The sequence below is a fragment of the Arachis hypogaea genome, chromosome 9 (assembly GCF_003086295.3).
Source record: "Arachis hypogaea cultivar Tifrunner chromosome 9, arahy.Tifrunner.gnm2.J5K5, whole genome shotgun sequence".
Lineage (NCBI taxonomy): Eukaryota > Viridiplantae > Streptophyta > Magnoliopsida > Fabales > Fabaceae > Arachis > Arachis hypogaea.
The window spans coordinates 115,530,739-115,673,241 of record NC_092044.1 but is presented as its reverse complement, the minus strand read 5'-3'; the positions used below and the strand labels follow the sequence as shown (position 1 = coordinate 115,673,241).

Below are 142,503 nucleotides of genomic sequence, written 5' to 3'. Positions count from 1 at the left end.
TGGACAACCACAACAGCCAAAGATGTAAAAAGTGCAATAGCATTGAAGATGAAGAAGATTTTGAAAGTAGCATAACTTGCTACCACTGCTCGACCACTATCATCATCCCCACCAGGCACAGTGAATATAGCAGCGAAAGCAACTGTAGCGAATAATACAGCCACCACAGTCACCGAGTTTGTGGCATTGTTGATTCCTTCCCTATGGAGCTTCCTTAGCTCTTTGGAAATATTATGAACATTCTTGTTGGTTTTTCTGGTTTGTTCAAGTTGCGTGTGAACATCTTTCTTAATTTGAGTAACAGTTTTCCTCAGTTCATCCCTAGGTTGGTTGAGCTCATTAGCTCTAAGCGCACCATATTGACATAAACAGTCCTTCATGTCTGTTGACTCTTCAGAGAGGGGAAGATTTTCAGCAATGTCTAAGGCTGTTTTGTGGTCCCTGGTTAATGCGTTAACATTGGTGTCTGGCAGAAGCAATAACTCATTCACTATCTGTGGAGTAAAATGAGCAACAACTTTATCAGATTTTTCATTTGAGAAAATATCATGGATGGATGGATGGAATGTATGTAAATTCAAGAAAGAAAATTTAAATACATAAGACCCTATATTTCCAGACAAATTCATGCCAAACTATACTAAATCAGCAGCTTTATTTGCATTTTTAAGAGTTTATAATATTTGTACCCAATGTTCCAAGGTGGACAAGTAAGTAAACAGCTATAAGGCATATTCAAGTATCCTACTAGGGGGATAATAACACATTCTTAGTCATGTGTGTGAATCCCATAATACTAAAATCATTTGTGTTTCTCATGACCTCATCTATACGTAAGGTGCTTGTAAAGTTGTGCCAGTTTTGACATACCTCAACTCGCTTTTTCCTGGTAGCTACATGTAATGCGGTGTTGCCAAACTTGTCAGGAAGCATAACGATGGCAGCATCTGCATCAAGAAGCAATTTTACCACATCACAGCTTTGCCCTTTTACAGCCATATGCAATGCTGTCTGTCCTTTCTTGTCGGTCCTCCGTGCCAATTGTGGATCTTTACTGAGCAATGCTTTTACGATCTCTACATGGCCCTGGCGGGCAGCTAAGTGCAAGGCATTTTTTCCATTGGACCTAGCAATTTCCAACAAGCTACAGTCCTTTGACAGCAATTCTTTCACCACTTCTGTGTGGCCTCTTGTAGCTGCTGTTATAAGTGGAGTAGCATTCGATGGACCAACTGTTTTGCTTAACCCGGGATCATAATCTAGTAAAACCTGGACAATGGCTGCAAAAGAAAAACTATATGTATTAAAAAGGATGAGTAAGAAAGGAGTACGCACATATAGAATTTATGTTTAGACAAAATACAACAATTAAACTCTTATAGGAGAAGGCTCCCGACTCATGTCACCACAGAACATCGACATCATATACATTTCGCCTCCCACTCCCTCTCCTATTATTTTGTTTCTCAATTACCACAAGTGCCATAAGACTTACTTCCAATCAACCATGGGAGTCCAAGGGATATGCAGTCTCTCAACAAGAATACTTTTCCTAGAATCAGAACTTCCATTGTTGCCTCAGAGGTCTAAATTACTAATTACTTCAACCAATTCCTTGTGCGAATCAAGAATATAACTATTGCTTTTCTTTAGTTAATACAACATAAATAGCCAGTACAACTCACTTCATAAATAAAAGATCTACCCTCGGATGCAAAACAACAACAAAACTGCTTCGATATCCTACACCTACTCACAACTCACCTAATTGGACTAACCAGTTGTAGCAGAACAACTACAATTAAAATAGCATCTAACAATGCAATGAAATCACAATTCAGAATTCAGAAATTACCATGGTGGCCTTGACTAGCAGCAATATGCAAGGGATCAAAGCCAGATCGATTCTTCTTGGAAACAGTTTCTTTACTCGAATGCATCAACAACTCTTTGACAACATCAAGGTGACCCTTTTCAGCAGCAGTGAAGAGAGGAGTCTCTCCGAGCTCGTTCTCTTCGTTAACAACAGAGGCCCTCACCTCAGCGATCTCAGCGTTGAGTTCATCGCCGCTAAGAGTCCCAATAATCTGAGAATCGATGTCCAAAAGGATCTGCTTCACCGCACCAAGATCACCCTTTTGAGCCGCCAAGTGAAGCTCCGTGTCGTTGTGCCGCCCAGTCACCTGCTTCACATACTTCTTCTTCCCCGCCTGGTCGATTCGCTTCCCGGAGTTTGATAACACCAGCGCCGGCGCCGTCGCCGACGAAGGAGACGGAGACGGTGATATCTCAGAGATAGTGCTGTTGATGCTGTTCTCCCTTTGAACTTGAGCTCCTGAAAACAAAAACGAACACGAGGAGTAAACAAAAGAGGCAAAAGGGTCTCAGAAAAACGAAAGCTTTGTTGATTGAGAGCTGCAGATAGCGAAAAGCAAAGAACTTTGAAGTGAAGTAACAGAAGAAAGAGAAAAACCTGGTTGGTTGAGGTTGGAAGCCATGGAAATTGTGGAAGAAGAAGAAGAAGAAGGAGAGAACGTTTAGCAACTCATACAGATGAAGGAAGAAGTGATTCGATTCTGTGATTAGAGAGAGATGGTAAAGAAAAATGATTTGGGGAAGCAGACACACAGAGGAAAGTGAGGGGAAAGAGAGGGAGACAAGAAGGAGAAACACATTTTGGATATTCCTTTTTCTTTTTCTCTTTTTTTTTTTTTTGCTAATTCCATTTTTTTTTTCTGCAAATTATTCAACTCCGAAAATTAATCTGAGAAAGAATGTAACGTGAATTAGAGTTTTCAATTCTTTACATTTTGGGATATTAGTATTATTAGGGTTTAGCTAACATATATTATAAGGACGTATAATAAATTTATTATTAATAAAAAATTTTAAATTTTTTATTTGATAAATACAAAATAAATATATTAATAATTTTTTTTTTTGGTCAAGTGGATTGGACAACCCCCAATCCTAGGCATTACACCCATGTATTACACACTCACACACACTACATGGGTATTACTAACATGGGTTCTATATTCTTCACTGAGGATTCGAACCCGGGTGCAGCTCCCAGCGAGGCAGATGATGCTGCCACTGATCCAAGGCCTCGGCTGCAAATATATTAATAATTTAAATTTTTGTATTTTTAATAAAAAATAATTTATAATTTTAATATATATGCATAAGATACAAAATAAATAAACTCTTATTATTATTATTATTATTATTATTATTATTATTTAAGACAACTAAATATGATACTTTATTGAATAATAAAGAATATAAAAACTCTATTGGATAGTCATCAACATTTTCTTTCTAGCGATGAAGATTTTCAGTTTTATTGGTAACGCAAGCTAATATTTGTTGCTCAAAGAGACAAAGACTCTACTCTGAGAGTGACATAATAATATAGAAATTTGGATGATTCTAGCGATGGCAAGTGAAGAAAAAATTATTGATAAATGGATGTAAATTTTCAACATAGATATTTATTTAATGTAAACTAGACAATATTAAAAATATAGAATCTGACCCCCAAAAGAAAAAGAAATGTACTAATATACATCAGCGTTAATTTATTTAATGTTAAAGAACACAACATTAATTAATTTGATCATAGATAACCAAATATATCTAGATTACTGTAATTTATTTTGTGAAGAAGGAAAGGAAAGGTGTTAATACTTAATAGTCAATAATCGGAGTTTGATGAGATGAGACCATCAATTGAACTTAGCTGACCCATTTATAATGCTTTATGAGCGTGCGCCGTCACAATGGAAGAGTCTTAAGTCTTTTAATCTTTTAATTTACTTTATCTACTCCAAAACATCACAAATCACACATGCATCTCCTAATTGAAAAATGAATATTAGTTGAACTCATGAGTCATGACTCCATACTCCTCACTTCTCAGCTAATTAAACATGACTTGATTTGTTTGTAGCTTGAACCAGATAATTACAAATATAATAAAATTATCCAACCGGTTTGGGGACAAAAGACAAGGAATAATTGAAACAAAACCTGTGGGCTGGAGCGTTAGTCAATTAGTCATACACTATTCATATTGTGCTCTAATTCTGCACATTCGACAATTGAAATTTAGTATTATATTTTACATTTTATTCTTTGATATAGCCTAAATAATAAAAAAAATCAATTTTCAAGTGCTAGTGTTATACAGTTTTGGAAAGCCCAAAAGCGACACTGATCACAAAAATTTTCTTGGAAGATTACGATTTTAATTTGCAATCTATTATATGTCTCCGTAAAATATGGCGAATAAAGAATATCTGGACACACCAAAATCAATTGATATATATATTATTCTTAATGTATATTTTAGATTTCGATATATATTTCATATAAACAATTAATTATTAATTAGTAATTGATACATCTAATATGATTGATTTTGAATTCAGGTAACATATGAACATTAAAGTTAATAATATAAAGACTTAAAAAAATATATTCAGTTATATATTCAAAATTTACATGCAAATTTTAGTAGAATGCCTTATTTAACTTTAGGAAAGCTTCGAACCATGATTTACACAAAATGTTATATCTCTAGAAACTTCTTGTCTGAGCAGAGCCATAATATTGTAGTTCCAAATACAATCCAAACATTTCTATACGCGAAATACTAAAAAAGAAGTAATGAAGTTCAATCATTTGCAAGAAGAAACAATGCGTGTGTATTTATATTTCGTGAGATTTACATGCAACACAAACCCAGGTTTGACTTCAATAGCACCACGCTTTCATTTTAGGGTGTTGGAGTTGGAGGGTTTAACAACATAACAAACAAACAAATAGAATATCATGTGTATCAATGAAGGGAACAAGTCTTCCAACATAAAACTGGATTCTGGAGATGGAGCTTTCATCCTTCAAGGGTAAAATCAAATGCATCTATAACTATTTCCTTATCTGAATAAAATATATAAAACTGCACCGTCAAGAAGAGAAAGAATTAAGAGAAGTAATACACTCCAACATAAGAAAACTACAAAATGAGTGGATTTCAGTTCATAGAAATGGCAGACACCTGAAAAGCATGGAGTCAGATCAGGAGAGATCAAATCGAACGACGACACAAGTGATGTTGTCTGAGCTTCCTCGCGCATAAGCTTCTTTAATGAGTTCTCTGGACGCCACTTCTGCATCTGTGATATTTTGTACTAAAGACACTGCCTCCTGAAATAGTAGGGACGACATGTAGGCAAAAAACGAAAGCATTCACAAGGCTAAATAATCGAAACTAAAACTGAAAATCCAACTTTGAATCTACAGTGTTTCAAAATCACATGTGCCATGGGAAATTTCATGCATTGACTATGAAAAATTGTAAACACATATCCAAATTCCATCTCCCCTCTAAAATCAAGAAGGAAAGGCCTTGACAACTGCTACGAGTGCACATGTAGAGTAGAGAAATTTAAACATGAGACTGCTATAAACCTTAATACGAACAACTTCATTCACTTGGAACACAGCACAATTTTGGCTGATTGGCATATAAAATTATATCATGAAGGCCAAAAACTTCCTAAATTGCATATATACTTGCACTACCAAGGTTGTATGCAGCAAAAAAGAGGACACACAATGAAGACGGCAAGCATGGAGACTACCAAGTAAACAAGGTGCACATGCACATGTAAACATAGTTCAGCTTTGGTACAAAGTAGTGGCACTCAGCAGTGATTACCAAAAACATATGAAAGTTCACAAGATCAAGTGTGTCATTTATGGTTGAATATAGTATAGCTTGTAAGATGAACTCACCTTGTTTGATATGACATTCCAAAGACCATCACTGGCGATTATGATAAAATCCACACCATCTATTTCTTCTTCCTAAGCCAGAACAGTTGCAACAAGGGGGGAAATCAGCTGACATAATATCTATACATCACTGGAATACAAATGGGTGATAATCAGATGTATGGGGTTAACAACCTTAATCTCTGGGTCAGCAACAACGTATGGTTTAAGAAGTTTATCTCCAAATGCACGGGAAACAGCAAGAACACCACCAACTCTCCATGTCCCTGAATCAATAACCAGCTAGTAAACTATTTATTGCTATCATTAGTTTATTGCAAACCAAAATAAAAAGAATGGATGTTAACACCAGTGCATAATGAAACCCACCTGCCCAAATTATGAATCCCCCTGCCTCCTCAATCCTTTGACGCTCATCAGATCTATCAGGTTTGTGATCGATAGACAAAGGAACAGCTACAGTAAAACAATACATTCATATGTCATAACAGTGAAAAGCAGAAGAATAAAATAACGGGGATGAGGGATGAGGGATGAGGGAAGAGGGAATTATTTTGCTTGAGCTATTTTAGAGTGGAAATTTACTATGTATTTGACAAGCATATCACCAAAATTGGGCTAAAAGAAATACGCTGAATAATCCCCCTTCACTCAGCACCAAATTCAGATAAATCCCGCACATAAGTGACACAGTACCAACCTGTACCAGCTCTGGATGCAACTACTCTGGAATCGCCAACATTTGCAACAAGAATTCGGTCGCCCAACAACATAGCTGTTGATGCAGTGGACCCAGCATCCCTCTGATGGCCCTTTTCCTCATTGAGATAATCAACATCTGTTTGTTTAAATGCTTCAACTGCAATAACAAATCAGCAGGCAATAAACATACTATGTTTAGAGACCATCCATGTGGCAAATCAAACCACTATAGTGGCATATAATATTTTGCACTACAAGGTATATTTTATATGATAGTATTTCATACCAATAGCAGTCTTTGTGTCTTTGATAAAGTCAGGATGGCTACTTAAATTTTTAAACAGATTATCCTTCAGGTATTCTGCAGTTCGGGAACCTCCATGACCTAAAAAGAAGAAAAGAAATAAATTTAATAGATGCATGAAAAGGACATGTCAATGAGGAATAAACTGGACATTCTTCAATTTTAGTACAAAATTTGATCTACACAGGCTTAAAAACTTTCCAGTATTACAATTACTTGCTCCGTGCTACAATAAGCATTGGTGAATTTCTGTTGATACATGCTACTGTTTAGTCTTTAATATGGGTAAATTCCTAATCCCAATCTTATAAGAGTCTTACTAGCTGTCTTTTGCTGGTATAAATAATATGCTTTTCTCCATTTGGGCTAACCTATACCATGTATAAGTCCTAATTATGCTGCTCACTAACAGTTCAAAATGGAGAATTTCAGAAGATCATCCAACTGGCTCATTTCAAGTACTCTACTCTGTCTCATCACTTAATAACTGAACCCTAAAGGCCTTTTCCAAAAGATTCGAGACAACAGTCAAACAACATCAAAGCTGTAAAGACACACCATGAGTCCATAATTATGACAACAACATCTCACCAACGGATAAAGCCAGTGGCCTGGACAAGATCGCAACAGTAAGCATACAAGTTATAAAGGTAAAACAGAATCACCAATTTCTTAATGTTATGTCTGACAAGTAAACATGCTACAATAACACTGTAAAATGGCTATATTGCAACCGAAATCAATAACGCCATTGAAAAAAATGGAATGACATCAAGGCTAGGCTTCAGAGATATAGAACAGAAACATTACACATACCATCAAAAACACCAAAAAAGGCAACAGTCTGACCATCAACCTCTGATATCTTGGTCTCAAAAAAATCCTCCATTGAAGACCTTTTACCCTTGAAACTGGAATATCCATAGCTAAATCTTCCATTTCGACTTCCAGAGAGAAAGCTAAAATAAAAACCAAGCACTTCACACTCGTTTCAGTTTTTTATTTCCAATATTAGAGAGATCAAAGGCCATTAAACAACTTTACTAAAAAAAAAAAAATAAAAGATAAACAGATGGTGGCAAACAGAAATTAACTGAATTTCAAGAATCCCTAGTTTTTTCCTCCAGACCAAGATTACTTATAGCTGTTGACAATAACTTTGAATAATTGGACTAACTACCACTCCTTTCCATGACCCCTGCTCTACTCAGACATGCTTGCCTGGTATAAGATCAAATAACGTTTATGATTTAACCAGGAAACATTTTCCAAATTAGACAACGATCTTTTCACACGAGCACATACTAAATCGTCTGTTTTCCCAATTTTTTCCATCCTACATCCCTGTTTTGGATCATGGATACCATACTATATATCCCATTTTAAAAGCAAAGAAACTTATGGCTTATCTTAACAGCAATAGAGTCTGAAGTCATTCTATACATGTAACTTACAAATATTGACCAGATATTTATACCCAAATATTGTGTGATAGATAGTGATAGAAAAATTGGTTTCCAATGCATCGGTTATTTTCTTGAGGGATTTGGCAAAAAACTGGTGCAGAGTTTCTTAATTGCAATGACAAAATTGTAACAATAAAACAGTTAATAACAAGAAGCCTAGTTGCAACAACCGTAGAAAATGCTATAACCTAACATAGAGTCACATATAAATGAAATAAAACGTCAATTCCTTCCATGAAATTTTCAGAATGGCGGATAGGCACCTACCTTATTACATTTGGATGCGGTGAATTATGATTACAAATTATTATTATTATTATTATTATTGTTATTATTGTCGACATGTTAATTCACGTCGAAGCCTTTTGTTTTTTGGTTTTATTTCAAAGTCGAAGACATAACCGGAAATTGAATGAAAGACGGGAAGAGAATGAATGAATAAGGAACCTGATGCCACCACCGCTGAAGAGAGAATCGTGATCCTTCGACGACATCACAATGTTGGGTGCTGCCGGCGGTGCGGGCCGATCATCACTTGAAGAAGAAGAAGAAGAAGCTGCAGCTCGGGCCGCGGTGGCGGAACGGTCTTCGTTATTAGAAATCATTATTGTTACTATTCGCTATTTTCATCCTTTTTATTTTTTTATTTTTTTTATTTTTTTGGTTCTGGTTGTTCTTTTTAGCACCACCCTCTTCCTACCTCATTCATTCTACTACCCCCTCCTCTTTTTTTATTCAACATTTTCCGGTTTTCCCCTCTTCTTTTCTTTCCTTTATTTATTTATTATTTTTAACTTTTTTTTTTCTCTTTGTCGCTATGTTCTTTTTTTTTTGGGTCAGAGTGTCGCTCTGTCTAAAGCTAAGGCTATTACTGCTACGTGGGCCTCGGTCCGGCCCAATATTTGAATATGAGAAATTTTAGAAAGTTAACAATAACATAATGTCTGCTTCTTCTGTGTGCCAGTTTCGATCCAAGGACCTTATGGTTAAGAGCAATGCTAATAACCCTTAAGTTACTTGGGAAATTGGCACTCAAAAATGTCTCTTTGTCACTCAAAAGTCTCGGTCTCACATGTTGTAATCGATTGAAAAAATTTCCTAGCTACTACTATAAGTGTGGATAAGTGTGTCAGTATGTCGTGATATATAGGATTAAGAGTTGTATAATTTATCTGACAAAAAAATAATTATAGCATAAACTGACTTAGTAAGCTTTTTTTATTTTTAATTTTAAAATTTAAAAAAATAGAGATAGTGAAGAGTTAAAATTAGTTAACTCATTCTGTTTTTCCGGTAATTAAACTTGACAGTTGACTTTAACTAAAAAAACTTGACAGTTGACTACTAAAAAGAAAAAATGTAAATATTAAAAAATAATAAATAATTATTTTATTTTATTTAAAAAATTCAGAGTAATTCCTACTTCCGAAAAATAAAAACGAACACAATGTGATCGTTTATATATAGAATTTAATTTTGATGATATATTAATATAAAATTGTTTTATATGTATATTTAATTACATAATACTACATAAAAAAATAATTATCTTTTAATTATATTAATTATGTAAATGTAAATGATTATCCAAAAAAATAATGATGATTGTATAATTGAATAAAATATTTTAGATTTTAATTTTTTAAAGTTTGAATTTTATTATAGAAAGTAAAGTATAATCTTCTACCGTTAAATAGTTTTTTTTGTATTTATTCTTAATTTCACCTATAAAATAAATTATAAAAGATCACACTTTCCAGATCTAAATTCAAATATTTTACACTGCTAATACGTCAAAATTAAACTCTCTATATATATTCTTAGAAATTGTACCTTCAACGATCATCCTTATTCCTTGATGGTTGCTAGACTGCCTAGACATACATATTATTGGTCCATGCAAATTATATTTTAAGTCCTCAATTGCACATTGCACAACGTGCATGCCCCACTTTGTTGTGTTTTCAAACTTGTGATCATGAACCTAACCTGTGAGTCTCTCTTTGGGAAGTTTTTTTTTTCTTTCTTTATGTTGGGTACATTTCTGTATATAGTCCTTGATATTTCGTCTAAAACAAATTTAAAACCAAAACTATATATAGTATACATTGGCATTTTATAAATGTATATATTTAGGCAAATGCCTATACAGGACATTAATCAAACGGTGTACGTACATGGACAGAGTACAATAGATTAATTTATTTCGCCTCTAAAATATGTCGTTAGTTGGGGTTTTAATTCACTCCAACTATAATAATGAAATATATTAGCCATTTATCCTTTTAATAGAAATATATATGTTTTAAGGGCATTAAATTAAAATGGGTGATAGTGGTAGCAAGTAGCGATCGTACGTGGGCCCACAGATTCTACATGAGATAATTATAGTGCCATTCATAGCCATGCATAACCCAGTGAATCACCAATAATAATCTATCTTCATTCATATTAATTGATTGGGCTAACAAATACATAGAAGTAGAAGCTATTAGATGCTATTTTATATCTTTCCCGGGCCACCCTCTTTTTTTAATTAAGTGGTGACACATGTTTGTGATAATGCACAGTTGAAGTAGTTCTAAACCAATTAATTCGACTATATATATATATATGATGCGTAATTATATTGGTCACATTCTGATGCCGAATCTATTCCATAAGATCTTCGAATAGCCATAGGCACATAACACTACCAGAAATACGGTGATTAGCCACGGAAAAAACCGTGGCTAAAATCAAGAAAAACCGTGGCAATCAAGCATTAGCAACGAATGGGTATCCGTGGCTAACAAGGGCGACGCATTTTCAGTTAGCCACGGTTTTTGGCCTGTTAGCCACGGTTTTGTGACCCGTGGAGATATTTAAATAGCCACGGTTTTCACTATTTTAGCCACGCTCTAAACCGTGGCTAAATGACAATAATATAATCAACAAGTATAATTTTGCCACAATTTTGTCCGTGGCTAATATTGGTGGGCTGGGTTTTTTTGCCACAATTTTGCCCGTGGCTAATGTTAGTGGGTTATTTAGCCATGGTTTTTTCCGTGGCTAATCATAAAAGATAAATTAAAAAAAAATATATATATATATATATATATATATATATATATATAATAAAGATGCTACTTAGTACAAAATTATATCGTATAAAATTAAAAAAAAATTAGCCATATCCATATAAGTAGAATTCTTATTAATAAAAATATGAAATTTAAGTAATAATGTTGAAAAGCAAATATCCTGAACTAAATGAGTTTAAACTATTACAAAATCAAGTATCAGAATGCATCATTATTAGATCTCTAACGTTTTCATTGGAGTACCTACAAAAACATTCAAATAAGATTGTGTTATCTCTTAATTCATGAAAAAAAAATGTTCCAAGACATTATTTAAAATAATAGTTTAATGTAAAAAAAAGTAAAAATGCATACCCAATAAAACTGAGTTTTTATTTTCACAACATAAAACATATCATTAAACTCCTCATCAATCAATATATTATATATTGCTAGACTTATATCCTACTAAACAATTTTCAATTCAATTGTTTCATGTAAGTAAGTAAGATATCAGATTACAATCAAAATCATTTAGAGACAGAATTTAAAAATAAAAATAGAAATGTATTAGCAATTAACAAGATCAATATTTTAGAGTAGAAAGTTGAACTTACCAGGTAAATATTGAGCATATCGAGCATGCGGATCTTCCAGGTAAGTGTCCCTTGTTCCATGGCAACATGCATCCATTACTCTAAGTTACCATTATTCACATATTCATCCATTAGTAGCTTAAATACTGAAACAAAAACAAATAAAAATGCTATTGATAATACAAAGAAATAGATACTATGTACTCAGGAGTTGTGAGAGCATAGATAATAATTTAAAATGATTTACTTTGCTAAAAATAAATACCTGTTAACTCCCTCCAAGCAGGCACATAAGATGTTTATGTCTAACATGACCTATAGCCTCCACTTCAATTATGAATTCACTTTTCTTATTCTTTATTAAATAATTTCAAATTTCAATCACACAACAACTTCGCTTTAATAATTGAAAGAAAACAGTCTCAACTACTGTCTAGTGTTATAATGAAAGAAAGGTTGAAAGAAGCAAATCAAATAAAGTATCCTTACAATTTTTTAAGAAGTTTTTTTACTGCCACCTCATTTCTATTGATCAACGTATAGAATGCTTCTTACCATTCTTGGAAATTCCTTCTTCTTCATACATCAAACTAAAATCTCTCTCGTTTGAGATAGTTTGATCTACATTGATTAACATTATTATGATCACAAAATAACACTCATATAAAAAGAAATATTCACAAAGATTAGGCTCTTAAGTATATAAAAAATTACATATTTAAAGAATGGATGCTACCATAGTGATCTAAATGGTGGAACTTCTTCTTGTGAAGTGGTTTAGAATATACAAAACTAAATGTATAAAGTTAGACTCAAAAATAAGAAACACAAGAAATGATAAGAAATGTAAATAATAACTCTTATTTGCTACCTTGCTATGGCTATGAGCATTACCAAAATAATGTTGATTTTAGGAATTTTAGCATATAAAGGAGAACTAAAGTTAATTAGGAATATAATTAATCACATTAGTACGTACTACTAAGTAGATAATTATATTTATGCATTTAAATTATACTTTATACCAAAAATTCATTCTCTATACCATCAAAAGGATAAATGAATAAAACATGCAAATCCAAGACAATGCATTCATCTCCACCAACAACAAGAAGAGAAAATTTAAATCGACCAGTATTTTAGAGAGGCAAGATTCAGAGCACTACCTCCAGAGAGAGTGACAGTGAAGGAGGTGCAATGAAGCAACCTAGGGTTCCTTCAAGTCTTCTTCGCGATTTGCCGTAGAATCGGATTCTACCGATTTTGCTTGCTTCTTCGGCGACTCGAACTGACGGTACTCGAACTGCTGCAAATCATGGTCCTTTCTCTTCCACAAAATGTCTAATGCGATCGTACTCAGAATTTAAACAGGAACGGATTGAGCATAACGGATTTACTCTGAAAGTTAGTTGCAGGAGCTAAGAAATTACGGATTTGGAGAAACTGAAGAGAATGTTATTAGCGAGAGGGATAGGTTGCATGTTATCAAACTTGAATCAATTACAGGAACTAACAAATAGGGAATTTGGAGAAAAAATAGTGTGAGGAAGTTATCGTAAAAACTGGGTGAGTGGGCTACTAGTTACGTTTAACATTACCGCTAGAAATTTCATTTATCTTATTATAAATGTTAATTTGAATTTTGTTTAGTGAAATAACTATCATTTTTAATTTAGAATAAAATTTAATTTTAATAAAAATATTAAATTGTAAATTTTATAACTTTAAATTATATTTTAAAAATTTTACATACAAATTAGAATTTAGAATTTTGACCCGTTGAATTTAAAAAAAATGGCATCAATAAAAATTAAAATAAATAAACTTAAAACTTAAAAATTTGATACCTTTGAATTAAAAAAGAATAAAAATGTTGTACATAGTTAAAAAATGAACTTCCATAAAGTTTATTTTATTTTTTTTATTAAATTAATAAAATGTTAATAAATAGATAGAATAATAAAATGTAGTTATAAAACTAATATTCTGAATTTTAAGAATTAGAACTTTGTTCATTAATATTGCACTAAATTAATAGTGAATAATTAAATTAGTTATTATTCTAATCAATTATAGTTAATATTTTTTATTTTTTAGAATTAGCTAGAGTTATTTTATTAAAGATAAATATGTACTTTTTTTTGTACTCTTTTGATACTCTTTTTATAATTTTAACATTCATTTTTAATTGAATCATTTTATTTTATTACTAAAGTCTCTAAATTAATGCATAATGTGAAATTGAACACTGAAATTGTATTTGGCCAGAAAGAATACGAATAAAAAAAAGTGAGAACTAAAAAATATAAATAGTAAAATTGTATGTATATGAATTAGTCTTTTTTATTATATTACAATATGATTTTTATAAAGTAATGAACAACACAACCACACAAAAAAATTATTTTTAAATTAAGAAAGAAAAATTAAAAAAAGATTCGGAAATATGGCAGAATATAATTTTTCGACGGTAGCACTAGAAAGGAAGAAGGGAGAAAAAATTAACAATTGGAGAATTGGAAAAGCCTGCATAAAAATTGAGAAAAAGTATAAATTGCATAAAAATATTTTGAAAGAGATGGAGAAAAATGCCAAATTAAAGACAAAATTTTGAAGTAAAAATCGTTTGAATTCATCACGGTGATCATTAGGTCTGTGGTAAATGAGGAAAGTCATCTCAAGTTAGCCACGAACAAATAAAACCGTCGAAAAAATCCACAAAATTTAGCCACGGAGGTACAAGACGTTGCAAGTGATTATCACGATCATATAATTTGCCATTATTTTTTATGGTGGCTACTCCAATGAAGATTTAATGATTATCATCATGTGAAGATACATCATTTTGACCATTGGATGATAGATTGTAGGGCTTGATTTGATTTGAAGTAAAAGTGTTACTTTTATTTAAAATGTTGCTAAATAAATAAGTTACACTTTTTGAACAAGGATCATCATGAGAAGATGTTTTTGCCATCTTCATGGGAGTAGTTGCCATTTTTTATTCGTGGGTATCTTCCCGTTGGTAATACCCGTATTTCTGGTAGTGTAATAATAGTAATAATAAAAACGAATAACAAAAAAGAAAGCTCCAATAAATGTGCCAATAGGGACATGCAGCCTTAATTACCTTTCTTGACTTGGCTTCTTTTTGTATTGTATATTTCTTCGTCAATTCATAGGGCCACCACGAAAATAATGTAAATGTGAATGAAAATTTATTGAGAGTTTCTATTGATCTTTTTTCCTGTGGGTAGTAGCAAAGTACGTACGTAACCCATTAATGCTTTTACCATTCTTTGGTAAAGCCGTAAAGGCAGTAATATATATACTGCGTGCGCCTCATCATGCTTGTATCGTCTTTTATTTCTTACCAATGATTTTTAATGTAAGAAATTAAAATATATAAAATAAGAGATGTACACAAAAATAATATATATCATTCTACTTGCTTTCCCTTTAATTTGATGACCAACAATTACATATATATATATATAATAATAATAAAACTGTATGTTTAGTAAAAAAAAAAAAACTACTCACATCAAAATATTTTTTCACGTAAAAATAATAGTAAAGAATCATTAGATGGATTAACATGTGCCATCTTTAAATTCTTAATGATCGTCTTTACACGAATTTATATTTTTACATGAACAGAAACTTATTTGAATAATCAATAATAATTAAGCGACATTAATGGTGTTTATCCCAAAGAAAACTTGGTATAATCGAACCTAACAAAGCTAAGATCCTCATCGTTGATCCAATTGTACTTGTCCTTGAAAGGGTTGGCGAGAGAAGCAGGAGGATAAGAATCAATGGAGTCCTTCCACACATTCTGATCCGACAAATCTTTCATAACTTCCCAAACGCAGTTATTACACTTGAAACCAGCACCAAGGCTTATCATCAATATTCTATCTCCCTTCTTCAACCTCTTCTTCGCTTCCATGTACCCAAGAACGTACCACAATCCACCGGCCGACGTGTTCCCCCACCGGTGCAGCGCCATCCTCGCCGGCTCAAGGTCATACTCATTCAGCCTCATTCCTTTCCCGACGCCGTCGATAACCGCTCTCCCTCCGGGGTGCACGCAAAAATGCTCTATCCCCGCCTTGAAATTCAAACCTCCACCGCCAAGAACGTTGTTCATCAAGCTTCCCTTCTTCGTCTTATTCTTGTTTCCAAGAAGAATCTCGAAGACTCTCAAGGTTTCGCCTTTCTTGATGCTTTTACGAACACAAACCAGGAAGAATCTGACTCGTTCCCAGAGAGGGAGAATCTTTGGCGCCATTTCTTGGAGGTTAACGGTCAACGCTTGAGCTGCTGACTTGACCAGACTCTTGGTTAACCGGAAACCGGAGTGGCCTTGCTCGTCTTCTACCTGTATGCAGCAACTGTAAGCTTCGTCGTCTGCACCGTACTGTGTTCTCTGCATGTGCTTGAGTTTGAGGATTGCGCGGTTCTTCATGCTTGGTTTGTTAGTGAAGAGCATTGAACAGCCGCCGGATCGGAAGAGGCAGTTAGAGAGCATCATCATCTTGTCCCTCCCGCAGTACCAATGAGCACCGAGATCCTCCGTGCTAACCACGACGGCGATGGAGTTGGTGTAAGACTTAAAGATCTGTTGCACTAAATCAATCGCAACCACGCTCGCACTGCACCCCATTCCAGAGAGATTGAAGCTCTTAACATTCTCTCGCATCTTGTAGCGGTTGACGATTCTGGAGGTGAGGGAAGGCGAGGGGGAGAACAAGGAGACGTTGACGACGAGAACGTCGACGTCGGAGGGAGAGATTCCGGTGTTTTTGAAGAGGTTATCGAGGGTTTGGAACATGATCTCGTCGATCTCGTCGTGAATGTCTTTGAGAGTGGGGCATTCTTCTCTGCCGTCGAGAACGATTCGTGGGCAGTAAGTGTTCTCGCCGATGCCGGAGTTGACGATGGTTTTGAGGAGGAATCGGTACTCCTCTAAGCCAAGGTTTCTGTTGCGCATCACGATTCTTGTGCAGGAATCTGTGTCGAGTTTTGTGTCCTCTGGTGGCATGAAGCATTCATAGGCCAGCATGTAACATGATTTCCCTCTTCGATTGATAATGAGTAACTTGGAGAGGACATAGATTGAATACAACATTGGAAGGGAGAGGCATAAGATGAGAAGAACATCCATGGCTGCTCAAAAAGGAACAATGAACAGTGGTGTTCTTTTCTTTTTATGTATCTGTGTGTTTTCAAGGTGCAAGACTGCTACCTCTATATATAATAATAACAACATGCATAGAATTTTTAGATCATCTCCTTGCAAATTATATTTTTTTTTAAATAAGTTAAATTAAAAATTTTAAAATAATTTAATATGTTAGACTAAATTATCATCTAATAATTTTCATTTATTGACTTCACATGAATACAACTACATATAATTATTTATATTTATGTTTTACTTATTTATTAATAAAAAAGTATAAGGAGTCAATGGAATACTTGTACAATGTATACAATAATAGAGATTTATGGAGCATTAGAGATATAATCATTAATGTTACTTTTTTTCATTGGCTTAAATTTTTGGGACGAGTGATATCATGACATGGTATTAAAGATCTAGATCCAAAAGGTTAAGAGTTCGATCCTTGGTAAACAAATTATGATATTTACTTGTGGGAGTGTGCAATGCAAGTTGTACTATAGAGCCAATCACATTTCCTACATTCGCATTCACATGTACAAGTTGCATGAGTTTTCAACCAAAACAAATTAAACTCTCTTTTTGGACCAGACGATATTGACTTCTGCCTATTATACCTCCATTTGGGAAAATATATAATTAAATTAAAATGTTGCTTATTATTATTTGAATATAGTGCTAGTTATTATTCGTGCTGTACAAACAGGGTTCTCGTTGGAGTAGGTCAAAAAGTTATAAATATTCTAGCAGGTGGACCATCCAACAAGGAGCTATAGCAGCACAATTGTATGTGCACTCAAATTTTTTTGTGTGTAGATATAATAATGAAAAAACTCTGTCATCTTTATAGTTCTTTACGGACACTTGATTCGCATTTCAACTAACATCATCTATTGGGGTTCAGAAAATTTAATGACTCCCTAGGTTAAAACAAGAATCAAATCAAAATAAATTAACCAGCTTCAATTCGATCTTATATTAGTCTCTAGCTACGTACTTCAATTGTTTCATTCAGTTAGACATGGCATGTGCCATCTTACTTAGCTTTTAATATTGTTTGCTCTCTATTAAATTACATATATAGAAGCAGAACACCTTCACCATTAGGGTTAATTAGTTCATTAAATTAAATTACAGCTGATCAATGTCGCAAACAAAATCAGTTTATCCATTGGATCGAGAAATTAAATACATGAAGTTGATAGAGGAGAGGTTAAATGATTTGACTGATTTAACTAAATTTTTATTTAATGACTTTCAATTATCAATTTCACATAAAATTGACTTCAACTAAGTTTCCAGCTAAATGCACATGCGAGCAAGTTTGCATTCATTTCATTTCTTGCAATAGATCTTACTTTTGTGTATAAATTAACGTTAGTATACGCTAGCCAGTGCATACTACTCACGTAGAGTTATATATATATAAAAGACAAAGAAATGAAAACAAAAATGAGCAAGAATAATGGAAGAAATGGCATATGGCAGACAACTTGGCCTCAGTCACCGGATAAACACATTAACTACGAGTTATATGATCGACCAGCCCCGTCGGGACTAAATAAAATTAAATAATTATATATATAATCTATTTTTAAATTAATTATTTATATAAAAGTATATATCTATGAAATACAGACACTTCGTTGAGTTGCCGTATTCGCGTGTCGGACACATTTCGAACACGACATTCGTCCGACACGCGTGTCTGCCGTATCCAATTGTGTCTTAATAAAAAATAAAAAATTCTTCTCCTGACACACTTAAACACACCTAAATACCATCACGTGTCCGTGTGTCCAACCTTATTCTTAACATATATTGTTGAAATAAGTTTAGAAATAATATATATTATTATTTATTAAAACAAAAAATATTTTAGATACTTTTATATAGTTAAAAAAAGCATTAAAAACAGTTAAAAAATTATTTTATATTTTAACATCAATAAAATATCAAAAATTCATGGTAATTTATCTAAAAAATACTTTATATTCTATATATATATCGTGTCCCCGTATCTTATAAGATTTTAAAATTCGTGTATCTACGTGTCCCGTGTCGTATTATATCCTGTGTTCGTGTCAGTGTTCATGCATCATAGGTATATATTGTCTAATTTAATGATTTTTTTGTATATTATAATATTTTTAAAAATAAATACTCTTATAAAAACATATTTACGTGAAAATAATATTATGAATGGTTAAATAAATTTGTTAAATACATATACTAAATTATTCAACTGTTTCATAATATCATCTTTATCTAAAAAATATCATATACGAATATTCAACATTTTTAAATAAAATATATAACCATATTTATGTTTACTTTCCACCAGACACGCATCTAAAAAACTAAAACGGTTTATTTTCGATATGGTCGAAATATATATAAAAATGTGAAAGACAAAGGTATCATGAACACTTGTCCAGTACGCCTAACTCTGCTTAAAAAGACAATAACTAAGACGATATTTTCTGATATATATACATATATCCAGTAACAATAATTGAACTTACTCATTCCTTTAAGTTAGTTTACATGCATTGAGATATTGATGACTTCGGTGTAAGTGTTAATATAGGTAGTTAGGTACCGCCAGCTACTCCATTATTAACAATGCAAGCTTATTCAAAATTTTCTTTTTCATTTTATTAATTAATAATATGGACCAGCATAATAAAAGTTACTAACATGTTCGATCATATAGTGAAGGACAATTAACATTAACAGCGTCTCCTTTAAAGGATGCATCAGATCATTAGAATAGGGCCCCTATCTCATATATAGCTCATGATGAGAATTATTGATTCTTTTCAAGTTTTAATTATTAAATTGGCGAAATCAAATACCTAGCCAGGTTGCATTAAATGATTATTTAATTAAATATATTAATAATTTCATTTTATTTTTTTTATTTTTTATGATATTTTTAATTTAATAAATTAAAAATTAAGTCATTGTGAATCTTTCATTTAATTTTACGTTTTTTTTTTATTCGAATTTTCAATAATTATTTAATCAGATAATTAGACTAACTATTTAATTAATCCAAATTATTGATATTAATTCTATCTTAAAAATGCGTAGTTGGAACTGAAGATAATAATAATGTCCTACAATTCATCAATGTACATATGATGCACGTACATCGCCAACTAAAGAAAGAAAGAAAATTAATTAAACATTGTACTCATTTCTTATATATATTCATTAATTAATCACTAGCTAGTAGGTAAAGAGCTTATATAATCAAAGAAAGGTTTGACAATTAAACGATTATGTCTGATCACTTAATTAACGGTCGTTATTATGGACTATAATGTACAGGTTGATTATTAACTTCTTAATTAAGATCTTGTTGTAGACTACTTAGAATTTTTCTCATAAAGTTATGATGCATAATACAATAAACATAGTCATTATCAATTGAAAATTAATCTTTTATATTAATTAATCAACTTCGGTCCATATATATGCACGGGTAGTGACAAACACATCAAACACAACAAATTACTATACAAAGTCATATATAGCTGTAACCATACATTATTATTATTGTGCATGCATGCAGCATGAGTAGTTGTGATGAGGTTTAGATTGGAATCATGTAGGTGCAGTGGGTCTAAGAAAGTGTCTCTGTCCAGATGCATCAAACTCACTGAGAAAAGAGCTCACCCAATAAAATCAACGTTACTATATATTAAAATCAACCATCAATATATAATATATTATAATATAAAATAAATTTTAAATAAATTAAATAATATATATTTATATATAATTATACAATAATTTATTGTGTAAATAACATTTTTAAATAATAATACATGTACTTAATAAAAAAATAGATTTAATTACTCTATTAGTTCCTATAGTTTCGCAAAATTTTCAATTAGATCCCTATATTTTTTCTTTTTAATTGAGTCCCTACACCAAATTTTTTTTTTTTCAATTAGATTCCTACCGTAACAAAACCATTTGATTTAACGAAATATTTCATTCCTACATTGAATATTCTCTAAATTTTTTCTAAATTCATAAATTATGTCTCCCTTTTTATTTTGAGAAAGACAAAATTAACCTTTTACTCTTCTTCCAACTTTCCGTCTCCCTCCTCTACTCCGGTCCCTCTCTCTCACCTTCATTCTCACCATTTTCGTTCTATCAAAAAAAAAAAAAAACAGAACAGCCAGCTCCTTCTCTCTACCCTTCCCCTTCTTTTTCTTTGTCTTCTGTGTCTTTCTCATTATATATATATATATATATATATATATATATATATATATATATATATCTTTCTAGCTAGTAGTGCTTTCTCTCGATTGAATTTTACGGCCATAGTCAGAGACAGAAGCTTTGAAATGTCGTCATTATTTAGATTTTAGACATAGATTCGCATTTCTGCAGAGTTTAAGAACTGAAATCGGGAAGCTTTCTCCGTCTCATGCGACAGCGAAACTAGATTTAGGTGAGAAACTAAACAAAGTTAATCATAGCTGGAACTGTGTACATTTGATTCTCCTCATCGCAACTTTGCAGCGGTGAATCTAATTTTGATGTTCATTTCTATCTGCTGGCTATATCCTCTTTGATTCATTTCTTTTTCTTTCATTCCTTACGTTTTCTTCTTCTGCAGGAAATCGAAAACTCGCTTGTTTATTTTCTTCGGTTACGGTAGTTCTAGAAAGAATTGATTGTTCATCAAGTGTAAGTTTACGGTGAGAGACATTGATTTTCATTCTCCTTTTTTGTATTTACAACTTCTTCTTCTACCTCCTTGTTCGATTTTTTCACATTGTCTTGGTTTTAGAATTGGGAAAAAACAATTTGAATTTGGAGGCTCCGATTTTCAATGTAAAATTGGATTACCAAAAATATTTCAATAATATCTATGCCTCCCTCATTTGTTTGTCATCGTCCATCTTTCGATGTTGACTCAGTGAAATTGTAAAAGATGCTCACGTCTCACGCTTCACACAATTCTCATCGAACCTCTTTTATCCTTTTTCTATTTATTGAAAATTGTAGACACTTGGATGCACATCTCATAGACTATTAAGTTCAAAATTAAAGCCAATCTCAATTGCTTACATGAAAAAAGATGTAGCAAAATTGATTGTGTTAAAAAATTCTGATTATGAGTTCTGATTATATATGTGTTTTATTTGTAATTAAATGATTATGTCATGATAAAAATTTTATTTTTGATCATGTTAAAAATTAATTATGGCAAAAATTTTAGTTTTGAATTTGTGTTGTATGATCATTTCTGCTATGAAAGAAGGGAATTTGTTGGTAGAAGAAGGATAGAGACAAAAAAAAGAGCGAAAAGTTGATGAAAGTGAGGGTGAAAGAAAGAAGAGAAGAGGTGAGGGTAAACTAATAAATTTATATTTTATAAACTTTTTTTAACTTTTACCGTTAATAAGGACTTAATTAAAAAATTTAATAAGATATAAGAACCTAATTAAAAAAATGTATAAAAATCTAATTGAAAATTTTGCAAAACTATAAGAACTAACAGTAATTAAACCAAAAAAATAATAGAAGAGAAAAGCGGCATATGAACTAATTTGTTGAAATTGTGGCATGGGCATTTAAACTCATCTTATAATTTTTAGAAAAAATAACACTCTTTTCTGAGAAATATTTAAATAATATTTTTTTTTATTTGTTGAATGTGCAATCCTCTTTTCTTTAAGATTAACATATATTTTATTTCACAAAAATGTCCATCAATAATCATTATAATTATATACATAAAATAATAATAATTATTTGATTAACTCAAATATTGATAAGAATTAATAATATTGTAATATAGATTTATTATTATTTCAATATATTTCTTTTATTTTTTATATTTTATCACATATAATATAAAATATGTTTATTTATTACAAAAATATTTAATTTAAAAATTTTAAATATTTTATAACTATTAACGTAATAAATTTTATTTATTTTAAATTAATCATGAGATATATAAAAAATTTAAATTATTTTATAAATTTTATTAGAATACTTTAGATTATGTAATAAATATAAATTTTACTTAAATACTTTATATCATGTAATAAAATATTAAAATAAACAGAACTTATAATAACAATAATAAATATAAATTTTGTTTCATCGTTATTATTATTATTATTATTATTATTATTATTATTATTATTATTATTATTATTATTATTATTATTATTATTATTATTATCAACTGGCAAATAATTATATATATATAGGTGAATGCTATTCAACCCCCTCTAAAATAACATGTAAGTTATCCTTCATTATGTGTCACATTGTAATTGGTCCTTATCTTAACCATAGTTTGGTTATTTTATAATTTATTATTCTTAAAATATCAAAGCTCCACTCCCGAAAGCACATTCCACTCCTCCATTTTTTGTTCATCACTTCATCACCTAGATTCGGTCCTTCCAAGTACCGTTGCGTTCGTGACAAGAAGCACCAACGTCATCGCCATCTACTGCCTTCCCACACAACCTCTATTTCTTGAGTGCATCATCTCTTAATCACGTTGTTGAATTCCGTCGCCCATAACTTGTCCTTCCCAGTATAGCCAGCGCTTCTTTTTGCCATGTATTATCCATATAATTAATGGTTAATTTTAGTTATTAAATTTTTTTATTAAAAAAATATATCTTTATTTAATTACGTGATGGAACATATATTTATATATAAAATACAATATAATAAAATAAATCTATTCAAAATATTTAAAAGTATAATTAAAATTATGAACATACAAATATAATAATAAAATTTGTACTCCAAACAACTAAACATATTTTTTTATCATACATATATTATTTAAAAAATAAATATATTATTAAAATTAATAATAGAAATTTAAAATAATAAAATTTAACTTTCTTACCGTATTTTTTATAGTATTTTTATTTTTTTAATTTTTAATTTATTAGTACTTTATTATTTAATTAAAAATTAAACAGATTATTTTTATGAAAAATTATTTTTTGTATTATATTAGAGAAGAGACCAATATAGTAGTTTAAAAAATAAATTGTATAAATATTTAAGAGATAAATATAAAATACATATCTAAAATAAATAAAACAGACAAAATGGGAGTACTATTGAAAAATGGAGAATTATTTTTGTCTGTTTTATTTATTTTAGGCATGTATTTTATATTTATCTCTTAAATATCTATCTATATAATTTACTTTTATATTTAAAAATTTTAATATTATCTATTTTTTATTTAAAAATCATCTTTACATTATTTTTTAGACTGTTATATTAGTCTCTTCTTTGAGATAATACAAAAAATAATTTATCATGAAGATAATTTATTTAATCATTAATTAAATAATAAAGTACGAATAAATTAAAAATTAAAAGAATAAAAATACTATAAAAAATACTTGTAAGAAAGTTATATTTTATCATTTTAAACTTGTGTTATTAATTTTAACAATTTATTATTTTTTAAAATAATTTATGTACAATAAAAAATATATTTTTTCTGATTTTAATTATACTTTTAAGTAATCTAAATAGAGTTATTATATTATATTTTACATATGAATATATGTTCTATCGTGTAATTAAATAAAAATTTATTTTAATAAAAAAATTTAATAACTAAGCTACACATTACTTAAGTATGTATTTCATATTTATCTCTTAAATATTTATACAATTTATTTTTTAAACTGTTATATTGGTCTCTTCTCTGATATAATATAAAAAATATTTTTTCATAAAAATAATTTGTTTAATTATTAATTAAATAATAAAGTACTAATAAATTAAAAATTAAAAAATAAAAATACTATAAAAAATACGGTAAAAAGTTGAATTTTATCATTTTAAATTTTTGTTATTAATTTTAATAATATATTTATTTTTAAATAATATATGTATGATAAAAAAAATATGTTTATTTTTTTAGAGTACAAATTTTATTATTATATTTGTATGTTCATGATTTTAATTATACTTTTAAATACTTTGAATAGATTTATTTTATTATATTATATTTTACATATAAATATATGTTCCATCACGTAATTAAATAAAGATATGTTTTTTTAATAAAAAAAATTTAATAACCAAATTAACCATTAATTATGTGGGTAAGCAGTGATTCACGCCAAAAAGAGGTACCGGCTATACTATATTGGGAAGAGAGGTTGTGTGGGAGGGCATGGCGATGACGTTAGCGCTTCTTATCACGAACGCGACGGTGCTTGGAAGGACTAAATCTAGGTGATGAAGTGATAAACAAAGAATAGAGGAGTGGAATGTGCTTCAATTAACGGGAGTGGAGCTTTGATATTTTAAAAATAATAAATTATAAAATAATCTAACTATGGTTAAGATAAAGACCAATTATAATGTGACACATAATGAAGAGTAACTTACATGTTATTTTAGAGGAAGTTGGATAGTATTCACCGTACGTGTATATATATATATATATAAGATAGAGAGAGAGATTTTGGTAAGTTGGAGTAATAAAGTAAATGTATTTTAATTTTTCAACAAAAAATATATATTTTATAAATAAAAAAATATTATTTAAACATAAAAAAAAATCTCATTTTGTCTATAATTTAGTTTCGTATTAGAGGCGCATTACATACATATACATATATATCATTTCAGGTTATAAGTTTCACTTTTCTTCATCAATCATCACAAAGAAAAATTATCAGATGCTTTGGATATAAATTATAACTCTTACATTGATATATTAAATAAACAATAAGTTATTAATGAATGCTTATAATAAAATCAATTATACTTAACTAGCATAAATTGATTATGAAGAATATTTCTTTTCTATTTTATGTTCACATCACCTAATAGTGACTTTATTGCAAATCTATTATCTATTACTAATTTTATAATTAAAATGTATCATATATTATTTTTTAATTGTAATTAAAATTAAATATTTTTTTTCTAAAATTTAAAAATTCTCCCCTCTTCTATCTCTCCCTCTTTCTCTATCTATCTTATTCTTTGTCCACTATATTTCTCTTATATACTATTATCAAAGACCAATTACAAATTTAACAATTAAAATATTTAATATGACATTTTCTAATTATATCCAAATGTATTATCTATTACTAATTTTACAACTAAAATATATCACATGCCACTTTTTCATTGCAACTAAAATCAAATATTTTCTTCCAAAATTTAAAAGTTCTCCCCTCTTCCTTCTCTTTTTTTCTATCTATCTCTCTCATATATTATTATCAAAGATCAATTACAAATTTGACAATTAAAATATACAACACATTTTCTAATTGCATTTAAATTAAATTAAAATTATAATCAAAATATTAAAATTAAAATATAACTATATTATATATTATATATTACTAACTAATTTAATAACCAAAATATGTCACATATTTTATTATTAAAATTGAAAGAAAATATTTCTCTTCAAAATTAATAAACTTTCTTCCTACATTCTCTTATCTACCTCTCTTTTTTTTTATTTCTCTCTACTCTTTTCATTCTATATATAACTTATAATTTATATTTTATATTAATAATTTGATAAATCAAAGTATGTCATTAGATATTTTTTTCATTACAATTAAAATAATTTTTTCTTTTAAAATTAACACACTTTCTCTCTCATTCTTTTTCTTTATATTTCTCTCTTTTATTTCATTTTCTATTTTTTCTACCTTTTTGTTCTACAACAAATAAAATTAATAAAATAATATAATTCAAATAAAAATTATTATTATTATATGCATATCTTTTTATTTTTTATTTAGTTCTAAATTTTTACTGTTTATCTTTCTAATTTATATTTTTATTTTTCTTATTTTAAATATTTATTATATATAATTTGGAGATAATACTAATATTGTGATTAAAATTTAGAACTGAGATTAAGTTATTTAAAAAAATAATTTTGAGTTAATCTTATAACTATCAATATAAATTTTTTTATACTAATATCTAATTATATGTTTATATACATAGAGAGAAAATATTATTTTTAAATAGTAAGTATAAAAATTAATTATTTTTATTTGTACAACAGAGGTAACACCTAATCAAATGTAAAAGTATACACGACAAATTTTTTTAAATTTTAGATAAAAAATATTAAAATTAATTATTAGTAAAAAAATTAAACTCTTTCACATGAAAATAATAATTAAAAATCTTATTATTTGACTTTTTTTATCTTCAAAGATTTTGGTCTTTTTAGTCAACAGATACTTTTGTTTTCTACGATATTTTTGTAAAAGTAATTTAATTCTATAATTTTTTGTGCCATAATCTATAATATCAAAACAAAATCGACGTAATTTAAAAAAAATTTTATATTCCCGTAATGTTATTACGAGTAAAAATACCAGTTGTTACTTATTTATTATAAGAGTTGATTTCACAATGCAAAGTAACTTAATTAGCTTGCTTTGTTCCATGAAGATCACACATACAAAGTGTCTAAATCTTATCCCCGTCACTCTTAATATATCCATCCACCATTATTGACTAACTAGTAATAATTGGAATTTGGAATTTAGTAGCAGTAGTTTGACGATCATACTGAAAATGATTCATACTAATACAGATGTAGACTTGAGAAGTAGCGAAGTATTTTATGGTGGAAGCAGCCTGAGGGCTGTGGCAACTTGATAACATTCCTCCACTCATTTATTTAATTAAATTTTGATCCCTTACCCTAAAATATCATCCTCTACCCTAAAAGAAAATATATAGTTAGGCAATTATATCAACTTAATTATGGATATATATATATATATATATATATATATATATATATATATATATATATATATATATATTTATTACTTGTTGACTTAGATCGCCTGTTAGTTGTAAGGTTTATCACATTAAATTAATTAAAGAGATGTCATTTGCATATTCGCTTGTTTTTGTCTCATGATATCTAAACAATGCTTTTGAGAAGACTAATTGTTCCTTTAAAAAAGGGTAATGCTAAAAAGATCACTAAAAATATAATATTTATTAATTGTAACAATAATTAATAAATAAGTTTGGATTGTTTTGACTTTTGATTGATAATTTTTTATTGTTTTTTAAATATTTATTGTTTAAAAAATCACTAAAAAAATATTAGGAGCTAATATCTTTTATATATTAATATTAATTAACATTATTTTAAATTAATATTTTACTTTTATATTACTAAGATTTAAGATTTTTAATTTAGTATAAAAATATATTAGTTAACCAATATTGACAAAAAAAAATCTTGGCAAAAAAATACTGAATTTTATAGATCATGTAGCATTATTTAAACAAAAATTTACCACTTTTAATTTAAAGTAGTTCTTAGCTATTTTCCTTTTTAAAAAAATATTGACCAATAATTTACTCAATTTAAAATTTAATCATAATTAAGAATCTTTTTTCCTCCAACAAATAATATATTTTGTAGAAATAAAATAAATTTAAAAACTCTTTTCACCACTGTGGTAACCAAATCATTAATGTTATTAGTCGTTGATGGTCGTCATAAAAATCATCATTTTTATAATATTATTTTATTGAAATAAGATAAACTAATTACAAACATAAATTTTTTTTATATATAAACAAAAACTAAAAATCATTAAATAAATATTATATATTTAATCAAATTATTTTATATAATATATATCAAAACACTATATTTTATTAATTAATATTTTCATATAAAGATACAGTTTCATATGAATTAATAACGGTGTATGAAGAGCTTATGAATTATGATAGCTACTAAGCTGAAGGCATGCATAGAAAAGGAGACAGATAGGGTCGTCACACACATGCATGAGTTTTCTCAATTTCCCATAATACTTATTTTCTTTGTTATTGCAACTAATCAATCTTTCAATCAACCACCACAACTTAGGCAATTATTGTTGTTGCAACCATTTCATTTATTTATATGTTACGTTTACGCATCAATTCTTCAATTTTAATTAGTCAACTCAACGTCAAAGCTGCCTCTTATCTAAGGAAATCTTATCCTGTAGAGCAGTCTACTGATCAATTCGGATTGGCCAGAAAATTAAAATAAAATTTTTATATAAAATTATTAGTTAAAAATTATTAGATAATTTAATATGTTATAAAGTCTTTTAACTATAGCATCGCACTGCAATAATATAGATTATTTTTTAGGGTTATATGTGTAAAAAAAAGAATTAAAATTTGTCAAAAAAAATTTTGACATTATTTTAATTATGAAAATATGTTAATAAAAATTTTGTCAAAAATAATATTTTTAACATATAAGTAATTGTGAAAAAAGTTTGAATCTTATTTTGATAAATATTAGTTGTCAAAAATAATTTATTAGAAAAATTTAAGAATATATTTTGTAATACTTATTAACTGTCAAAAATACTATTTATGTTGACACTTATTGACTAAAATATTCTCAACAAAAATTTTTAACAAAGAATGAGATGAGATCTTAAAACTAAAGAATAAATTGAGATTTTGAAGATAAAAAATGAGCAATATGATCCCAAACTAAAAGCAGTGTGATGTTAAAATTAAGCTCAGAATAAAAAAGAAATAGTAGAGTAAATTGAAAATAAATAAAGTGTCAAAATTAAGAAGTAGTTTTCTATTGTCAAATTATTTATCAAAAAAACATAAAAAATTTAATATTTGTGATATTTGTCAAAAATATATATTAATTTTGACATTTAATTATGACATTAAAAAATAAAATATTAAAATATTATGAAAAATAAGTGCACGTGAATATTTACTTTAAAATAAACGATTTAAAAATACTCCGAAGGCTCATTAAACTTAAACTTACATCTGAGATATTTTGTGATAGAATGAAGCACAGATGTTTTTTAATTAAGCCACCAAATTAGGTTGAAGTTGGTGTGATCTTCCAATAAACACATATATATATCTCAGGTAATATGTTAATTATGTATTTATTTGTTTGCGTCCAAGGATATTCCAGCCGAGTTTTTTATTTTATTTTTATTTTTCCCTTGAATTATTGGTAATGTTCCTTAGTCTTTGAAACTATATATCTAACTAATTTTGTGGGCATTAATGATAAGGTTAAATGCATCTACTTAATTTAATGACGGAAATGATTTGTCTAGTAGACTAGTAGTACTTGAGAGAGTTGATAACATTAGAGATATTAAGAAAATATACACGATAAATGATATTTGCGTGTGTGTGTATATATATATATATAAGAAATTTTTTATCTTGAGATAGAAGTGTTATATGCGTTATCTTTATGTATATTTCTATTTTCTATATTAAAAATAAGATAAATTTTAGCTAACTTTCTCTCAAATAAAGGATATGTTATTTTTTATAATATATTTCATGGTTATTAGAAGAATTTGATTGTTATCATAATTAATATTAATTTAATTAACTAGAATTTGGATAACCATATAGTCATCTATAATAAAATTATTGACTTAATCTTTTTGTTTTGAATTCACCATTATATTAATTTATTTAAACAACGCTAATAATCTATTAGACATAAAATATGTGTGTGAATTACACAAAATTTTAATTTAAACAAATTAATGTGGATTTAAATTAGATTAGCCGTGAAATGAGGCTCCCATAAAATTTTAACTGCAGATATTAGTTGGATAGGTATCACTGAGAAACAAATTATTTTGGATGGTAAAACTTTTTTGGGTCAAAAGTTCCTTCAATAATCACGGTAAAACTTATGGTTTCAATTATATCTTGCAGTCAATATAATTAAAAGGATTATTAATTATACACAATTGTAATTAAATAATATTTAATTTAATGGTTAATCTTTTTGTTTCTTTTTTTATTTTGGCTGGGAAAGATTAAGACTTAAGACTTAAGAGATCGGGTAGTTTGAAAAAAAAAATGGTGAAACTGCAAAATGGAATTCTATTAAAAAATTCTTGCAATTTGAACAAATTATTTTACTCTTATTAGATGATTTGGTTATCTAATAAACTTAAGTTAGAGAAATAGTTAATATTAACTAATAATTATGATGACTCAATCAAATTTTTTAATAATAATGAAATATGTTACAGAAGGTCATTAATCCTTTATTTAAGAAGAGGTTAACTAGAATTTTTCATAATATTGTAAAATATTTTATATATTTGTTTAATTTTATTTGTTTAAGTATTAACGCAGTTAATGTAAAATATAGTTATTTTTATTAATATTATATTACATAATTAAATATATTTATAAAATTATTTTATATTAACAATGCATCTAAATTAAATTTTATTAAAAATAATTGATAAAAAATAATAAAAAAATATTTCATACCATAAAAAAAAGGAATATAAAGGAAGAGTTAAAAAAAAAACAATTCAAACATATTTTTATTTTATCTGTCACTTCTTATCAATAATTTTTAGTACTATTAAAAAATGTATAAGAGGTACATACATAAATAGTGTACATAATATTCCTTGATTTATCCAGTGTGTATATGTATGTTGCAATTTCTTCCCTAAAACAGAAAAGGAAAGAATAGAGAAGAATAGTTGTGTATTAAGAAATCAGATACAACTTAGAGTTGAACTATATATCTTTGTTACCTTTATAAAGCATGCATGAGAGCAAGGGTATTCATAAATGAGTTTTGGAAACTTAATTCTCAAGAAGGTACCTAACAATATAATAAAATTGTGTAACAGATTTGTTTCTCTATTAATACTTTAAACTATCGCTACAAGAAATAAGGAGTTTAGTCACGAAAAAAATTGTGGCTAAACTCTAAGATAATCGTAGCAATTATACATTGGCCACGAAAGAATATTTGTGGCTAATCGGGGGGTTGCATTTTCAATTTGCCACGATTTTAGCGTTATTAGCCATAATTTTAAACATCGTGGAGACCTTCAAAGAGCCACGATTTGTATATCATTGTCCACGCATAATGCCGTGGCTAAATAAGAATAATTAAATAAAAAAGTATAATTCTACTACGCTTCATCCGTAGTTAATTTGTGCAGGCCGGGTTTTTCAGCCACATTTTTTTTGTGGCTAATGTTAAATTATTTAATCACACTATTTTTGTGGCTAACTCACTATATTTTTCACATACAATTTAGGGCTAATTTGTGCTAATTTACTCTAATTAAACAATTTTATTAAATTAAAATTATATTTATATATATTACATTAATAACAAAAATTAAACTTTTTAAATATATAATATCTAATATTTTTCCATAAAAAAATACTAATAAGAATTCAGTATAATAATAATAATAATAATAATAATAATAATAATAATAATAATAATAATAATAATAATACAAGTCTAAACTTATATATAATAAGAAATAAAAAAAATAACATAAATAAAATAAATTCTAATCCCTTCTAGATTAAATATATTTAAATTTTCAACTATTACTTATTAAATATATCAATTAAATGTCTAACATATCACTGGATAAACTAGACACTTTATCACTGTATTTTGATAACAAAAATTTGTACAGAGCTGCTATATCCATAGCTTTTTTCTCTAAAGTTTCATTCAGTTTCTCTAAATTTATCACACATCATATATTTTCAACACCAAAGACCTTTCCAATTTACAGCGTTGCTCTACGAGCCATTACACCCAGAAATCGTATCAATAAATTTACGTCATTATCTCGACTTTGTCCATGCCCATCAAGTTCCATAATGTCTTTTTCATCCATTTTCAAATGCCAAACTTGAAGTGTCTGCAATGAATATAAAATTGAATAAAAAAAACTAAATATTAGAATTCAAAAAATCACGTAAAAAAAATTGAAATTTCATATACCTTTGACATTCACAACTAAAGGGTCATTATAATCTTTTCTGATAGGTACTGGTTGAGACTTATTTCACCCAAACCTTCTGCAAATTCTTCATTGTTGTTGATATTCTGTGTTATCGTAATTCTGCTAAAAGGGTCTCTTCTGAATTATTATGTTTTTGTTTCACGAAAAAATCTACTAAAAAAACTAACAAATAACAAAGAAAAAATCGATATTTTGAGTTTGGAGGATACCCTATCATATGATAGGGTTCATATAGTGTGGTTAAAGAGAGTGCTTTTAAGGTGCTGCAGAAAAGTAGGAGTTAAAAGACAACGTGAATGATGGGAAGTTATATTAAAATTTGTCCGTGATTATTTTAACTTTCCGGCAAAAACTATTTCAGAAGTTAAGCGCACATTAAAATTTTAAATTTTAAAAATTCAGCTTGACCAATGTTGTTTAAATTGTCTTTTAACTTTCTTTAATCTTAAGAATATTTCTTTCATTCTACTGTTTATTATCTACTAAATATACCTTAAATTATTTTATTTTTAATACAATAGTTATTTATTTATTTTTTAATGGTCAAATATAATAAAAAATTTAAATTTAAATTTTGATTTCGTAATATTTTTATCTTTAATTTTTATTACAATAACAATAAATAACCAAAAAACTATTTTAATAAATATATGACCCTCACAATCTCTCATTTCATGCAGTTGATAGTTGATGATTTAAACAATATACTATTATTTAATTATTTACCTATTATACATGAAACAATATAACAAGAATTATACATTAAGTAAATTTTGTAAATATTTTTATCTGAAAATTTTAATGTTTAATAAATTTTAATTACTAAATTAGTTACTAAAATTTTATTACATTAGACAAATTAATTATCAGATAAAATTGTTATAAGAAATTTTATAAATTAATTTCTTTGTTACTTAATAAAATTTCAAACTTTTATACAAGTGACTCATAAATTAATTAGTATTAATTTTTTTATAACTGAAAATAATTGTAAAATAATTAATTAATGGAATATACCAATTAAATAATAGTAAAAATAAAAAATTTAATTCATAATTTCACAAAATAATTTTTAAAAAGATAATTATACATATAATAAGAGTACAGTACTCACAAAAATATATAGTATGTACTAAACCAGATAAATAAAGACTAATTTTTTTAACTTATTCTCATTTTTTTAAATTCAAAAAATGATAAATAATTTATTTTTAATAAAAACTAAAAAAAATTTTATACTTACAAATTATTAAACTTTTTATTATCTATTCAAATTATATTATTTTAGTTAAATAAATTTTATTTTTATAATTAACTCAAATATTAGAATATTATCTTTATTTTTATAATTTTTTTATCTAAATTTATTTTTTTATATTTTTAGATTTAATTTCATAAATATGTGTTAATGTTAGAATATTAAAAAAATGATACTATACATTAATAAATTTATTTAAAAGATTAATTTATTCAAGACAGAATAACCATGGCATGTTAACGTAAGAAAGAAATACAGCTACGAAAAATATTGTTCGTAGTAAAAGATTAAATTTTAGCTACTGTCGTAGTGTTTCGTGATAAATAGAAGACACGCTCATTTATTTTTATCACGATTTAGTGTTCGTAGTTAAAATTTGGTGGCTAAACACCGTTTTTGTGGTATTGTATAGGGAGAATTTGTGATTTGAAATGCACAAGATATAAACATATGTAAGGAACATGTGCACAACTAAGCTTAAATAATAAGCCAAACTAGACCTAGATATAGTAGGAGCAAGAATCAAGATATCAAGAAACACAAGTTGTAAAGAGAATTTATATTCAATTTGGGATAGAAAAAAAAAAAAAGAAAACCAAGTGAATATATGTTTGCGTGTATGATCACATATAAAATTAAAAGTCTGAATTTGTATGGAATTTATAGGTATATTACAATGTTTTAAGACAATCTTAATTATAGAAGAAGAGAGATGTTCTAATCTCCTATGCCATAAAATAAGATTTATTTTACATGCTGTAAGAAAAGATTATACAGCATATTTATCATTTAAAGAAGTTAGAACACATAAATTATCAAAATTATTTCAGCCATTTCTAAAAAATCCTTAAAGAAGAGTTTGTTTGTTGACATGAAATTTGACAAAACAAAAAATAGGTGAAATTCAAAGAACTTATTATTGTCCAAGTATTTATTAAATTTTAGCAATTTTAAATATGTACAAGATGTTTTTGAACAAAAATTTTTATTATCATGAATATTACTTAGAACAGAAGCCATTATGAGTAATAAGAATATTAAATTTTAATTTATGAATAATAATTTTGTTATTATACTTTTAGGGAGCCAATGGAATATTTGTACAATATGTACAATGAAGGTTTAGGGATGTTTGATTCAGTATTAGAGATATAACTATTAGTGTTATATTTTTCCATCAGCTTAAGTTTTTGGGATGAGTAGTATCATAACATAGAGCTCTAAATCCGAAACCCCAAAATCAACTTAAACTTTTGGGATGAGTGGTTTTATGACATGAGATGTTTATTATCCTTAGTACTCAGATGATTATTTTGGATAGTATGAGTGATGTTTATTTTATAACTCATATAATCCATTGTACACATTGTACAAATCATTCAACAATTATCAAAATCTTAACATAGTTTTATCTATCATGTATTTTTAGAGCACATGTTAATTTTAAAAATAAAAAAATTCATTAAAAATATATAAATTTAAATTTTAAATATATTTATTTTGTATTTATTAAATGAAAATATTTAAAAATTTTCACTAAGAATAAAATCTTTAAAATATTTAAAAAAATATTTTGAACATTTATAAACTTTAAAGCTAGTTAGATACATATTTTATATTTAGTATTTACTAATTTAATTGTTTGAAATTTATTCCCAAAACCAGGTTAAAAAAATAAAAGAATAAAATGAAGTAATGAACAGAATAGTTTAAAAAGTTAACCCAAAAAAAAAACAGCAACAACAAAAAAACAAAAAACAAAACAAAAAAAAGAAACAAAAAACAAAGAAAACAAAAAAAAAAAAAAAGAGAAGAAAGGTTGTATTGTGAAAGAGGGATTGGGTGTAGCAGAAGCATTGAAGACGAAGATGGTGTCGGTGCTGCCGTATGCAGATGTTGATTCCAGTTTGAGGGCCCTTGCTGGTTCCGCCGAGGGCTTCGGCCGCCACGCCATTGGTGGCCTCCACGGTTCTCTCTATGTCGTCACCACCCTTTCAGGTTCTTCTTTCATTCCCCTCTTCCCGCCCCATTATTCTCCTTTCTCTCTTTTCTCAATGGATTTGATAAAGTTGCACTCTTTTCCAATAGGGTATTCTTATTTTTCCCATTTGCTTCCATGTTTGTAGCTCAATTTTCAATTTTTGATCAATTTGACATGTGTGATCAGGGTCAGGGATTAACATGGTTTTATTTTTTATCTGGAAAAATAAAAATTAGGACTTTATTGGATGCCCTTGTTAGGTTAGATATTTTCAGAATCATTGTGTTGTGTTGTGTTGTGTTCCGAAGGTGCAACTGGTTGCTTTGATAATGAAAAATGAGGTTCTGTTGACAGCAATGTGTAGAGATAGGCAATGGTTTGATGGGAGGGAAGTGTTGAACCCTTGTTCTGTTTTTGGTTAACATGATTGGGTAGATCATATGCTGATGCCTGATTTATTTGTTCAATTCAGTGGAAGCTATATACATGTAAATTTAACATTTTTATGTGTTCTTGTGTTGTTTATATGGATTTTTTTTTTTTCTGATAATCGATTTGTTTTGCTTTCAGACGATGGTCCAGGGTCCCTTCGCCAGGGGTGTCGTGAAAAGGAGCCCCTGTGGATTGTTTTTGGAGTCTCCGGTACAATTCACCTTTCGTCGTACCTGAGTGTGTCATCTTACAAAACAATAGATGGCCGAGGGCAGAGAATAAAACTAACTGGAAAGGGTTTAAGGCTGAAAGAATGTGAGCACATAATTGTTTGCAACCTTGAGTTTGAAGGTGGTAGGGGTCATGATGTCGATGGCATTCAGATAAAACCAAATTCCAGGCACATATGGATAGATCGATGCAGCCTTCGTGATTACGACGATGGGCTTATAGACATTACAAGACAAAGCACAGATATTACTGTATCTAGGTCAGTTCATTGTCTCCACTTTAAAATGAACTAGAATGATTAATTGATTGTTCTGTATTTATAACCAGTTACTTCACTTTTGGCACCAGATGTTACTTTGCGCAGCATGACAAGACCATGCTGATCGGAGCTGATCCATCACATGTTGGTGATAGGTGCATCCGGGTAACAATTCATCATTGTTTCTTCGATGGAACACGGCAAAGACAACCTCGTGTGAGATTTGGAAAAGTTCATCTGTACAACAATTACACCAGAAATTGGGCTATATATGCTATTTGTGCTAGCGTCGAATCTCAGGTCAGTTTCATTCTTCCATTCTCAGCATTTAAAATTGCACGCATGTCAAAAATTTGGTTGTTTAAATTTTAAAATCATTTACAGATATACTCCCAGTGCAACATATACGAAGCAGGAGCTAAGAAGAAGACTTTTGAATTTTATACCGAGAAGGTAAATTGATCTGCTCCTTATTCCATAATCCATATTCATGGCCTATTGTATTCTAGAATTTACTCCTTTTGAATCCATTTTCCATCTCTAAATTCAGATCACGATACGAATGGTTGTGATTGAAAACGGTTTTGTAGGCGGCAGATAAGGAAGTGGCGAGGTCTGGCACTATTGTATCTGAAGGAGACATGCTTCTGAATGGTGCTCAACCATGCTTACTAACACGAAACAATGAAGAAGCAATGTTCCATCCAAGTGAATACTATCCAACATGGACAATGGAATCAGCTGACCACTCTCTCAGAGAGATCCTCCAGTTGTGTTCAGGTTGGCAATCCATTGCTAGGCCAAAAGATAATCTGGTTCCCAATTAAGGTTAATTGCATTTACAGGATTACACCTTCTGGTTTGTGCCACGGTTTCGTTAATGGTTCTTTATAGAGTCTAATACTGCTAACATCACTCTTGTATACATAAACATGCGTTGTGCTTGACACTACTTTTCGTTATCTGTATCAATCACTATTCAATTTTCATTAGTGAAATGTTATCCAAGCACGGACATAATATATAAGATGAATTTTGACGTCAGAAGTGCGTTTTTAGTTTCCCCCTTGCCATTTCTTTTGGCCACATCTCAAATTTCTTGACGTGTATGGAATATATAAACAAAGTATATGAAGCATGAAAATGAGGATGATTTTTCTCGGTTCATAATTTGAAAAGCTTGTAAAGTAAATGTTGTAAATCTTCCTCATCTTCATAAAGGTGGTTAGTGTCTACGCTGTCACTGACAGTAGTACATGAATTTTATCATCAAATTCACATGCAAAGACTTTTCTTTCTAAATGATTTAAGTTTTCTGAAAAATTTTGAAAGTAAAGCATATAATTTTCGATCAACTATCTTCAAACTCATGCATCTCAAATAGCACAACTAAAACCAGTAGGAACAACAATGTTCTATATTGCATCTTATGTATACAATTTTGGATCATTGTAATTTCAAGCTCATCTTTCGGATTGCTGCTTCCATTTCTGAAAACCTTAAAATGGGATTTTATGAACTCAATTAATTTGGATACGTGAACCGCTTGTGTTAAGGGCATCTTTGCAGTTTGCATTCAACCAAAGTAAATATACAACTCTTGCATGTTATTGAAGCCCATTTTGATGAAGGTGCTTCTTGTACTTGACGACCATGTAACAATATTTCAGATTGGAATTGAATTAAAAATGGCAGGCATTAGAGTTAAAATTCTAATTAAGCAGGTAACAAACGGTGCCTTGACACAAGCAAACTTTTTCATATATATTTTAAAATGAAGATTAATATAAAGTGAAAACTCATGCAATTGTAAGTTGCTAGTTAAAAATTAGATAATTTAACATGTTATTATCTATCAGCTTTTAACTTTCATCTTCCAACTTCACATTAAGACAATTGCATGTGAGTGTTCACCTAAATATAAAGGTTAGAAGATATTCACAAGGTACTCAATTACAATACTAAATCACTATATACAACGGATATGCCATATTGGATTAATGGATTTTACTCATTTGAATATTCAATAATCAACGATAATCATTCCATGTTTTAAGTGTGAAGGTTACAGCAAGATAGTAGTTAAGCAATACTATGCATATGAAAAGGCAATGCCATTTGGCTCCCTTCTCAATGGTGAGTAGGAGTAAGTTTAATCTTTCATGCAGCGATCTCAACAAAACAGCAAAAAAGAAAAGAACAGAAAAAACAAAAATGCGGATAAAAGTCATGACAAAACTCAATGTAATCCTCAATTTTGATCATAAATCCATTTCAAAGAGAAACAAAAGGTCCAAATAGGTAAAATTTGAAGACAACAAATAACTCCAACATGAAACTACCTCAAAATTTGCCAACTATAACTGGTAAATGCGCAATATAAAATTAAATATGCATAGACTCCTACACCTTGATGGCATATTTCCTCATTGGGAAATATGTTTCCTTCTTCTTCTCCCTCTCGGTCTTCAAAGATGCCTGTGTAAACAATGTCAAAACTAATGAGCAACCATGGATGGAGAACGGAATAAACAAAAAGGTGAAGAAAACCAACATATCAATTATTATAACTCCTTATCAGAATAGTGAAACAAAGAACACAGTTGTATGTAGAGGTATGTTTCATCTATCACAGAAAGGATGTTACTAGAAATTTCCAGGGATATTTTCCTCAGAAAGCAGCAAGTCCCTAACGTACATAGGCATAAACATATATTATGCCTTATACATAGCATATATTGGCTGCCATTTTATCAAACCATTTTATCAAACAACTTCGACATCATGATTTCAGAAGCCAGACACAATTATTCAGTAAGAATCATACAGATATATTTCTTTTGGTTGCACCTTACTAGAAATTAAGACAAGCCATCGTGTGAAACATAATTCTCTTCAAAGGGGACAATATCTCGTTAGATTACAATATCAATAAAAGAATATATACAAGAACAAATATCAAAGCCAATTGAAGATTTTAAACAGGCACAAAATGATATAAGGGGGATGCATTACATAAAACTTTATAAAATCAAATCTAGAATACCTAAGAATAAACGAAAACTGAGAACAAGGCAAGGCAAATACCTGGTGCTTGGTGAGCCTTCTGCGAATGGCTCTGGTCTTCTTAGGACGGAGATCAAGAGGTGTGTACTTCTTCTTCTTATAAACTTCCCTCAAAATAGCCTTCTGCTTCTGAGAAATCACAGTCAAGACTTGTGCAATGGACAACCTCACAACCTTGCTGCAAAAAACACCCCCAAAATGAAAATGGCATTAACACAAACACCTCATATGCACGAGCAATCAAACTGCTAAAGAAAGAAAGCAACCCATCAAAGAATGGTTTTTTTACATCTTGGAGAGCTTGTTGGGGGCACCACCAGTGACCTTGGCGACACGGAGCAAAGCAAGCTCGGCTTTCAGATCCTTGAGCTGGTTCAACAGCTCAGTCTTGTTCTTCTGCCTCAGCTCGTAAACCTTGATCCTCGCTGCATACATGCGTTTTCATTAGTCACATGAAATTACAAACACGAAAATGTAGTGAATTGAAGGAGTTGTTAGGGTTTTGGAGATTATTACCCATTTCTGAATTCTCGAGCTTCTCTCTTCACCTGATGTGGCTGCTGCGCCTCTTCCTTTACAAACCCTAGTTTCAAATGGGAGGGACAAAGGCTCTGTTTTGTGTTGTTTTAGGGTTTTATATATAGAGGGTTGTTTGGGCTTCTCACTTTGGGCTTTTAAATGGGCCTTATTTTATTTTAGATTAGTAAAGGCCCATGTTTTTATTACTTAGATATGCTTAAGCCCTATTCAGCCTGCTTCAGTCTATTTACCAAAACCCATAAAAGCCCAATTCAGTCCCCAATAAATTTTTTTATAACCAAAGAAAAAAGAAATACTCTTTATACTCTCTGTTCTTGTACATTGTATCGATATCTATATTACTACACTAAAATTTTTAATTCATGCTATACTCAATATTCCTTCAATAAAATTATTTTTTTAAATTTCTTGCCATGTAATAATGTATATCTTTTTAATATAGACCAATAACATGAATATGAAGTATATGTCTTGTAAATATAACAAATTAAATATATAATATCATAATATTTAGAAAAATTGTTGATTAATACAGATAGAGTAATCGGCTATGGACGACATTCTGATTTTATATTAGAATATGGAATCGGATATGTATACAGCTACTTTATATGATCTTGTTTGCTCTGTTGCATGGCTCAAGATCCATTTCTTTATTATATAGTTTAATTAGTTTGATATCAATAATTAATATTGTGTTCATGCATTGGAAGCAGGCTTTAGTCCACCAAATCTGATCTATTTCTTGACTTTTAAGACCTTTATTATTTGATTTCCCAAGATATCATTGGCCACGATACAAGAACATATAGTTGTATACAGATCATAGGGGAATAGTACATACTAATATTGTGTATATTGACAACTATATAATATAATATATAGATAGAAGATGATAACAAATGTTGAGAGTCCATGAACCATGATTACTCCTTCGGAATTATTGAAACAATCTGAATGCATAAGTACAGAGGCAATAATACTAAAAATCTCTTTAAGAATCTTTGTATTAAGGTATTAAAAATAATAAATAATTGATGAATCAAATAATTCTATTGATATAGTAATGATATATAAACCAATCTTGTCATTTCCATCTTGCAATTTTAGTCGTTATTGCAACATTTGACTTTTTGTATAAGCCATAGGACTTAAGTGAGAACTAATGCGAATAAGTTTAATTTTGATATATTAATTATTTAAAAATTTTACACAATTATTTAACTAAATTTATATGTTTATATAATAGTTTAAGAAAATAAGAAGTAAATAGTTATTTCTGACCATAAAAAATTCGAACATTGTCATGAAATAACAAAATTTAAGTTTTATCCAAGAAAGATCGACTTCTTACAATAAAATTATCCAAAAAACTTTAAAATTACCCTTTCTTCACCCATGATCATCATCATCATCATTACTCTCACTCTCTCCCTCCTCTCTCAGAACAGGCTTGCCGCTCTAGTTTCCGTCATCCCCTTCCATTAGTCACCACTATCTTCGGGTCTCTCTCTACATGTGCCCATTTTCACCAGTGCTATCTTCAAAATCGATGAGTGGATTCCATTTTTTTTCGATTCGAGCTCTTCCTACAACCTTCAGTGACGACCTAGGTTTGCTTTGCGACCTTGTGAAGCTCGAAGAACTCACCGTTGAAGCTAAATATAAAAACTTTGGAGAAAGAGAATATAGTTTTTTTTTCGGTTGGAATTCGGGTTAAGTCAGTTGGTATTAGGATTTTGCAAGTGGGGTTGAGAATGCGTCAGTGAGGGAGGCAAAGGCAGTGACTTTTTCAGCGCTGGAGACGGTGGGGGATCTGAATGCGAGTGGGTTGAACAGTATCACCCCAAATGGTCCTCTGTAACCAGCGTCAATCACACCCGCACCAACGTCAATTTAATACTTCAATGCAAGCTCCGATCGAGGAGCTGCAGAGAAAAAAACCCAAAAACTGCACCAAAAACAAATTTGAAACCTTAACTCCAACAAAAACGAAGACAAGAACGAGTTTACTTTACCACACTAATCCTAAAATTTAAGAATCAGTCCCCATCCTTCGACGAGGACGAGTTCACTCTCTATCGCGCTGCTTGTTGACGTCGGTCCGGTGGGGGTTGACGACGACGGCCACCGAAAAAAAACCTCAATCAGAGCTCTAATCAGTTGTCGCTCTGGTTGAAGCTTTGTGGCGAGAAGGATGCATCTGCTGCCCGATTATGTTGGGAATGAAGCTCCTCTGATGGTGTTTTCTGTTGCTGCGATTGTGGGATGATGAGAGATTTGAACGCTTGATGGGACCAGAGATTAGATATGCTACTGTGGCCAGTGCTAGTAACTATGATTTCTCTTTACTGCAAAATGTGCGATGTATGCGGCTAGGGTGCAGCCGCAGCTCTGGAAGCGATGATTATGATGATGGGAGAGGAAAAGATAATTTGGAGTTTTTGGATAGTTTTTTAGGGTTTGGATAGTTTTATTGTACAGAGTTGATTTTTTATGGATACAACTTTAATTTTATTATTTTATGGTTAATTTTACCGGCGTTTAAATCTTTTATGGTCAGAAATGATTGTTTACTCTAGTTTAAGAAATGAGTTTGAAAAACTAGTTAATTTTGCTAGTGTAATAATATGTAAAACTCTTTTAAGAAAAATAAATGTTATATTTTAATTAGAAAAATGAAAGAATGTTAATTGAAGTATATATATATATATATATATATATATATATATATATATATATATATATAAAAGTCTTTTTGGCATACAAGTTATACAAGTCATTTACATAACGCATGCATAAAATTAGGTTGTTTCTCTTTGTATCCCGCGTTTCTCCTCCTCTTTTTTCTTCTTCTCCGTCTTCTTTGCTTTTTCCTCCTTTTTTTTGGCGTGTTTCATCTTCATTATTGTTTTTTTATTATTGTTGTTGCTGCATTTTTTTCCTCCTCCTCTTTCTATTGATTTTGCAACATTATGTATTTTTTTCTTCTTTATTTAATTTTTTCCTCCCAAGAAGAATCATGAGAATATGAAATAAGAAGATGAAGAAGAATAAACAACAGAAGATGAGGAGAATGAAGAGGAAGTTTTGAATTATGCAGAACTTATCAGCATACATACACCAAAAATTCTTAAACAATAAACTCAAATATCTTCTTATTACACCCAAATTTGCTGCAAATACAGAAAAATGTTTCCTCTAATGTTGTATTTTTTTCTTCTTCTTCTTTTTCTTATTTTTTTCTTTTAGTTGAATGAATGTAACTTCATATTCTTCCAAGTAATTTTATAACATTATGTGTTTCTTCTTCAACTTTGTTTAATTTTTTTTATTTTTATTCTTATTAAAAGAGTAAAACAAGAAGATAGTTGAGAAAGTAAAATAAAAAAGAAAAAGATGAATAAGAAAAAAAGAAGAAGATGATGATGATGAAAAAAAAAGAAGAAGTAGCAGAAGATGAGAATGAGAAAGAGGAAGAGTTTTGAGTTATGCAGAAGTTATCAGCACATACACCGAAAATTCTTAAATAATACACTCGAATATCTTCGTGTTACATCCAAAGTTGTTGCAAATATAGAAAAATATTTTCGCTAATGCTGCAATTTTTGTCTTCTTTTTTCTCTTTATTTCTTTCTTTCTTTTTATTTGAATGAATGTAAGTTTATCCTTTTCCATGTAATTTTGCAGTATTATGTGTTTCTTCTTCTTCTTTATTTGATTTTTTTATTTTTATTATTGTTAAAAAAGTAAAACAAGAAGGAACTTGAGAAGGTAAAATAAGAAAAAAAAAAGATGAATAAGAAAAAAAAAGATGATGATAATGTTGAAAAAGAAGAAGAAGAAGCAGCAGAAAATGAGGAGGAAGAAGAAGAGTTTTGAATTTTGTATAACTTATCAACATATATACACAGAAAATTTTTAAATAATACACTCAAATATCTTCGTATTACACCCAAATTTGTTGCAAATACAGAAAAATATTTTCTTTAATACAGAACCTTTACATTATATTCAATTCAAACCATCAATGATGAAACATTATTCACCTACATATTCATAAACTACTAACAAAAAAATTAACTAAAATTGAATCAGACCTCAACCACTTGATTGAGTTCAAAACAATAATCAATTTTGTTCTGGTTCAACTGACAATTTGAATTTGAATTATTCATTATCTTCAACAAAGAAATAACTGATGATGAAGGATAAGGAGAAAATGAAGGAGGAGAAGAAATTTTAATGAAAAAAAGAAGAAAGAAGAAGAGGAGGAGGAGGTGGTGGTGTTGGTGATGACGATAAGGAAAGAGAAAAATAACGAAGAAGAAGAGAAGTAACGACACCAAAAAAATGTGTATGCGTAAATATAGATGACTTATATAGATTTGTATTAAAAAATGATTTGTACCTGGAGAATATATATATGTTTGATGTGGCTTTTGTAACGTGTCAATTAGGCAACGTGTTTATGGATGTAGGGAATGGCAGAACAATCCGATTATGGGAGGATGCCTGGTTATCTAGTGATATGTTGAAAGAGAAGTTTTCAAGACTTTTTTCGGTCTCAAATCTTAAAGGATCTGTTATAGGAGACTGCGGATTTTAGGATGTGTTAGATTGGATATGGAGTTTTCAGTGGAGGAGAGAGTTATTCCAATGAAAGTTGAACCTCTTACACCAACTCCATGAAATCTTGCAGTCTGTAAGGCTAACAACTGAGAGAGAGGACAGGGTGGTCTGGAAATTTGATAAAACTGGTATTTTTTCTACTAACTCTTTTGTACAGGTGTTGCAGAAAAGCAGGTCTCCCGGAGGAAATAACAAGCTATAGTTTCACTAGTGTTATTTGGAGGGGTTTCGTCCCTCCAAGGGTCAAGTTATTTTCTTGGTTTGTATTGGTTGAGAGGGTGAATACTAAGGAACGACTAAGCAGATTATGTGTCATTGATCAGCATGATAATATGTGTGTTTTATGCTGTAAATTTGTTGAGTCTGCTTTTCATTTATTTATTGGCTGTGAGCTCACGTGGCAGGTGTGGTGTGCTTGAATTTTCGCTCTTGGAAGGACATGGACTATGCCAGATACACTAAAGCAGCACTTTGAGAGCTGGACGAATGCTTCAAAGAGAAAGAATGAGAAGAAGAGATGGTTCGTGGGATTTTTTGTTGTCCTTTGGGCAATTTGACTAGAAAAGAATGGTAGAGTCTTCAATAATCAAGCCTCAGGTGTGGTAGAAATTATAAATAGGTCGTTTATACTATCGGACGAGTGGCTTGACGGTGAACCTTTTGGTTGTTGATGGCAATGTCGATGATGACTAAAAGATCCTTTACTTTTGAGTTGTTCGATATTAGTGTGTACTTTGAGTTGTTTTTTGTTATTAGACTTCTGCTCCACCTTAATGTGTTGAGCATTTTTTATTTAAAAAAAAAATAGGCAACGTGTTGAAAGAGTAATCCAAACAAGTTGGCAGTGAAGAAACTATATGGGATGTGAACCGTCCACATTACATCATTTTAATAATTACATTAAACTTCTTTTTCAAAACCATTATTATTAATTAATGTTAGTCTTTCACATCAAAATTCTTCAAATCTGCCGTCCTCTTGTCAAGAAATTTTGAAAAGTGTAACAGTAATGGAGTTCACACAATTTCAGAATTTCTAGCTTACTTCTTTTTGTGATACCTTTACTATTGTTAATAAACTTAACACCTGTGAATGCTATCTCCTTATTCATCCAAATTCCTAACTACAACCAAGTACAGTAGTTTCATTGTGTTAGGTTTCACCATTTTCTCTCACAATAACTAAAAAAATTAATATTACGAATAAACAGTAGAGGGAAGAGTGATACTATATTGTATAGAGTTGGAACTCTGAAAAATAAATTAAAGCAGACATATGTGTTGTAAAAAGTAATAATACAAAAGGAGAGAGATTCTATATATTATGTAAATTTGTACTCTACATTATTTACCAATCGTTTCTTTATTCATTTTTTTATTAAAAATTATATGTTTTATAATAATTTTATGATAGTAAGTTAATATGAACTCTACAAGATTTTTTTTAAAAAATATTATATACATATAAGAAATTAATTACTGAATCAATTATTATATATATTTGTGTAAATATATATTGTTTAATTTATTAATATATTTTATGCTTTATTATATATTATATATATACGAACAATAACTTATTTTTCGTGTATAATAATAATAATAATAATAATAATAATAATAATAATAATAATATGAATGATGTTTTCTAAAAGTGTACAGTATAAGAATAGTAGAAGTAGTAGATTTAAATCGTATATACGTCAGAAAACTTTTTGCTGATCGGTGAATGATGTCTTCATTCTTGTGTGAAAGCTTTTATTAGTAAATGGAGAAAACGAGTTAAATTTTTAAAATGATTTTTGAAATTATATTTAAAATTAAAATAATCTTTAAAATTAATAATTATTTAATTATATCTTTAAAATTATATTCTCAGATTTATAGTAGTCTCTCACATAAATCTTGTCTGAAATTGACAATAGAAAAATTGAAGTGTACTAATTTTAGAGAACAAAAAAAAATAATAAATATAATTTGAGAATTAGGATTTAAAAAGAAAAAGGACAAAGGATCAAATGTAATTTTTTTGTGGAAATGCAGGCACAGTCGATTTTATATGAAGTTAATATTTAAGAGCCATTAAATAATTTAACTGATTTAATTAAATTTTTATCAATTTCACATAAAGTCAATTTGCACCATCTCTTTTCTTTTTCTTTTTCTTTTTCTGGGTACAATAATGTTGACCCGTATATACTTCTAGTTTGAGCTCTTGGTCGTTCTTATCCATTCACACACGGCTTGCACGTTTAAAGTTGTAAAGTCAAAACTATCAAGATTGACCAAAAAGGGTAAATTTGAAATATTTTTATTTCTTTTTCCTTTAAAGAATAAAGAGCCAAAAAACTCGAAATTATTAAGTCTTTTTAACCGAATAACGGCGTTAATTCAAGAAGGGAGAGTGCAAGAACAGCTCAAAGTCCAACGAAAGAATCACCTCAAAACTAAAACAAGTTGAATAGTTGACCAACAAACAAATTAGAAAGAGTTGATGAATAATTAAAATTAAACTAACTCCAAGTTGCACATAAAAAAAAGGAAAAGTCTAGGGGCCAACAATTTTATTGCATTTTGGCCAGCATGTAACCATCAGAGAAAGGTGAGCCATTGGATAAAATCTCACACCAATCTCACACCATCAAATCATCATTGATGGCTAGTTGATGGCTACCAATCACAAATGTTGCTGCCCCTATCATTACTCTAATAAAAATTACAAGAACGAGTGAGCTCATGCCAAGATTCAACTACTATTCAAGTTAGCAGAACAATGTAATAAAATGTTAAAATAAATAAGTATACAAATATTCTTGTTCCGTTATATTAATTGGTCAATTCAACCATTCCTTGATTTTCAATATTATCTTTGGGTTCAGATAATGTTAGTTTATGACTCAAAAATTAATTAAACTAATTCTTAATAATAATGCGCCCCCGAAAATTAAAGAAGCAAAATCTATCTTATCCTATTACACGTAGTCGATTATATATGGGTAAAACTGACTGATTTATTTGAATCTTACAATTTATACTAAAAATATCTGAAATAATATATAATAACTAATTTTTAATGTGTAGATATATCTTTTTAATTAATTAACTTTCTCAATTTTAAAATATTGATTACTCTAGTTCTAACTAAATTGATGATAACATCATTATATTATATATTAAATCAATGAATATCAGCACAATTTAAATACTAAATTAATTGGCGTATCTACTAAAAAAGCCAAGGTAATAATTATTTTGAACCGATATTAAAATATATTTATGGCAGTGCATATAATAATTGACTGACTAGAAGATATTTATATATATCTGGAGTCATCATATCAAAATTTTACCTAGATATTTGATTGTGAATTAACATACAAATAAAAAAGAATATTTTACTTAATTATAGTATCTTATGTGATTTGTTTGCCGTAAATGTAAGATTTATAAACAAGCAATACAATGTTAAGACAGTTAAGTGTTTGTTTAGGTGCTGTTAAATTAGTAAAATAATTTTTTTTTAATTTTTAGTGTGTTTTGACAAATTTTTAATAATAAAAATAAGAGTATTGAAAAAATAAAAAATATATTTTTTAAGAAGCTATAATTTATATATTATTTAAAAAAATATTTTTCACATAATAAATGAAAAAAAATTACTTTTATTTTATTTTATCCAAACATAATTGGAAAATAAAAAATATTTTTACATAAGTTTTTACAAAAAATCATTAAAAAAAAGATCTTTTTTAAAAGTAGCGTCCAAATAAGTGCTAAGAATAATTTTTGTTTATTTTTTACCAATGAAAATACTTTTATATATAATATTTTAAAAAAATAAATTGATTAAATTTTAAATTATAATAATAAAAAATAAAATATTAATAAAAAATGTTATAAAAGGTGCATATTTTTTCCTAATGAAGGGATAACAAATTGATGATGAAATTGTGGAAGGTGGTTGTTTCATATTTGTTTGAGAATCTGTTTGTCTCTCCCCCTTATAAATAGACATAAGTTACGCCATCCTTATTATCTGATTCATTCCCTATTTTTCATGCACCAATATCTCTCTTTCTCTCTCTCTAATCTAAACCCCTCACCCTCCCTTCTACCTCTCCAATTCTCACATAATATTTTAGGACCCCAAAACTCAAAAATTCTCCATGGTTAGTTAATTTCCATCTTTCTCAGCTTAATTATGTAAGTAAAGTTATTGTATCATATAATTAATAACATTCTTTTTATTATTTAATTTGCAGGCAGGCACTAGTGATGAAGCAAATATCATATATGAAGAGGTATATAATTATAAAGTATATTAATTGAATTGTTTTATTAATTAAAAAAGAAAAAATAAAAATGATGATTTGGGCATGCAGGAATATGTATTGAATTCTCGAGGAATGAAGCTTTTTGCAAGCAGATGGTTACCGGCGAATGGGAATCCAAAAGCGATCATCTTCATGTGCCATGGCTATGCCATGGAATGCAGCATCACTATGAACAGTAATTAATAATTTCAAATAATAATTAATTACACTAAATAAACATGCTTAATTAATTAATGAATGAATTAATGCAGGCACAGGAAGAAAGCTTGCAAATGCAGGATATGCAGTGTATGGTGTGGATTATGAAGGGCATGGAAAATCAGATGGGCGTCAGGGTCTTGTTCTTGATTTCAATTCTCTCATCAATGACTGCTGCCACTATTTCACCACAATTTCTGGTAATTTTATTTGTTTTTAGCACAAAATTTTCAAAGGTATGAGGTGGACTATTTGTCTGGTTGCTTTTGATGGCATCATGATTCATTCATTAATAATAATTACAGAAAAGAAAGAAAACAAAAAGAAGATGAGGTTCTTGTTAGGGGAATCCATGGGAGGAGCAGTGGCCCTGCTTTTGCACTGGAAAAAACCAGATTACTGGGATGGTGCCATTTTGGTTGCACCCATGTGCAAGGTTTCTTTCTTCTTTCTTTCCTTTTTTTTTTCTCCGTTCAAAACTAAATTTTATCTTTTTCCAACAAAATATCAGCATCACATATTACATATCTTTATTATTGGTACAAAGAATTGAGATTTAGTATTGTATTTAGTGATCGAAAATTAAAATTAAAATTTTAGATTTATGACTCATAATTTTAGTGTCTTTTGAATCTTTAAAAAATATTAAATTTTTTAGAAAAAATATAGACAAGCAATGAAAATACTAAACAATATAAACAATAAAAATATCAGATGTTCATTTTACTAAGTGTGCAGATATTTATTTTAAATTTTTAATATTAAGATTTAGATAAATAATTTAAAAATATAATGTATTTTGATTTAATTAATAGTTATTCATATTATTAAAAAAAGTTATTGATTACCTAACATAACCATTTTTTTTAATATCAAACATAATACAAATTTAGTCTCAGTTTTGCACCTCTGTCTCCATTTCACAGTTTCTCTTCCATACAAAAATAATACATATACTATTTTTCTAAAAACAGATTTTTGCACATTTTATCAGATAAATTATTAGCTATTTTTGGGCCACACATGTATCACTCACCTAATTAATATTTAATAAGAGTAAATCATATAAAATCATCATGTATTACAAAATATTATTATTGTACTGTCTTGTTGTTACTTTCGTTCCATGGCCTTATTATTAATCCCTTTACCTTTTAGTATTTTGCCTTTTTTTCTGGATTACTTTTTGTTTTTTCCTTTTCCTCAATAATTTGGTAATTTTAGGCGTAGTATGATGCATACAGTCCCCAGTAAATTGGGATTCAATCACATTGAGTAGACACTAACGTACAATATTCTTTACTTCTCTCTTTGTATAATTCCAGAGAATAATACTGTTACTTCTTAGCCTAATATTCAATATATCTACTCCAAAATTTCTTTTTCTTTTTCTTTTCCTATTGCGTTGAGTCCTAGAAAATTTCATGAGATAAGAAAAGGATGCAAAATTGACGTAGACACCACAATTCAACTAAATTGTGCATCAGATTCTTTCATATTACTTTTTGGTACAATGAAAAAAAGATGAATATTATTAAATTGCGTAAATTAGAGACTCTACTTTTTTTTTTTTCTAGGAAGGTATCATTATGGGATAAGAAAAAATATTGCAAAACTTTTGTGTAGTAGGTGTGCTTTTTTGACATGATCACAAGATATATAATAATATAATTATTAGTTATTACTTATTAGTCAATAAATATTTTTGTTTGATCGATACAAAAGGTTAGGTTACATTTTCCACGATGAACTAAGAATTTTCTAATCTAAACCGTTGCAATAGCTGCCGGGTATTACGTCACTTCTAGAAGGTCACCTTGCCTCTAGAAAGTGACTAATTATTTGTTAATTAATATTAATTTGCTTGGTAAGTAGATTTGTTTAGTGTAATAATGAATAAAATAATGTGTTTCGTTACAGATTGCAGATGATTTGAGACCAAACGCAATGGTGGTGGGTGTATTGAGTGCACTGAGCAGAGTGATTCCATCATGGAGACTAATCCCAACCCAAGATATCATTGATGTCGCCTTCAAGGAACCCCAAGTTAGACAACAGGTACCTACACTCGTTTACAGTTGTTTTTATACGAAGTTAATATTTAAAAATCTGTTAAATAATTTGACAAGTTTGATTAAATTATCATCTAACGACTCTTAACTATAAATTTCATATGAAAACATCTGTATCTGAGTGTTCACCTTATTACGTGTTCCACATAAACTAAAATTAATTATTTTTAAAATTGAATATAAAAATGGTGAAATCTCAGATGAAGTTGACTTAATATCTGAGAGTCGTTGGATGAAAATTTAGTCAAATCAGTCAAATTATCTAACGGTTCTCAGATATCAACTTTACGTAAAGTCGACTTCACATGAGTTTCCACCTATAAAAATATTAATTAAATTAAAAGTAATCATAGTCTTACCTAAAAAGAAAAATACAATGATTAATTTATTAACTAGAGTAATTAATTTATTCGGCCACTTAAATAAGTATAAAAAACAGAAAATACCGTAACACAAAAAACAAATACCTTTCACAAATTCTTTTATTTAAGTTATATTTAGTTATTGATCACTGTAAATTCATACGGTTAGTACCATGTGTGATTTAACATGAAATGAATTAAGAATATAATTATACATGATTTGGTGTTGTGCAGATTAGAGCTAATGAATACTGCTACAAAGGGAAGCCTCGGTTGAGAACTGGCTGCGAACTTCTAAGAGTTAGTACAGAAATAGAGCAAAGACTAAACGAGGTTTGTTAAATTTCAAGCAATATTCTCATCGGTTCATTGATTAATTAATCAATTATTAATTAATAATTATTAATTTAGGTATCACTACCATTTCTGGTGCTGCATGGTGAGGAGGACCAAGTAACCGACAAGGCAGTTAGCAAGCAACTGTATGAAGTGGCTTCGAGTACAGACAAGACAATAAAACTGTACCCTGGAATGTGGCACGGTCTCTTGTACGGAGAGCCACCGGAGAATTTGAACATTGTGTTTTCCGACATCATCGATTGGTTAGACCACAAATCTCAATATGGCAACACAAGGATAGAGAGGGAGCTCAAACAACAACATGAGGATCATCTAAAACCTTAAATGTACAAACGCTTTATTTATTAGGATTTAGGATTCTCAAAACAAAACATTACTGTTAGTATATACGAATTAATTTATAATTTATAATGAACTTCTCTGGTTCAACTATGTATCATGCATTAATTAGTTTAACGCCAAACAGAGCATTGTAGTTCTACTCATTCGTTCATGATTCACCTTATCTAAAGGCTAAGTCAAAGCAAAGATCCAATTAGAAGAGTAGCAAAGTTGTTTAAGTTTCTTGAATTGATTGAAAGTTTAAAACTGATTATTATTATTATTATTATTATTATTATTATTATTATTATTATTATTATTATTATATATTATATGTGAACCGTGAGAAATACATGTCGTTTTCCTTTTTTTGGTTCCAAGAGTTATCTATCCGTAGAAGCATGCTTTCTGACTCGGCATTGAGATCTTTATGGTTAGTCCAAATAAAAAATTAAACAATTAATGCATATGGTTATTACTTTGGATTTCTGATAAAGATGTTGTTATCTACTTTTATTTCATGGTAAGTTTATATGATAACATGGCTACTCGATTTACAAACTTTTATTCATGAATTATAAAAGAAAAAGAAAAAAAACGTTAAACATTTACTTCTATATTTAATTACAGTGAATTTTATCCAACTCCCTCTAAAACAAAGGATAAGTTACTCCTTAGAACATGTTTAATGATTAATTGATTATTGGTATCGGTGACACCGGAAAAGAGGAGCTCCTTGGTCTCCATGATGACGTTTCCAAGCCGGAATATATTCCAGTACAAGCCGGAACACAGTTGGTCTTAGTAACTATGAATGTAGTTTCAGAACAATGCATGTTATCCTTTTTGGAAATTTTGATTATGTTAAGAAAATGATTGGTATTTTGAGACTAATTGCAATCTTCTTCTTTTGTTCGGTACTATGTGCAGATAACTAATTATGTGATTTGGAGATCCAATAATCTTCTATTCTTTTGTACTTTTTCTTATATGAATGTTCTCACACACACACACGTTATTGAACAATAAGAAATAACAAATTGAAATAATGTATTCAATTGCTTTCATGTTACAAGCAACTAAACTCATAAAGAAGTACAAACATTTTAAAAAATTAAGACTGATACGGTTTGTATAACTTAAAGTACACTAATAAGCCTTAAACTATGAGGTTATATGTTAATATCACAACTAACAAAAGCAATACGTAACACCTAGAAGGAGAGCGAAAACCTAAAATTCATAGAGATACACCCTGATTTAACAGCCATACCAGACGAATTCATTAATTGAAGCATTGACATATGGAAACAATTACATAGTTTTCAGCTTTAAATAAGGTACACTAGTATTGATAGCTATTCTTCTACATTAATACATCACCATTATCCTTTTTATTTATTTAAAGGCGTAGATTTTCTTTTCCGGATTATACAAATTCCACACCAACTTAAACATATAATTGAAGGTTGAATATGGGTGCTGGGATATGTTACGCGTTATCACAACCACAATGAAAGTGAAAACATTTACTAGCAATTAATTACAACAGAAAATTGCAAAACTAAGCTTATGAATTTCATTTCTCAACAATACATAATACACTCTACAACTACAAGTCCTCCCTCTTAACATTAAGAAATCACTGCTACACGTATCAATGAGATAACACAAGTTTTCTTTACTTTGTTAGTGACCTGACTACGGGCAAATGATCCAAAACTAGAAAAGAACAACAATTCTACGACCTGCAAGAAATACCAAATCATATTATGAAGAATTTGTCAACTCAAATGTTACTAACTGAACATACAATACAGAAACATCAAATGGATAGAGGTGGAGAATAATCAAAGGGGAACTAATACCCTTCCAAATGATGATCTCTTAAATAATCTTGTTCCGTATTTCCTCTAGTTTCTTCATTATCTCACCAGGGGTTCTGTCCAATTCCTCAGCAATTTTCTTTTGCAAGTCCATTGGCAAAGTTGGGAATTGTTCGCATAGATCCCCATCAATTACATCCTGGATCATTTTGCAGGCAGATCAGAAATTAGTCAACTATGAAAGCATAAGGAGGTGGATGGCAAATATTAAATACTCCTATGCAAGAAAGAACAAAGTCATACTATTCATTAGTGTACCTTAACAGGGAAATAGGCCGATCTATAAGCCATGTGGTCTCTTCCGCACAAAGGCGGATGATCCTGCCTCAAATGCATCTCCAAATGAGAAAAGAAATCAACATCGTCACGAGAAGTAAAAGCATGGAGTGCCCCGATACTTCCCATAACTGTTCCGTATACAATGCACTCTCCACCACCTGGTATAAGAGATGCCTTTTGCAAACAACTGACCACATCACCAACATGAAATTGTACAATCTCCTCCACCTTATTGGGAGCTCCATTCAGCTTTCCCTGTTCCCATTTAATCCTCCCACCAGTAGGATCTTCTTCGATCTCATCTGAAACATCCTGTGGCAACCGCACAAAATAGACATTTCCAAACTTGTCTGCCCCGGCCATGGTATCAAAATCTATGTGGTATGATGCAGTGAGCCATCTCGGAACACAATCATCGGCAAATATGTAGAGTTGATTTTCATCTCGTCGATACTTGCAGTAATGGAAAGACTGGAGAGAGAAAGAGAGAGCATATAGGTCATGGTTAGCTGAAAAGTCTATATAGTAAGAACGAGACATGGATAGCAGCAGGACATTTGATAACATTGATTTACTACCAAAAAAAAAAAAAAAAAAACTTTTGTCTAAGAGTCTAAATTCAAGCCTTTCCTAAAATAAGAATTCCTGATGAATCTTTCTAACAAAACCGCAGCAGCAAAAACAAAAAATTATAACTTGCTGGACACATACTAAATTACTATAACAAGGCAACCTAAACTGAAACTAGCTAAGCTAAAACCAGAAGCCATGGGGAAAAATCATTGTCAGAACTAATACCCAGATGTTTAACAAATATAGATATGAATTATAAAATAGGAACATACCTCTTGGATGTCACCCACATAAATTCTATCACGGTATGCATGAATAGAGACGATTGAGTTGGGGAACAACTTATTCTCACATTTTCTTAGTAATCGTTTTTTCCCCAAATCATAGAGTCTGAGCACAGGCCCTATTCCTGCAAGTAATCTTCCTTGGAACTGACATAAAGCAAGAGGAACACCCTCAACCTGAGTCTTGTGAAGAAGTTCAAGAGATCTCCCTTCCTCTACAAACCTATATATATGAATAAATCCAGCAGTCAAACTCATTTTCGGAAAAAATTGCAGTCCTTTTGCTGTGCCAACAGCCAAAAGAGTTCCATATTCCTTATCATGGAAATTTACAGTGCATACGCTGAATGCAGCCTCATTATCCTGAAGCTCCAAAAGACAAGTTGTGTTTCCAGTTCTTGGATCAAGAACCCTGATGCAGGAAACCCACTTATCTGTCTCAGCCTTTGGATAACCATAGTGTTCATCAGATAGTGGATCATCTTTATCCTCATCCTCACCACCATTCTCCATCTGGTCTGCACTTCCAGTCCCATTTTCCCCTGCCTGAGCAGCTTCAAAGCATTCTTTCCTTGCAGCTTCACGTTCTTCTGCAGTCAGTGCTCCTTGATCACTCTCAATCATCACCAGAAGTTTCCGTTTTGGTTGTAGCACAAACTTCCTTGGCGTGTATCTTAATGGGATTACAGTCTCATTAAATGTTTCTCCTAATCTCTCAATGGTAAAAATCCTTAGTGCCTCACCCGCAACAGCAACAACACCTTCCACACACTGGTCAGATGAAAACGAGGCAGCATATTCAAGGGTTTCATATGAAAGGGGCGTTAAAAGGAAATGCCCTTGGTGAATGTAACCAAGCCATGGCCTACTTGATAAGCACAGCATTGCTCGCTTTCCCCTTACAATAATGGGGAAGAGCTTTGGGGCCCTCAACCCTAAGAATCGGGAACGAGAGTCGGAAAGCTGACCTGTAACCATGTCAACCACAGTTCTGAACAAAACACCATTCTGCAAGCCAGCATTCAAGAAAAGGCTAGCAGGATGATCTGCACCATCCTCACCACCAATCGATGCTTGAACCTCGAGGAAAAGAAGAGACTCTGGAGCTGAAGAGACACTTTGCACACTCAAGGCCTGCATACAATCATCAGGATCCAATGACAAGATACGAATGGTCTTGTCATATGAACCAACTGCAAGAAAACGGGATCTTTGTCTGCCTTCAGGTACTGGTGCAATGTCCAAACAAGCAACATCTCCAGACATTTCATGCTTCTCGACTTCCATCAACTGACCTGTTACATCCACTTCAAAATAGATAAGCTCCCCTCCACTCAATGCAATAACCACCTGAAGTCTATTTGATCCAACTTTAGAAATTGTCCTCTTTCCAGGAGTTCTCCATTCATTAATACGCCCATCCTCCCTGATATGTCTAATACCATTAGGGTGAACCTGCATGAGAGAATCGTCACCTATCAAAGAAACAGCTAGGGAGGGAGTTGTATCAAGAAACCCACTGTCACTGACTTCTTCAACTGTCTCACCAATGGAAAGCACAAGCGTAGCGTTTGTGAATGACACGACAATATATGCATCAAATTCATCAATGACATTCTTCTTCACAGTCCAAACAGCACTAGGTATACCAGGAAGCTTTGACACTGCCATCTCACTAACCGCTAAACCAGTCCTCAAAATCCTCAAAGATGAACGCGGACCACGGCCGCAAAGAGTGAAAATTTGAGGAGTTTCCTCTTCAAAGATATTACTAACCTTCATATCCATTATTGGCATTAAACTCTCAACCTGGTCAATTCTAACAAGGTTTTTCAGTCTCCTCGGCTGGAAAAATACAGGCTGAAAACCTTCTTCAGTTTCCATCAGCGTAGCAGATGACGCCTCCACATCGTCGTCATCTCCTATAGCCTTGAACTGATACAGAGCATGATTTCCAAACTCTGAGGCTGCAAACAAGAACCCAGACTTCAATACACACATGGAAGCCGTAACAGGGATGGTATCAAAATACTTAATCTTCAATTCCGAGACACGGTCACCATCATGCTCCAACGTGACCTTAAAAATATCTCCATACTCAGTCTGCAGAAGGAAAAAGAACATGGACTTCAGCTTATGCATAGCGGCTGACACAATAAGTACTCCACGCTCAGCAGGCAAGTCAGCACGCCTAGGAATCACAGCCCTAACATCAGGTTGCCCCTGATTCTTATAAATAACAAAATTTTCGGCACAAACAAGCACGCCGCTAGGGCCATCAGCACCCCCAGGAACAGTGACAAGCAAATTAGCACCATTATCAACCTGTTCAGACCACTTCCTAGAAACATGGTTGAGCCCTAAATCAAGCTCATAAAAAGTCAAATGCTTCTGAGCTTCACTAGCAGCCTGGCCAGTAGAATCCTGATCAGCCTCAGAGTAATCCAACTCTATGGCAGCAAATATAGGGTTCTCAAACCCACAATCAACACCGCAAATGGAATAAACTAGAGTGTGTGACTTGTGAGCTTCTAAAGGCGAAGAAATAGTTAACCTAGCAGCAGTGTCCCTATTCAACACATAAACAAGCTTCTGCTTCTCACAAGCACCAATCATTACAGCCCTACCTTTTGGATCTATGGCAAGGTACTGACCCGGAACGATGCGGCGGCAACCAGATTTGCCGAAAGTTTCTTGGTGAATTTTATCGAACACGTTTTTCTCCTTGTTGTAGTCAAGGATTACGATCCTACCGGAATCGGAACCTACGACGATGTAGTCCTTCTGAGCTCCGGTAAGCCTGAACTGAGCTAAGGACCTAATGGCGCCGAAGATTTCGACGGAGAGGATGGTTTGGATCCTGCCGTTGTCATCAGGGCGAAGAAGGTCGAGAACTTTGCCTCTGGCAACGACAATTTCCTGGGTCTTGCCGCCGGAGAAATTGCCGTTAATGGCACAGACTATGCCGGTGGGGCGTTGGAGAGTGAGACTGTAGAGGTACATGGCGGTGGCTACTACGAACTCAGGAAAATGCAAATTAGGGTTAGGTTTTTCTGCTCTTAACTAAACCGACATTAACAAATGGAGAAGAGAAAGTAGTGAAAAGGTTTGGGTTTTTCAGTGACACAGCGAGGGAGGATATAAACCCTAGCTCAGATTTTTGGTATCAATTGAGAATGATGTATTTATTTAAAACATTAAAAATTATAATTAGTAATAAAATGTATTTGATTGAATCTAAATAAATTTTGTAAAACAGAAACGATATTTATATGATATTATTATTATTATTATTATTTAGTATAAAATTAATTTACATGATGATTATTTAATCATATATTTGTTAGCTAATTAATCTCTCAAGAAAAAATCTATTTATTATTGTTTTTTGTTCCAACCAAAATATCTACCATTCATCGTGATAATTATACTTTCACTAATTTGTAAACTTGTGGATGGAATTTCTATTTATTAATTAAAAAAATATAGGTAGACAATGAAAATATTAAATAATATAAATAATATATATTGGATATTTAATTTACTAGGTGATCGGATGTTCAATTCATTAGGTGCGCGGATGTTTATTCTAATATTAATATTTAGGTGAATAATTTGGAGTATATGGTGTTTTACTTGAATTCGATCAATTTTAAGACCCATTATTTATGTTATTCAAAAAAGTCATTGATTACCTAACATAACCCTATCAATTATTATTTAGTTTGGCAAGATTGAGATTTTTTTTTTAAGAATCGCTAATAAATTTCTAAAAAAATAAAGTTAAAAGAAAAACAAACACTAATAAATGATTATCTGTTAATCTGGTATGAGTCATGTAGCGGTTGAGTTTGAATGCATAGACAATTAGACATAACAAATTCACTATCCTTAAAAGTTACTTAATTATTGAAGTTATTCTAAGTTTCTAACCACTACACTTAAATCAAACCATATCTATATATGAACCAAGCATGCAAGCTAATGCAAAAAGAAACCATGAAAGAATTAGCCATGTTACTTTTGTTCATGACCACCATAAACCAATGTTCCTCAGCCAGAACTCTTGGCAACTCAACTCAAAATCACAACCATGCCCATCATCACAGAATAACATTCTTGATGAGGGATATCCTAAACAATGTCACATATTCTAGGCCTCCAAAGAAACCTGCCACCACTAAGGTCACTGGTCAATTACCCTTCCAAAAGCCCCTAGGCCTTTTCCCTCCCAATGGAGCCATTCCAATACCACAATCCACACAACAAACACTTGCTCTCTCTAACTTTGGATTCTCTTTCCCTACTAGAGCCACACTTCAAGAACTCGAGTTTGGATCGGTAACCTCCATAGACGAGGAATTGCTTCAAGTTGGAGCTGAATTAGAGAAACTTGGACAAGTGCAAGGTGTCTATGTCGCGAGCTCAGGAGACAGAACTAGCCACATGATGGCTATCACAGCAAGATTTTTGAAGGGTGATGAGTATCAAGATGGCCTCACAATCTTTGGAGTACATAGGACCGACGTCTTAGAGTCGCATGTTGCGGTCATTGGAGGCACCGGAAAGTACAATGGTGCTAATGGATATGCTGCAGTTAAGGTTGTGGACAGAGTAGGGTCTAATGCAGAAGGTGGAAAAGTCACAAGTTCTAAGTTCCTTTTGTTTGATGTGTATCTTAGTTAGTAGTTTCTAAACTATCCAGATAAATAACATAGTAAGTTGAAATTGAATTTTCTACACCATGTTTTATTTAATCCTAATGTATCATACTCTGAGTACAAGTTTCTAATATATATTGCTATAAGAGTAATTATTTAAAGAAACTTTGTTGCGTTTTCATATATCAGTATTTATAAAAAAATAAGTATATAAAGCAATATTATTGTATCAGTTAATCGGTTAGTTTTTAATCATGTAAATAGTATGCGTATCCTTAAAGTCATAAATAATAAAAAAGATAAGTATATAACTAATTGAAAATAAAAAAAAATAATCATAAATTATTCCCAGCAAAATACATATATATGCAGATGCTTTATAAGTCTTAATAACTCTATCTTAAGTTCTATAAGAAAAATAAAAAAGAAACAATAGAGAACCCTAATAATCTTATTTTGTAGGAGGTGCACATGCAGGTGCATTGAAATTATTGATTTGCACAAAGACTATTGAATGAGGTGCAACTTTGATTGGAGAAGAAGAAGCAGCATCAACAATCTTTGGTTTAAGCTCTGGGATTTCTTTTGACTTGGTAAGTTCCAATGGAGTTCCATTCAAAAACACAACATCACTTTGAATGTTTCCATCTTTAGGTGTCAAGTGGTACTCTTCCCTTTTCAATGAATCCATTAAATTCACCATGTTTACTCCTTCTGATGCTAACTCCTCCGGATAAAGATTCATGTCATTCACAAGGGACACATCAAAAGATGTCGAATTCTCCATATTTATTAGTAGCAATGTGATTCCACTTTGAGACAATAATTAGATTGACAATATGTTATAACTTTTAAAAAGTGATCTTAAAATAAAAAAAATTAAAATGTATAAATGAAATTATTAACTTACCCCTTGTTTAGAACAATGAGCATATGTACGTAGATATGGTGAACTATCATGAGAAATAGAAAGCACATTGGTTCCCATAAGCCGATGCCACAAAAGTGCTCTGTTTAAAGAAAATAAATTTATTATTCATTCAAAAATGACATTTAATTTAACTACTTATATGAATATAAATGAATATATGTGACATACCCATAATAATCTGGATTAGGAATGAATGATGTTGTATTTAGCAAAGCATAATTTCCTCCAATCAAAGCTTGTCTACAATAAACTTTGTGGTTGAAGGTTGATGTCATACCCAGTTGGTCCAAATACCTATAGTTATTATTAATTAAAAAAATTATTAAACAAAATATAGAGAGTTGAAATCCAATTTAAAAAAAAAACTTACCAAAAGCCATTAACAAAAGTATGTGATACATCTTTGCCTCCACTGTTATAAGCTCCACCAGATTCTCCAGCCCATGCTCCAGCCCATGGTGTGAATTCTTTCACCGCCGTTGAAACATCCTTAAAAGTTTGTGCAATTTTGCTCAAGAAATATGGGTCTTGAACCTTGCTAATAAGATCCCTGTCAACACCTATATAATATAATTTTATAATACAATTATATTCTTAGAATTAAACAAATTAATCAACCAACAAAAAACATTCAACATTCTGAATTATTATACGTACCAGCACCAAGGTTATAAATGTGATGGGTAACTCCATCAATGACACCAGGTCCAACATGTTGCAAGAAGCTATCAAACCATTCTTTACCATAAAATCCAGCTGGACCCAACACCTTTGGTCTTGTTGTGGCATTTGGGTATAATGAGTTAATTATGTGCCTTAGTTTTGTGATATCTTTCGCATATTGAACACTATCTATTCTTGCTGATACTCCTTCAGAGCATAGCTCGTTTCCTATATGATTAATTAGCACAAGATATTAAATTTATAAAAAATCATGGGTGAAAATTAAATTAGTTAATTATAAAAATTAAAGGGTTTTAATTTAATTTGGTACCTAATTCATATGAGTCTATACTGTATCCTTTTGAGACAGTGTACTTCATGAGGCTTATGGCATTGTTTGGATTCCAATCTCCTTTCCAGTTTAATTGGTCTTCTTTGGAATTTTTCTTGCCGATAAGTGCGTTTAAGCCAAATGTAAATTTGACACTGCAAAGTTTAAAGTAAATAAGAGAAGATAAGAATAATTGTTTGTGAAGTAATTATAATAATATTGAGAAATTAAAATAATATATATTAATTAATTAATTACCCGGTTTTGTTCAAAAAGTGATTCACTTTATCCCATCTCTTTTTGGGAAGGCATCCAACACTGAATCCAAACAAGCCGTTATCTTTCTTTCTCATAATTGGGCACTGCTTTTGCTTCCCAAATTGGTAAATAATTTGATCTTGTAGTGAACCTCCTAATCTAATCCTCAGAGGATTAAATGCTGCAACAATTTTAAAAGTAATTAAACGGTTGGATTAAATAGAATAATGCTACATATCCAAATTTTGTTGTTAACCAATTTCAATTAAGTTGGTCTAATATAATAAAAATCAGTTATGATTAGTATATATTAATTAAAATGGTTTGACTTTAGAAAAAATATGGCTTACCTTTGATTGCATTTGAGAGTATCGTGTTATTCAAGTCCTGCAAAAAAGTTGCAAAAATAATAATTAATTATCATTATGATATTTAAAAAATACATACAATATTGTGAATGGTAATGTACAACAATAATATCGAACAAAGTAAACAAAATACCAAGTTGAGAATCCCAGCTTTTCCCCATGGACATTGGTTATAGTCACATTTATTAGATGGCCACCAATCCAATGTTGCACATATGAAATTCTCATCAGTTGTAGCAATGTTTGTGACTCCTTTCACTTTAAGCTTCACATCTTCTGATAAAGAAAAAGAAGGGCAAAATAATACCAAGAGACCTAAAAAGAGAGCTACTTGCACACACTGATTCACACCCATTGTGAAACAAAAATAGAAGAGAATATACTATGAATAATTTCTATTGATGTTTATGGTATGATTTATAATTTTATATCATCGGTATCTACTATTTATAGTGTTAGTACTTAGTAGTACGGTTAGCTATAACTACTTTTAAGTTAAAAGATTATTTTTTTTAAATCTAAAGATATGTTTATCTTAAATAATTTAAAGTTTAAAATTATCTAATTCGATCCTTGTAGAAGTTAAATTTGATCTTTTTTTATTGAGTTTTTTTACTATTTTAAATACTCAGCTTCTTAAATTTAATTTGCTATCAAAAGATAATTGCTCTAATCCCCAATTTATTTATTTTTGTATGAGGTGCTATTTTATATTTTTTATTATAATATTTGGGCTCAAATTTAACTTTTTTTAACAATATTTTTATTTCATTTCCAATTTTTTTTGTTTAAAGTTTAAACAACTGGGAAAACGCCCAAAAAAAAAACAGAAAAATCACTTTAGGAAGAACTTTTTTGATATAAAGATGTGTTTTAATTAATTTATTTATTTACAGTTATATCTTTGACCAATGATCATGAACTATATAATAACCTAATATGTGTTTTAAACATTTAATCTTTGTTTAGGTGAACTTTTAAAAAAATATCTTTTTTTAAGTTATTTTTTTCAAAAGATCTTATAAAAAAATAAAAATAATTTTATATTTAAATAACTCATGCAAAACAAAAAATTTATTTATCAATTATATTTGAATATAACCATATAAAAGTATTTTTTTGTTTATTTATTTCGTGAAAAATATTTTTTTTTAAAAAAATATAAATTATAACTTCTCAAAATAAATATTTTTTTTAATTCAGGAAAAAAAGTTAGGAAAATAATGAGAATTGAGATCCAATACTGGGATGCTTATATATATGCCTATAATACTTTAAATTTTTTATTAAAATAAAAAAAAAGGTGGGAATATCAATATTGGTGTATATAATATCAAAACAACAAAAAGAAAAACAGATACTCTTTTACTCTCATTCAGTCACAACGTCGAGGAATACAACATTTTTCACTATATATACGTCAGTTTCAGAGGAATACATGGTACTATAGTAGATGGAACTCTCATATCCAACAGAAGATTAATTTATTGAAACTGGTATCACAGCAAACAGGCTTTGAATCCCTTTTCCAATTCCTGAGCATCCAAGTTTTTCCCAATAAAAACAATTTTGTTTACCCTTGGTTCATCCGGTCTCCACAACCTTTCAGGTGAACCTTGAAATAAGTCATGAACTCCCTGATACAGAGAAAGATATGCTTAATCCAGCCGGATTGAACTTAGAAAATCATGACAATTAAAATGTCGGAAATCAGAGCTGGAACAGATGGGTGGCAAAGGGGTTCAGATTAAAATATACATACAATAAAATTAGAAGTTTTAAAGGAGTTAAATTCACCTGAAAAACAAATCTTTCGTCCATTCCTTGTACGGAAAGAAGACCTTTCATTCTATAAATATCATCACTACGTTCCAGCAAGAGTGTACCGAGCCATATGTTAGCCTGAAAGGGTTAATAACTTATCCTTTCAGTACATAAGTGTCAACATTGACTTTTCGCATGCACATAAACATTGAATACAAAGCATCCAAATGTAAAAGTGAAATTGGTATAAACTAGGCATTAAACTACACTTCAAGTATAGAGAAAATGCAATACAAACCTTCTCAAGGTCTAAGCTTCCTTCACAAACTATGCTAACAGACGAAACACCAGGATCATGACTGTGACTATGAGCATGGTGATCTGCATATAAACAAAAATCAAATTTATCTCTCACTTCATTGCACAACTAAACAGTAAAAGTTCCAAGATCTAGAAGTTATGTCCTTGAATGTTAGAAAGCATTGGATTAACAAGCAACAGGGAAAATATTGATCCTACTCTAAAAACTAATCAATAAGTACCATGCTTGTGGTCATGAGAATCATCATGGTGATGATCATGGTCATGGTGCTCATGGTGATCATGATCATGGTCGTGGCTGTGGCTCTGCACATGATCTTCCTTTGCAGGCTCGTCATTGACAGCACTCTCAATCCTTGTCCAAGATGAAAAAACATACAAAAACTGTTTAGGTTGGCTTGGACAGCAGAAACATAATAAGACCGTGAAAATTCAAGCAGTAACCAGTAAGTGACTAAAAGGAACTACTTGAGAGAGCGTGTGCACTAATATTCTGATTTATTTTTACATAATAATATAAAACTTAGAAAGTAAGAAACAACAACAAAAGCTACCTCTCCAAATCAAAGCCACCAATGCCCAGAACATAATCCAAGTCAACTTTCCCAAACTCAGTCCGCTTTAAATGAGCCAAGCTGTTTATATTCTGGATTAAAAACGCAAATGCTTAGAACAATGAAAAAAAGCATGAAACTGAAATAAATGCTCAGCACTTAGATTCAATAGGAAGAGAAGGATACCAACCCTTATGCGCTGAACCAAAGAACCGATCTCAGATTCACTGACAAGGTCAGTCTGGAACAAGACAGACAAGAATATTAGCGACGTAAAAGTAGTCATTGCATTCCATAACACCGTATCTATAAAAATTATTATGAATAATTCCACATGGCGACCATTGGTGAGTGTATCCACAAAACAAAACCTTTCATTAGCTGGCTAACTAGTTAGTCAATGAGTCAACACTAGCAGGCCCTTTTCCCAAATAATCTAAAATTTCAAGTTTTACAGCCGAACTGAAGCCATTCTGCTCGCAGAATAAATGAGTGATAGTGAATACCTTATTTACAATTATACGATCTGCATAGGCAATCTGTTCCACTGCCTCATTGACAACACCGTCTGGCTTGACCTCATCAAGATGACGATGAACATGTTTTGCATCGACCAAAGTGACAACACCATCCAACTTGACATCTTTGAAGACATTATCCTCGGCATAAAATGTCTGAATAATTGGTGCTGGATTTGCCAATCCTGCAGAAATGCAAGTAAAGTCGCATTACGCCCAACCGTTATACGGAAGTCCACCGCATCTTTATTAATGTAATTAACATCTTAAGTATCTTAAGCATTAGTGAAAGAACTCTATGGTAAGAAATACAGGGCAACCATTTCATACATTCAAAATTCAATCATTCACTTACCCGTAGTCTCGATAACAATATGATCAAATTTGTCTTTCTTCCTAGCAACTAATTCAGAAATCATTCTAACAAGATCACCCCTGACTGTGCAGCAAAGGCAGCCATTGTTCAACATCATAATATCTTCAGCTCCAGCAGTTTGCGCCGCAACTAAAGAACCATCGATGTCAACTTCACCAAACTACAAGAACAAGTTAATCGAATATTCACATAAATGCTGAAGAAACGAAAGAATAGATTCCAAATTCCAAGGCATAGATACATACCTCGTTCTCGATAACCGCGATGCGCTTTCCATGCTCAGCAGTCAAAATATGGTTAAGCAGCGTTGTCTGCTCAAGTCCACAAACAACAAATAAAGTCAATTACAGCAAGAGTTCCGAGTCTGCGAATTCCGTATGCGTAGAAAGTAGAAACAGAACCCTACCTTGCCGGAACCGAGAAAGCCGGTGATGATAGTGGCGGGAATGCGATTGTCGGGAGGAATCTTGGTGGAAACATCGGAGCTATCGCTCTGAGGCGGAGCAGTGGTGGTTGCGGAAACGGTAAATCGGCGGCGAGAGGTTGTTAACGGGAAGTTGAGAGGGAAGGTTCTAGAAGTTGAAGCAGAAGTTGAAGTGGAAGAAGAAGAGTAGGTGAGGAGTTGGGAGCAACATTTACTCTTACTCCTGGTGCACAGAATTCTAGAGGGAAAGGGATGAAGGGGTTTAGGATTGCGATAAGCAACGGTTAACAAGCTGGAAGCAGCGACCTCCGCTCTCAAACTCAAACAACTCATTTTTTCCGATGCAAAGAAATGGAAGCAGCGGAATGAATTGCTTTCAATTATCCGATTGTGTCTCCAGATTTTTTTTTTGTTTTCGTTTTTGGTCCACTGGAGGTCTTTGCTGTCTTGGGCCCGTTAATGGGTTTGGGCTCATTCCGGCCCAAAAGAATTTAAAAATCACTTGGCTTTGGCCTTTTACAAATGGTGATGATGATTCAAATGCATTGATAGGTGTGTGTCCTTGTTGATGTACTAGGAGAGAAATATGTCATCCCCTTATCCCACCTACCAACGCAAAAGTGAGAGAAAAAAAAGGAAGGGGGTTGGTTGGCTTTAAAAAAGCATAAGCATGGAAGAAGAGGGGAGCAGAGAATATGAGAATGAGTGGTGGAACTTGCAAGGTTCCCCACACATTATAATCATTCCCCAATATGCGGACCACTTGGGTGCCCATGCTGCCATGCATAAAAAAAATGTGCAATACTCGCACACATGCTTTGAACCACAAAAAGTTAGTATTATTGTTGGGCTTTTTTATATAAATAAGCATGGGAGAAATTTTAATTCCAGGAATACGCATGGCTTGATATAATTACTGAAATACGCATGGCCAACTCCATGCCACCGGCCACGAAATGGAATTCCAAACCAATTCGCAGCAAGCGACCACGAAATAGGAGGGAGCAGCAGCAGAGGCCATCTCAGCTGCGCCGACCACAAAATGGTAAAGCAGCCATTTTGTAGCTAGCGCCCACAAAATGGGGATTGCGTGGGGGGCGAGCACGAAATGTTGCACCTCATGTGTACCGGCCACGAATTGGCAACATAATTTTACTATATAAACGCTCGTGGATCAGCAACGAGAGAAAACATTATCACTCTCGTCTCACACTCCATACTTCCCTCAACCTCTGCTCCCTCTTTCTTTCTTTAAAATTTTTAGGTAGTGAATTTGGATCTGAGATTTGTATGGCGGGGGAAAATACTTACCTGATTATATATCCTAATGGAAAAATTTCTCACACGGCAGAAGGTATTACATTCGTTTGCAACGATCCACTGTGGATAATGATTCCACCACAAACATCGTTGCAAGATTTGAAGAATTTGATTCTGATGCATACCGGAATGGTTGGAAAAAAGGAAATTACGAAGCTGGCCTACAGAATGACGGTTGCAGTGGCCAACTCGTTTTCCTATCAAAAAATGCAGATAAAAGCTGATCAGCATGTGTCGATGATGTTTTCTTATCATCGCAGCATAGAAAGCATCTATTCATTGGAGCTTTGTCTGAATCTTCAGGACATTGGCGGAAGCTCGTCTAGTTCGAATAATGTGGAGGGTGTCGGAAACCGCGGAGCGGGTGATTTTGTTCCAGATCAGGATACCAGTAGGGCCCCAAGTCCAAGCTTCAATGCATTTGTCCCGAGGGTACAAAATTTAGTTATTTGTGAAGCACGCCCCGCCCCTTCTACACATGTGGGGGTCGATAGGCTTCCAGAGGCTGCTATTGTAGATACGTCTGACGAGGATGAGATTGAAGATTTCAATGGTGATGAGGCAGATGTCGTTCCAGAGACGCAGCCTCTACATGGCGATGATGTTCCTCCAACACGGGTCGAACCTGGAGGTGGTGGTGGTTCTTCCTCTACACCGGCACACTACCTATCCTTAAATTTGGGAGCAATGCATTCGACTAACGCAGAGGACAGACCGAGCACGTATCCTTTGTCAGGCGAGATGGAGCTTAAGATTGGGTTGAAATTTCTTACCCGGGAATCATGATGCTAGCGGTAAAAAACTACAACATCCGTAGGAGTGCAGAATATAAGGCTGTAGAGTCAGACCAAAGTAGGTATGTATGTCGATGTATGCAGTTCGGGGATCAATATCGTTGGATGGTACGGGTTGCGAAGACAAGGTCCTGTAGATTTTGGGAAATCCGAAAGTATGAAGGTCCTCATAGTTGCCTGGCAAGTACAATGTCTCAAGACCACGCCCAACTCGATAGCAACATCATCTGCCAGCACATATTTCCCATGGTGCATGCTGATGCGACGATTTGTGTAAAGGTGTTGCAAGGATCAGTAGAGTCAGCGTACGGTTACAAGGTATCTTACAAGAAGGTTTGGCACGCGAATCAGAAAGCAATCGCAAGGATCTATGGTGATTGGGACGAATCATATGACCAGCTGCGTAGATACCTCAGTGCTCTCCAAGGTTTCGTCCCAGGTATTACTTGTATTTTATTATGCAAAGGTCTTTGGTCTTTACTGTCCGTTTAGTCGTTTACATGTTTAACTAAGTAAGTATTTTCGCAACAGGGACAATTGTTGACCTCCAAACTCTGCCGTACTATGTCGGGAACACACTAGACCGTGGTAGTGTCATGTTTCACCAGGTCTTCTGGTCGTTCCCTTCATGTATTGAAGCTTTTAGGCACTATAAACCGCTGGTCTCAGTGGACGGGACACACCTGTATGGTAAGTACGCAGGCACCCTTCTCATGGGGATTGCACAGGACGGGAATAACAACATTCTACCCGTCGCTTTTGCATTTGTCGAAAGAGAGAATACAGATTCATGGTACTTCTTCCTAACCAATTTGAGGAAGCATGTCGCAACTCGGCCGGGAGTTCTGCTTATATCCGACAGGCATGCGGCAATAAAGGCCGCATTGGAACGTGAGGGGTGTGGCTGGGAACACAATGTGTATTGTGTTCGACATATTGCCTCCAACTTTGCTACCAGTTTCAAGAGTAAGGAAGCCAAGAGACACCTGGTTAACGCTGCATATTCGAAGACGCAAGAGCAGTCGTAGTACTACCTGGAGCTAATTAGTAGCAAGGATCCGGTAACATCTCCGCAGATGATGGAGTGGATCCGAGGTTTAGAGCCACCTAAATGGTTACAACACCTAGATGAGGGCCGACGATACGGACACATGACGACGAATCTCTCTGAGTGTATCAACTCTGTCCTCAAGGGCACCAGAAATTTACCAGTGTGTGCAATTGTGAAGTCCACTTACCATCGCCTGAATAAGTTATTCGTCATGAAGGGTCGGCAAGCGCAGGCGCAGGTTGCAAGTGGTCAGGTGTTCTCACAGTTCTTGCAGAAAGCCATACTAGCGAACCGTGAGGGCATTCCCCAGATGTTGGTGACGTCATACGATAGAGCTACAACTATATTCACAGTCGACGAGATAGCTGCTGCAGGGGTGCAGTCACGGTTCCGAGTTAACCTTCGGTACCACAGATGTGATTGTGGTTACTTCCAGGCGTTACATTATCCTTGTGCACATGCTCTGGCCGCGTGTGCATATGCGAGGTTGGACTGGCAAGAGTATGTTGACTTAGTGTACCATGTTGAGAGCGTGTTTCGGGTCTATCAGATGGAATTCCAGCCCGTACCGGATGAGGATATGTGGCCCCCTTATGAAGGACCACATGTCCGGCCTAACCCCCTTCTACGACGGACAATGGAAGGGTGTCCGATATCTACTAGGATTCGAAATGAAATGGACAATGTTGAGCCGGGACCAGGTAAGAGGTGCGGGATTTGCAGGCAACCCGGACATACCAGGCGACATTGTCCGCATGCTTCTGCAACCTAAGTTTTAACCAGTGTAATCTAATGTACTTTTTTTTTATTGTTTCTATTTCGTTGTACTGGAGAAGACCCAAATGTTTCATCTATTGTTTTTGATTTTGTTGTTTCTTCCACATTTGCATTCTCGGTTTGGTATCACGATAATAAAATGCGAGGCTATCATTACTAAAAATAGTCGTCAACAAAGAAAAGACGTAAAGTAAATGCATGCTTAATAAAAGAACCGACACAGCACATCAACTTCAAACAACAAACAGTACAGGAAATACACTCTAAATAACATACGAAACAGCAAATGGTAAAAAGGAGAAATAAATAACACCAAGACTAAACAGTAAAACGAACAACATCAACAAACTAACACAAGACTAACAGTGCTCGTGACCCAATCTGCCGCCTGTGCCACACGAAGGGGCTCGAGTGTCCCGGCGGGGGCGAGCAGCTGGTACATCTACCTCGTCTGTTGTAGCATCAGCTCCTGTGTACAAAAGACGTCGGCCAGGCATCTGAGCGAGGCAGGGCGAGTGCAAGATCAGTGGGGGTGTGTGGGGATGACTGCTGAGGAATAAAATGGTCCAACCCGTCGAATAATGAAGAGAAATTTATCCACCCAACTCTGTCCATTGAATCAATCAAGTCTTGTGTACCTCCCTGTGATGAGCCGCCAATCTCGTAGCTACTCTGATATGGCATAAACTGCTGAATGGAAGAAGGCTGCGGGGGTTCCGTCGGTCCAGCAGGTTGCGGGTAGTAGCAGTCTCCTGCAACTGGAGGATCCTCTCGGGGAATATGGTGTCCGTAATCTGGCTCAAAACTGGGTCGGTCTTGTTCTGGCAACTCTTGCTCATCCTCCCCATGATCAGCATGGCCCTCAACTCTGGCTCTACGGGGACGGCGCCGCCGATGGTCTCGGGGAACGGGAGGCAAATTAACCACAGGGCCTCGTCCATACTCTGTGGGGGGCATCTGCGGGGATAGTGTCACCCCGCGGGTCATGCAGTGCGTCAGGGACGGACAGAAACTTCCTTGTTCTCTCACAGTACAACCTATAATAATCATGGCTGGGACGCAATGTATCTGCACGATGAACCCGCAGCCGGTATGCATCCGTGCGCCGGTTGCCCCATACCTCAAACCATTTTGATAGTCGAACCGGCCACCAACCGTCGTCATTACGGGCTGATTGTCGATGGAAGGTATCAATATTAAGCGACGGGTTTGGACGTCCTTGCTTTCCCCCAAACTGTCATAACACCCGGTCAACATTTAGGATCTCAATCCACCTGAAAAATATTAGAGGCACAACGGCGCTATAGAAATCTCCATGCGGGTGGCCGAGGAATTCTGCGGGAACTCTAGACAGAATCCGGGGGTCCATGTACGGTTGCCAAACAAACTGCAAATATAAAGGAACGCCGTCACAACAGACTACATAGGCAGGTATTGAGTACATAATAATAACAACGACCACCAACCTCATCGACTTGCAGATTGTCCAAGCGCAGACGGTGCCTAAGTAGGCGCTGCTCAGCATAGTCATTCTGTCCTTTTTTCCCTGCCCACCTGTTGGACAACCACAAACTTAATCACAAATATACATTTCTAACATTAAAGGATACTTCATAAAAGTTACTAAGTGTGAAGTATGAAATAAATACCTCGTGGCCAAAGGAAAACTAATGGGTGTTGTAACATTCGGGGCCCAGAACGGTAATCTGTAGTAAATCCACGACATGAGCAAGGTATGACACCCGGCCATACCCTCAACACTGTAGTCTGTTGCTAGGCACATAGAACGATATAACCAGCAGAGGACGACACTACCCCAACTGTAGGTACCAATGGCATCAAAGTCAGCCAATAATGGCAGATATCGTACATGGACTGTGTTGTTGGCCTTGTCCGGGAGAAGCACACCTCCCAACAAGTCAAGTATGTAACAACGTGCATACTGCATGAGACCATTATCATCTAACTCAAGCGGCATCTGCTGAAGACGAGTTCTCAGCCACTTCAACTTGATGTTGTACTTCGTTGTCCCTACGTGGCCGGGGTGAACCTCACCTAGAAGTTCATGACACCATTCCCAAATATCTCTCTGATGAAACTTACTCCATGACCTCAACGTACCGCTAACAGGCTGTCCATCTATAGGTAGACCTAGCTGCATGGCTACATCCTCCAGAGTTATAGTACACTCACCCCAAGGGAGATGAAACGTATGCATCTCCGGACGCCACCGTTCCACAAAGGCACTAATAAGTGGATTGTCGTACTCGAAACGCTTGATCAAAGAGGCATGAAAAAATCCGGTACGTCTCAAATAAGGGTCGAGCCTCTCCCGCCTAATTTCCATGGTTGGATCCCCCAGGCTCTAACATGAATACATCTACGAGCGTGCCATGAGAAGTAAGAACACGTGTGGGCTACAACATAGGAAACCAAGAAAGACAACAGTTAGAAATACTCTATAAAATAAGGTTAATATCGAAAAAATATTACTAACAATCCCTAACAATAGCAAATTGATTAATGGTGTAAACAAACCTTATGGAATAAATGTGCCGTTATATGATGTTCGTCCAGCCGGTTTAAGTTCTCCTCCACGTTCACCCCACCCCCACTCATATTAAGTTATTTTTTAAATTGAAAAACTCACTACCAGAAGCTCACCTCCTCTCAGGTTACATTTACCATGCTAACCACTTTGTTTTTTTTTTCCTTACCCCACTTGGAATTTAACCGTGCATGAAAGCTCTCCCCACCCCCTTTTTATACAACTATTGGCTCCCTTTCCAAGTGTCCCCTGCCACCAGACACAGCCAATGCATGTGACCTTGCTGCTGCTGCCGTTCAGAACACCCAACTCGTGGGCGCCAGGAACGAATCCACCCACTTCGTTGTCGCTGCCAGCTAATTGGCCATTTCGTGGGCGCTGGTCTTGACATTGACCACTTTGTGTGCGCCGTAATTAATGTGTTTCACCTACTATGTGGCAGCCACGAAGTTGAAAAGCTGCTGCTGCTCCCCCCATTTCGTGGTCACTTGCTGCGAATTGGTTTGGAATTCCATTTCGTGGCCGGTGGCAGGGAGTTGGCCATGCGTATTTCAGTAATTATATCATGCCATGCGTATTCCTGGAATTAAAGTTTCTCCCATGCTTATTTATATAAAAAAGCCTTATTATTGTAGTGTCTCTAAAGTCTAAACTTGATGCGGATTTTGTCTTAGCAAATCAGATAAACATTTTGAACTAAAGAATATGAGCTAAAGTTGGAATTTTTTTTTTAAAAATGGGGTGATATCAATTATATTAGCTAATCACTATCATTATACATCTAGTTTAATAAAAAAAATCATTATCCCCCTATGGCTCTTTTATTTTTTGCTTTGTTTTCTATTTTTGCAATGTTTGCACTTGTTTTTTTTTCTACTCAACATTAAATAGGTGAGCTTTATTAGAATTTCATAGTAGTCTTGATATTTGTATATCATTAAACTTATATAGACTATTACTAAGTCTATTTTGAAGCAGAATCTTTCTGAATTTTTAGCATTTTATAGCACATAAATGAGGTTAAAATTCAAAAAATACTTTATTATTTAATGCAAATTTTGAGACACTGGTTAGATTCTTAAAAATAGTGGGTACATGAAGCAAATTTTGAAGTTAAAAGGAGGTTTTTGACATAGAGGCATGCATAATAGATCTCCCAATGTTAACAATACTCATACCTTTGCCAGTACCTCCAAATACTTGCTCGGGACCTGAGTACTCAGAGTTGTTGATCAGATTCATCTGATCAAAGGTGATGTGGTGGGATGCTCCGGAGTCTGGGTACCACCCTTGGTTAGCACAGGTGTTGGCGGTTAGTAAGGCTTGAGGATGATTCTAACTGGTGTTGTTTGAGTGCTGAGTTGGTTGAAACGAGGGTTGGGAGTGCTGAGCTTGCTTATGAAAAACCAAGATTTGATGGAGGAGGACTACTGTTGAAGGTTTACAGTTGTGGATTTTGGTAGTTTTGATTGAATCGGTGAAAGCACTCCCAAACAGTGTGCCCAACTCTGCTACATAGTTGGCATTGAGGTCTGTTTCTTTGCCACCATGACTTTCCTCCTCGAAAGCCTCTTCCTCTACTCCTTCTGCTAGATTGTCCTCTGTCGTAGTTGTTGTAATTCTGATAGAACTTCTCTGGTGAAGACTCATTTCCAGTTTTGCTTGTGCTGGATGCCTGGATTCCTTATGAGCTAGATTTGCATGCACCAGAGTTTCAAAATCTCTCATTTACCTCTTCTTGTGAAAGAAGTTGAGACTCAAACTCACTAATGGTCATGTGATCGATTTTTGAGTTTACCATGGTTATGAAGGCGCTGAAGTCCTCATCCAAACCCTGTAGCGCAGTTTCAAAGTGTTTTTCATTCAACAGTGGTGCTCCAAGAGCAGATAGGAAGTTTACAACCTTGTTGATCTTGAAAATGTATTCAATTGCAGAGGCACCTTATTTCTTGATCGTTATTTTTTTTGTAATTCTACTTCAGCTCCTTGATAAATGATGCTCTCTCCATCATTTTTTTTGTTCTTCTCTCTCTCTGTTTTGCTAACTGTCTTTGCTGCATTTTAATTCTTTCTTCATCAACACGCTACTAATACCTTCATGGTATCAGAGCACATGGTTCAGATCCATAGAAAATTCTGTGACTTTCGGTTCACAGAATCAAGAAGCTAGAGCTCCACAGCTGCAACTCTCAGCGTCAATGGCATCCATAGCAAATTTTCTAGCAACGATCAAGTTGGATGAAGACAACTTCGGAAGCGACAAGCACTAGTGTGCATTAAGGCCAATAAACGTTAAAGTCACATTACTGCTCTATCAATCCCAAGAAGGTTCAATTCGGATCAAGTAAAGATTGTCGAAAAAGTGTCACCTGAGTTTGAAGATTGGGAACAACATGATGAGTGTTTAGTAGCTTGAATGCTTTCTGCCATGAACGAAGCCTTTGTCAACAAAGTTGTAGAATTTGGATACGCACAAAAAATTTGAGAAGCGTTGGATGAGTACTTTGCTGCTAGACAAAAATCAAAGATTTGAATGCTAAAAGCTCAGCTAAAGTCACTGCATTGATGTGCATATATATAGAGAGTGAAGGTGTGTGTGATGTGATGACAGAAGTTGGTTAGAGAGTTCTAACAAATTAGGGATGAGCTGGCATAACTAACTAGGCATACTTAACTTTCAGATGGTTCTAGAGGTGTGTACTACACTAACATAGACCGTGTTTGGTTTTGAGAACTATAATTGTAAGAATTAAACGGGTGATTGAATCGGTTAGGCTATTAATTTATTGGTTCATTAGTTCAACTGATGAGTCATTGGTTAAACTAATTCTATATAAATAAAAAATATAAAATAATAAAAAATCCAAAATTAAAATTTAAAATATATTTTACTAATATTTTAAAAATAATCAAATTTTAACAAATTACAATTAACAAGTTATAATCCGGCTATTATTAAATATAATATATAAAATTCTAATTTTTTTATGATAAAGATTATTTAATTTTATTTTTATATTAAAATATTCTTATATTTATTATATTGTTATATGCTATATATATTTATTAAAAAATAATATTAATAAATATCATATAATTATAAAAAATAATTATATTATAATTAATAAAAAATATAATTAATTTAAATATAAGTAAATATAAAATTAAAATAATATTAAAAAAATTTATTGTATAATTTTATTATATAATTAATAATTAACATATAAAATAATAAAGAATAACATAACTTAATGATAAAGAGAACATAACTTAATGATAAAGAGAAGAATAACATAACTTAATGATAAAGAGAACATACAGTTCAAGAAAAATTCAGATTCAAACTACATTTTTATTAATTTTAAAAATAATTCAATTCAGTATATTATACACTAAATTTAATACAAAATTTTAATTTAATCTCTAAATCTTCATCTTTCTAAATTTTAGAGATGACTTTAAAATTTCACTATATTAAAAAAAAAACCTCTGAAATACATACGAATATAATTAACAATTTTGCGTACAAAATAAGAAATGATTCTTATTTTTAAATGTTACTTAACAAATATCACGAATGTGGCCAAATTGATGGCCATGTTCATAGTGGGGGTTAACTTCAAATCATGAACTCTAAAATGCGGTTCAACTATATTCAAGACTGTGTTTGACCCATCGACAATATTAATAACCAAAGTAACGTTCATTTAACTTATCAAAATAAAAATACTTTATAACTACAAAATCATTACTATAACAACAGCTACAAGCCTAAAAATGTGTTATAATTTTGATAGAACAAAATCTTATACATTATCTAATTACTCTATATGCTGTTATTTATTCAATAAGTTTTAAGGATTTACCTTAATATATATCTGAGAGACACATAACAAAATTATTATTGTTAAAGTTTTTAATTTTTTAATAAATATAAAATAAATACATTAAAATTAAAAAAATATCAATAAAGTTCTTCAAGCAGCAAACACCCTAATTTATCCGAAATATAAATCCTCCGAAATTTATATGTCGCTTTATTTTAAGTTTATTGTATTTTTAATATATATAATTAGATTTATCAATGTATGAAAATTAAATTTATTTTTTCTATTTAAAAAATAAAAAAAGAACGAAAAAGAATGTTCGAGTGAGTTGAGTGGTAAGTATAATAATGGTGTGAAGCAATCACAATCTTCACATTACTCGCACCCTCACTCTGCGATTTTTGATCAGAAATGGCTCTGGAAGTTGCTGTCAAAGCTGCTGTCGGTGCTCCCAATGTTCTCGGAGACTGTATGTTCTTCTTCTTCTTCTTCTTCTTCTTCTTCTTCTTCTTCTTCTTCTTCTTCTTCTTCTAATAATAATAATAATAATAATAACTGTTGTGTGTGTTTGCAGGTCCATTTTGCCAGAGGGTGCTCTTAACCTTGGAGGAGAAGAAAGTCCCTTACTCCACCCACCTCATCAATTTCGACGAAAAACCCCAATGGTACCATCCAATTTCAACTCCATTCTCTTTTCTCTTTCATGGCCTTTTTCTCAACATTGCTGCTTTTTTAGGTTTTTGGATGTCAATCCTGAAGGCAAGGTTCCAGTGATCAAGTTTGATGACAAATGGATTTCCGATTCCGATGTCATTGTTGGAATCCTTGAGGAAAAGTACCCTCAACCCTCTCTCGTCACTCCCCCTGAATCTGCCAACGTGTAAATGCTCCTACTTTGCTTTCATTTACGCTTTTCAAACTTCAGTTTTGACCTAGGGTTTTGTGCTGTGTGCTAATTGTTATGAAGATATGTGTTTTCACTTTTGAATTGAGAGACTTTTTCTTTCACAACTTTGCAGGGGATCCAAGTTATTTGGGGCTTTCGTGAAGTTTCTCAAGAGCAAAGATCCAAATGATGGATCAGAGCAAGCATTGCTTGCTGAGTTGAAGGATTTGGATGAACATCTTAAGAACCATGTATTTATAATTGAATAGCCCTAATTCTTTTTGTCTTTTGTTGCTTACCTTTTTCTTAATAGCCTTTTTCTTAATAGCTATGCTCATGTGCTTGAGGTGTGGTTTAGGGTCCGTTTGTTGCTGGGGAGAAGGTAACTGCTGTTGATTTGAGTTTGGCTCCAAAACTCTACCATCTAGTCATAACACTTGAGCACTTCAAAAACTGGACTATTCCTCAGGATTTGGCACATGTCCACAACTATACCAAGGTTTGCAGTTTTTCTGCAATGCCATATTATGGCTTTTGCATTATCATTGAATAGTTGTTTAGAGCACACTCTGGCATTGGTTGATAGATGAACATTTTGTGTTGCAAACTTATCATGCTAACTGATTTTGTTGTGTTGTTTATTATACGTTTAAACTTGCTTTGCAAATTGCAATGACCCAAGAGTTGAAACTTTAATATCCGCAACCTTTTTATGTTTCTAGCCCTGTTAAAGTTTGTGTAAGAATTGAACAAAATTTGAAACCATCGGTCTTTGGTTTAAGTTTTAACCAAATGAAAAGTTCATCTGTAATAGATTGAAACTGTCCTGCCATTTCCTATTAGTCATATTTACAGGTCACATGTTCTGTTAGCCTGTTATGTCCTTTTGAACAGTTTAGGTAAAGTTTAAGAATCTTTAGCTGCAAATCAATCTAATTTTGATTGTGCATAACAATAATTAAGGATTCTAGGATTTCCAGGGCATAAAAAAGCGTGCTATAGTGCATGTGCAGCCGCAATCTGCAATCTATGATTCTCTTGTGAATTTGTCTTGTGTGGGTTTTATTACAATGCAAAAGCTTGCACTACAGTGTACAGTAGGTCCCCATTTGAACAAAACATTGATTATTAGAACATCAATTTGTTCCTCAAAAGATTAATTGATAACTTTTCAACATCCAAATACCCGTAAGGTTACCATTTTTGTGACTAGGGTTCAAATTTCTGTCATTTGGTGACCAAAAAGTTTCATTAGGGAACCAATTCATATCACTAATATTTGAAGATCACATTGGATTTCACTGTCAGACATTCTGTTGCTGCTATGAAATAAACCACTGTGGATTGGTGCTTAATAACCCCGTACCTCATCTTGCATAGAATACTTTATTAGATGCACATTGCTGCCACCACTCTAGTATTAGACTTCCGAGTTCCAACTTACTTTGTTATTTCTGGTATGTATCCATGAATAAATATTCGCACTTGCTCTCCTCATTGATGCCATAAGATCATGCATGTGTATAGGTGTAAACAACTTTTAGAGATCCTAACGTATTAGATGCTCCTACATTCTGCTGCTATGATTGACTATTTGTAGCTGATAATCAAGCGAATAGAATGTCTTGATATGTTAAGTTTTATTCCTCGAGCTCCATTACTTTTGCATGTCCAATCTCTCTCGGGTTATTGCATATGCCGCAACAGATTATCAGCTCAGTTGGTGATCATCACATTAGTGTTAGATGCAGAATAGTATAATTGATCAACTTACTTTGATGTTTAAATCATTACTATTATATTATGTTCGATAAAGAAAATATGTTAGCTTGTTTGAGTAGTGCTACTTGAAATGATGGAAAATGATGGTGTGATGCAGTTGTTGTTCTCCCTGGAATCGTTTGAGAAAACCAAGGCTGCAAAGGAGTATGTAATTGCGGGATGGGCACCCAAGGTGAATGCATGAAGTAACTCTAAATTATGATGTGGTGCTATGAACAATGAGAAATATCTGTACCTGTGATTTGAACCTTATTGAGATTAGGAAGGTGTAAGGGGTTGTTCCCTCCTATATAATAAAATATGTGGTTCGTTTGTTGCTGCGCTTTAGTTTATGGAATAGACATAGTCTCTCTTAGGAATCTTTTTTTTTCCTACTTACATAAAGATGTCTTTGTCTGAAGATAATAGTTAAAAATTATTATATAGTAATTTAGTCAAATATATCAAACTAGGTTTTTACATATCGTCTTCACAGAACGATAGTTTCATGTGAGTAATCACCTTTCTTTTAACTTAAACTCAAAGGTGAGCAAGTCCTGAATCGAAGGCGTGGCCTATATTCAGCCAAGTCAACGGTCAACCATTGCCTCCTTTGGGATATAAAACAGGTCTAATTTCCCAAACATACATGATACCACAATTGGCGAACACATCTAGAGACTTAGAATCGGGTGAGATGTAGGTTTCATGTCTTATTTTTTTATCTCATTACCAACTTTACACTTTGGTTGTCACTATTATAATTAATTTCTTTTTAAAATCAAGTCATTTCTAACATTTTATTTTAGGGGGCTACTTTCACTTAAGATAAATTTATATGAAAATGATATTATGAAGCATTAGATAATTTAGGCAAATTTATCAAATTATTTAGCGGTTCATAATATGATTTTTATAGGAAGATGTTTTTATAGGAGTAAATACTTTTATTTTATGATACGAATGAAATGAAACTCTGGTAATTTACTCAGTAGCCCAGGTAGTTATCATCTTACCTCTCGAGTTTTCTTGGCATGTAGTCATGATCAACCTGTAGCAGTCAACAGTTCCTTACTTTTCTCGAAAAATGATCTTATTAATGTTGTTGTTATTTGCCAAGCGTGATTTCTTACTTTACAATATCATTTCTTGCATATTTTTTTTAGTTTTATTTAAAACTGTATGGTTAGAGATTATACTTGATAATACCAATTGAAAGAAAAATTAAAATATTCATTTTTCTTAGTCAGCCACTCAGATTATCTTTATGGCAGAAATTAGAAAGTATGCATATGAATGTGTTCCACAGGTTTGAGGCATATATGATGATCACTAGACTAAGGACTTGCATGTCTTATCCCTTTTTTTCCCTTCACATATTTAACAATTTCTGTTCACAGTTTCACACTATCAGGGCAAAGCTTAGTATAGTTGAAGGGGGGCAATGGCCCCCCTAAATTAATAAATTTTACTTATGAAGTCTTTTATTTTTATGATTAGTCCTTTTTTAATTTTATCTTTTGTCTTATATTTACTTGTATTTTTTGTGTTGGTCCCTTTTTAAAAGAAATTCTAGCTCCACTCCTGCACATTATATTTAGCACCATTGCTTTATTATTATTATTATTATTATTATTATTATTATTATTAATCTCATATGAATCGAAAATTCGAATTGAAAGGAGCATATTACATTTTTCTTATCATATATTTATATGGAAATTAAAAGTTGTATTGGGTGGATAAAGTGATAAACAATATAGGAGAACCCTATATATATATATATATATATATATATATATAAGAAACAAATAAACAGTAAGCATATATAATACTAAAGGATCCATGTGGACGTACGAAAGTAGCACACATATATACAGTAGAGTAGTAGACTATGAAGTACGGACGTTTTATGAATTGTTGTGTCTATGTGATGGATATATTTCAGACACGAACGATATTTGTTCGATATGTGTGTCTGTCGTGTTCAACCATGTTTTAATAAAAAAAAATTTGGACATATTTAGTCATTTGGACACACCTAAATATCATTATGTATCAGTGTGTCTAATTTTATTCTCAATATGTATTATTAAAATAATTTTAAAAATAATATATATTATTATTTATTAAAACAAAAAATATTTTAAATATTTTATATAATTTAAAAATATTAAAAACAGTAAAAAAAATTATTTTATATTTTAATATCAAAAAAATATTAAAATATCATTATAATTGATGATATATATATATATATATATATACTGTATTTTCTGTTTTATAAGATTTTAAAATATTTCATGACGTGCCAATGTTCGTGCATTATAGATGGTAGAAAAACCACACAACAATTAATACTATAAATTAAAGTTCACCCTAAATTAAAATGTACAAACTAAATAGTTTTTGATGTGGTTGCATCATTATGGAACAAACATACATAGATGCGAGAAAGCGAATTAGTACTGAAAATAGGTGAGATCGTTTTCGATGGGTATGTTACATTATTTGTTCATTGTTGATCTTCTTCATTATTATTATTATTAAGTGAATCATGAGAAGAGTCTGATATCATGTTCTGTATGATCCTTGTTGTCTCTTCTTGCGACATGATCTTCTCCTCTTTACTCTTCAACTTCAAATATCCCTCAAAGAATTCCTTGTTTTCCTTCTCTAGCTCATTCCACACTGCATTTTTATAAAATAAAAAATATCCATCATGCAACGTTACAAATTGTGTTTCATTTTTATTCAACATACCCCACGTGCATGCATGTCTCGTCTATTTTGGTTGTTTCGTGGGAGGTTTATAACTTTATATCCTATGATATAGATATTCATTCAGTCATGTTTCATTTTATATAGGAAAAACGAAAAACATTACACAAGTTTGTTATTATTGAACATTCGAATTTAGATACAACATGGCCGTCCATCATTATTGTCTCGATCTTTTCATTCAAAACATGGATTTTCATTCTTCACGGAAAGGGATTTCTATAAATAGGTTGGAAGTATATGCATGGCAGCTACTCGCATAAAAATATTTTTGTGTGAAGATAATTGTGAAAATATATGGACATGTGATGTCAATCAGTTTCGTTAAACAAAAATATGTCAGACTATCAAACAATTTTTAATTATCATCTTTATGTAAAAAAAAAGTAATAACGGTATATTTTTTCTGTTTATCAAAATTATGTCTTAATACAATTTCTTTAGAAAATTATCAAAATTTATTATTTTTTGCTATCATTTTTAGCCATTAATTAATACAATTTCTTTAGTTTAGTAATTTAACAACATATTTTAGCTCATATTTTTAAATATTAATGACTAATTATTAATTAAAAACAATAAACTTTTTATAATCTTCTAACATTTTTCGTATAAAAATCCGAAGTTTAATTTGTGATCTCTTTTATGTTTTGCTCCATCTTAGGAATCGTGATCCATAGCACTTATTCTAATGTGTAACATGCGGACATGATTAAAATAAATAAATAAATTCGAAACAAAACGAACATCATGAAAAGAAAAGCTTCCTAAGCTCTTGTAATAAATCTAATAGAATTTATAAAACACGGTGTTAAAGTAGTGTTTGTTGTAATATATAACAAATTGGATTCAATTATCAAGTATCGCCTAGCTACTGTATCTATAGATTTCTACCAACACTAGTACACTTAAATTTGAATTCTTAAGTAAAAAATATATTAACAAAATAATAATTATTGGTCAACTTAGCTTAATTAATCAAATTCTTATTTTTGAAAATTTTATTTTAAAAAACTAAATAAAAATATATAAACTAAACGCACCTCACTTATTCAACAATGTTATTTTAATTTTTTAGAGAGAGAGAGAGAGTAAAATTGGAATTGTGTAACTACATGTTGGTTAAAAAATGACTGATACCTAAAGTTTTTAGTAATTAAAAAAAGGATGAAAATTCGCTAACTTCATGTAAAGTTGATTTTTTTTTTAAAAACTGTAACAATTTAAACTATACTTTTTCTCTTTTTACTCTCTTGACTGAAATACGTTGTGCTTTCTTTTTTTTTTCCTACTAAAAATATATGGTAGTAGAGAATATGAATTGAAATGAATTATATATTACCAAAATTGATCTGCTTTTGCAAATTTTAAAGGTGCTATATATGAATAAAGATGCTCGATCGATGATTGTCTTCAATTATTTAGGCAAATTTGTCCATATATATATATATATATATATATATATATATATATATGTGTGTGTGTGTGTGTGTGTGTGTGTGTAGGTTCTTATTTATTATCAAAAATGAAGTTGTAGATTAAAGTAAATGTTTTATATATAGGATGAGAAATAGTATTATTTTATATTTAGTTATATACCGTTTCATACAGAGTTTTCATTTATTAACTAGGTATATTGATTATTGGTTCTTAGTAGTGGGCAGTGATGAATTTTGAAGCAAGAAATTGAGATGTTGCATGAGTGCATGTATGTAATTAATTAAAGAAGAGATGAAGAGCGTAACATACCAGTGGATGTTATAACTGGATTTATGTTAGCATGTTTAGAGAGAGCTTCCATGCATTCTTCCTTTGTCATGTCAAAGATCAAGCACTTCTCGATCAGGTGCTGCACCTATACATATATACATATACTTGTCATATAACATCATTTCAATTTTACTATTGCATCTAACATCATCTATCATAAACATATATATACCATGTGAATGTATGAAGCAGGAGAAGAAGAGGAGGAGGAGGAATCACCCATGATCATAGGATAAAGTAATTACTAGGGAATGAAGTTGGTATTATCTATTATGTATATGTAATGTAATAATAACCGTCCAAGCTAGTTAAGTGAAGAGACGAGGGTATAGGTGATAAGAAAGATATACATTACAATATTTGTAGCATTGCAAATATATAATGTGATCATATATATATATATGAAAAAAAACGGATATGAATTAAATTTAGAAAATATTAGAAAATTGTCTGAATTTATTATTTTTAGTTATTAATTAATTATTAATATTTAAAAATTATGAGTTAAAATATATTATTAAATTATTAAACTAAATAAATTAAATTATGATAATATTTTAATTTTTTTGTAAATTAAAAGGAATTAAAAAAAAAAGTGGAATTGGTGGGAAGGGGGTGGTGGGGTTGGGCACGTGGGAGATAAATGGTAATTGGTTGGGAGGAGATTAGAGAAGATTGTAAAAGACTATTCCTTTGTTTGTAGTTGTACAAATGCAAATAGGGCAAACCCAACCCCCTCCACGTGATTTATGGGACCCACCGTTCCATACGGACAAACCCTATTTCATTTCCACCATAATTAACCCTCGTTATCCTCTCTTACTTTCTATCAACTTGCATTCTAACTCCTAACATCAATTCAATTTCGATTTCCGTATATATTTTATATTTGACAAGATTTTCCAATCATATCTTCCGTATTAATACTCGTACATCATAGTTGATAAGTAAAAGATCTTTAACATATAAATATAATATGATAATTTGGATGGATTATTATTATCTTGTTAGTTTAACACAAATATTAGAAATCGAATTATATTTTGTGTATATAATAATTTGTTAGTCAATAATATAACCATAATATGTAGTAAGATGTAATAATTTTATTTGATTTATGTGGCTGATGTCAAATAGTGAAATAAGATTTTTGTTGTATTATTATTTGAATTTAATTTTGATGAGTGTATAATAATTTTATAATACATCTAATTATATAATACTATGCCAGTAAAATTAATTATTTTTTATATTAATTAGATGAATAATTATATAAAAAAATATAATTAAAATTTATTTGGATGAATTTCTATAAAAATAACTTTTTTAAGTTAAGTATATTTGATCTCCCTAAAATTATATATATATATGTTAATTTACTCCATTATTGAAAGATATATAGGATACTTTTTCTGTTAATTTTTTAAACTATTTGATATTACATGTATGTATCCTTTAGAAGAAAACAAAAATAATTAGCACCACTAAAATCATTTTCTATAAATAGTAAAATGTTGTCAATACTTTATTTGTCATGTCCATGCAAATTTTGCATTGCCATAATCCAAAAACTGTGCATGCTTTGACATGGCATTCAGCCATTGGTGGAGCAGCTTATATGAATTTCTTTCATCCGTTTCGCTGCTAATTCTAATAACTCAATAATAAATAATCCATATTCCTCCATTTTTTTTTTAATCTTTGGACTCACTTTGACTGTGCAATATGTGTCCAATTAGCATTAGTGCTGAAATTGAGAGGAAAAGCAGAACAATATGGATGGATGACAGTTTTCACCGTATAATAATGCATGATCTGTGAATAATGCAATCGATGATGTTGTTTGATTGTATCACAATTTCTGTCTTTTTCCAAACATTTTCTTGACAGGTTTGTTTTTCTTTCGTTTTCTATATATCATTGTCTACCATATCAAAATATTCTCTCTTAGAATTCAATAAAATTAAAATAAACATTGAAATTTATAAATTTGAGTATAAATTGTCACTCATATTTTAAAACATTATTTTATAAATAAATGTATACAAATATATAATATAAAAATTCATACGTTATTATATATAAAATAACATAAAATTTATTTATTTTTTTATGGTATCAGAACTTGAGTTTATCTTTAACCAACGAATTGCTACATACACAAGACAAAAAATTTAAATTACCATACTTATTTAAATGGATAGATAAAATAACTACTAGAACAAACAAAGGTTCATTTTTTCTAAATTAAATCCAAACTAAAGTTAGGATGGCCAGCAATTTATCGATCCAGTAGATATTTTTGGTCCCCAAGGGCGTATTCAAGTTTGGTATTCCCTTTTGGGCCTTCGGCCTCTTTTATTGGGCCTTCTAAGACTTCCAACGCGGAACCTATTGAGCAGTTGCAGTGGTTGATTGGAATTTCAGGCCATAACATTAAAATCCATGATGAGATGACACGATCAATAATCAATTTGGGTTGGTCGAGTGGTCAGCTCACTTGTCCACTTAAACAAGTGTCGAGGATTTGAATCTTACCTTGTGCATGCAACAACTCATTGACCAACGACAGACCCTTAAATGGAGCTGACCTGTCGAGACACTGTAATTTCTTTTATTTTCTTTTGTATAGGAGTTTAATTTATAATATTAAATAGAGGTATATAAACAATAAAAGAATATTTTAATTTTTTTTCATGCACCTTAGTGCCTTATGTGTGAAAGCTATGAAACCAAAAATACCTAACATGTATAGCTCTTAACGCAACTTGTAACTAACCGCTAACTGTGGTTAGCCTACCAACCAACTCAAGTAACGCACATTACGGCTATTTAATATTCATAGAACTAATTTATTAAAATATATATATATATATGATCTTGATTGTAAAGAATCCCCACCATTTGCATCCTTTTGGCGATTTTTGTATAAGCCATAGCTACCACTAACTTACCAAACCTATATTCATCTTTTTTTTTTTTTTTTTTTTTTTTGTATACTAAACATTTTAATGCGTATGGTTGTCCTCTTCAATTAGAATATATTCTTGCTTTGCTTTTATGTCTCGCCATTGACTAAACAAAGATGGGGAGTTAGGTCACCATACCTTACTTTGTTTTGAGGAAAATAAACAAGGATTATGACAAAGTATAGATAGAAAATTAAAAATAAACGTTATAATTGATAATTGAGAATCGTTAATAATATTGTATTCAAATATATTAAATTATTTAATAATTTTTAATTATTAATTTTACATAAAAATAATTCTTAATAAAAAAAATTAAACAAAACAAACCCTAATGAAGACTAATAATTGAAGTTATTATAATTACAGCATCTCAAAACTAATAAAGTAGCCTTCTTATACAGAAAAGCAAATTTCAATCTGTCTTTCCCGTGACCCGTGACAAAAAGGAGAATATACTCCAAAAATACACAAATATACAAATAGTAACAATCGTAAATTAGAAACAAATAATAAAGATTTAATTTCAATATTCCGTAAACATATTGTTATTAATTAATAATTAATTAAACAAGCAGTAAGTTCGACAAATCCCAAAAATAAGATTTAGTGTGTTTCACCATGATGTAAAATCAAATATTAACAAATCTAACTGCTAGATTTTAGAGCACACAAATCTAACTTTTAGATTTGTAATTTTAAAATTTTTATTTTTTTAAATATATAAATTTAACTTTTAAATTTATGTTTTACTAAATTTTAACACAAATTAGAGTCTTCAATTTATATATCTACAAAAAAATACACCACTTTACTATTACAGTATATTATACATTCTTACTCCATTTCTACAAAAATCATTCTCAGAATTGTCCTCACCTTGATTAAAGATATTATAAATAAAAAATTAGTAAATTATTTTAAAGTCCTTATAAATTTACTAATTTCATATACTAAATTGATACAATTAAAATATGGGATCACGTGACTGCTTAAAAAAAAAAAAAAAAAACTAATGAGGGATGAGTTATGAGATTATGACTAATCAGTGTTGATGTTTCTTGTTTCATCTTTCATGTATTTTCAGGTTCAGATTCAGATTCCTCTTCACTTTCTAAGTTCAACAACTCCACTAATCACATGCCATTACCATTAATGTAGTTGGTTCCAGCTACTCAAAACCCCATCCACATTCTTCTTCTTCTTCTTCTTCACAGAGCCATGAAGCTGTGGCCCCTACCCACGTGGCACACGGCATTTGCATGCGCACTCTTCTTCACTGCTTTAACACTTTGCGTCTCTGAAGCTGTTGCTGCTGGAACACTCAACCCAACACCGCGCTCTTCGCCTTCGCTACCTTTCATTTGGCCACTCCCTGCCGCATTCACCTTCGGCAATCACACTCTCTCCGTCGACCCTGCCCTCTCTCTCGCCGGAAATGCCGCCTCCTCCGCCATTCTCAGGGCGGCGTTTGATAGGTACAGAGGGATCGTCTTCAAGCACTCTGATCGCTATGGTTTTCTCAGAACTCTCAGGACTACCTATGATGTTTCCAAATTGCAGATCAATGTTCAATCTCACAGCGACCAGGTCTGTGAATGTGCCTTTTTATTTTGTGGGTTTGGATAAAGTTTTGATTTTTCTGAGTGGGAACTTTGATATCTTGGCCTGTGTTGCAGCTTCAACTTGGAGTGGATGAAAGCTATAGTTTGTTCGTTTCAAATGCCGAGTTGCATTCCGGAGTAGTCACAATTGAGGTGTGTTTTTTGGGTTTTAACTTTTATTTGTTGTTTGAGTTGAATTTTAGTTGTGTAATCTAATCTAATATATATTTTTTTGCTGTTTTGATTTTGTAGGCAAACACTGTTTTTGGTGCATTGCGTGGATTAGAGGTATGAATAGATTATACAACTTGCAACCTAGTCATGGTTCTCTATACTGATGCTTTGATGAGATGGTTTCTTGTCTGATTATAGGAGTTGTATATGTAAATTAATGTTTTACCACCTATGTAAATACATACTTCATACTATAGGCTCGCATTTTCTGGATACTATTCATGGAATTCGTTACCTGCTCTGCATATCTCTGCAATTTGATTGAATTTATTTGTGAAATTCTAGCATTTATGCATATTGTCTATGGACACACCTTGAGTATGCACCCAACATTATAGATGACTGACAAATTTGCAACTCTTGTTGAGTTATGTGTCACCTGTTTCATTAATTTTTTTGCCTCTTTCATGGTGCACCAGACATTCAGTCAGTTGTGTTCGTTTGACTACACAACTAAAACGGTACAAATAAACAAGGCGCCTTGGTCCATCCGAGATAAACCTAGATTTGCATACCGTGGGCTTATGTTGGGTGAGCCAAGATTTTGTAACTTAGGAAATTCTGTATTCTGTGTGTGTCTATATGCTATAATATGAGGTTATTGATACATTTCTTGGGTTTTTGTTAATTTTGCAGATACATCGAGGCACTATTTACCAATTGATGTGATTAAGCAGATAATTGAATCTATGTCATATGCTAAGCTTGTAAGATAGATGTTACATATTTTTTTTCATTTCTTCCCTCAAAGATGATTGTGAAAATTTGAAAACACAGGCATCTGCTGACTAGCACACATTGTTATTTGTTTCATGCACTGTTGATATGAAAAACTCATGCTTGCTAGAATGTTCTGCATTGGCATATCATAGACGAGCAGTCATTTCCTCTAGAGGTGCCGTCATATCCAAATCTGTGGAAAGGTTCTTACACAAAATGGGAACGTTACACTGTGGAGGACGCATATGAAATTGTCAAGTAAGACTTACCTTCTTCAGTGTCTTACCAATAAGTTAGATTTAAAGGCTTCTCCTATATATATTTTGTCTTTTTCATAGTCGTATCTGACAAGGGGATGTATGACTGGGAAAAAACATGTTCAAACTAGCAATATACATGATATTGCAACCATCTAGTTCTGCAATCTGAATAAATTTTGAACTGGAAATTTAGACAGTGAAATTGCTAGAAACCAGTCAAAGGAAAAGTGGGTCCAAAATATTTAACTGCCTTCTTTGAGTCATCTTTCTTTCTCTACAATTGACTAATATTATGCTCTTTTTCATGTTGCGCTTGTCTTGCCATAAAGCTTTTCAAGAATGAGAGGTGAGGTAGCTTCAAATTCCTTTTGAAGTTTCCATTTCATATTTTTTGCTGCATTTATCTATCTGGATCTTGATTTTGGAATTCTCTTTTTGGTTTCGTTTTTCCATCAATCGGAATATGTTTCATAAGCACTTTCATGGAATATCACAGGTATAAATGTGATGGCAGAAGTGGATGTCCCTGGTCATGCAGCATCATGGTAATGCTAGTGTCATGTTAATGTTTTTTAAAAATCTGATAGCTTGATGGTATTGTGTATCAGAAATGTTTGATTTTTTTTATTATTCTTTTTATCTTTTTTAGGGGTGTCGGATATCCTAGTCTTTGGCCATCACCCTCATGTAAGGAGCCACTAGACGTTTCAAAGAATTTTACATTTGATGTCCTTTCTGGAATTTTGTCAGGTTAGTTTTCCTTATTTCCTATATATATCGTGAATAAATTACTCATATAGTCATATGCATATTTTGACTAAATGCTTCTTCTACTTTATCCTTCTTCCTGTAATACCATTTACATTGATCTCGTGAATTAATGTTATGTCTTTCTCTTGTTCTGAATTTTACAGATATGAGAAAAATATTTCCATTTGAGCTATTTCATTTGGGTGGTGATGAAGTTAATACAGGTCAGCATGAATGACTTTCTTCTTGCAAGAACTACTTGACCTAATAAAGTAATATCTTAAGCTAATAAGCAAGGGCCTAGGAACCATTTTCAACAACAGCAGCATGTAAAGTTGATTTTTATTATGATAACATGTTTAACAGTGACCGTGTGTGCGACTTCAAGACATTTCTAAGTATTAGCGATTACAGTAAATGGTAGACTTTACTAAATTTAGAGTTATCTTAAGCTATTTTGTTAAAGTGCTAATTGACGAAAATCCGATTTATTTTGGCAGATTGCTGGAGCAATACTTCTCAAGTGACTCACTGGTAACAACTTTAACCTGTCATATTCATACATTAATTTTATGCCTAATGTAGTAATTCCATTAAAATCCAACAAATTAGTTAAACTCAAAACAAAATGCCAAATGTGATGATGAGATATAATAATTACCAAGGGCTTTTGTTGCTGTGTTTGATGGCATACATTGCAATCTGGTGAACTAACTATCTTGATTCATGAATCTGATTGATTGTCAATGTATTAAGCACAATGTCATGATTTGAAAATCCTTTTTGTATTTTGACTAAATCTCCAATTCAGGCTTTCTCAGAACCGCTTGACTCCCAAAGCTGCATATGAATATTTTGTACTGAAGGCCCAAGAGATAGCTCTTTCGAAAAGATGGAGTCCTGTAAACTGGTAAGATCCATATCTAGATGGCCTTGTCGCGTAAACTCATTTATTACTCTTATTTTTTTCATATCATGGATGCTTCTCATAGTTCTGTAAACTCATTCTTCGTATCGAAAATATTTATATATTTAACAAGTGTTTCTAATTTATGCACATTTATATGTTTACAACATCATCTTCTTAAAGCGTAGGCACATATTTCAACTTGACATTTTCTTTTCTCTGACTTCTCAGGGAAGAAACCTTCAACTCATTTCCGGCTAAGCTCCATCCGCAGACTGTAGTTCATAACTGGTGAATTCTCATCTATCTCGTTTTATTTTGCACGAAATTCACCTGTTGGAGTCTAAGCATACCATGCTTCACTTAATGACTGTAGGTTGGGCCCTGGAGTTTGTCCAAAGGCAGTTGCAAAAGGTTTCAGGTGCATTTTCAGCAACCAAGGTGTCTGGTATTTGGACCATCTAGATGTACCATGGGAAGATGTCTATACTGCCGAGCCACTAGAAGGAATCCGAAAAGTTTCGGAACAAAAACTTGTACTTGGAGGAGAAGTTTGCATGTGGGGCGAGACGGTGGATACATCAGATGTTCAGCAAACAATATGGCCTCGAGCTGCTGCTGCAGCAGGTTAGCCATTCAGTTTCTCCATTGAAATGCATTTACTTTGTCTAGATGGTTACCAAAGTTACCATTCTAGCTAGCTCATTAACCGGTCCGTGTTTTCGCGCAGAACGCCTGTGGAGTCCGAGAGATCATACTACTAGAAACATAAACATTACGACGCTGCCGCGGTTGCAATACTTCAGATGCTTGTTGAATAGAAGAGGGGTTGCAGCTGCTCCTGTGACAAACTTCTATGGTAGGACTGCACCTACTGGTCCTGGCTCATGCTTTGATCAATGATCTTATTCTAATAGCTATTGAACAGTTGATGAGCTAGAATTGTAACTTTATAATTGAGTTAAAATCCATGTTGTAAGTTATTGTTGAATGAATAAATAATAGCCGGTTATTTATCTTTGGAATCAAAGCTCAAGTTTAGTTGTAAAAATATGATACATAACCAACGATTATTCAACATGATACTTGTAAAACATTGCATTATTATTGAAACTATTGAATCTTTCTGTTGATATTATTATTTCAAATTTTCACTTGCTACTTTTCAATAATAATCTTATAGGCACAATTTGAGTCCTTATTTTTGTTCTTTTAATCAGATACAGCTCACAACTCTTATCTGTTTTATTCTTCTAATATATTATAAGTATATAGTTGTATTCTTATGTAACCAGTAAGTTTTTGAAGGTCCCTTTCTTGCGCTTATCTTTCAGGTTTTAGTCATAGGGTAGGATCAAAAGGGGAATAAAAGAGAAAAGAAAGCTTCATGTGTTAAGAAATGAATCATAGAATATCAAAAAAGAAATTCAACTTTATTTGTCCCAAACTGCAATTTCAACAAATTTATTTTATTATTTATAAAAGAAATACAAACTTTTAATGAAAATTTTAGAGTAAATGTCATTTTTGGTCCTTAACCATTTGTTTGATAGACTTTGTACCCCCTAACAAATATAAAAATCTAAATCGGTCTCTGTCCACTTTGATTTATGTACATTCCAGTTCTTCAATCAGTTTTAAACAGATGTGTCAGTCACTTATTTCGCGACCTGCTCGAAAGACTGGAACGTACATATATAGTAGATAGAGACCGATTTAAGCTTTTATATTTATTAGAGAGTGTGAAATCCATGTAGTTAGGGATCGAAAATGTCATTTACTCAAAATTTTACAATAAGAAAATAAAAGTTAATTACAAAACTTACCCAGTTAGAAAAGCATTTATTCCCCCAAATAAATACATTATGATGCACCTTCTTCCTTCATGAATGTCGATAATGGCGTCCACTACAAAACTGAACATGAAGCTCCTCGTTGACACAAAGCGCGAGAAAGTTCTCTTCGCTGAAGCATCCAAAGAAGTGATAGACTTCCTCTTCCACTTTCTTCAGCTGCCACTGGCTACCGTAGTGAAGCTCTTAACCACCAAAGGAGCGGTTGGTTGCATAGGGAATCTATATCAGAGCGTGGAAACCCTAAACGACACTTATTACTTACAACCAAATCAACCTAAACATTTTCTCTTGAACCCTAAGATTCCTCTCTCTTCACCTCTCATCTCTGCTCTTCTCCCTCCAAATGGCGGCGGCGGTGAAGGTCAATCGGAGTCTATCCCGTTGAAGCTGTACGGATGCAGAAGTTGCAGCAGTTATACGGTTACAGATTTGTATAACTCTAAATGCAGCACGTGTGGGCTTGGTTATATGACTAGAGAAGTCAAATACATAAGCAAGAATGATCAAGTCAAAGATTCTTCTTTTAACAGCAACAGTAATGGATTTGTGAAGGAGGTTGTGACTTACACGGTGACGGATGATTTGGTGATTGAGCCAATGTCAACCATATCTTGCATCACCATGCTTAATCAGTTCAGTGTTAAGGATGTTGGTGTCTTGAAGGAGAAGGTTGTTGAATTGGGGATGCCAGAGGTAATAATAATAAGAGCAATGCTACGGGGCCAGCAGTTTTATTGAATTTTGGCCAGCATGTAACCAGCAGAGGAAGGTGAGCCATTGGATGAAATCTCACACCAATCTCACACCATCAAATCATCATTGATGGCTAGTTAATGGCTAACAATCACAAAAATTGCTGGCCCCTAGACTTTTCCTAATAATAATAATAAGTCATAGCAGTCAAACATGAAGTTTTTATATACTTATTTTTTTTTTATTTATTTTGGAAAATTTTGATTGATCTCTTGAGTTGAATTTTATGTTTTGTTTTATAGGGTGTGAAGCTACTGAGGGCTTCGCTACAGTCAGAAATGGTTTTAACCAATGTTTTTCTCAAGAATTCTGAAAACACCAGCTTTCATCTAATATGACTATGATTAATGTCTTGATTTAGGATATGCGCACTCTTAATCTTAATGTAAGTAGTTTTTATGAATAACCAGAGCTTGTTAATTTTTTTTAACAACCTTTGTATTTTAATTGTATACCATAAATATCATGATATCTGTATTGGGCCAAAGTAATAAATCCAATAATTCATTATTCATGTCATTTGTTCACAATATGATAAGATCAATTCAATTTAAACTTTTGCAAATATACAAGTTACTTATTATAAAAGCATACATATTAAAATATTATTAATTTAAAAAACATTTAAAATGTTTAGACTAATTTAATCGTAAGAGTTTTCTTATTTCTCATCCTAGATTAAATACTTAAAACACATATTAAATTATATATTCATGATCATTAGTCAAGGATATAAACTGTAAATAAATAAATAAATTAAAATATATTTTTATATTAAAAAAGACAAAGTTCTACCTAGAGTGATTTTTCTGTTATTTTTTTTGGCGTTTTGCCCATTTGTTTAAACTTTAAACAAAAAATTGAGAAAATGAAATAAAAATATTGTTAAAAAAAAGTTAAATTTAAACCCAAATATTATAATAATAATAAAAAATATAAAATAGCACCGCATACAAAAATAAATAAACTAGGAATTAGAGCAATTGTCTTTTGATATCAAATTAAATTTAAGAAGTGAGTATTTAAAATAATAAAAAAAGCTCAGACAAAAAAGAACAAATTTAACTTCCACAAAAATCAAATTAAAATTTGTTTAGACGTCATTTTTGAAAAGATATTTTTTAAAAAGATCTTTTATAAAAATAAAAGTGATTTTATATTTGAATATCTTATATAAAAAGATTTTTTTATTTATCAATTATGTTTGGATAAAATAAGATAAAAATATTTTTTTATTATGTGAAAATATCTTATTTTTTTAAAAAAAATATATAAATTTTAGCTTCTCAAAAAAGATATTTTTTTCATTTATTATGTGAAAAATATCTTATCTTTTAAAAAAAAAATATAAATTTTATTTTCTCAAAAAAAATATTTTTTATTTTTCTAGTACTTTTACTTTTACATTAAAAATTTACCAAACACATTAAAAAAAATCTTTTTTATTAAAAAAATATTTTTTTATTCATTTAATAGCATCTAAACAAATATTTATATAATTTTAAACTTTAAATTATTTAAGATAAATATATCTTTTAGATTTAAAAATATCTATTTACTTAAAAGTGGTTATAGCTAGCCATATTACTAACACTATAAATAGTAGATACGAAGGATAGAAATCATATAAGAAACATCAATAGAAATTATTCATAGTATCTTCTCTTCTAGTTTTGTTCTACAATGGGTGTGAATCAGTGTGTAAAAGTAGCTCTCTTTTTAAGTTTCTTAGTATTATTTTGCCCTTCTTTTTCTTCATCAGAAGATGTGAAACTTAAAGTGAAAGGGATCACAAACATTGCTACAACTGATGAGAATTTCATATGTGCAACATTGGATTGGTGGCCATCTAATAAATGTGACTATAACCAATGTCCATGGGGAAAAGCTGGAATTCTCAACTTGGTATTTTATTTATTTTGTTCCATATTATTCAGAATATTATATACATTTTTAAATATCATAATGATAATTAATTATTCTTTTTGCAGGACTTGAATAACACGATACTCTCAAATGCAATTAAAGGTAAGCCATATTTTCTCTAAAATTAAACTATTTTAATTAATATATACTAATAATAATTTATTTTATTTTATTATGTTATACCAATTTAATTAAACTTGCTTAACAAAAAGATTTAGACGTGTAGCATTATTCTAATTAATCTAACCGTTTAATTGCTTTTAAAATTGTTGCAGCATTCAATCCTCTGAGGATTAGATTAGGAGGTTCACTACAAGATCAAATTATTTACCAATTTGGGAAGCAAAAATACTGCCCAACTATGAAAAAGAAGGATAATGGCTTGTTTGGATTCAGTGTTGGATGCCTTCCCAAAAAGAGATGGGATGAAGTGAATCACTTTTTGAAAAAAACCGGGTAATTGATTAATTAATATATATTATTTTAATTTCTCAATATTATTATAATTACTTCACAAACAATTAATCTTATCTTATCTCATTTGCTTTAAACTTTGCAGTGTCAAATTTACGTTTGGCTTAAACGCACTTATTGGCAAGAAAAATTCTAAGGAAGACCAGTTAAACTGGAAAGGAGATTGGAATCCAAACAATGCCATAAGCCTCATGAAGTACACTATCTCAAAAGGATACAATATAGATTCATATGAATTTGGTATCAAATTAAATTAAAACCCTTTAATTTTTATAATTAATAAATTTAATTTTTACCCATGAGTTTTTTATAAATTTAACATCTTGTGCTAATTAATCATATAGGAAACGAGCTATGCTCTGAAGGAGTATCAGTAAGAATAGATAGTGTTCAATATGCGAAAGATATCACAAAACTAAGGCACATAGTTAACTCATTATACCCAAATGCCACAATAAGACCAAAGGTGTTGGGTCCAGCTGGATTTTATGGTAAAGAATGGTTTGATAGTTTCTTGCAACATGTTGGACCTGGTGTCATTGATGGAGTTACCCATCACATTTATAACCTTGGTGCTGGTAAGTATAATAATTCAGAATGTTGTTTGTTGTTTGTTGGTTGATTAATTTGTTTAATTCTAAGAATATAATTGTATTATAAAATTATATTATATAGGAGTTGATAGGGATCTTATTAGCAAGGTTCAAGACCCATATTTTTTGAGCAAAATTGCACAAACTTTCAAGGATGTATCAACGGCAGTGAAAGAATTCACACCATGGGCTGGAGCATGGGTTGGAGAATCTGGTGGAGCTTATAACAGTGGAGGCAAAGATGTATCACATACTTTTGTTAATGGCTTTTGGTAAGTTTTTTTTTTTAAATTTAATTTCAGCTCTCTAATTTTTTTAATAACTTTTTTAATTAATAATAAATATAGGTATTTGGATCAATTGGGTATGACATCAACCTTCAACCACAAAGTTTATTGTAGACAAGCTTTGATTGGAGGAAACTATGCTTTGCTAAATACAACATCATTCATTCCTAATCCAGATTATTATGGGTATGTCACATATATTCATTCATATTTATATAAGTAGTTAAATTAAATGTCATTTTTGAATGAATAACAATTTTATTTTCTTTAAACAGAGCACTTTTGTGGCATCGGCTTATGGGAACCAATGTACTTTCTATTTCACATGATAGTTCACCATATCTACGTACATATGCTCATTGTTCTAAACAAGGGGTAAGTTAGTAATTTTATTTATACATTTTTATTTTTTTTAATTTTAAGATAACTTTTTAACGGTTATAACATATTATTGTTCTAATTATTGTTTCAGAGCGGAATCACATTGCTTCTAATAAACATGGAGAATTCGACATCTTTCGATGTATCCCTTGTGAATGACATGAATCTTTATCCGGAGGAATTGGCATCAGAAGGAATAAACACAGTGAATTTGATGGATTCATTGAAAAGGGAAGAGTACCACTTGACACCTAAAGATGGAAACATTCAAAGTGATGTTGTGCTTCTGAATGGAACTCCATTGGAACTTACCAAGTCAAAGGAAATTCCAGAGCTTAAACCAAAGATTGTTGATGCTTCTTCTTCTTCTCCAATCAAAGTTGCACCTCATTCAATAGTTTTTGTGCAAATCAATAATTTCAATGCACCTGCATGTGCACCTCCTACAAAATAAGATTAAATAAGATTACTAGGGTTTTCTATTGTTTCTTTTTTATTTTTCTTATAGAACTTAGATAGAGTTTTTAAGGCTTATAGAGCATATGCATATATATGTACTTTACTGGGAATAGTTTATGATTAAATTTCTTTTTTAATTTCTTTTATTTTCAATTAGTTATATACTTATCTTTTTAATTATTGATGACTTTAAGGATAGGCATATTATTTATATGATTAAAAACTAACTGATTAACTGACACTATATATTCATATATAACAATTTAAATTCACAGTTGAATAAATTTTTAAATATTCATGATAACTTTTTAATATTGCTTTATAATAAAAATCTGGTATATTAGTAACAGAATTAACTTTCTTAGCTAAGTTAACTAAGTTATCAGTAATAAAATTATCTTTCTTAGCTATTTTAAGTTTTTAACTTTTTCATTGTAATAAATATTTTTTCTCTGTAAAAAAAAAAGAAAAATTGAATAAAGAAAATCTCAATCAGCTAAACACGAGAATTTCATGTTTAGATGCAAATTTTAATAAAGGTTTACTTTGTTTACAAGCCACTGAATAATAATTGAATGTTTATACTAAAGCAATTTACTTATTTCCTCATTGAAATAGTATAAAATTACTCTTTTAAAAAAAAGTACTAGTTTCATATATATAGTTGAACTATCCACTTGTTAGACCTAAAGATCTGTACAATAGTATTAAATATAATTAAAAAATAAGCTTAACTACACAACAAGATTTATAATTGATTTTTTTATAGATAATATAAAATTTAAATTTTTAATATAATAGTTGTATATTTATTATAGTTATAATAATTTTGACTATTGCCAAAAATGAAAAATAATAAACTTTTGTGTTTACCAAAAAGAAGGCACTGTGCATATTAAGAGAAGAAATTAAGAGTCTTTGGCCTACAAAAAAGATATTAACATAAACTTTCACTAATTCACAAGATAATTGTCGCACAAATCTTTGTTCACTAATTTATCTTAAGCATTATATTCTCATGCATACCGCAAATCATTGGTTTTACCAATAATACTGAAATGTACCATTCATTCTTCCGAACCCCATCATGATGAAGCTTTCTTGCAGCATGCCATCTAAGTTTGTTGAACCCAACTCTATCTAGCATTGGCAAATAAGTTCCATTAACCTGTGATCCAAAGCAGAAGAAATGTTCCAGCCAGAAAATTTTCCCTGGCCTCGACACCCTATACACATCATATAGCAAAAACTCAAGCATAGTCTCTGGCAACCAATTCCCTATGAATTTCATGGAATGAACAATATCAAGTGTGGTCTCAAAGAATGGAATCAATCCCCTTGATGCAATGAAGTGGCTGAATGGACCGTCCAAATCCAGTGTGCTTGTGATGATTGTCACATTCCTTTCTTTAATCCTTGCAGCAAATGTCCCTGTTTCACCACCAATGTCAAGTCCGATATGGATCGTGCTGTCGGATCTTTTCGTCCCAAGAACTTGGTCTATCCCAAAATCAAGTCCACCATCAACAAAGATCCACCTACCCTTTTTCCTTCCTTTCACATCAAAGCAATCTTTACAGTACCCTTTATTGTTCTTCCACTCAATGAGGCACGTGTGGCTCTTACAAGTATAAGGATCCCAAACAATGTTGCTATCTGGTGGAATTTTTCAAAGGCTATCTTGCAAATCTTGATTTGGCTCAACAAAACCTTTTGGAGACTTGGGATGGCACCTTCTTTTAGGGAGTGGGTCACACCCTTTTGACACAAGCATTTGTGCAAACACCTCATCTGCAAGGCATTCATCTCCTATGTCATATGACTTGTATTGGTTCAACTCATCTGGAACCTCAAACACACCGCGCCATTGTTGTTTCTAGAATATTTCTTGTCTTATTGGACAAAAAGGTTAGTTGAGTTGAGCCTACGATGAAGCTCAGACAAAAATGAATGAATAGCAGCAAGTTGAGATTTTGTGGTGTTGAGTTAAAGTTATTATTATGATGAAGAGGATGATGATAGAAAGAGCTAAATGGGCAAGTAACAATGTATATGGTGACAAGGTTTGTGACTATTACTAGCACAAGGGGATTCAACTTGTGCTTTAGGGTGTGACTATGATTATGTCCGAGTTGATGATCATAACCTTGAAGCTTTTTTGAATACTCTGCTTGCTTGAGCTTGAATTCCCATTTCTTTCTTCCCTCAAAAGGCTTAGAAACCATGGGGAAGAATTGCAAAGACAAAAATAAAAATTATCAACATGGAACTAATGATGCTTCACAAATATATATTGGTTTTTTACACTATCTTCTAACTCAAAATTTTATTTAATGATTTATGGGTAGTCAATAAATTATTGAACATTAATGAAAATTGATTTAATTGTATTTTAATAGATATACAATAAGATGGTTTCTTTTCAAATGCATCAATCATATTTGGTTCTCACAAGGATTTTTTTTAGATTCACGAGGAATCTTGCTTCGTTTTGATTGGACGGGTCAACACTAAAAAAGATTGTATCGTCTAAGTGTTATTACTCAGGATGATATTATTTATATATTATGTAAAAAAGAGATAGAGCATATATTTCAATTGTTTACTAGTTATAAGTTTATTTTATAGGTATGATGTATTTGGTTGTATGTGTCAAATAGATTGTAGATAATTTCAGACAATATTAAACAGCACTTTGAGAATTAAATTTATTCACCTAAAAAAAAGAAGAGCAGAACCGATGATTGATTAGCTTCTTTATTATTATTTAAAAAAATTGACTTAAAAAAATGTTAAGGATTTTAAAGAACAAGCTATTAAGTGTAAAGAATGTCATCAATGGATTAGTTAAAAATGACTAAAAATGATAAGATATTGATTCCTATAATTATTGATGATAATACTAAAAATAATTATAAATTATAACTTTAAATTTTGTTACTGTTCTTTGTTGTGACTTACTCTACGTTGATGTATTGAACTTTTTGTTTTCAAAAAAAAAAAAGGTATCCAAAGCATTTATATTTGTAGTAATTTTAGTTTCTACTTTATTATCTTTATTTGGTTTAGTTGTTAAGAAATATTTATGTTGTGTTAAGAATAAGTTTCTTGTTATAGTTTGCGTTTGTCTTTTAGCTATTATCTCTATATTTAATTATATGCAGCTTCAGGTAGGTTTCAACTCTATGAAATGTTATGAATTAATTTTTTGTCCATTCCTTTTTAATTTTTACTCTTTTGTTTAGTTCTCATATAAATTTTTAGTAATAGTATCACTCTGGTAAGTTGATAGCTAAAAACAATACCAAAAAAATTAATTTTAATCGTCTTTCAATTATTTTTATAATTAATTTTTAATTGTATAAATAAATTAATAAAATATTATTAATACATTAAAATTAATTATTAATATATTTGTATATAAATATATTTATAATTTAATTTATTTTTAATATGTATTTATATTTTAATATATATTTTATAATTGTGACTCATTTTGTGGCTAATTTTGATATGTGTGTGACTTATAAAATTAAACTACTTTTACAAAAAAAAGTTGTAGATTGACTAAGAAAATTAAGGTATTTGTAGATAAAAAAATCAAATAATAAGATTTTTAGTTATTATTTTTATATAAAAAATCTAATTTTTTATTAATAATTAATTTTAATATTCGTTATCTAAAATTTAAAATAATTTAATGTGTATATTTTTACATTTAATTTGGTGTTAAGTTTATTGCACAAATAGAAATAATTAATTTTGTTACTTGCTATTTAAAAATAATATTTTTTCTCTATGTATATAAAAATATAATTAGATATTCGTATAAAAAGATTATACTGGTAGTTATAAAAGTAACTCAAAATTAATTTTTTAAAACAATTGAATCTTGATTCTAACTTTTAATTACAACAGTAGTATTCTCTCCAAACTGCATGTAATAAATATTTAAAAAACAAAAGAAAAATAAAAATATAGATTAAAAAGATAAGAGGTAAAAATTTAAAACTAAATAAAAAACTAAAAAAATATGTATATAATAATAATAATATTTTTTATTTGAATTATATTATTTTGTTAATTTTATTTTCTGTAGAATAGAAAGATTGAAAAAATAGAGAATGAGAGAAAAGGGAGAGAAAGATAAAGATGAAGAGTGAGAGTGAGAGTTTGTTAATTTTAGAAGAAAAATTTTTAATTTAATTGTAAAAAAATACCAAGTGACATATTTTGATTTGTCAAATTATTAATATAAAATATAAATTATATATAGAGTAAAAATAGTAGAGAAAAATAGAAAAATGGAGAGAGATAGATAAGAGAATTTATAAAGGGAGTTTATAAATTTTGAAAAAAAAATATTTTCTCTCAATTTTAATAAGAGAATGTCATGTGACATATTTTATTATTAAATTAGATAATAATATATAATACATAATATAGGTATATTTCAATTTTAATTTTAATATTTTAATTTTAATTTTAATACAATTAAAGAATGTCATGTTGCAAATTTTGATTGTCAAATTAGTAATTAGTCATTGATTGATATTGATAATGATATATAAAATAGATAGAGTGGTTGAAGGAATGAGAAAAATAGAGAAAGGAAGAGCGAGGATGAGAGAACTTTTTAATTTTGGAAGAAAATATTTGATTTCAATTGTAACGAGAGAGTGACATGTGACATATTTTTGTTATAAAATTAGTAAGGATGGAGAAGAATTCTTTAATTTTGGAGAAAAAAATTTAATTTTAATTATAATGAGAAAGTGACATGTGCCACATTTTGGTTGTAAAATTAGTAAGAATGACAGTAGAATTTCTTAATTTAAAAAAAAATTGATTCTAATTACAATGAAAATGTAATATGTGGCATATTTTAATTGTAAAATTATATATATATATATATATATATATATATATAGATATATCAAAATATGATAAAATTACTGTTAGTAAAACTTTTTAAATATTTTTTCTTAATAAATATAAAATAAATAATATTAAAAATTTACATTTTTTATATTTTTAATAAAAATATTTTAATTTATAATTTTAACTTGTATTTTTAAGACAAAGTTAACGAAATGTTCTAGTAATTCTCTAACTATGTTGTCTATTTGTCATACATTATGAAGTGATGCATACCTTGAAATTACTTGCAATATGCATGTAAACGCTAATCAATTTTATGAAGCACAGACATTTAAGTGTGTCTATGTTTGTGGAATACGTTTTAGATACGATATTTGACTGATATGCGTGTTTTCTTTGTATAACAGTGTCTTAATAAAAAATAAAAAATTATATTTTAAATATATTTAGATATATCTAAATATCATCACATATCATCATGTCTAATCTTATTTTTAATATTTATTTTTAAAATAAATTTAAAAATAATATATATTATTATTTATTAAAAAAATATTTTAAATATTTTATACAATTAAAATAAAATACTAAAAATAATTAAAAAATTAATTGATATTTTAGTATCAATAAAATAATAAAATATTTTTATAATTTATTTAAAAAATATTTTATATTATATATATATATATACGTGTATATTTTTGTGTTTTATCAAATTTTAAAATTTGTGTATTAATATATCTCGTATCCTATAATTTACTTTAGTGTCTGTATATCATAACTAATCATATATATATATATATATATATATATATATATGCATTCAAATAAAAATTAATTTCAATTTTTTTTATTTGGTCATACATATTCACACGCTTCCAAAATTACTATATAACCCAAACTTTCTTAATTTATATAAATTTGATCATTTTTGTCTAAATTAGTTTTGACTTTCTTTACAAATATAATATTTTAAATAATTAAAAAACATTTAATCTTTTGAAAAAAATAAAAAAAATCGTGAAGAGATCGAAATACACATTTATCTTTGTAACTATATGATTTTTTCCTCTTTCTCTCGTTTTAGTTATCCATAACCTCTCTTCCTTTTTTTTTTTTTTGTAATTTCTTCCTGCAAACCATTTGTTTAATTTAAAAAACAAAAAATAAAAAAGAAACTAAGTTGGTTGGAAATTAAATTCCGAAACTAAACAGAGGAAATGATTATCGTCCTATTCTCTAGTATCTTATACTCTCCGATTCTTGATAAGACAATTCTCTGATCCTCTCTCAAATCAATACAATAATCTTTGGATAATTGCAAGCCTCCTCTTCTATTCAACATCACTTATAAAATGAAAGCATACCCCAATAATTTTTAATATATAATTTTAACTTGTATTTCTAAGATACAAATTAACTAAATCTTTTAATTATATTGTCTATTTGTCTTATAAATATGAAGTGATGCACACTTTGAAACATTAAACCCATGATTAATATATAGCTAATTAATAAAAATAAATTGGCAAAATTATCCATCAGCATATATACATGAAAATATACAAAATGTTAATTACTTGCAGTACGCATGTAAACGTACATGCAACTTGCATTCATAATTTTTCTCTAATTTAAAAATGCAATCAAATCACTAATCAATTTTATGAAATACAGATTTTTTCTTGAGTTGTTATGTCCACGTGTTGAATACAACACTCATTTGATATGCGTATTTTTTGTGTACAACAGTGTCTTAACAAAAAATAAATAATTATACTTCGAATATGTTTGGACACATCTAAATATTATCACGTATGAATGTATTTAGTATTATTTTTAACATATATTTTTGAATTAAATTTAGAAATATTATATATTATTATTTATTAAAAAAATATTTTAAATACTTTATATAATTAAAATAAGATATTAAAATAATTAAAAAATTAATTTATATTTTAATATGAATAAAATAATTAAATATCATTATAATTTATTTAAAAAATACTTTATAGTTTATATATATACGTGTCCTTGTGTCTTATCAAATTTTAAAATTTATATATCAATATATCTCGTATCCTATTATATCTCGTATCTACGTTAGTGTCCGTATATTATAGCTAATCATATATGTATATGCATTCAAATAAAAATTAATTTCAATTTTTTGTACTTGGTCATACATATTCACACTCTTCCAAAATTACTAGATAACTCAATCTTTCTTAATTTATTTAATCAAAACTTTAAACATCTTTGATAAAAATTCTTTTTCCAAACTTCTGACATTTATGTATAGGTACAATCTGTGGTGGCATTAACTTACCCTGTGGATAAGGCGGTTATGAGCAATTTACCAATCTAATTGTAACATTTGGCATGTTGGACTGTAAGTGAAGAACTATTTGAATTGCTTATCCGTCTTAAGTTCACTATTGATGCACAGTAAAAATCAACGCATCAGTAAAGAATAGTATTTAACAACAAATTATTGGAGAAAGAATTTGAAAAATAAAAAAAATGTAATATGAAAAAATTATGAAAATTGTGCAAAAAATATGAATGAAAAAAAACATCATTAAAGAGACTTGCTGTGAAAAGGATTTATGGAGAACTAGAATATCAATATTAGATCTTCATTGGGTATTAGAAAGTGGTGCCTAGCTGGTTATGACGACATGTTATTCGTGGGGCGTCGAATTGAGACAGTGGTCCGTGTTGAAGTTGTTGGATACCGAGAAGAGCACAGAGGACTGTCATGGGAGTTGGATGTATCAGTTTTTTTCCTTAGATTGGCCTAGATCTAAGAAATTGAACCCTAACTCGCTATCCAACCCGGTTTCCAAACAGAAGCTACACACTTTGACTCGTTCTCTTGCCTCATTCTTTTATTGCTGCCGTTCTTCATGGTAGAGGAGAGAGGTCGTCATTCTTTGTCCATTTGCTGCCACTGATGCTTTTATTGACTGATGCTAACGCCGATAATTTTACCGTTATTGTCGCATGGTCAGACTGCCGGCGGACTCGGAAGAGGCAGTGCCACTGATCCTTAGAGCATCTCCAATGGAAAGCCCCGTTACTATGTAGTCAGAGAAAAAGAGGAATTAGAGCATTGGAGTGAAGAGAGAGTGAATTCCCTCACTGTTTTCAAGAAAAGGGAATTCCTCTGAATCAGGCACTCCCATTGCTCAATCAACACTTGCCAAATGGGAAGTTAGGTAAAAAAATAAATAGTTATATAAAATATTAATTAATTAAATAGTTATATTAATTAATTAATAATAATTAATTCAATAATAACTATAATAATTAATTAAATTAAGTAATTATAATTTTATTTAATTAATAATTTATATTAATTATTTAAATAATAATTAAATGGCTTATCACAACCTCAGCTAGGAGAGGAAGATTTTGCACCATACCATCAATTTTTCTAAAGAAATGCCCAACTTCGAAATAGGCAGCAGCATAGACAATTGAAGGAGGACTTGATTGAACACATATGGCAATTTCACAATGCTTGTCGTCAACTATAGAGTTTAATTATGTTTTTCTTTGTATTAAGTAATTTTACAAATTAGTGTAATCCCGAATTATCTATCGTGTATTTTTGTTATATATGAATTTATTTAATATTAATATCTTTTAATAGTGAATTATTTTTAAATTTAAATATTTAAATTACATTATTAACAAAAATTAATTATATTAATTACAAGTATTTTAATTAATTAATTAAGTGGAACCACAACAGGGACTAAAGTTAGTTCTTCCTAATGGAGAAGAGAGAGATGCTTTGAGTTCCTATTTACTATTTATGACGTAAAAGCTGATGTGGAGTTACTTTTTATGACAGGTGGGCCATAAACAGGAACTAGGATGAGTTTCCTACTGGAGATGGTTTTAGAACAACTCCAACAGTTGCTTTTTTTGAGTTCCTATTACTGTGCACGTCAGTAAATATAGGAACTAACCATTGGAGTGAGTTGAGAAAAAATGCTTTTTCTTGGATCAAGAATGGGGAGTCCCTCTGAATGGGGACTCCCATTGTCTAATAATTATATAAAATTTTAATTAATTAAATAATTATATTAAATAATTAAACAATAATTATAATAATTAATTATATTAAATAATAATTAATTTATTAATAATTATAATAATTAATTAAATTAAATAATTAAATTTTTATTTAATTAATGATTTATATTAATTATTTATATCATAATTAATATTAAATATTATTTATATTATTATATTAAATTATAATTAATTAAATTTATTTACATTAAAAAATATATTTAATTTTTACACCTTACAAAATAATTTTTGGTTGAATTGGTTATTTTTATTTTTAAAATTTAAAATGCTAACTATATTATTAAAATTAGCAATTGTAAAAACTAGTTGTTACAAAATTAGCCGTTGAAAACTTTAATTAGTGTAATCTTGGATTATATATTGTGTATTATTGTTATATATAAATTTATTTAATATTAATATCTTTTAATAGTAAATTATTTTTAAATTTATAAATTTAAATAATATTATTGAAAAAAATTAATTACATTAATTTTAAATATTTTAATTAATTAATTAAGTGGGACCACAATAGGAACTAAAGTTAGTTCCTCCTAATGGAGAAGAGAGAGATATTTTGAGTTCCTATTTACTGTTTATGACGCAAAAGTGATGTGAAGTTACTTTTTATGACAGGTGGGCCATAAATAAAACCTGGGATGAGTTTTCTACTAAAAATAGTCTTAGACTCTTAGAGCATCTCCAACAGTAAAGGAATGAAGGCTCCGTTCTGACAAAAGCTGAATACCAACTGTTGGAACAATATATACATGAGTCTCAACACATATTTCAAAGTAAGGAAGAACCTGCTCAGAGGAACTTATTTTGTTTTCATTATAATTAATAAAATTTAAACATGTGGCACTTAAATTTAAAAAAAAAATAATAATATGGTATTAATATAATAACTAATAACGTTGCATAATATATTATCAATGAAGGTTGCTCTTCCTCTTATTATATACCAATTTATTTAACTTTAGGTATATAATTAAATATTATAATTATTTATAAATTAAATATGATGTAAGTATTTAATTTAATTATTTAAAAAATTATATTAAATAATTAAATTATATTTAATTTATTAATAATTATAATAATTAATTATAATTCTATAAATTACATTATTTAAAAAAATTAATTACATTAATTTTAAGTATTTTAATTAATTAATTAAGTGAGACCACAACAGGATTAAAGTTAGTTCTTCCTAATGAAGAAGAGAAAGATGTTTTGAATTCCTATTTACTGTTTATGACGCAAAAACTGATGTGAAGTTACTTTTTATGACAGGTAGACCATAAATAAAAATTAAAATGAGTTCTCTACTACAAATATCTTAGCAACCATCGTTGGAGTAGTCACTATCATCGTTGGGGTGTGAAACCCTTTATATTCTTCGGAAATGGATCCTCTCCATTTTCTTTGTCATTGGAGAGAATAAAGTGTAATCTCCCACTTTTAATTCTACAAGTGAGACTAAAAATAAATGAGAAAGAGAATACAATAAAAAATAAGATCTTCTACTAGATACCATCTAATTTTTTTCCACTAAAAAGGATCCACTCCCATGATTTTAATTCATCTAGTTCAAAGTTTAGAAAAAAAACAAATTTTTGAGTTTCAAAATTATTATATTGCCGACGCTATAAAGGATCATAAGTTTCAGCACCTAGTTTAGCGCTCATTTTTATCCCCGCTTCGATTGATTCATTCGAACGAAAGCAACACTGCTACAAATCGCTTTGACATTAACGAATCAAATACTAGGCACCTTTAGACACTACATTCTTAGCCACTACAGAACTGACCTTTTATATATATATATATATATATATATATATATATATAATTGAACACTTTTCGTCTAAATTTAGTTTTGATTTTCTTTACAAATATAATATATTTAAATAATTAAAAAAATTTAATCTTTTGAAAAAATCGTGAAGAGATCGAAATACCATTTACTGTTGTATTTTCTTTTCAACTATATGATTTTTTCCTCTTTCTCTCGTTTAGTTATCCATAACCTCTCTCTTTTATTAATTCCACTAAGAAGTTAATAGAATGTTTATATAATGTATACAATAAATTATTTATTTAGCCTAATATTATGAGTTAAAAAATAAATATTACTCATAAGATTGGTAATTTATATCTTACCTGCAAGTATCTAATTCATTCGAATAGAGTAGGCTACCCGACTTGCTGCGGATAGGGTAGGATACGGATTTAGGGTGTATCCTATCCTATCATATCCGACCCTCATATATATAACACATATTTTACAATGACTTATAATAAACGAACAACTATTAAATTAGTCAAAATTTAGTAATTTAGAGTATTAGTTTTTTATTTTATATGTTATTAATATGTATCAAATTCAAAATAATTGAATTTTATATTTACTTTGAAAAAATTTGATATTTCTGCGAGTAGGATATGGTAGGATTTAGAGTTCTGATATCATGTCATGAAACCACTCATCCCAAAAAGTTTAAGCTGATAAAAAAATTGTAACACTAATGATTATATCTCTAATACTAAATCGGACATTTCTAAACTTTCATTATACATATTATACAAATATTTCATTGGTCCCTATACTTACTCATTTTTTATTTCTTTAAACCGTTTGTTTAATTTAAAAAACAAAAAATAAAAAAGAAACTAAGTTGGTTGGAAATGAAATTCCGAAACTAAACCAGAGAAACCATATGAGAGGAAATGATTACCCTATTCTCTAGTATCTTGTACTCTCCGATTCTTGATAAGACAATTCTCTCATCAATACAATAACCTTTGGATAACTGCAAGCCTCCTGTTCTATTCAGTATTCAACATCATTTATAAATGAATGCATACCCCAACTCTCAGAGCAAGCTGTTGTGGGATCATGGCATCATCCGCATCCACAAAAGTGAGCATGAAGCTTCTGATCGACACAAAGTGCAAGAGAGTTCTGTTCGCCGAAGCCTCCAAGGAAGTGGTGGACTTCCTTTTTAACCTGCTTCAGTTGCCACTCGGTGCAGTGGTGAAGCTTCTAACAGAAAAATCCATGGTGGGTGGCATAGGCAATCTCTATAAGAGCGTGGAGGGTCTTGGTGACAGTTTCTTGCAACCAAACCTATCCAGAGATGTTCTGCTGAATCCAGGTTTCCCTTCATCGTCAACCGCCATCTCTGGTCTTCTTCTTCCATCATCAGCTGCTGCCACGGGAAGGGTACATGGGAGTAGTGGCTTTGTGAAAGAGGTTGTGACGTACATGGTGATGGACGATTTGGTCATTCAACCCATGTCAACCATTTCAAGCATCACTCTGCTGAACAAGTTCAATGTGAAGGAGGTTGGTGCCTTGCAAGAGAAGGTGGTCGAGCTTGGAATGAACGAGGTATCTTATCTCCTTATTATTTCTTTTCGTTCATAATAAATATTTATTTGTTGGTCCCTTATTTCCTTATTATTTCTTTTCGTTCGTAATAAATATTTATTTGCTGGTCCCTTATTGTTTCTTGTACAGGGCTTAAGGCTACTGAAGGCCTCATTGCAGTCGAAGATGGTGTTGACAAGCGTCTTCCTCAAGAGTATGGACACATAAAGATATTCAACTAGTATACAGTAGTTTCATCTAGCTATGAGCCTCGCGGTTTCAAACCAAATGTTAAGAATGCCTCTATTTTGTGCAGTTAATATAATGTTTCATGTTCAACGATATGGATATATGAAGTTGTTTTTGTTTTGTTAAAGAAAAAGTATATGTATGTATTTTGAACGATGCATCCTATCCTTATGATGAGATGCAATGCTCTCTAGTTAGTTATTTGACTCGTTATTATTAATGGTGGATACTACAATGAAGATGGCAAAAATATCTTCTCATGAAGATGCTTTAGTTAAAAGTGTGGTTTATTTATTTAGCCACACTTTAAACAAAAACAACACATTTATAAATATCAAAATCTAACCATACAATCCATCATCCAAAGGTCAAAAAGAAATATACTCATATGAAGACAATTATGCCATCTTCATTGTAGTATCCACCATTATTAATATGTGCCATTTAACATTTCCTGGTTTGAATTTACAATCCTGAAAGGTTCTTATTATTATTGTTGTGGTTGGGTCGATATATAATAGGTGAAAATTCAGGTAAAGTCGGCTTCAGGTGAAATTGATATCTAAGAGCCGTCTTATGAAAATTTAGTCAATTCAATCAAATCATCTAATAGCTCTTATATATCAACTTCACGCGAAGTCGAGTGCACCTCAGTTTTCACCTATATAATATTATAATGTAAGAGGTTTAATTATTAGAAGGACGTGAATAAGATGACAAGCAGAGTAGTGATGAATAAAACATAGAATTCTGTTAGAGAATCGATGAAATAATGAAATATTTGTACCGTGTATACCATGGTTATTTAATGGACTATTTATTTGGCAACTTTACTTTGTTGGTGAATAAACAATGAAGCAATTGTTGAAGATATTTTGAAGAGTAGAGATCAGATAACTATTATTAGTGGTATTGGAAAGGGAAGCGGTGTGGACTCTCGAGGCGTATGCATGCATGAATTGATGAATGGTGTGGACTTTCCAACTTCACTCCATCTCTCTATATATAGCCTTTCAAAAATTATGAATTATTACTCCATGAGATTCAGATTTACTCTATCTTTGAGCCATGACAAGCAAGACACCCCCTACAAATAGTTTGAGTGTGAAGCTTCTGATACACACAAAGCGTAAGAAAGTGCTGTTTGCAGAAGCCTCTAAGGATGTAGTGGATTTCCTCTTTACCTTGCTTCAGTTGCCACTTGCTACCGTCGTCTAACATTTTAACCAAGGAAGCTGCCTCTGGTTGCTTAGGAAATCTCTATTCCAGCGTTGAAAACCTCAACCGTGTTTACATGCAACCAAACCTATCTAAGGATCTTCTTCTTCATCCAACCATTATTCTTCCCTCCTCACCTTCCATCTCCGGAATCCTCCCTTCAGCTGCTAGAAATCATTCCGAAGAGACAACTCCAAAGATTTACAAATGCTCGAGCGGTTATATTGGTTGTATGACCACTGTAACAGATGTGTATAACTCTCTTTGTAGCGTGTGTTACTCTGGTCGTACGACGACGGAGCTGAAGTATATCAAGGGTGAAGCCACCGCCACGGCAAGGGCGGGAACAGCACCAGCTACTTCTGGTCATAGTAATAACGGGTTTGTGAAAGAAGTAGTAACTTACATGATCATGGATAATCTTGTCATTCAACCCATGTCAATCCTCTCCGGCCTCACCATGCTTAACCAGTTCAATGTCTATGATGTTGGTGCCTTGAAAGAAGCTGTTGTTCAACTCGGCATGAATGAGGTATGAGGGAGTGATGAGCGGTATTTTGAACGTTAGATAATATAATTTAACTGATTTGACTAAATTTTTATCAAATTACTTTACTCATGAGTTTTCACCTTAAATTATTTGTATTTGTATGTTACAGGGCATACAGCTACTTAAGACATGTATGGAAAAGTCCGACAAGGTTCTCACAAGCGTTTTCTTAGCTTAGATTATTCATGAGTTTCCGTTATTAAGCATTTATATTAGTGGTTTAACATTTTCAATTTCTACCGGTGCTTCAATGGTTAAGAATTATGGTTGTCAAATTTGGATTTGCTATGTTATGTTTCTTGTTGGCTTTGCTTTTTTTTTTTTTTTTTTTGGTCACGTTTTTTTGGTCAAGTTGTTGGCTTTGCTTAAAATGTTAAGACTAGCTTGATGCATTTGGGCTCTTTTAGCATTTTTTTTTTGATTGATGGATTGGACAACCATACTCACACACATGATATCCCTTTTTTTTTTGGTCAAGTTTGCATTAGATGAGATTTAAACTTGAGACCTCTTAGTAAGAAGGGAAAACTTGTGCCACTTGAGCTAAAGCTCATTGCCATTTAAAGAGACACACAAAAGTATTGTTTTGGTGTGGGCTGTGATAAATATGGATCAAACACGCTAAAGTCCAAAGGTAAATTGGGCTGGTAAATTTTATTGCGCAAAAAAAAAAAAAAGGAAGAAGTTTGTCCTTTTTTACCTTGATCGATCCTAATGGTAATGTATATATGTTGGGTTGGGTAGTTTGGACAATAGGAGATAATAAATGAATAATAAGCAATGTTATTTCCAATTTGCTATTTTTAGTAGGTTTTTTTTACCAAAAAATTAAAATGAATATAATTTCACCAAAAATCGTCTCAAATTGGATTATAGATAAAAACAACAAATAGTGACTACTGTTTATTATAATAATTCTATGTAAATAATGAACTTTAAATTATAAATGTATGACATAAATTAAAATAGGTAAATTAATTATGCCAACCTTAATATTTAATGTATCACATATATTATACGAGGAATAAGATACTTTTTGTTTTATAGAATATTTTATATCATAAAATTAAAAACAAACAGTGATGAATTCAAAAATTTTTATAATGGAGACAGAAATTTTTTATAATATAATAATAATTTTTATAAAAAGTATTGTGTACATAAAATATTAGTTATAAATTATTTATATATAAATACATGTGTTATTTAACTTATTTTTAATATATATTTTGTTTTTAAATATATATTTTTACTCATAGTGTTGACAAGCGTCTTCCTCAAGAATATAGACACATAAAGATATTCAAGTAGTTTTCAGTAGTTTCATGTATTAACCTCGCAGTTTCAAATCAAATGTTAAGAATGACTCTATTTTGTGCAGTTAATGTTTTATGTCCAACGATATGGATATATCTAGGAAGGTTTTTGTGCTTTTTGTTAATATATGTATGTATTTTGAACGATGCATCCTACCCTTATGAAGAGATGCTCTGCTCTCTAGTGAGTTATTTGACTCAATATGTGTAGTCATAACTCAAAAGTAGTATTTTGTTGTTGTTGTTGTTGTTGTTGTTGTTGTTGTTGTTGTTGTTGTGTGGCATTTAACGTTTTTTTGTTTGAATTTACAATTCTAAAAGGTTCTTATTATTTGTTTCTGTCTTTTGTTGAATCTTTTTCATAGCTTGATAAATAATTTGATAAGCCAATGATTTTTTTCTGTGTTTCAGAATACGATTAACTAACATGTTAACTAATCGATTACGATAAATTGGATCGAATTTTACGGTTTTTTCTTCTATAGTATCTCGCCGTGATATAAGCGTGAAAGGGATAATCTGTTTTTTTTTTATAACTTTTAAGGGCTAAAATGATTTATTTTGGCTTTTTGGCCCCATATTGTAAGGTGGATCTCGAAAGATATGAAAGATTTCTTCCCAAGCCGTACATACGACTTTCATCAAATACGGCTTTTCAGGAGTTACTCAAATAAAAACGTTGAAAACGTCTTTTTACAAAGATATTTTTAATAATTAAAATTTAATATATATAATTGATTAGGGCTTGTTTGGGTGAGTTTTTAAGAAAAGATATTTTTTTGAGTTATTTTTTTTTAAAAGATCTTATAAAGAAGTAAAAGTAATTTTTTGTTTGGATATCTCATATAAAAAGGTCTTTTTATCTATCAAATATGTTTGGGTATAACAATATAAAAGTACTTTTTTGTTTATTTATTATATGAAAAACATCTTTTTTTTAAAGAAAAAAATCTTTTAAAAAAAGATGTAAATTACACCTTCTCAAAAAAGATCTTTTTTTGATTTTACTAGTGCTTTCACTTTTATTACTAGAAATTTGCCAAACACGTTAAAAAATAAAAAAAGATATTTTTTCATTGAAAATTGATCTTTTTTTTTTACAAAATAATGGCGCCCAAACATGCACTAAATTGTGTTATTTTTGTCAAAATTAGGCTAGACAAATTGATTTGACCAAAAAATTGTGAATCAAATCTTGAACTGGTCTAAATTAATATTATCTTTTATAGAAATAAATAAATTTAAAAGTGTGAAAAAATATTTTTATTAAATTTTTACATAAAAATATAATTAAAAAAAAATTTTTAATTATGTGGATATATCCGAATATTTGCAGATCAAATCCAACACTAAGAAAATGAAGATATTATATTTAATCTAATTCGATAAAAAATTGTGCAAATTGAATTGAATTTTTGGCTATATCTAATCCTAATATGTGTACATTCATATAAATTTAGCCACCAATAACTATGATACCATAAAAGTCACCAATATATAATATTATAATGTAAGAAGTTTAATTATTAGAAGGACATGAATAAGATGAAAACAGACGATAGTGAATAAAACATAGAGGAATTTCCATTTTTACTTTGTTGGTGAATATACAATGAACTAAGAAATATGTAGAATTAAATTACAGAAAAGTATAGGTAGATAATAAAAATATTAAATAATTATCGAAGATATTTTTAGAATTGTTAAATGGATTAGTTCGATCTATTTAGGTCTGACCCGTTAAACTGTGGATTAAATAGGCTGAACCGTTTAAGGTTAGATAGGTTAAACGAGCCAGCTCAATTATTATTTTATTTTATTTTTTAAAAATATTTTGACAAAAAATATTATTTTTAGGTCAAAAATCTTTAAAAAAATAATATTTTTTTAGTTGATGGATCGAATTTTCAGGTCAAATCGAAAGAAATGTCAAATTGGAATATTATTATTTTTGAAAAAATAAAAAATATAAACAGACCACTTATTTATTCCGCATACTAATCTGTTTAATCTGTCATTTTTTAAATTAATCGGATACAGTTCGTTTAGCCCGAATTTGAAACGGCTTAATTTTAAAGACCATCTATTTATTTAAATGGATAATCCGAGTTGGCCGGATGGATTTGCCCGTTTTAGCAGCCTAGATATTTTGAGGAGTTGAGAATTTGAGATAACTATTAGTGGTATTGGAAAGGTAAGTGGTGTGGACTCTCGAGGCGCATGCATGCATGCAGCAATTGAATGGGATTACCATCCAGCTTCCTCCGTCTCTATATATATCCCTTCAAAAATCACCAATTTTTACTCCATCTCTGTCTTTGAGGCATGACGACCAACACATCCACTAAAACTAGTTTGAGTATGAAGCTTCTGATAGACAACAAAGGCTTCTAAGGAAGTGGTGGATTTTCTCTTTACCTTTCTTCAGTTGCCACTTGCTATCGTCGTCAAGCTTTTAACCAAGGAAGATGCCGTTGGTTGCTTAGGTAATCTCTATTCTAGCGTTTTAAACCTGAACCATATTTACATGCAACCAAACCTATCTAAGCATCTTCTCCTTCGTCCAACCGTTCCTGGCCCTACTTCACCTCCCATCTCCGGCAAAGCTGTAACACTGTATCAGACGAGTATGACTCTCTTTGTAGAACTTGTACGAATCATCACATGACGAAGGAAACGACCTATATCAAGGGTAGAGCTTACAACAATAATAATGGGTTTGTGAAAGAAGCAGTAACTTATATGATCATGGACGATCTTGTCATTAAACCCATATCAACCATATCCAGCATCACCATGCTTAATAACCAGTTCAATGTCAAGACGCTGTTGTTCAACTCGGCATGAAAGAGGTATGTGCTGTATCTCAGATTAGTATTTTCTATGTTTCAATCTGTTATCCTTTAAATTATACTCATAATTATATCTATTTGTGGGTCATTACAGGGCTTGAAGATACTGAAGACATCTATGGAAGAGTCCGACATGGTTCTCACAAGGGTTTTCTTAGATTGAATTTATTATATTTGTAATAGTTTTAATTTCTACTTTATTTGCTTTAGTTAGTTGTTGAGTTAGAAATGTTCACCTTATGTTTCTTGTTTTAGTATGCGTTTGTCTTTAGCTATTATCCATGTATAATTGTATGGGATGCTTCTATAAAGACACAAAAAAAAAACGTTTTTTTTAAGATATATTTTAATAATTAATATTTAATACATATAATCACTTAAATTACGTTATTTTTATCAAAATTAGGTTAGACAAATTAATTTGACCGAAAAATAGTGAATTAAATTTTAAATTTGTCTAAATTAATATTATTTTTTATAAAAAATGACTACAACACTCCTATTATATAAAATTACTAAAATGTTTTTATTATATATATTAATTTTGAGAATTCTAAATTCTAACCCTTTTCTTCTTTATAGTTATAGGGTTAAAATTTAAAATTTTTAAAATTAATATATATATATATATATATATATATATATATAAAATAGGAATATTTTAATTGTATTTTATAACAAGAATATTGTAGTAATTTTTTATAAAAAATATTAATTTATACCAGTTTAAAATTTAATTTATTAATTTTGTTGCTAAATTGATTTATCTAATCTAATTTTAATAAAAATAATATAATTCAATTGATTATATGTATTAAATTTTAATTTTTAAAAATTATCTTTAAAAAAAGACATTTTTGATATCTGTATCTAAGTGACTCCCTAACATTTTTAGCAAAACTAACAAGAAACATAAATATTTCACAACTACTACAGCAAATAAAGCTAATAAAGTAGAAATTAAAACTACTACAAATATAACTGCTTAAGATCCGAAATTATATTCATGAATCTAAGAAAATCCTTGTGAGAACCATGTCGGACTCTTCCATACAAGTCTTGAGTATCTTTAAGACCTGTAACAGACAGATACAGATAATTATGACTTATGAGGATAATTAATTAAAGGATAGAGAATAGAGATACCTCATTTGATGCCGAGTTGAACAACAGTGTCTTTCAATATCCCAACATTCTTGACATTGAACTGCTTATTAAGCATGTTGATGCTGGATATGGCGGACATGGGTTGAATGAGAAGATCATCCATGATCACATAAGTTGTTACTTCTTCACAAACCCATTATTGTTGTTATTACTCTGACTGGCCGCCGTGGCCGCCCTACCCTTGAAATAGGTGGTCATTTCCTTCGACATATAATAGGTCGTACAAGTGGGACAACGAGAGTAACACACATCTGATATAGTGTTGCAATTGCTATTGTTGCACCCGTACAGCTTTGGCGTTATCATTCCAGAAGCTGAAGGGAGGAGGCCGGAGATGGAAGGTGTAGAGCCAAGAATGGTTGGATTAAGGAGAAGATGCTTAGATAGGTTTGGTTGCATGTAAATATGGTTGAGGTTTTCAACGCTAGAGTAGAGATTGCCTAAGCAACCAACGGCATCTTCCTTGGTTAAAAGTTTGACGACGGTAGCAAGTGGCAACTGAAGCAAGGTAAAGAGGAAATCCACCACTTGCTTAGAAGCTTCTGCAAACAGCACCTTCTTACGCTTTGTGTCTATCAGAAGCTTCATACTCAAATTAGTTTTAGTGGATGTCCTAGTCGTCATGCCTCAAAGACAGACATAAATCTGAATGTTGAACAGTTGAAAGGATATATATAGAGATGGAGGGAAGTTGGAAAGGGTTTGATGCATGCTTGCATGCGCCTCGAGAGTCCACATACACCACTTACCTTTCCAATACCACTAGTACTTATCTCAACTCTTACAAAATATCTTCATGAATTGTTGTGTAATTTAATTCTACATATTTCAAAATACATACCTATATTATTAAAATTATAAAATAAAAAAGTTTTTATTAAAAATATAAAAAATTTAAGTTTTAATAAATTTATTTTATATTCATTAAATAAAAATATTTAAATTTTTTTTACTAATAATAAATTTATTATCAGGAAAGTATGAGGAGACAATGGAATACTTGTACAATGTGTACAATGGAGGTTTATGGAGTATTAGAGATATGTGATATCATGACATGATATTAGAACACTAAATTCGAAAGGTGAAGAGTTCGATCATTGGTGAATTCCAAAATCAGTTTAATATTTTGGGAAGATGTTTATTATCCTTATTACTCAAATGGTTATTCTAGATAGTATGAGAAATCATTGTACAAATAGTCCATTGTCTCTCTAATGGAATCCTTTATTATCTATCCCAAAGGCACATGTTAGTTAAACCTAAACATAGTCATAAATACATACATATCCATATCCTTAAACATGAAACATTAATGAATATATATCTTTTATGTCTCCATATTCCACAGGAACACGCTTGTCAACACCATCCTTGACTGCAGAGAGGCCTTCAGTAGCCTTAAGCCCTGTTTAACAAAAATACTTTGGTTTAAAAAGAATACACAACAATAACCATATGAAAGAATCTTAATATGATTGAGCTAATGCATGCAAAAGTATTAGACACAGTACAACAACGATGATAAAATGAGTATGAAGAATTTATTGAATGATTATCAATTGATGAATAGAGAATGAATGAAAAACCCATTGTTTTACAATGCAGATACCTTTTACATAGTACACTTAGTTGCATTAATTAAAAGAGAGAACTAACTCACTCTAATAAATTCTGTTTTCAACACAATAACAGAATTTTTATTTATTTCTTTAACTCTATTATTCCCTCCCCAAAAAAATTGAATGGGACTTTAGAAGTCACTTTAAGTTTGAACTTGCATCTATATATTAAAGGGATTAATTGAATGAAAGAGCTTTGGTAAAAATATGTGTTGCTTAAATCAGTGCTAGAATAAAATATCAACACTAGATTCAATTCAAAACCTTAAAGTAATAAATTAATGAATCTTTCATCTTATAAATTCCTCATTCTTCTTTACTTTTCTTAATGTGAGACTAATTTTATACAGTCTCACACTTGCAACATTAACACTGTACAGGGTGGGATTGTCGAACAAATCATTGCCATGTTTAGATATTTTAACACTAGTAATCATTGGAGTAGGAACTCCTTTAGAATCAATCATGCCAACCATTTTAAGAAGGTCACTAATATATTTAGATTGAGAGAGGTGATAAGCACCAGAAGGCATCTTCTTGGCTTCGATGCCTAAGAAAAAATTTAATTCACCCAAGTCTTTTAGGTGCAAAATGTGGTGTAATTGAGTTACAATATTCTGGACGGCAATTGAATCAGTTCCAATTATCAAAATGTCATCTACATACACTAATATATATATATATATATATATATATATATATATATATATATATATATAGTAACAGCAACAGTATGTTTAACAAATAAAGAATGATCTAACCTTATTTTCTTGAAACCAAAAGTAGCTAGAGTAGAGGACAATTTATCAAACTATGCACGTGGAGCTTGTCTTAATCCATATAAGGATTTGTGCATTTGGCAAACCTAATCATTATTACTTTCTTGAAAATCTGGGAGCTGTTTCATAAACATCAATTCATTAAGATCACTATTCAAGAACGCATTATTAAAGCCGAATTGGTGAATTGACCAATCAAATTTAAAAGCAATAGTTATAACAATTCTAATTGTGGAGGGTCTGATCACAGGTGCAAAAACCTTGTCAATAGTTATAACAATTCTCAATTCTTCTTGCATAGCACTATGCCAATGGGGTGATTGTAAGGCTTGGTTAATATTTGTAGGGATATTCCGAGTTAAATCAATGGAAGGTACAACATTGGCAGCAAGAACACGTGATTTAGAGATGCCAGCTTTGGCTCTTGTTTTGCATACAGGAGTGGGTGGAGCAATGTCAAATTGAATTTCAAGACCAGAGATAGGTATATTAACCGGATGCAAAGTAGAAGGAGGCTGAGATGTATTAACAGTGTTTAGAGGAATAGGACTTTTGAGTGAAGTGTGTGTGTAAAGAACAGATTCAATATTAATTGAAGGAGATATATTAGTGGTGATGGGAGTAAAAGGATAAGTAGAGGCTTGTGTAGAGGGTGTAGTTGATGGGGTTTGAGGTAATTCAACATTACAGGGTAGAGTAGTATTGAGAAAAGGAAATGTAAGATTGGTGTGAGGGAATTGTGGGAAAGGGGTGTTAGGAGGAGCATTAGCAAAAAGAGTGGAATAAGGGAATTTGGTCTCATCAAATTTAACATGACGAGTAATGATGATTTTTTCTGATTTATTGAGACATTTGTAGCCTTTGTGATTGGATGCATATACCCAAGAAATACTGATAATTCTGATTTAAAATCAAACTTGTTTTGACAGTAAGGCTTGAGACATGGATAGCAAGCACAACCAAATACTCTTAGAAAGGAGTAATCTGGTTTGTGGTGATACAGTCTTTCATATGGAGAGATGTTTTCAGTAGTAATAAAGGGCAAACGATTAATGATGAAGGTGGCTGAAAGGAAGGCATCATTCCAATTAACTAAGGGAAGAGAAGCCTTAGCTAACATAGCAAGATCAGTTTCAGTAACATGGCGATGCTTTCTTTCAACACAACTGTTTTGTTGATGCGTGTATGGACATGAAAATCTTTGAGTAATTTCATGCTCAGTAAGATATTGGCTGAAGGGCTTTGAAAGAAACTCCCTTCCATAATCAGTTTGGAAGGTTTTGATCTTGAAACCTGTATGCTTTTCAATCATTGCTTTAAACTGTAAGAAGGCACTAAAGGTTTGAAATTTAGAGTGTAAAAGATAAATGCATGTATAACAGGTATAACCATCTACAAAAGAGACATAATAGTTAAATCCATTATATGATGTAATAGGGGCTGGTCCCCATAAATAAGAATACACCATGTCAAGAGGAGCATGAAAGATAAATGAATCAAGATTAAAAGGCAAATAGTGCATCTTAGCCATGCAACAGAATTCACAAACACTTTTTTTATTGATAGTAGATGGTAAATTGACATTATATGTTTTCAATACAGAATGAACAATTTTGGGTGCACAATGCCCAAGTCTATTGTACCATAAAGTGTAAGAATCAAGAGAGGCAATAAAAACTTTAGGTTGTACATGAAGGAAATTTAAAACAAATTGATCTTTGTGTCTAGGTAATCTTGAGACAGCAACTCTATTAAACTCATATATGCCTTTCTTAGGAGTTCCTTGAAGAAGAATCTCCTTGGGAGCCTGGATTTTGACAAAGCAAATGTTAGCATAGAATACAAAGAAACAGTTATTGTCAGCACAAAATTTTTGAACACTTTTTAAATTTTGAGCAATGTCATGAGAATGTAAAAGCTGATCGAGAAGAAATTTTTGTTGAGTATCAAGATTCACTAAATAAGATTAACCAAAATGTGCTATAGAAGTACCTATACCATTACCTAGCATGATCTATTCAGCCCGTTATATTCAGAGGCAGCAATGAAGTTGCTTGGATCAGAAATCAATCATGGAGTGGCAAGGTAAGCTCTAGGTGTGTCAAGGAGCCAAATTGCCATTGTGTTGTGATTGAAGCATGTTAGTGGAAGGTTGCTGGAAATTTTGATCGAATATATGAAAGCAATTAAAAACAATATGGCCTAAGAGTTGGCAAACTGGTCTTGAATCCATATTATTAAATCTTCCAACTTTATAGAACCTTCCCCCTCTACCTCTTCTTCCATTAGAATTTGTTCTTGATGATGCACGACCAAATTGTGATGGAGCTTGAGTGAAATTTGCTTAACATGATCCAAAATCTGGTTTTCTATATCTTTCAAACATGTCCTCATGAGCCAGCAAGAGTGCTTCTGCCTCAATTAGTGTATAGTGTCTGATTTAGTCATGACAGAAGAGATGTAGATAGCATATTCTTCAGAAAGTCCATCAGTTATGGCAGTGATGTGGTTTTCTAAAGACAAAGTGTAACCTATTGCAGGTAAAGAATCTACAACCTTTCTGATTTTGTTCAAGTACTCAGCAGCAGATGTACCTTTCTTCTTGATGGATTTGAGTTGTGCCTTCAATTATTGAACTTTGATCTTGGAGATTTTAGAGAAATAATCTTGAATCTTGAACCAAACTTAGTGTGCAAAACTACAATCTAGCATAAGGTTATTAGGTGAGTTCTACCCAATCCCCTCTAAATCAACATGTAAATTATCCTCTATGACGTGGCACATTTTAATTGGATGTTTAATTTTAATTTGAGTTAATTTAACCCAATAAGAGTTAACATCTTAATTAAAGTAGGGTCGTTTTATAATTAAATATTTTTTTAAGGTGGATGAGTGAAGAACATTTCTTCCTTTCTACTGTTCCTTCCTACTCAAATTCGTTCCTGCTAAGCATCGGTTTCGCCTTTTTAATTTTTTTCATTTTAGTTATTTTAGAAAATTTATACATGTATTTGAGTGGGGCGCAATTTATGCATCTTCAATGATAGATTTTTAGTTAAACAAATTTTATAGGACAGAACTAGATATTTGGGCTCTATAGGATGTAAAGACTCGCATCTTTTTAGAAGACTTTTCTACTTAGATATATTGTGAGATCGAAAGGTTATAATTCACTAGTTGCTTTTTTTTTCTCTTTGTTTTTTTCCTTTTGTAAGACTATATTAATGATACATTTCTTTCCAAGTCTGATATAATTTCTTATTATGGTGGTTTTGTAACGGTGTGAACATGCATGACCAAACGAACAAAAAAAAGATAAAATTGAATTTTTTAAAATTTTTTTTGTGTGACTAAATTGTTTTTTAATTGTGATTGCATGTATATAGTCGGTGGAATTAATATTCGAAATGACTTTTAAAATTTATTTTAAAATTTAAATTAGCTTTTAAAAATTTTAATTATCTTAATTTAATTAATTTAAATTTTGAATTTTTAACTCATTTTAGCTCCACAAAATTTTAAATTAGAAAATGGTTGTTAATATTATATATATATATATATATATATATATATATATATATATTTTGCAATTAATTGAAATTTGTGTATTCAAATAATGTATGCTTATATTATAGATAATTTTGCCAACTAATATATAAAAGTAAAAGGTTTGATGCTTTAAGGTGTGGCACCACTTCATAATGCAAGGCACTGTAATTAGTAATTAGAGAATCTTGATGTGCGTTATTAATATTAAGAACTATTAATAATAGACCTTTTCTATTATTATTATTATTATTATTATTATTATTATTATTATTATTATTATTATTATTATTATTATTATTATTATCTAATTGACATCAAATTAATTGGATCACTATTAATATGTGCACTAATTATTTATTAATAAAATTATTACATATGAATAAAAATTAGAATGATATGAATGAAAATTAGAATGATATCAATTAATATAATTAGAATGATTAAAAATATTTACGATTAATAATTAATTTAATAATATATTAAATATTAATTTTATATAATTACAATAAAATATTTTTTTTAAATTAATATAATTATATATTATTTATTAAATATTAATTATAATATAATTATAATAAATTCATTTGGGAAGAAAAAAGAGTGAACCAGAAATTGATGTTTGTTGGATGTTATGTGAACTCAGTCCAATAGTAAGATTTATTGGATTTATTACTTTGGCCGCAAAACAACTTTGCTAAGTATGGGATATGGCTGAGGCATGGGATGTAGTGATAAAGATGTTTATCTCAGCCCCGTTTAAATACCAAAAAAAAAAAGATGTTTATCTCAAATGAAGCTACAACAAGTTTAAATCCTAGTGTAATTAACCTTATGTTCAAAAGATGTTTATCTCATCAACCGCTCAAAATTCATGAAATTAAACGTAAAGCTGCATAAATAATAAAAGGCAAACACATACATCCTAAAACAAAGAAACGCAGTCTTAACATTAATTTTAAGCAGAGGCAACAAAAATCAAAGGAAACAAAATATAATTTAAATGCATCAAGCTAAGAAAACGGTTGTGAGAACCATCGGGGACTCTATGGATGCCTTGAGTAGCTTTAAGCCCTGTAACACATTAATACGGAAAGAAAAAAGAATAGATAGCGATATAATTTAAAGGTGGAATAGGTTGAAATGAGATGAGTGTAAGAGTAGAGATACCTCTTTCATGCCAAGCTGAACAACGGTTTCTTTCAAGACACCAACATCTTTGACATTGAGCTGATTAAGCATGGTGATACCAGATATGGTTGACATGGGCTGAATGAGAAGATTATCCATGATCATGTAAGTTATTACTTCTTTCACAAACCCATTATTATTGCTGTCATTATTAGATGCCGCCGTGGCCGTGAAATTCACTTCCCTTGTCATACGCCCACGGCACGTGGCACAACGAGAATTGTACGCACTTGTTACGCTGCTGCTACCGCAATAAAGGAAAGGGGACGAGCTAAACGAGCACGTGTAGAGTTTTGGAGTTATCTGGGACTGGGAGTGGTTTATAACAGCTGAAGGGAGGAGGCCGGAGATAGCAGGTGAAGAGGTAAGAATGTTTGGGTTAAGGATAACATCCTTAGATAGGTTTGGTTGCCAGTAAACATGGTTAAGGTTTTCAACGCTGGAATAAAGATTTCCCAAGGAACCAACGGCGGCTTCCTTGGTTAAAAGCTTGATGACGGTAGCAAGTGGCAACTGAAGCAAGGTGAAGAGGAAGTCCACCACTTCTTTAGAGGCTTCTGCAAATAGCACTTTCTTATTCTTTGTGTCTATCAGAAGCTTCAAACTCAAATTACTAGTATTAGTGTTGGAATCAGTCGTCATTCTGAGGGTGATGTGAATGTGAATGATAAGGGGAACCAAGGGTTATATATATAAGAGGGATTTTCTTGGTTGACGTGTGGAATGATGAAAAGTGGTTTCTTTCATTCTTTGTGAGGATCGAAGAAACAGTTAGATGAAGGTTAGCAAAGATGAGAACCAGGATTAATTTTCTTTCTTTTATGATAATTTTTAAATTTTAAATAAAATAAATATATTTAGTTGAAAACTGCGTGGTTGGATTGCATTGGAAAGGGTAGTGGCGGCTGACTCGTTTTGGAAATTGAAGTTAATTGAATTTTTAATAGAAGAATAAAAGAAAACGAAGATTTGCATTAATATTAATACAAACTATAAGTATAATTTGTAAGAAGTTGAGGTTGAAGCTTATTTATGTTTGGTAATTTGCATCAATGTGTATATATAACTCCAGATTTTAAATTTAAATACATAAAATCACGTTTTTTATAATAATTATCATTCAAACAACATTCTTTCTAAAAATTAGGTTTGTAATAAATTATTCATATACAAATCATGTTAATATCAATATAATTCTAATAAAAATTAATTCTGTAAAAATATATTTATATCAATATATTTATTTATAAACATTAATTCAATCACATATAAATTTTTTTTAATTAAAAAAAATTCAACACATTAAAGTGGAACTACACAAAGAAACGGGTCATAAAAAAAGGCTTAGGTAAAATTAAAAGAAATACAAATACGACTAATCTATTATCTTCTTGGACATTGTCATCAACAACCACATGGATCAACACTAAATCATTCTTTGAAGCTCAATACCAATCTCAATTTGATGTCTTCAACGCCACCTTCTTTGTTTTTAAATATTCTCACATTTCGTTCCATCTAAATATTTCAAGTTACTGCTCAATTTTTTTGCCAGGTTCTTCTGTCCAACTTTAAACAGTTCTGTAATCGTGCCTGGAATAATTTAAACTCTATCAAACTATGTGAATCAAGCACACCACACCTGTCAAGTAAATTCACAACAAAGAACCAAATGATGAACAAATTCTACATCTTTTTTTACACAAAACACATATATTATCACTTTGATAAATGACGCCTAATCTACTCACTCTCTCTTTAATATTTACCCTTTTCACTAAAATAAACTATGCAAAGAGCTCAATTCTTGACAAAATCAAACCTCTCCAAATTAAACTAGTAAAGCTGTAACTTGTGACTTCTTCCGAGACAATTTTTATCTGTAATATCAGCACAAAAAAATTAATAAAAAAATACTATTTTTTATCAAATTTTCACATCACTCTGTATCCTCTCTACCAAGTAATAATTTAACTGGTCTTAATTTTTTATGAAATTAGTTGATAAGTGCCAACTCTCATTAAAACAATTTTCTCTCCCAATCAAAATTTCATATTCACTCTAACTCATCCAAAAACCTACCACCACACATGTAAGTTATGAAAACTTTAATGATTTACCCTCATGATGATTTGGTTGTATGCTCCAAATCTTCAACACACTATGATAAAAGAGATTGGGAATACAATGACTAGCCAGTAAAGAGTAGATGGTCTCAAATTTTATTTTAATTATTTTTGATAAAGTATAATATTTTATTATTTAATATTTTATTTTATTTATTTATTTATTTTAATTTCACTTAAAAAATATAAAATGAGACATCATATTTTATCAAATAATTAAAAAAAATGAGAAAATCCATTTAACTAGTACTAGTGTCTATCTACTATATTATTCTACTATCTGGAATGTAGCAGTAACACTAGAATTACATTTGAAGGGAAATATGCATTTATAATATGCAGTTTGAAAGCTAATCTTAATTGCATTGAGAGTTGAAAGAGTTGTGTACTTGTATCCAAAACCTTGGCCCATTCAATTGATTATTGCTGACTAGCTAGCTAAAACTTAACGGCTAACGCACACAAATTCAAGATATTTGTTGAATAATAAAAACAGGACGATAAAGATACATAAGAAGAATGAATAAGTTTGAAAATTGAACACTGGCTTAATTATTAGATTTATATATTTAATTATAAAAATATTATTTGTATAGATGTATCATAATTGATGTAATTAACATCAATATATTTTCAATCAATTTAAGTAATAATAATTCATATATTTATTGAGAGGGTTTGGAGCTACTGAAGGAATCTATGCAGTCCGCCGAGATGGTTTTTGACAAGTGTTTTCCTGAAGAATTTGGAATCTTTAAGAGTTCAAATGGTTTCTTAGCTTTTACCACTTACCAGCAATTAAGATGTTTGAGTCTGTTTTGTCTTTGTTGGTCTTAATATATGTTTCTTGTTTCAGGATGTGTTTGTGTTTTACTATTACTTAAATGTATTTCGAACAATAATACAATAAAATGAGTTGTTTTCTCCTCAATTGCTTTACATTAATAATCATCCTTTTTACTATATTATTAAGATAGGAAAAGTATATGTCCACTGCTAAGTTACTCTTTTAAAAAATTAAGATTAGCAATTAAACATTTAAATACGTACGATTACTCAATATCTCATCAAAATTTCACACCCATTGGTGTTTGACATTGACGCTGCAACAATCCCCGGCCGACCGTTCTGCTGCCGCCGCGTGGTTCTGGCCGACCAAAACTGCACGTGGTCTCTCCGTTGGCGTATCGGATCTTCAGCAGGTTCTTCCTTTCTTTTCCGTCGCCGCGGTCACTTCTGGTTACCGCGTAACTAGCAACCGTTCAACGCTGCACACCCTGGATCCTGGCAGCCGCGCTCAGATTGAACTCGCACCCAATGGCCTTCGTGAACGTTCCGTTACCGTCAGAAAGTAATAGAACTTCGTCGTTGACTTTCAGGAGGTGTTTTTTTCACACCTTCATCACGAATGCGTCGCACGCCTGTCCGCGCCTTTCACCTTCAGCTCCGCTGACTATTGGACGTGCTTCTTTTTTGTCCTTCGTTAGGTCGAAGATGATGGTGGTTTGAACCTTGCCGGCGTCATCTAGGTAGGAGAAGGTCGTTTCCGGAAAATTTGAGGAAGATCTAAACCCAAGAAACAATCATCCATATACCTATTAAAATAATCATCTGCCAACCTATTAAACTAAACATTCATCAATGGACATGTGAGGGAAAAGCATGGGTAAGGAAGACATGGGTACGGCTGTGGAGTTAAAATTTGAAATTTAAAATGAAAAATTTAAAATTTCATATCTAAATTTAATAGTTATTTTATTGTATATTTTAAAAAATTTGGTAACAGGTAGAAAATACTAAAATAGTTAAAATTTAAAAATGGGGATAAAAATTTTTTTTAATAGAATTTAGGAGATTTTTTTATTTTTAATCCATCGTAGATTAATAAATCAATTCATTGTATATATTGTCAAGATTTTTCATTGTCTCTCTAGCAGAGTTCTACAATTATACATGGATAATAGCTAAAAGACAAATGCATACTAAAACAAGAAGAAACATTACATGAACATTTCTATCTCAACAACTAAAGCAAATAAAGTAGAAATTAAAACTACTACAAATATAATAAAATTCTTAGATCCGAAATTATATTCATGAATCTAAGAAAGGCGGATGCTACCGTGCTGAAGTAAGATTCTTTCAGCACGTATTTAAAGTGACTTGGCATAAAGGGAAGTAGGACGCGTGTGTTGATTGTATTGCACGCATAGACACAACCTGAGGCACTACAGTATTGGCAGGAAGGTATTATTCTGGGAGGGCGTAATTACTTCAGCGTAATCGGCAGCTAATGTTGATTAATTATTTGGGTTTGGACTTTTTTGTTGAACAGGGAAATTTTTGGTTGCTATTGTGAGTTGGGGTTTATTGTACTGACCACATGTTATTGGTTCAATAAGTTCAGTATCTTGTTTATATTAAAATGAAGTTGGAGACAGTTAAAGATTAAAATTAGGCCTATCAAGGAATGGATATGCTGGTGTTTTTATTTTTTTTCCTTTTTGTTGTCATGCATCAGATAAAATATGATATAGACAATGCATAAAAAGAGAAAATGGGAAAGCGACAGTAATAAGAATGAGAAGGAAATGAAAAAAATTACATGTGCTCTTATAAAAGTTGTGGTAACTAAAATTAGTGAGTGTATTAATTTCTTAATTTAAAAAACATGGAAAAAAGGTCATTTTATTTTTAATTCAGTAATGTTAGAATAGGACATTAAATATTTGGTAAAAAATGTTTTGTCAAAGTAAAAAAAAGACTTGTTTGGATGAATTTTTATAAAATATTTTTTTTCAAATGATATCTTTTAAAAAATTTTAGAAAAAAATTCAAAATAGCTCCTGACAATTACCTCGAAAGACAACGAGGTCCTTGACAAAAAAAAAACTCAAATCGGCCCCTGACAATCATCTCGCAAGGACAACAAGACCCCTGTGCCAAAAAAGACAACGAGGCCCTTGACAAAAAAAACTAAAACCGTTCCCTGACAATTATCTCGCAAGGACAACGAGGCCCCTATGCAAAAAAAAAAATCAATGTTGTTTTTTTGGACACAGGGGCTAATCAATCCCAAAAAAATATCAGGAAAATATCAGGGATCGGGTTGGGTGTTTTTTTTTTTTGGTCTCGTTGTCCTTTCGAGATGATCGTCAGAAGTCGGATGGTGTATTCACTCAAAATTTTACTAACTTGTGCCCTATTAAGCATACTATAAAAGAAAATATTTTATAAAAATTATTATAAAAATTATTTTTTTATGTTTTCAATGCAATAAATACATCAAAAGTATTAAAACAAATTTATTATTATATTTTTAAAATGTGTCTTTAAGGCACAAGTTAGTTAAATCTTTTTTTAAAATATTTTATTAAAAAATAAAGCAATTTTATATTTAGTTATTTCATGTAAAATTATTTTTTTATCTATCAATTATGTTTAAGTACAGTAATATAAAATTATTTATTATGTTAAAAATATTTTTGTTTAAGTGAAAAAATAAAAAATATATAAATTGTAATTTCTAAATTTCTTTTTAATATTTTTATTTTTATTATTAAAATTTTTCGTAATAGTGAAGAAGAGAGGGAGACACATTACTGATCCTATCTTGATCCAACACTAAGGCCTAAGTCTAAATAAAAGACCCAATCCAAATATTAGGCCTTCACTCGACACCGACCTCCTCACAAGAAGTCGGACCCAACACAGACTTGTCCTAAGGAAGTCGGGATCGAAGATTAGCTGGCAAATAATCCTTATTCAAATAAGTAACTTCCCCTAAAATCTCTCAACTCACTTCCAGGGGTCATATCTCAACTTCCCTAAGATAAAGGGACGGTTATTCATATAAAAATGTGGAACTACTCCAACAGTGGTTATTGGTTCACCACTATAAATACACTGACACCTCTCATGTATCTCTAAGTTCCAATACTCTCTAAACCTGCCAAAACTCTTTGCTAACTTAGGTATCGGAGTATCTTTGCAGGTATCACCCTCCATTCGTTCACACACACAAGTTGGACGATAGCTCTCAGACGCGAACCTAGTCGGAGATCCTCTCTTCCAGACGTTTGGGCCAACCTTATCAGTGCAGCCCATTAATCTCCGATTATCCATCGTAACAATGACCAAGAGACAAAGAGTGAAAAACGAACGAGAAATTTGAATTAAAAAAGAATTTATGATATTATCACAATTTAAGATTTAGAATTTAAAATTTATCATTACAGATTAGAATTTATTGTTTAATATTGAGGGTTTATGTTAAGATTTAGGGTATAATTATATAAATAAAATATAATATAAATTTTTAATTTAAAATTTAAAATTAAATTTACTTAGTTTGTGAAAATATTTAACTCACACGGAGGAATAAGTTTAAAAATATGGTATTTAAGAAAAAATTCTTCCCCCAATATTTTTAAGGGTTCAATGGTTTTGAATATAATTTTATAAAAAATAAAAAATTCAAAAAATTTTGAAAAATATGGTGAATACACTTTTTTTTTTGAGTGGTCTTCCTTAAAATATAATTGTTTTTTGAAGTAATCTTAAATCAATGAAATTATTGTAAATTTTAAATTTTTTATTTAATCAATTGTTTGCTTTATATATAATCAATTGTTTGCTTTAAAGAATAAGTGACTAGTGTTATTTTTAAATTAATAATTTCAAATTAAAAAAATTACACAAACATAATGGTATTAATCTTAAAATTAAAAATTTTAAATAAAAAAAATTTACGTAGTAGCAATTTATTTTTTCCTGTCATGATCATCATCATTATTATTACTATTTCGGTAAGATAAAGGGGCAGAGCCCGAAACCCTTTTTATTGTTGCTATTATTTTGAAATGGAGCAGCAAAAATTTTAGCCCATAACCATAACCCAGCTCATTCCAACCATGGTATACCAAAACTTCACTTCAGAACAATAAAGCCCAACTAACTGATTAGAAGATTATGTGCTGATCAACTGCCTCTAATTAGCCTCGACAATTTCTGTCCCTTCTGCAATTGTCACACAACTTGCCAGAGTCAATGGGAACCAAAACTACACGCGTATCCTCTTGGAGCATCCACGACATTTCTTCAGGTGAGGAAAAAGTTTTACTTCCTCACAGTAGCATGACCCAGAAAAGAAAACCCTTGTAAGAACCATGTCGGACTCTAGCATACATGTCTTCAGTATCTTTAAGCCCGACACACAAATAGAGATAATTATGATTTATGAGTATAATTTAAAGGACAGCAGATTGAAACATAGAAAAATACTACTCTGAGATACATCACATACCTATTTTTTCTGAATCATGATATCATATATTTTTAATATTATTGTTGAAAATAAATAATATTAAAATATAAAAATTGTAAAAAAATGATATATAAGTGACAAAAGTAATATATAATTAATAAACATAATTAGACCAAAAATATAAAAAAATACTTAAAAATATTATAAGAATAGTGTGAAACCAAATGAAGTTGCTATGTATTTTATTATCTATCATGGTATATATTCTATTGTTATTTGCTGAATTGCTGCCACATGAATATATCATATGAGTATGAAAACGTTATAGTTTTGGACGGTAAAATATTTATCATTTTTTGAATATCTATATAATTTTTTGGTAATCTTAGAAAAAAATACAACCAGACCTTATCTCATCTAGCATTCACGACAATTAATTAAGGTTAAATAAAACAAATTTTCTCTGTTTTTGACTAATTTATTTTGGTTACCAAATATTTTCGATAACTTTTATCAATTTCTTTTTATTTATCATCATGAATCCTATTTAAATAGGTAAAATTTCATTCTAAAAATTATTATTCATACCATGATCTTTCATGAATAGACACGTTATAATAGTTAACAATACATATAAATAATATTGTCAAATTTTATGTGATAAATTAATAAAAAAAAATTTACATGTTTACCGTTTATTATTGTGAAAATTAAATTGATATTTTATTTTTTTAAAATTAATTAGTTCGAAGTAAAAATTTGTAATAACTTAATTATCATTTTACTATTTTTTAATAATAATTTTAAATTTTTAAATAAAATAAATGTATTTAATTTATGTTACATTGAAAAGAGTAAATTTTTTATTTTTACGGAAAACACCCAAGAAAATTTTTTCATCGACTCGTTTTGGAAATAAGTATAAAAACTAGCTACTAATAATTGAATTTTTACTAAAGCTTTTTAGATGCAAAAATAGAAGAATAAAACAAAAGGAAAATTTGCATTATTATTAATACAAACTATAAGTATAATTTTGTAAAAAGTTGAGGTTGAAGCTTATTTATGTTTGGTAATTATTAATCAATTGAAACGTCTTTATATAAATTAATAATTAAAATATTAAGATATATTATATTAATCAATTTAATTAAATAGAATAAATGATCATTTGTACCTATGAAAGATAATAACGCTGACATATGTATTTATGATAGATCGAAACTAATCTTGTAACCACAAAAGTTGTTCTCTATGTGACAAAAGTACCATACTTTAGTTATGCACTTGCTTCGTTATTATCTGAACCTACATGGCACTCCCAACCCTCCAAAACTAGGGCTGCACACGGATCGGATCGGATCGGATATAGGCTAAAATTCTATCCGATCCGCACTGCACCCATCGGATCGGATCGGATACCATATCCGCGTTTTTTTAGGTCGGATCCGATCCGATCCGATCCGCGTATTTGCGGATCGGATCGGATATCGGATATATCCATGTAATAAAAGATTTGTTTTAAGGCCCTGTTTTTTTCTATTTTTGAAAAAAATGTCCATAAATATCATAAAATTAAAAATTAAAAATAAAACAGCAACTCAACAATTAAAAATAAAATATCATAAAATTTATAACAATACTTGGTGAAACAACACATTAAAGCAGTAATTTAACATACTAAAACAGCAACTCAATAATTCAGCACAGTAAATCATACTAAAACAACAATTCCAATATACTAAAAACACTAAAATAGCAACTCAACAAGTTCCAATTGACACATCTCTTCCAGTCTTCTAATTAACACTATATCAGCAAGCATTCATTCCTATTAAGAAATAACAAGTAAGAAAAATTAGTAAAACATGTTAGAATAATAAATTATTATATACCAATACAATACAAGCACCATTGAATACCTAAGATGGTTGATGAGATTGCATTCCACTTTGAACTTCAGGATCTCCGACACTAGTAACTCCAGAAAATTCTATTCAATTCAACAATAACAAAATATGTCATGGTATGTCAATGCTTTAAAATGAAAGACAAAAAAGAATAATAATTAATAAAATACAAATGAACTAATTCATTATATACCTGAATCAACAGCGGCATCTCCTTCATGAAGCTCAACCAATATCTTAGCAGGCTTCAACCAATTTTGAGTGCAAATTAACGCCTCTATAATGGTGGGACTCAAACAACTGCGATAAGGGTCAAGGACACGACCTCCCGTGCTAAAAACTGACTCAGATGCCACAGTAGAAACAGGAATGGCTAATATATCTCTAGCCATGCAAGAGAGAACACGATACCTCAAAGTCTTTCCTCTCCACCACCTCAATATATCAAATCCACTAAAATCTTCCGCCACTTCATCTTCCAAATATCTATCCATTTCATTTTTCTTCAACTCACTTAATTTTATCCTTTGAGTTTGCTTCCACTTGCTCATAGGATCTTCAATCGTAATACTATCATTCTCACTCATCTCTACACTAGGATTTGGTGTAGTATCTGAAGAAATGCTAGCATCTTGAGTGTCTTCAGGGGGTCGCGGATTCCATATGCTATATTGCTCAAACAATTTAGCAATGATATCCTTCAATTTTCTAAAGATCCTTAAAGATTTCTCACCTTGACCATACATCTCAGACAAAGTAAACTGAATATATTCCAATTTATACCGCGGATCAAGAAAAACAGCAACAAGTAATAGATAGTTCAGAGATGGCTTGTTCACTGAAGTCAAAGGAGTAGAAGTATAAGAATGATCAGAATCATCCCAATACTTATCAAATTTAGCCTTCATCGTTGTTGCCATTCCATTCAACACTAAATCATCACTCATAATCCATTTATTCAAAGTGCATAAAATCTTACACAATACATGGAAAAAAGTATTTGAAGTGACATTCAAAGAACTAGAGAATGAAAGCGTTGCATGATAGAAAATTTGTAAAAAACGTATAAAGATACGAGCTCTACTCCAATCCTCATCACTAGGAGGCCCCCCATCATCTTCAAGGTATCTTTCAAAATGAGCATCTTCCCTAGCAAGACGAGCAAATGCCTTTTCAAATTTTTCGGCGACTTCCAACATCATATAAGTAGAATTCCACCTCGTCGGCACATCAAGAATAACCATCTTAATTTTTAAACAATTAAACCTTTAAACCATATAAATCCTCAATGCCATATCTGTTCACAGTTGAGTAAACCATTCAATTTTACAGATTTTAATACATAATAACAGTATAACACAATGATTCAAGTACTTTAAAATAAGCCATAACACTATATCAGTTTACAAACAACAGACCTTCAGTGCCATATGACTTCAATTAAATAAACCATCTTAATTTTCAAACAATTAAACCTTTAAACCATATAAATCCTCAATGCCATATCTGTTCATAGTTGAATAAACCATTCAAATTTACAGATTTTAATACATAATAACAGTATAACACAATGATTCAAGTACTTTAAAATAAGCCATAACACTATATCAGTTTACAAACAACAGACCCTCAGTGCCATGTGACTTCAATTAAATAAACCATCTTAATTTTTAAACAATTAAACCTTTAAACCATATAAATTCTCAATGCCATATCTGTTCACAGTTGAGTAAACCATTCAAATTTACAGATTTTAATACATAATAACAGTATAACACAATGATTCAAGTACTTTAAAATAAGCCATAACACTATATCAGTTTACAAACAACAGACCCTCAGTGTCATATGACTTCAATTAAATAAACCATCTTAATTTTCAAACAATTAAACCTTTAAACCATATAAATCCTCAATGCCATATCTGTTCATAGTTAAATAAACCATTCAAATTTACAGATTTTAATACATAATAACAGTATAACACAATGATTCAAGTACTTTAATAAGCCATAACACTATATCAGTTTACAAATATTAATATTATTATCGTTATAAGAACAAACAATGAAATCAAACCATATCCTTCATAGGGTCAAGGGATAGAGACAGCAAATGAGAAATCACATGGTATTGTCTTCAAGGATTACTTGCCATTTGAGAAATGAATCCAACATTTTTTCCCACCCTCGGAAATAAAGTTTACAAATTACATCCCATATGCTAATAACTAAATTTAAAATATTAGAATTCAGGCCACCATAGTTGACACCTTCAGAAAGAGACTTTACAAGGAATAAGTTAATAATTATGTAGCCAAAGTAATGCTTAATTTCTATCTTTCAGATTGGCTCAAAACATATCATTGGTTCTCTATTCTCTGATGCAATAATTCTTGGATCTATTGATCATGAAATGAAGTTGATTGCTCTTAAATAAGGGACTACATCTTGTGAAATCACTAGTAATTTGAAGTCATGAAATATTTTCCTAAAACTAGCCAACAATTTCATCAACTGTTAAAACAGTTTTAAAAAGAGAAAATAAAATAAAATTAATTTACCCATAATACCTGATCAGTTGAAGAGCCGAGAGCAAAAATGATGGAGAAGAAAGACGGCTGGTCTGACTCTGACAGATTCACGAAGCTGCTTGGAGAGAATGAGAAATGATGAACGCGACCGTGAGTGATGGAGGAGGTGACCGCACTACTGGAGGAGACCACCGACCCTGACCGCTGCGCCAGTGAAGAACGCGACCTATGAAGAACGTGTATGGAGAACGACGCGACCGCCGTCCACCGCGTCAATGGAGGAGGTGACGACCGTGCAGTTGGAGCCTGGAAGAACAATAAATGATGCCCTTAGGAGACGGTAATGGACAGCAAACACTGGTGATAGAGCAAGGTAGAGCCGATTAGAGAGGAGAAGAAGAGCCAGAGTTTGAGTCTGAGTGAGTGAGTGAGGATCTGAGATTGAGAGGAGAGTCCAGAGTTCAGAGAGTGAAAGAGGTGAGGTCGTGAGGAGCGCCGTAACGAGGGATTTAGGGTTAGGTCACAACAACATAACATTAGCTATTTATATGATGTGTCATGTGCGGATCTGTGCGGATCTGCGGATCGGATCCGCGGGTATCATTGCCAAATCCGCGATCCGATCCTACCACAGTGCGGATCGGATCTGATCCGATCCGATGACTCTGCGGATCGGATAATATCCGCGAAATTCGGATCGGATGCGGATAATTACCGCGGATCTGCGGATATTATCCGATCCATGTGCAGCCCTATCCAAAACCCTATCTCTCTTCAATCTCATTTCTAATTTCAACCACTCATCCCTATTCCATGGCAGCAACTTCTTCTTCTTTTGCCGGCATGGCCGCTCTTCCGTCCCTTCACACCTTCACTTCATCCTCGCATTCTCTTTCCCAACTCTCTTTCTTTTTGAAATCCTTCTCCATAAAAAAGTGAGAACCTCCAAACAATCACAAAACACCTATGGGGGATGGAGAATACCATGTCATGCCTCCATCAAAGGCCATTTTTCAATTTGAGTTCAATTCCTCAAAAATCATGTTCTGAACCAGCATCTAACCACAGGTGTCGTTGCTGTTTGAAGATTGTAAATCCCACGCTGGAATATGAGACTTTTTCCGAAATTACTTCAAACCAGTCGTTCGCCCCTGAGATTGGACCTAACGGTCTCTCTCGAAAAGCTTCTGTCATTAGCTACACCAAGAAGGTACTTCTCTATTTTTCGCTCTTCAATTCAATTTCGTTGTTACTTCATTTTCTCATCCTTCGATTCCTTTCTTCTCCTTGTTGCAGAACATCGAAGAAGAGAAGCTTCAGTTGCATAGACAACTTCTCTTTCTTGAATTGAATTTTCATTGTTTTTTTATCTTTTGGTTTACAAGTAATTTTAATTTTTGTTTTTTTAAGTAGAAATTGGACATCAATTTTATATAATCCAATGATTTTTCTGGCAAAGATAACTAAAATTCTGTGGTTATGAAAATTGAAGATGCAATAACAAGCTGGGGAAGCAATAGGAGGGTTTGAAAAAGAGGGAGAGTTGAGAAGGAGAACGCGGGGATGAGGCAAAAGTGCGAAAGGATGGAAGAGCCGCAGAGGAGGAGGAAGCTGCCGCCATGGAATAGGGATGGGTGGTTGAAATTAAAAATGGAATTGAAGAGGGATAGGATTTTGGAGGGTTGGAGGTGCCACGTAGGTTCAGATAATAACGAAGCAAGTGCATAACCAAAGCATGATACTTTTGTCACACGGAAGGCAATTTTCATGGGTACAAGATCAGTTTCGATCTATTATGGATACATATGTCAGTAATATCATCTTTCATTAGTACAAATGGTTATTTATTCAATTAAATATATCAAATAATCAAATAGTTATCAGTTATTATATTCACACTACCAAAATTTACATTAGTGTTTTATATGCTTATCTTTTTTCATGTGCAAGCATTATTAATGGTGATTAATTTACTAGTAACTGTTTTTTTTTTTTTTTACTTAAGTAAAACAATAGTCGCCACTGTTAAAAAAACAAGGGTAAGGAAATAATATGCATCAATGTGTATATATAACTCCAGATTTTGTTGTAAATAGTAGGAGTATTTAAAGTCATAAGTTTATGAAATACTAACCTTCATATGAATTTTTGTATGTCTTCTTGAAATATTAAATTTAGATTAAAATATATAAATCAAATAAAAATATAAAAAGTATATTAATTTTATGCTAAAAAAGAATTTTAATAATTATCATTCAAACAACATTCTTTCTAAAAAAAAGTACGTTTGTAAAAATTATGCATGTTAATATAAATATAATTTTAATTAAAATTAATTCTGTAAAAATATATTTATATCAACATTTGTTTACAAATATTAATCCAATATTCGTATGAGTTATGAGAACTTTGCCCTCATGATTTGGTTGTATGCTCCAAATCCTCAAAGAGATCAGGAATACAATGACTAGCTAGTACTAGTAGTGTCTATTCTACTATCTGGATTTAGGAGTGTAGTCGACTTCATATGAAGTTAATAATTGAAAATTATTAGATGATTTGGCTAAAATTTCATCTAAGAGCTCTCAACTATTAACTTTACATGAAGTCAACTGCACCTGAATTTTCACCATATTTAAAAGGCAATACATATATATATATGTAGTTTGAAAGCTAATCTTAATTGCATTGAGAGTTGAAAGGGTTGTGTACTTGAATCCAAAACCTTGACCCATTCAATTGATTATTGCTGGTTAGCTAGCTAAAACTTAACGCACATTTTTAGTGAATATTGAATATAGAGTTTAGGTAATATGTATTTTTAGTGTACATAATGACACTACTATTAATAAAATATTTTAAATATTTTTATTTAATAAATAAAAATATAAATATATTCAAAATTTAAATTTTTTATATTTAAAAAAATAATTTATCATTTTAATATGTATCTTTAGGACACACGTTAGATAAATTGCTGAATATATAATAAAAATAGGACGATAAAAATATATAAGAAAAAGGAATAAGTTTAAAAATTGAGGTGGAAAATATATATGCATTGGCTTAATTATTAGGTTTATCTAATTAACATACATCAAGATATTTTCAATCAATTTAAATAATAATATTTTGTTATTTATTAATTAATTAATTTTACTTGTTAGTAAGTAAAAAAAAAACTAATAAGCAATAAACAATTTTTTTCGGCAACCATGGAGAGCTCTCGACAATCGGGAAGACTTCAGAAAGGAATTAAGTAAGAGAACATAAGATAAGACACCACATCTAATTCAAAATCTTAAGGTGTCAAATTAATGAGTCTCTCATCTTATAAACTCCTCACTCTTCTTTGCTTTCTTTGATGTGGGACGAACTTTGACATTCCTTACACTTGCAACCTAACATCTCCTTCCTCTTCAACTCTAATCTCGGGTCTTCTGCCTTCTTCAACTAATAATGACAACGCGGCTTATTACGAATACGAACCCGATATTCCCCGGTTTCCCTGCAGCTGTGAATGTTGCCCCGTACACAATCCTAGAAGTAGAAGCACTACAACACCCGGTAGTGGGTTTGTGAAAGAAGTGGTGACATATATGGTGATGGATGACTTGGTCATTCAGCCAATGTCTACTATATCCAGTATCACCCTGCTTAACCACTTCAATGTACAAGATCTTGCTGTCTTGAAAGAAATGCACGTTCACCTCGGTGTCACTGAGGTATATTAAACACACATGTATTTATACATATATATTAATTTTAATGTGCGAATAGTATTTTTGATATAAGTTTTATTTTATTCTCTTCGTTTCTATTCAAATAATAATCTCAACTCTATATGTTCTTTGAACTGTGTGTTTTTTTTTTTTTTTTCGTGGTGTTGACAGGGCTTAAAGGTACTGAAGGAATCTATGGAGTCCGAGATGGTTTTGACAAATGTTTTCTTAAATAATTTGGAATATTAAGGGTTCAAAAGGTTGCTTAAGTTTGCTTTGTCTTTATTGGTCTTAATATATGTTTCGTGTGTTCAGGATGTGTGATCACTTTATCTTCTATACACTTTGTGTATTTCGAGCAATAATACAATAAAACGAATTGTTTTCTACTCAATTACTTTACGATCTCAATGTTCTATTTAACCACTTCCCATCCGGACAAAATGTTGTTTTAAAATGAGCTGTTTTTTCTTTATTTTCGTCCAAAGATGCTAATTGACTTATTTATATGATTTAAAATTTAATGATAATCTAAATCCTACATTTGTGTCGTTTTGTTAGCCGTCCAGTTAACTATAACGATAATTATTATCCTTAAATATTTAGAGTTTCTACGGTCAATATAGATTATTCAGAATAAAGCAACAGTAATATCATCATACATCGACAAATAAACATGATTTTAATATTTAAGAGAAAACTGATTATATGGTTACCCCCATAAACGTAGCGTAAGCATAAACTCTAAACTTGTACCCAACCAAGTAGCCTAAAACCAGTAAAAGACTAAAATTTAAAAATTAGACGTGCAATATCACCCCGAAATTTAATTAACATATTTGCTTAATATTTCACAAAAATGAGTGTTAAAGAACTAGTAATTTTTGTGATTTGTAACTATTAAATAGTTATCCATATGTTTTTAATGGTGTGAAATTTTATTCAATCGGTACTCACTTTTTTTACATAGCTACCAGAATTTAATATAGTTGCTGATCATATACTTTTTCTTTCGCAAAATACTTACTCGGTGAGGCTTTACAATATTCAAATTTATTAGTTTAATTGTGAAGTGAAGCCAGATAATAATAAATTAATAAACAAACAAAAGATATATAATAGCTCAAAGATAAGGAAAAGTCTAGGCCACTAGCAATTTTTGTATTTTTTGACCGGTATTTAATCATTAAA

General features: G+C 30.9%; 19 protein-coding genes and 1 pseudogene across 22 annotated transcripts in view; 9 read left to right on the top strand and 11 right to left on the bottom strand.

Annotated features, from left to right (window-relative positions):
• The window catches only part of LOC112712322 (ankyrin repeat-containing protein ITN1), a 3,464-nt gene extending 644 nt beyond the window's left edge, over window positions 1-2,820 (bottom strand). Inside the window, exons 1-4 of the mRNA XM_025765170.3 lie at window positions 2,474-2,820; window positions 1,856-2,335; window positions 871-1,280; window positions 1-494 (exon numbers count right to left, since the gene is read on the bottom strand). The exon at window positions 1-494 is cut by the window's left edge and continues 644 nt beyond it. Coding sequence (XP_025620955.1) covers window positions 1-494; window positions 871-1,280; window positions 1,856-2,335; window positions 2,474-2,498 — 1,409 coding nt within the window. The 5' untranslated portion in view covers window positions 2,499-2,820. The remainder of the gene's footprint in view (window positions 495-870; window positions 1,281-1,855; window positions 2,336-2,473) is intronic.
• A 1,865-nt stretch (window positions 2,821-4,685) lies between these two features.
• Window positions 4,686-9,026, bottom strand: LOC112712320 (probable protein phosphatase 2C 11). Of its 3 annotated transcripts, none has more exons than XM_029289261.2 (9): window positions 8,722-9,026; window positions 7,625-7,767; window positions 6,791-6,889; window positions 6,503-6,661; window positions 6,172-6,258; window positions 5,977-6,068; window positions 5,803-5,874; window positions 5,063-5,211; window positions 4,686-4,963 (listed from the first exon to the last, which is right to left on the bottom strand). In XM_029289261.2, the coding sequence occupies exons 1-8, from the start codon at window positions 8,877-8,879 to the stop codon at window positions 5,083-5,085; spliced, it is 939 nt and encodes a 312-aa protein (XP_029145094.1). In that variant the 5' UTR covers window positions 8,880-9,026; the 3' UTR covers window positions 4,686-4,963; window positions 5,063-5,082. The 3 variants fall into 3 exon arrangements, with proteins under 3 accessions (XP_029145094.1, XP_029145095.1, XP_072060038.1); XM_029289262.2 differs by having other exon boundaries at window positions 4,686-4,944; XM_072203937.1 differs by having other exon boundaries at window positions 4,686-5,211.
• Window positions 9,027-15,352: 6,326 nt separating this feature from the next.
• Window positions 15,353-17,225, bottom strand: LOC112712319 (3-ketoacyl-CoA synthase 19). Its single transcript, XM_025765168.3, has one exon. The coding sequence runs from the start codon at window positions 17,103-17,105 to the stop codon at window positions 15,639-15,641; it is 1,467 nt and encodes a 488-aa protein (XP_025620953.1). The 5' UTR covers window positions 17,106-17,225; the 3' UTR covers window positions 15,353-15,638.
• Window positions 17,226-35,974: 18,749 nt separating this feature from the next.
• On the top strand, window positions 35,975-38,203 carry LOC112712317 (probable pectate lyase 4). The gene is made up of 5 exons (XM_025765166.3): window positions 35,975-36,251; window positions 36,805-37,156; window positions 37,246-37,456; window positions 37,541-37,609; window positions 37,747-38,203. Exons 1-5 carry the CDS (start codon window positions 36,122-36,124, stop codon window positions 37,981-37,983), a joined length of 999 nt encoding a protein of 332 aa, XP_025620951.1. The 5' UTR covers window positions 35,975-36,121; the 3' UTR covers window positions 37,984-38,203.
• Window positions 38,204-39,386: 1,183 nt separating this feature from the next.
• On the bottom strand, window positions 39,387-40,843 carry LOC112712318 (large ribosomal subunit protein uL29). Its single transcript, XM_025765167.3, has 4 exons — window positions 40,739-40,843; window positions 40,512-40,647; window positions 40,244-40,400; window positions 39,387-39,634 (listed from the first exon to the last, which is right to left on the bottom strand). The coding sequence occupies exons 1-4, from the start codon at window positions 40,740-40,742 to the stop codon at window positions 39,560-39,562; spliced, it is 372 nt and encodes a 123-aa protein (XP_025620952.1). The 5' UTR covers window positions 40,743-40,843; the 3' UTR covers window positions 39,387-39,559.
• Window positions 40,844-49,311: 8,468 nt separating this feature from the next.
• Window positions 49,312-53,151, top strand: LOC112712316 (caffeoylshikimate esterase). Its single transcript, XM_025765165.3, has 8 exons — window positions 49,312-49,562; window positions 49,656-49,694; window positions 49,776-49,902; window positions 49,979-50,125; window positions 50,231-50,361; window positions 51,846-51,983; window positions 52,594-52,692; window positions 52,771-53,151. Exons 1-8 carry the CDS (start codon window positions 49,560-49,562, stop codon window positions 53,041-53,043), a joined length of 957 nt encoding a protein of 318 aa, XP_025620950.1. The 5' UTR covers window positions 49,312-49,559; the 3' UTR covers window positions 53,044-53,151.
• Window positions 53,152-54,596: 1,445 nt separating this feature from the next.
• LOC112712315 (spliceosome-associated protein 130 A) lies at window positions 54,597-59,301 on the bottom strand. The gene is made up of 4 exons (XM_025765164.3): window positions 56,051-59,301; window positions 55,185-55,676; window positions 54,909-55,065; window positions 54,597-54,788 (listed from the first exon to the last, which is right to left on the bottom strand). The coding sequence occupies exons 1-3, from the start codon at window positions 59,063-59,065 to the stop codon at window positions 54,928-54,930; spliced, it is 3,645 nt and encodes a 1,214-aa protein (XP_025620949.1). The 5' UTR covers window positions 59,066-59,301; the 3' UTR covers window positions 54,597-54,788; window positions 54,909-54,927.
• A 766-nt stretch (window positions 59,302-60,067) lies between these two features.
• Window positions 60,068-60,841, top strand: LOC112713111 (dirigent protein 25). Its single transcript, XM_025765857.2, has one exon. The coding sequence runs from the start codon at window positions 60,077-60,079 to the stop codon at window positions 60,746-60,748; it is 672 nt and encodes a 223-aa protein (XP_025621642.2). The 5' UTR covers window positions 60,068-60,076; the 3' UTR covers window positions 60,749-60,841.
• Window positions 60,842-61,040: 199 nt separating this feature from the next.
• LOC112713110 (heparanase-like protein 2) lies at window positions 61,041-64,574 on the bottom strand. The gene is made up of 7 exons (XM_072203936.1): window positions 63,408-64,574; window positions 63,257-63,293; window positions 62,907-63,087; window positions 62,649-62,803; window positions 62,312-62,545; window positions 61,823-62,214; window positions 61,041-61,733 (listed from the first exon to the last, which is right to left on the bottom strand). The coding sequence occupies exons 1-6, from the start codon at window positions 63,627-63,629 to the stop codon at window positions 62,021-62,023; spliced, it is 1,023 nt and encodes a 340-aa protein (XP_072060037.1). The 5' UTR covers window positions 63,630-64,574; the 3' UTR covers window positions 61,041-61,733; window positions 61,823-62,020.
• Window positions 64,575-64,618: 44 nt separating this feature from the next.
• LOC112712314 (uncharacterized) lies at window positions 64,619-67,938 on the bottom strand. Its single transcript, XM_025765163.3, has 10 exons — window positions 67,214-67,938; window positions 67,053-67,118; window positions 66,787-66,967; window positions 66,420-66,616; window positions 66,104-66,154; window positions 65,914-66,005; window positions 65,581-65,714; window positions 65,337-65,419; window positions 65,072-65,176; window positions 64,619-64,911 (listed from the first exon to the last, which is right to left on the bottom strand). The coding sequence occupies exons 1-10, from the start codon at window positions 67,562-67,564 to the stop codon at window positions 64,774-64,776; spliced, it is 1,398 nt and encodes a 465-aa protein (XP_025620948.1). The 5' UTR covers window positions 67,565-67,938; the 3' UTR covers window positions 64,619-64,773.
• Window positions 67,939-69,333: 1,395 nt separating this feature from the next.
• On the top strand, window positions 69,334-70,373 carry LOC112709580 (uncharacterized). The gene is made up of 2 exons (XM_025761466.1): window positions 69,334-69,784; window positions 69,877-70,373. The coding sequence occupies exons 1-2, from the start codon at window positions 69,334-69,336 to the stop codon at window positions 70,371-70,373; spliced, it is 948 nt and encodes a 315-aa protein (XP_025617251.1).
• Window positions 70,374-70,496: 123 nt separating this feature from the next.
• LOC114924466 (uncharacterized) lies at window positions 70,497-71,168 on the top strand. Its single transcript, XM_029289068.1, has one exon. The coding sequence runs from the start codon at window positions 70,497-70,499 to the stop codon at window positions 71,166-71,168; it is 672 nt and encodes a 223-aa protein (XP_029144901.1).
• A 1,242-nt stretch (window positions 71,169-72,410) lies between these two features.
• LOC112709579 (protein MAIN-LIKE 1-like) lies at window positions 72,411-73,520 on the bottom strand. Its single transcript, XM_025761465.1, has 3 exons — window positions 72,823-73,520; window positions 72,640-72,727; window positions 72,411-72,560 (listed from the first exon to the last, which is right to left on the bottom strand). The coding sequence occupies exons 1-3, from the start codon at window positions 73,518-73,520 to the stop codon at window positions 72,411-72,413; spliced, it is 936 nt and encodes a 311-aa protein (XP_025617250.1).
• A 3,883-nt stretch (window positions 73,521-77,403) lies between these two features.
• Window positions 77,404-80,543, top strand: LOC112712312 (glutathione S-transferase DHAR2). The gene is made up of 6 exons (XM_025765162.3): window positions 77,404-78,017; window positions 78,123-78,213; window positions 78,285-78,428; window positions 78,568-78,685; window positions 78,793-78,933; window positions 80,314-80,543. The coding sequence occupies exons 1-6, from the start codon at window positions 77,960-77,962 to the stop codon at window positions 80,398-80,400; spliced, it is 639 nt and encodes a 212-aa protein (XP_025620947.1). The 5' UTR covers window positions 77,404-77,959; the 3' UTR covers window positions 80,401-80,543.
• A 1,992-nt stretch (window positions 80,544-82,535) lies between these two features.
• On the bottom strand, window positions 82,536-85,116 carry LOC112713109 (uncharacterized). Its single transcript, XM_025765855.3, has 3 exons — window positions 84,919-85,116; window positions 84,726-84,831; window positions 82,536-82,886 (listed from the first exon to the last, which is right to left on the bottom strand). The coding sequence occupies exons 1-3, from the start codon at window positions 84,973-84,975 to the stop codon at window positions 82,711-82,713; spliced, it is 339 nt and encodes a 112-aa protein (XP_025621640.1). The 5' UTR covers window positions 84,976-85,116; the 3' UTR covers window positions 82,536-82,710.
• Window positions 85,117-88,675: 3,559 nt separating this feature from the next.
• LOC112712310 (beta-hexosaminidase 1) lies at window positions 88,676-93,323 on the top strand. Its single transcript, XM_025765160.3, has 15 exons — window positions 88,676-89,305; window positions 89,395-89,472; window positions 89,572-89,607; window positions 89,973-90,084; window positions 90,190-90,260; window positions 90,401-90,531; window positions 90,863-90,879; window positions 91,030-91,078; window positions 91,183-91,283; window positions 91,448-91,507; window positions 91,784-91,817; window positions 92,095-92,193; window positions 92,422-92,481; window positions 92,567-92,817; window positions 92,921-93,323. The coding sequence occupies exons 1-15, from the start codon at window positions 88,937-88,939 to the stop codon at window positions 93,091-93,093; spliced, it is 1,641 nt and encodes a 546-aa protein (XP_025620945.1). The 5' UTR covers window positions 88,676-88,936; the 3' UTR covers window positions 93,094-93,323.
• A 347-nt stretch (window positions 93,324-93,670) lies between these two features.
• Window positions 93,671-95,318, top strand: LOC112712311 (uncharacterized). 2 transcript variants are annotated; one of them, XM_025765161.3, is made up of 2 exons: window positions 93,671-94,739; window positions 95,042-95,318. In XM_025765161.3, exons 1-2 carry the CDS (start codon window positions 94,080-94,082, stop codon window positions 95,135-95,137), a joined length of 756 nt encoding a protein of 251 aa, XP_025620946.1. In that variant the 5' UTR covers window positions 93,671-94,079; the 3' UTR covers window positions 95,138-95,318. The 2 variants fall into 2 exon arrangements, with proteins under 2 accessions (XP_025620946.1, XP_072060036.1); XM_072203935.1 differs by having other exon boundaries at window positions 93,671-94,815.
• Window positions 95,319-96,482: 1,164 nt separating this feature from the next.
• LOC112709578 (heparanase-like protein 2) lies at window positions 96,483-98,914 on the top strand. Its single transcript, XM_029289067.2, has 9 exons — window positions 96,483-96,704; window positions 96,791-96,827; window positions 97,001-97,181; window positions 97,285-97,439; window positions 97,544-97,777; window positions 97,875-98,064; window positions 98,140-98,265; window positions 98,355-98,454; window positions 98,552-98,914. Exons 1-9 carry the CDS (start codon window positions 96,483-96,485, stop codon window positions 98,912-98,914), a joined length of 1,608 nt encoding a protein of 535 aa, XP_029144900.2.
• Window positions 98,915-99,839: 925 nt separating this feature from the next.
• Window positions 99,840-101,155, bottom strand: LOC112713107 (probable methyltransferase At1g29790; annotated as a pseudogene).
• Window positions 101,156-125,459: 24,304 nt separating this feature from the next.
• LOC112709577 (uncharacterized) lies at window positions 125,460-126,530 on the bottom strand. Its single transcript, XM_072201903.1, has 2 exons — window positions 125,735-126,530; window positions 125,460-125,638 (listed from the first exon to the last, which is right to left on the bottom strand). Exons 1-2 carry the CDS (start codon window positions 126,395-126,397, stop codon window positions 125,573-125,575), a joined length of 729 nt encoding a protein of 242 aa, XP_072058004.1. The 5' UTR covers window positions 126,398-126,530; the 3' UTR covers window positions 125,460-125,572.
• Between the last annotated feature and the right edge of the window lie 15,973 nt (window positions 126,531-142,503).

What these genes read in the sequence shown, in the direction of transcription:
- LOC112712320 (XM_072203937.1), bottom strand. Translation starts at nt 8,879, where the DNA reads ATGATTTCTAATAACGAAGACCGTTCCGCCACCGCGGCCCGAGCTGCA. An exon ending in TTCAGCGGTGGTGGCATCAG is followed by an intron (nt 7,768 to 8,721) that starts GTTCCTTATTCA and finishes TTTTTATTTTAG; the next exon opens with CTTTCTCTCTGGAAGTCGAA. An exon ending in GGGATTCATAATTTGGGCAG is followed by an intron (nt 6,069 to 6,171) that starts GTGGGTTTCATT and finishes TTATTGATTCAG; the next exon opens with GGACATGGAGAGTTGGTGGT.
- LOC112712319 (XM_025765168.3), bottom strand. Translation starts at nt 17,105, where the DNA reads ATGGATGTTCTTCTCATCTTATGCCTCTCCCTTCCAATGTTGTATTCA.
- LOC112712317 (XM_025765166.3), top strand. Translation starts at nt 36,122, where the DNA reads ATGGTGTCGGTGCTGCCGTATGCAGATGTTGATTCCAGTTTGAGGGCC. An exon ending in ACAGATATTACTGTATCTAG is followed by an intron (nt 37,157 to 37,245) that starts GTCAGTTCATTG and finishes TTTTGGCACCAG; the next exon opens with ATGTTACTTTGCGCAGCATG. An exon ending in GTGCTAGCGTCGAATCTCAG is followed by an intron (nt 37,457 to 37,540) that starts GTCAGTTTCATT and finishes AATCATTTACAG; the next exon opens with ATATACTCCCAGTGCAACAT.
- LOC112712318 (XM_025765167.3), bottom strand. An exon ending in CCCAACAAGCTCTCCAAGAT is followed by an intron (nt 40,401 to 40,511) that starts GTAAAAAAACCA and finishes TGTTTTTTGCAG; the next exon opens with CAAGGTTGTGAGGTTGTCCA. An exon ending in GAAGGCTCACCAAGCACCAG is followed by an intron (nt 39,635 to 40,243) that starts GTATTTGCCTTG and finishes TTGTTTACACAG; the next exon opens with GCATCTTTGAAGACCGAGAG.
- LOC112712316 (XM_025765165.3), top strand. An exon ending in CAAATATCATATATGAAGAG is followed by an intron (nt 49,695 to 49,775) that starts GTATATAATTAT and finishes TTGGGCATGCAG; the next exon opens with GAATATGTATTGAATTCTCG. An exon ending in ATGCAGCATCACTATGAACA is followed by an intron (nt 49,903 to 49,978) that starts GTAATTAATAAT and finishes GAATTAATGCAG; the next exon opens with GCACAGGAAGAAAGCTTGCA.
- LOC112712315 (XM_025765164.3), bottom strand. Translation starts at nt 59,065, where the DNA reads ATGTACCTCTACAGTCTCACTCTCCAACGCCCCACCGGCATAGTCTGT. An exon ending in ATGTGGGTGACATCCAAGAG is followed by an intron (nt 55,677 to 56,050) that starts GTATGTTCCTAT and finishes TTCTCTCTCCAG; the next exon opens with TCTTTCCATTACTGCAAGTA. An exon ending in CGGCCTATTTCCCTGTTAAG is followed by an intron (nt 55,066 to 55,184) that starts GTACACTAATGA and finishes AAAATGATCCAG; the next exon opens with GATGTAATTGATGGGGATCT.
- LOC112713111 (XM_025765857.2), top strand. Translation starts at nt 60,077, where the DNA reads ATGTTACTTTTGTTCATGACCACCATAAACCAATGTTCCTCAGCCAGA.
- LOC112713110 (XM_072203936.1), bottom strand. Translation starts at nt 63,629, where the DNA reads ATGGGTGTGAATCAGTGTGTGCAAGTAGCTCTCTTTTTAGGTCTCTTG. An exon ending in ACTCTCAAATGCAATCAAAG is followed by an intron (nt 63,088 to 63,256) that starts GTAAGCCATATT and finishes AAATTGTTGCAG; the next exon opens with CATTTAATCCTCTGAGGATT. An exon ending in CATTTATAACCTTGGTGCTG is followed by an intron (nt 62,215 to 62,311) that starts GTACGTATAATA and finishes TATATTATATAG; the next exon opens with GTGTTGACAGGGATCTTATT.
- LOC112712314 (XM_025765163.3), bottom strand. Translation starts at nt 67,564, where the DNA reads ATGAGTTGTTTGAGTTTGAGAGCGGAGGTCGCTGCTTCCAGCTTGTTA. An exon ending in GGTGGCTTTGATTTGGAGAG is followed by an intron (nt 65,715 to 65,913) that starts GTAGCTTTTGTT and finishes ATCTTGGACAAG; the next exon opens with GATTGAGAGTGCTGTCAATG. An exon ending in GAAGCTTAGACCTTGAGAAG is followed by an intron (nt 65,177 to 65,336) that starts GTTTGTATTGCA and finishes TAACCCTTTCAG; the next exon opens with GCTAACATATGGCTCGGTAC.
- LOC112709580 (XM_025761466.1), top strand. Translation starts at nt 69,334, where the DNA reads ATGATGCTAGCGGTAAAAAACTACAACATCCGTAGGAGTGCAGAATAT. An exon ending in TCTCCAAGGTTTCGTCCCAG is followed by an intron (nt 69,785 to 69,876) that starts GTATTACTTGTA and finishes TTTTCGCAACAG; the next exon opens with GGACAATTGTTGACCTCCAA.
- LOC114924466 (XM_029289068.1), top strand. Translation starts at nt 70,497, where the DNA reads ATGACGACGAATCTCTCTGAGTGTATCAACTCTGTCCTCAAGGGCACC.
- LOC112709579 (XM_025761465.1), bottom strand. Translation starts at nt 73,520, where the DNA reads ATGGAAATTAGGCGGGAGAGGCTCGACCCTTATTTGAGACGTACCGGA. An exon ending in AGTTTTCCTTTGGCCACGAG is followed by an intron (nt 72,728 to 72,822) that starts GTATTTATTTCA and finishes GTTGTCCAACAG; the next exon opens with GTGGGCAGGGAAAAAAGGAC. An exon ending in ACAATCTGCAAGTCGATGAG is followed by an intron (nt 72,561 to 72,639) that starts GTTGGTGGTCGT and finishes TTATATTTGCAG; the next exon opens with TTTGTTTGGCAACCGTACAT.
- LOC112712312 (XM_025765162.3), top strand. Translation starts at nt 77,960, where the DNA reads ATGGCTCTGGAAGTTGCTGTCAAAGCTGCTGTCGGTGCTCCCAATGTT. An exon ending in ATGAACATCTTAAGAACCAT is followed by an intron (nt 78,686 to 78,792) that starts GTATTTATAATT and finishes GGTGTGGTTTAG; the next exon opens with GGTCCGTTTGTTGCTGGGGA. An exon ending in ATGTCCACAACTATACCAAG is followed by an intron (nt 78,934 to 80,313) that starts GTTTGCAGTTTT and finishes GGTGTGATGCAG; the next exon opens with TTGTTGTTCTCCCTGGAATC.
- LOC112713109 (XM_025765855.3), bottom strand. Translation starts at nt 84,975, where the DNA reads ATGATCATGGGTGATTCCTCCTCCTCCTCTTCTTCTCCTGCTTCATAC. An exon ending in CTGCTTCATACATTCACATG is followed by an intron (nt 84,832 to 84,918) that starts GTATATATATGT and finishes ATATATGTATAG; the next exon opens with GTGCAGCACCTGATCGAGAA. An exon ending in TCCAGTTATAACATCCACTG is followed by an intron (nt 82,887 to 84,725) that starts GTATGTTACGCT and finishes ATAAAAATGCAG; the next exon opens with TGTGGAATGAGCTAGAGAAG.
- LOC112712310 (XM_025765160.3), top strand. Translation starts at nt 88,937, where the DNA reads ATGAAGCTGTGGCCCCTACCCACGTGGCACACGGCATTTGCATGCGCA. An exon ending in ATACCGTGGGCTTATGTTGG is followed by an intron (nt 90,085 to 90,189) that starts GTGAGCCAAGAT and finishes TTAATTTTGCAG; the next exon opens with ATACATCGAGGCACTATTTA. An exon ending in TGGTGATGAAGTTAATACAG is followed by an intron (nt 91,508 to 91,783) that starts GTCAGCATGAAT and finishes TTATTTTGGCAG; the next exon opens with ATTGCTGGAGCAATACTTCT.
- LOC112712311 (XM_025765161.3), top strand. Translation starts at nt 94,080, where the DNA reads ATGTCGATAATGGCGTCCACTACAAAACTGAACATGAAGCTCCTCGTT. An exon ending in TTGAATTGGGGATGCCAGAG is followed by an intron (nt 94,740 to 95,041) that starts GTAATAATAATA and finishes TTTGTTTTATAG; the next exon opens with GGTGTGAAGCTACTGAGGGC.
- LOC112709578 (XM_029289067.2), top strand. Translation starts at nt 96,483, where the DNA reads ATGGGTGTGAATCAGTGTGTAAAAGTAGCTCTCTTTTTAAGTTTCTTA. An exon ending in TATAGATTCATATGAATTTG is followed by an intron (nt 97,440 to 97,543) that starts GTATCAAATTAA and finishes TTAATCATATAG; the next exon opens with GAAACGAGCTATGCTCTGAA. An exon ending in CCTAATCCAGATTATTATGG is followed by an intron (nt 98,266 to 98,354) that starts GTATGTCACATA and finishes TTCTTTAAACAG; the next exon opens with AGCACTTTTGTGGCATCGGC.
- LOC112709577 (XM_072201903.1), bottom strand. Translation starts at nt 126,397, where the DNA reads ATGACGACTGATTCCAACACTAATACTAGTAATTTGAGTTTGAAGCTT. An exon ending in TTCAGCTTGGCATGAAAGAG is followed by an intron (nt 125,639 to 125,734) that starts GTATCTCTACTC and finishes AATGTGTTACAG; the next exon opens with GGCTTAAAGCTACTCAAGGC.